We start from the raw sequence: 144179 nt of genomic DNA, 5'->3' as shown, positions 1-144179 counted from the left end.
TGGGCATCCTTTGTCTATAGAAAAATATTTTGACCTTTAGGTACATTTTGGGCCAGTAGTCAAATAATCCTAGGGCCGATTTAAAAATCTTAGAATAATTTAAGGTTTGCCTTTTATACCTGTTTTGAAAGCCTTTACATTTTTGTCAGGTAATTTTTCCCAAGCCGTGAATATAATCTATTCAAACATGTTTATGCTATCCATTCTGTTTTTAAATTGAAAAAAAAATGTTAAAAGTGTTTATGAAGAAAAGTTTAAATAAAATATTTTTAATCTTTAAAATAGATTTTTCTCTTATTATTTGCTATCTTTATGCAACCCATCGCTTTCAGAGTCGCTCAGGACTTGATTAACAGTATACATTTTGTTTTCCTTCAGTGTGCCAAGGAAGTGCCACAAAAATGGGATTTCTACCAATGCTTTCAGCCACAGATTCAAATGAGTGCATTAGAGTGAAATTATTTACACTTACATGCAGTGGAAATTTTATAATGAAGCCAAGTAATTAAAGTTCCACTAACGCAGAGTTTTGCAGAATGGAAATGCAGTGTGGTGATTTTGTAGGTTCCCTTTAGCATTTATGATTGATCATTCTCAAATGCATTTCTGAAATTAGTGAATAGGCAGAAACGAAGCTAGCTACATCACAGGCCCTTGGATGTACATAGGCCCGTTTGTGCCTTCTTTAAAATGGACTCCTGAGAAATCTCAGCAGGATTCCCTGGATCCTGGCCTCAAGCCACCCTTCCAGCCTCTCTCTCTGTCGCTTCTCGCACTCCATTCTCTTGTGATCTGTTAGTTTCCAGCCTCAAATTACTTGCCTTCTTTCCGCTTCCCTGCTTGCGAAATCCACTTATTTTCCCACCTCAACTCAGATGCTCTCCTCTTTTCCGGAAACCTGGGTTATATCTTCCATTGGATTAATTGCCTCTTCCACACTCAGCATATTCATAGCTCTTCATTTCCTTTTCATAATAGTTGGGTAGAATTCTTTCTCCACAACGACATCATAGTCTCCTTGGATGAAAGGATCTTCTATTTCTCTTCGTACGCTCACATCTAGCGTGACACTCTCTGTGGCCCACAGGCGCAGAGCTAAATGTTGCAGCGCGTGACAGATGCTGTCTGAGCTCCAGGCACATGCTGTAGGCGTTTGGAAGAGGGAGATGCAGTTCCCGCCAGTTTTGTCTGTTGCTTAGTCCACGCAGTCCTTGTCCTTGCCCTCCACACCTATGGCTTCAACAACCTTCTGTCCTGAAACCTGTCAAATCTGTGTCTCAACCCAGAGTCCCACCCATCTCCTGAACATCTCGTACACGTTCTGTCAGAATTTCAAACCCAACAAGTGCAAACCTGAATGCATGAGCCCCTTCCCAAACACCTGCCCCTTGTCGTGTGTTCCCTCGGTTATGTGGCCGTACCATTGCCCGGTATTGTTCAAGTCTGAAGCCTAGGAATGGTCTACCACTCCCTCTGTCCGCTTCGCCCCAGCATCTTGGTTCATTCAGGCCCTCGTTATTCTTGCTGGCCGGGCCACCTGGAGCTGGCTTTCTGATCTGCCTCCCTTTTCTACACTGCTGCTGGAGGGAGCTTCTGAAGCGTAGACCATCCTGAGATTCAACAGCCTTTCATAATCTCCCTTCACTCTGAGAATAAGATCCAGACTCCGCAGGGTGCCACACAAAACCCTTCGTGTTTTGCTACCTTTGTACCTGTCCAGTCTTCTACACCCCACATTCTAGCTATGTAAGCAACTTGGAGTCCCCTGAATACACTGTTCCCTGTGGCCTCTCTGCCTCTGCCCATGCTCTTCTCCTTTGCCTGTCCTGGCCACGCCTTCTTTGGCCTGCAAGAACCAGCCTGGACATCACGGCCTTTGTCAAGTCTCCTTGTACACCCTGGCCCAGGTTAACTGTGCCATTGGCCATACCACAGCACCTTGTGGACAGCCCCAGCCCGCCTCTTCTGACATCCGGGTTGTAACTCTTTTCTATCTCACCCTTAACTGTACTCCTTGACGGCAGTACCCTTAACTGTACTCCTTGATGGTGTCTTTATTTTCCAAAAGTCTGACTTAAGCCAGGCACATGGGAAGGCCTCCTTAAAAAAAAAAAAACAAAGTTGGAAGGTTACCAATGAAATGCTCCTGGTGAGGAGGGGCAGCTGTATTAGCTTGATTGTCTGCTGAAATAGACCTCCCTGAGGGATTTCCTCCATTCATTTCCACTACCACCGGTCCCTTTAGAAGGTTAATGCATATGGCTTTCATAGTTATGAACATACTTCTTCCCTTAACATCTCAGTATGTCTGATCCAGGTGGAAATTTTCAAGTAAAACACACCAAAGGGTGTCTCAAAGATCCCTAATGCTTTGAAATTCTCTGTGGAGGAAAAATGTGTTCGTTGGTCACAATTATGTTGAGAAAACACTACATATATTTTTTCTTTCCTAGAGAGTCTCAACAAACAGCATATTAAAAGCTATGAGAAGTCCTGACGTTAACTTCTTTTGATTTTGTTGAGCTTAGTGTGAACCAAATGTTGGCCACAGAGCTCTTTTTAGTGTTTTGTTTTGTTTTTTTCATGGAATGTATATATGATCATTGATTATTCTTGAAAAAGCCTGCCTAAAAACTAACTGGAAGAAAACAAGTACAGAGGGCCACTAATTCAGGTGCTCTGGTCTGTACAATTGGATTTCCTCCTGCAGATCCAGTTAGTTTCCAGGCTGAAGTCAACATTTTGCCAAGGTGACATTACCCTGGGGATTTGACAACCCAAGGAAGGTCCCACGGTCTCCCCCAAGGAGTAAAATGAATTTGTATAATTAATCTGTACAATTTATGTGGTTTACAGAGCAGGACTTCCAGAGTGGCCAGTTAAGGAGCTCAGCAGATCCTATCCCTAAAAAGCAGTAAAACTAAACAAACCTGTCCCAAAAAATGGAGACTCAGGAAATTGGTCAAAAGCATACAACAAATGGGAGAAACATTTATTCAAGGAGATGAGCAGAACTGCTCTAAGTGGTGCAATGATGGGAGTCTGTGGTATTTCAGCCAGGGCAGTCCCATCTCCGCTCCCCTTCCCCTAGCTACACGGCGCAAAGGTTCTACCCAGGCCCTTAGAGGGGCCTGCCTTTATTTGGAGCGTGGACAAGCCCATGTCATTGTTGACAACACCGCAGCCAGCCTGAAGTCTCAATAGTGCTTGGTTTTAGCAATAGACTGGCAGACAGACCAGCTAGAAATTGAACAGACCTTGGGAATGAGACAGCCTACTTTATCCCTTGGTGGTCCAAAAGGCTGTGTTCATGGACAAGGCTGTGTGCACCTAAGGGGAGACCTTAGAGGGCCCTAGCAAGCTTCCTGTCCCTTAATGGATATGAGGTCTTGCAAACACAGAATAAAAGCTGGAATAGGCTTGGAAACCACTCAGGCTTTGAATGCATTCCCCGGGCTGCACACATTCTTTAGCAAAGGGTGGAAGCCTTATTGGCTCAAGGTGTTAAAGTATAACTTCTGATTAATCATTGGCTGATGACAAGCTATGCTGACTTGGGTGATCCCCGGAAATCCAAACTTAAAAATTTTTAAAAAAACAAACAACTGAGCGGAGACATCAATGGCTGTATACTACTAGTTGGGGAGAGGGGAATGGGTGGGAATAGAATCAGAATTCCTCAAGGCAAATCACAAAACACACTACAAACCAGAAAATAGCAAAAACATCACATGGAATTCAGAGTTGCTACCATATATTATCTAAAATATATCAAGTTTCCAACAAAAAATTAGACCTGCAAAGAAACAAGAGGGTGTGACTCATACCCAGGAAGATAAGGAGTCAATGGAAAACTAGCTCTAGGGATCGGAGTGTTCATGGAAATCAGCACAATCACAGTTCTGTAGCCTGTATTTCACATAAAATTTTATTAGAAACAATTTCAAAGCTCATGAAAATTTCTTTGAAAATATTTTTAGTGATTGTTTAGTGTTCCATAATATGGCTATACCATAGTTTATCTAACCATGCCTCTATTGTGAGACGTAACTACATTTTTAAAGTTCTTTGATTTGATTATACACACGCGCGTATGCACGCTTGCGCACGCATATAGAGAGTCCAAACTTCTGATTATTTCCTTGCTGTAATTTCCTAAGGATGCAACTTAAAATTGAACTATTTAAAGTCCCTGAGAAATAGTACTAGATTAAGCTCCAGGAAAGTTGTACAATATACCCCACCCACATCGGCAGTGAATATGAGTTTATTACACCCTGTACTAAAAGAAATCAATCATAAGCAATATAAGTGAAAATTGTATTTTCAGTTTCTTTGGTTCTAGAACGTTGAGTGATTTTTCACATCTGTTTGCTATGTGTGTCCTGTGAATTCCTGTACATGGCGTTTATGTAGCTTTCAATGGTATTTCGGAGTTTCGTTATGGATTTGGAAGGATTCCTCATCAGCTATACTTTGCCACACTTGAGCATGCTATTCCAAACGATGACCGGTATCTTTAAATACTGGAGCAATTAAAAAAAACTATATAATCAAATTTCAGTGAATGAGAAAAGCAAAACAATTTAGAGAAAAGATAGGGGAATTAATTGATAGAGCAAAAAGATTAACAATTGAATACATTTAAGAGAGGCGAAAAAGATAGTGAGAAAGGCATGGTATACATTACAGATTTTAAAAAACCTATTCAAAAGTTAACAAACAGCATTCTTTGTTTTTTAAAGAATTTTTTTTTATTTATTTGACAGACCACAAGTAGGCAGAGAGGCAGGCAAAGAGAGAGAGGAGGAAGCAGGCTCCCCACTGAGCAGAGAGCCCAATGTGGGGCTCGATGTGGGGCTCAATCCCAGGACCCTGGGATCATGACCTGATCCAAAGGCAGAGGCTTTAACCCACTGAGCCACCCAGGAGCCCCAACAAACAGCATTCTTAAATGCGGAGTATGAGAGGTTTCTTGGTAAGGGTTCCATCTTCTGTAATAGAAATATACATTCAAACCTTTTAAAAAAGATTTTATTTATGTATTTGACAGAGCACAAGCAGGGGGAGCTGCAGAGAGAGAGGGAGAGGCAGACTCCCTGCTGAGCAAGGAGACTGATGCAGGACTCCATCCCAGGACCCTGAGATCACAACTTAGGCCGAAGGCAGACGCTTAACTGAGTCACCCAGGTGTCCCTACATTCAAACTTTTTTTTTTTTTAAAGATTTTATTTATTTATTTGACACAGAGAGAAAGAGAGCTCAAGCAGGCAGAGCGGAAGGCAGAGGGAGAGGGAGAAAGCAGGCTCTCCACTGAGCAGGGAGCCCGATGCGGGGCTCGATCCCAGGACTCTGGGATCATGACCCAAGCCGAAGCCAGCTGCCCAACCAACTGAGCCACCCAGGCGCCCCTACATTCAAACATTTATTGAATGTGTGCTAGTAGGAGCGTAGTTAGGTGGGAGTGAAAACAAACAAGATCCACTCTGCTCTCAGTCTAGTAGGGAAACAATTCAAAATCACTGAAGGCAAGAAAAGGTGCTAAACAGAGGGAAAAGCAGGATGCTGTGGGAGCTCCAAGTTATGATTACTGTTGGTGAGAATCAAGGAAAGGTTCCTGGAGGGATTGGCATTTCTACTTGGTCATGGCAATTAAGATCTCTGTAGGTGGAGAACACACAGAAGGGTTTCAAGAAAGGATGTGCAGAAAAAGCACAGGAGGTCACATGAAGCATGCAACGAGATCCAATCTGTCTCCAAGTGGATTCTAGTGCTGGTAGAAATGATCAACATAAAACAGGATATTTGTTATGAATGAAAAAAAAAATGGCCGAAGACTTAACTCCTTAAAAAAATTTTAAACTCTGAGATACTAAAAAAAAAAGACACCATGTAAAATTTAGATTCCACAAAAAATGACACACGGCAACGGCAAAACTTTATACATTTGTAGCCTTAAGGTGGGGTCCCTGGATGCTGACTCCTAGAGGAGAATGAGAATACAAGTGATTCACTTAAGAGGTCATTCATTCCAGAAAGCATCATCAATTAGGGAAGGGGAAGTAAGACAGGGATGGGGATGAACCAGTAAAGGGTACGTCTTCAAGCAGTTTTCCACTGGAGGTAACTGGGTTTGATCCTCCCCCGCACAGCCCAGGGAACTAAGAAAAACCATGTAGAACACACCTGAGAGTCATCGCACCAGAGGCTATGGAAGCTGGGACCTCCAACTTCATTGGCTTAGAATTGTGGGGAGTTGCAGGTGTTTGCGCTCAGGAGCCAAGTACCATTCTTGAGTACTGAAGGGTGAGTGCTGGGGGGTATTGGTGGGTCACCACTACTATCTACTACGTTTATTAGTGATTGAAAACAATTGGAAGAATCACATTTTCTTGACAAAATTTAGGCCCACAGAATCTGCAACACAGGAAACTGGCAGACCTAATTGCCATAAAAGTAAACTCACTTATAAGAGGTTAAAACATAAAAATTTTTATTTGGACAAATTTTAAAACAAATCATTATGACATTTTTATGAATAAGAATTTTCCAGATGAAAATAATTGCATTCAAATACAAATGAAAGTACTAGAAACATTTTATCGGCCTTATATAGAAAATTGATATCAAGGAATTAAAGTGATTTGAGTTTGCTTGGGAAAATATGTTCTTCATAAAATTTCTTCAATGTTGGCATGATTCTGATTAGAATGTTTGTACTAACAAACATGGAGTCACAGTGTCCTCGGGCTCAAAACAAGAAGAGGATCGAAACATCCTGTTCTTGAGCTGCTAGAGGCCAAAAAATGAAGAGATTTTGTGCCAGGGGAAATTGCATGGGTAAATGCAGAGTGGAAAAGCATATGGAATGCTTTGGGAATGATGAATTCCTTACTGACAGAGCTATGGGAGCAGATGTTAAGCAAAAAAAAAAAAAAAAAGATATTCATGAATATTCTGTGGATCTGCAGATTTCTTTGTTGAAGGAGGATAAGAGAAAAATTGGATCTTACAGTCTGCCAGTAAAACTCCTCACAACTTTTCATTAAAACATCCCATGACCTTATAGAAAAATAATAATTCATTAAAACGAGAGATTGACAGACAACATAGTATCAAATTGTGAATAGCCTTGGGAATAATTTTGAGGCAAATAGACTGAGAAAAACAGATGCATACTTCACCTCCTATGGAATACTCAGGCTTCCCTTCACAAAAGAGAGCAACCGGAGAAAGATCTTTTTTTTTTTTTTTTTAAGGGACATTGTTCTTGCTACACCAACTGTGTTCTGGTGTGGAAATTCAGGCCCTTACTAGCCAGAGGACTGGACATTCATAGCTCTTGATCCCAAGAAGCTATACTGTGAAGCAGGAAGTTTTATTCCTGAGTTTTGCCCCTGGCTTGAAACCCATCTGTGTCCTCTGCCCCCCTCTAGTCTCCATCCCCTCTGCCCACTCTAGCCTCCCAGCCCCCACCCCCTCTAGGCTACCCACTGCCTTTTTACATATTTACACTGAAAGAGAACAGCCCTGTTAATCAAGGAGGCAGGAAGGAAGGGCAGACTGGCCGGGGTATCAAATGTATCTTCCCCCATTATTCACTCACTGTAGGCGACCACAGACGGTAGGGAGAACTGTTCACTTACTGTCGTTGGCTTCCAGTACCAAAGACGAAGATGACAAGAGGAAGGTGATAACCACGAGAGCACGAGGAGGTACAATAAGCGAAAGCCTGTTAGAAGCTGGAACATGGACAGGAAGCCATTCCCATCAACTAACCCACTTTCCTGCTGCGGATTTATCGAGGGGGTGGAAACACTCCCCAAATGCATACAAGCTGGGGCTAAAGGCAACCCACACATTCTGGGGTCACGCTGAGTCTGGGATGGTCTTCCCCTGTTCAGGTTTAGTTAAAAGAAAAAACAAATTGGGGCCTACAAACAGAGACTATGGTGTAAAAGAAATAGTTGGAAGACTCAAAGAAAGGAAATACTGGGGCGCCTGGGTGGCTCAGTGGGTTAAGGCCTCTGCCTTCGGCTCAGGTCATGACCCCAGGGTCCTGGGATTGAGCCCCGCATCATGCTCTCTGCTAAGCGGGAAGCCTGCTTCCCTTCCTCTCTCTCTCTGCCTGCCCCTCTGCCTACTTGTGATCTGTCTGTCAAATAAATAAATAAAATATTTTTTTTAAAAAGGAAATACTTCTGGGAAATGACTGGCTTTCAGAGCCAGAAGAAAAAGCCCAAACTATTTGGTATCCTCAAATGATTGCAAATAACCATAACCTCTATGCACAAGGAGCAAAAGGGCATAGGCAGATGAGCAAAAGTTGAAAAGGTAGTTGACACAAAGAAGACTGTAAGGAAATTCCTAAGGCAACAACAGAATTAAAATCCATATGCAGTCAGTAAAGAATAGAAAGGCTATGTAGGAAATTCACCTGCTGACAAGAAAGACGTCCTTGAGATACTTTCCCAGAATGCAGGTGAATATGACAATCACGTGCTTCATGATCACCTACTACGTGCTCGGCACTTCTAGGTACTGGATCTACAGGCCCTCACATTATCATCAGAGTGTGACAGGCAGCCAGTAAACACTTAAACACAAATTAACATACAACTGCGAACGATGATGTGTGCTGCAACTAAAAACTGGTCCTAAAATCCTTGCCTGGGAGAAGCTAGTTCTGACTGTGTGGTAGGGAGCATCTCTCTAAAGAAAGAAGCTAGAGCTGGAGATCGGAAGGATCAGTAAGAGAAAACCAACAAACACAATGTGGGCAGGGGTGTGTAGCCCTGCAGCAGGACAGCACGTGGGGCATCAGAGAGATGGAAACAAGACCAGGGTGTCTGGCTGGGGAGAGGGAGGCGAGGAACACGATGGACAAATACTAGGGCCAGATCGCACGAGGCCGCCAGAGGCTGGGTGAGAAATTTGTGTTTTATTCTAAGGAAAATGGGAAGTCATCAAAGGGTTCTAAGTAGGCGGCTGATGTGACTTAGATTTTCAAAGGTCATCTGGTCCCTGGAAGGGGGAAGCATGGGATTGGAAAGCTCACCAAAGGGGCCAGGGCAGTGTGAAGGGTGATGACCACTAGGACAAAGGTGATGGCTGACAGTGCAGACAGAGGAGTGAGTGGCATGTGGACAAGCTCTGGAGGTAACAACTGACACAACCTGGCGATGAAATGGTTCTATGAGGTATCGGAGAAGAGATGGCCACCAAAAGACTCCTGGGTCCATCTTGAACACAGGGCGTATGATGGTGCCCTTTGCTCCAATGGGAAAGACGGGTGGAAGAGCAATTTGGGGAGGGAATGACAGGAGCGCAGGTCCAGGCCCATTAGCTCTCAGAAGTCTGGGAGGTGTTCGAGGGTGAAGAGGTCAAAAATGTCTGCCAGATACATCGATCTGGATGAAACGGAGAAGAAAGGTCAGAATTAAAGAGATACATCGGCCAGTCACCTGCCGTTACTAAATTATTTTAGTACTTAATATTTTTGAGTACTCAATATTTTTGATAGTAATTAATTATTTTGACTTTATGTAGCTTTTCCTTATGGAAATATTCAAAGATACATGAAAGTAGACTAAATAATATACTGAATCTTTACCCATCACAGTACCCATACTATTTTGCCACAAGAATGGGAATTCCCCTGAGGAGAAGGAGAAAGATCCCAATTCCCACTGCTTACTCCAGTCTGCTCCCCCATCTGAAAAATGAGAATATTCCAACCCACCTCAGGGAGTTCTGGTGACACTAAAAGAGATTAATCATGTCAACGGTATGTGGTAACCAATGTAAGCCATTCATATTTTTATTGTTGAGTGGGCGATATTGATCCAAAACACAGCAAGGTTCCTGGGTGGAAACAAGTTTCTAAACTCAGGAGAAGGTAACCAAAACCACTGAGCTCTTGTGGAGAGAAAAGCAAAACAGAAGCGGCTGACACAACTATTTCAAGTTTGGGATTCTCTCAAAGGTGAAGGAAGCCAAGGACACAGCAGGAATCTGACCGAGTGAAATTCAGGTTTCAGGTGTGAGTTGTGCGTGTAAGACTCAGGTGGCCGACAATGCAGTCCCCACTCGACGGTGAAGACACGACGTCGAGAAAAATTCACATGAAAATGAAGTGAGAGGTCGAGTCAGAGCCTGGCACGAGGTGGTCTGGTGAGGAGTCTGGGACGCTCTTCGCTGTTAAGAATGACGCCGTGAGCAGCCACAACCGATGGATTCGTTATACAAGGGCTACAGGGCTGTGAGCTGGGCTCTTGGAGCAGAGCTTCTGGAACTTCATGCGCACACAACCCCCGCCCCCCGGGGGTGCTGTGAACAGGCTCTTCTGCGGCAGCAGCGGGGCCAGGACGGCCCGAGACTCTGCATTTCCAACCAGCAACTGGGCCAGGCCTCTGCGCCGAGCAGCGCGGGTTCCCGGGACCCCCGGGCCGCGCGGGGGCTCCTCCCGCGGGCTTGGCTTCCAGCCGGTGGCCCGCAAGCCACGCAGCACACGCACGCAGCCGCCCGCGCTGCAGCTAGAAGGACGGTGGCAGCGGGAAGGGGCCGGAACCCACGGCCTGCGCCGCCGGGCGGGGGGCAGCCGGGGCTCAGAGTCCTTTATTTCCCCGGAGCCTCACACGTGGCCCAGGGGGGCTGAGGGAAGGGCAGGGGGCAACCGCGGGGGAGGGGAGGACCGGCCCCCGCGTCCGCGCCCCCGGGGACCCACCTGCGCAGGTGGAGGAGAGGGACGGCGGCCGCGGAGATCGGACGGCCGGTGCCCGAGCCCGACAGGTACGCTGCTCCCAGCCCAGAGAGGCGCTCAGGAAAGAGGGTACTATGATTTTAAGTCCTGGCAGGATTAAAAGGTTGGAGTGAGGAAAAATAAACGAATGAAAGAGAGGAGGGAGGGTTTGGCCAGCAAATGTCGTGGGTCCAAGACAGGGAGGTCTATGAGTTGCCCCACTTTACAGATGATGCCAGCAAGGACTGGAGAGGTCAACCAAGTCGCCCAAGGTCACACACCTAGAGCTCTCGACCACTATGCTATAAGACAACAAAGTCGGTTTGATTTCAGACTTCTCTGCAACATCAGCTTTCAGAACAAAATGGAGCAACAGCTAGAGTTTTTAGAGAAAAGGATTGCTAACTGAAGACTCAAGCTCTGCAAATCGTCTTTTACAATAATAGCTAACAGATAGTAAGCACACACTGTGTGACAGGAACAGTTCTAAATGCTTTGTATAGACTGACTCATTCACTCTACCATCACCCCTCATCTGACAGATGAGAGAACTGAGAGTTTAGGTAACTTCTCTAAGAGGTAGGATGGGGCCAAGGCGACTGGATTTTCTGAGCCTTGCTGTTAACTGTTCTTCCAGACTTTCAGGGCTCAAATCCACATCGTCAACACACACTTCCTGAAAAAAATTCAATATACGCCATAATAACGAGAGATAAAAAAGAGTTCAAAAGTGAAAAAACTGTGAAAATCACAGTTTTTAAAAGTCTAAATGATTACTCTCTAAATCTTAGATTTTAGTAGCAAAGAAGAGGGAGGATACTAAAAGTAAATTCAACTTGGCCAGATCGGGAGGTACTAAAAGATTACCATTTCATTTAAAAAATTCTGATCATTTAAAAAATATCGGCCACAGAATGCTTTTTATGGTTGTCCTGCTTCAATATTTTATTTAGCAGTTTTCCAAAAACAGCTGGTGCCATAAACTCCTCTAAAGGACAACAAAAAGATTTTTGTCTTTTTTTTTAAAGGGTAAATAGTAAGAGTGTTTTTGTAATATGAACTCACAGATTCACACTTACTTGACATGTTTCAAGCCCCTGCAATTATGTTTACGTTCACATCAAATTATCCCAGCTGTGGGCAGGGGGAGCTTTGAGTTGGCCCCTGAGTCCTTTTGTCATGTCCTAATGTGTCTCATAGATATATTGCTATCAAAACAAGACCCACAGAATGCCTGAAGGCCATTCATACATACCAGTCCTAAAAGGAGTAAAAGGAGTACATGTGCCTTCCAAAGCAATGAAGAAGATAAAAACGAATACTCATAAGAGAGAAATCGTAAAACAAAGGAAATGGCAAAGAAGCATTTAAAAATAGCATAGAAGAAGATGAAACATAATATATTAAATGCATTCATTATAATGAGAAATATAAATGGAACATATTCCCTTATTTACAAATAAAATTTCCCAGACTGGGTTTTTAAAAATCAATTCTGTGTCAATTAAAAACAACCCCACAATCGCACAAAAAGATCAATAAAAGAGCATGGCAAGAAATACAAGAAGCAGACACAAATGAAGGAAAACCAAAGATCAAAATACTTAAGTGAGTAGAATTTGAGACAAGAAAATGAAACAAAACGGCGCTGAAATATGTACAATCAAAATATGAAGGACAGAGATTCACTTAATGATATAATTAATGTCTTATCTAATAGCTTCCTGGAAAGAAACATGTAGATGTATTATAGACAGTCTGGCTTTTCTCCTAGTGCCCACAGAACCCTTACAAATCTTGACTTTGGGCTGCACTAACAGTGCCATGTAAGCAGGGCTCAACTGCTGAAGAAGACTCACAGGGCCCCGAATGACAAAGCCTACCAATGTATGGTTTGTCACAGGGAAGTGACACCTACTGTAAGAGCCCAAACGTCCGAATATACATCACAGCCTATGACTCGCGGTAGGCGTCTGCGGAAGCCAGGTGCAGGCTCCTAATGTCCTGTTTCTCTTTTTTTTTTTTTTTAAGATTTATTTATTTATTTATTTATTTATCTGACAGGGAGAGTTCACAAGTAGGCAGAGAGGCAGGCAGAAAGAGAGGAAGTGAAGCAGACTCCCTGCTGAGCAGAGAGCCCCATGCGGGGCTCGATCTCAGGACCCTGAGCCAAAGGCAGAGGCTTAACCTACTGAGCCACCCAAGTGCCCCCTGATGTCCCGTTTCTGTAAGGGCCGGCCCAGATGGCTCCTGGATCCAGAACCACCGTCGTGCGCATAGTGTAGCCTTCCGAAGCAGGGAGACTAAAATGGCCTGTTTGCAGAGGTTGTACTTATTTTGGTGGTCACCTAGGCATATCCCGGGTGCAGAACCAACAGAACTGTGGGGGCGAGGCCTGCGGATTATCACCCCAAGTGATACAGGTGTGAGTCTTTAATCTCATGGTTATTAGTTAACAGTGCCGACGAGCTGGGTCAAACTGCTCTGAGACCCTTTGGACTCGTGATTACGGAGACATTATATATCAGTGTTTCATGCTTTGACCAGGAGTCAGTGTCAAGCAGGAGTTTTAATTTAAGCAAACAGCTCAGGCTAATTACAGACCTGCTGTGATTAACCTTTATAGCACAGTAACAAAACCCTAAGTATATTTCAATAATTTTCAAAATGCTGAAACCACACAAACCCTATTTTTGGACCACAATTCAAAAAATGAATCAATGTGGTGAATACAACATAATCAAAATGCAAATTAAAGCAAAATACTTTTTAGAGAATGTAAGTCTGATGAAAATTAATAAGAATGTTAATATCCAGTGCCAGCAAGGATCTAGGGGAAGTAGGCCTCTTCATTCACTGCTCCTGTAAACATACATTTATAGAACTATTCCTGGTATATCATGGTAATCTGTATCAAAATCCTTAAAAAGGTACATTCTCTTGGCCCAGAAATTACATATTTGTCATTTCATCCTGAGCAAAGAATTGAGGATTTGGGCAAACATGGATGTTTATTGCAGCACAGTGGATAATAGCAAAAGGTTGGCAACATTGAAAATTTCCAGCAATACGGGGTCTATTTCAATAAGTTATATCCATATATTATTCAAAATAATTTTGTAGAGGTCTATTTGTGGCAGGCTGTGTGAGATGCATGTCTAAAATCCTTTCTCCCTTTTTCTCTGCTAACAGAATCCAGACACTGATCGGGGCAGCAATGTTCACTGCTCCAGGCACAAAATCATGAAAATCTAGTTCTCACTTCCCCAGCTTCTCTTGTACCTAGAAGGGGCCACAGGATCTGGTTCCAGTCCATGAAATATCAGGAGAAGTCTACTGGAGGCTTTGAGAAAATGGTTTTTGGTTTTTTGTTTTGTTTTTGTTTTGCTGTCCTAATAAAAGGGAAAGATGCTGTTGATGGAAAAAAATCATCTACTGCAGACCTTATATTAACCATTAACCATAAATTAACCATTCTTTAAGCAAGAGTTGGTTGGTGTTCGCTTCAGCAACACATATACTAAAATTGGAATGATACAGAGAAGATTAGCATGGCCCCTGCACGTGGATGACATGCAAATTCGTGAAGCATTCCATATTAAAAAAAAAAAAAGAGTTGGTTGGATTTCTGTTAGTTGGAGCCCCAAATGTCCCTCACTATGGTGGATACTGTGATGTACTTCCCGAGATCCCCCTTGCAGATACTGGGAACGCAATAGGCTGACAGTCTTCATCGTCCAGCTAGCTCCAGGAATTGCACTCACTTGAGGTTGGCTGTTTTGCCCAGTGTCACATCTCCTTCCCAGAGGCAGCCCACATCAAACTCCACAGGTGACTAACAAGTGCACTACTGCCAAATGCCCCCCTTCTGCCTAAACCTACTTAACTCCATTCCCCAATGGTGTTGATCTTCAAAGCACTCCCTAATGAACTTCCTGCACTCAAATCTTGGTCTTGGTGTCTGTTTCCTACACCCACAGCATCCCTGATACATTTATTCACGTAAAAAGTCGTTCAAAATATGTTGCTAAATGATAACAACAGGTTAAAAAGCACTATGCATGGTGTTTTCCTATTGCACAGATTATATATCTGCATAGGGAAAATTTCTGCAAAGGAAAACACTAATATTTTAACAGCAGGACTTGTGTTTCCAAGAATATGCTGTCTAGATGTCTAGAGAAACTCCTTCTAGTTCAGAAAGCAGTAAATGGCCAAGAAAGAGGTTTTAATATTTTGATATGTAGAGAAGTGGTGGGTAAGTAATGGGGTGAGGGGCAGAAATGATAGGAAAGCACAAATCTACATGAGCTAGAAATCATATTTACTGTGGAGGTATCTGCAGGCTACCCTAGAGCCAGGTTCTAATCAGCCCTTGCTGTGCAGGACAAGAGACAAAGCTTAGAGCCCAAGCAGTGTGAGAGGTCAGCTTGGACCCTTTCATAAAGGCAGGAGGGCCCAAGAGCAACAGCCTCAAGAAGTTCAACTAGAAAAGGCCCACCCTGCGGACAGGGCTGGAAGAAGTGAACTCCCTGGGAACAGCAAAGTACAAGCAAATTTGCGTGAGTGTGGGCCAGATCTAAACCTGAATCTCTGTGACTCAAAATAAACCCTGTGCCAAAAATAGAGTTCAAAGCGGACCTCGGTAGTACCCATAGAAAACTGCTCGAAGAAAACAAAAATTTTTCTTTGGAGGAATACGTTTATAGACTTCAAAGAATTACCATAAAGTTACAAATTCAGAATTAAAAAAAAATCACTAAATCCCCAAGGATCAGCATACACATCAAACTTCAAGATCAGGCGTGTGTGTGTGCCGCACACACACACACACACACACACACCCAAAACTACAGATTGTGGGATGTTTAAACACAGAGTATAAAACTATGATGTTAATTGTGTATAAAGTATTAAAGATAGCATTGCTAGGATAAGGGTGCACACAGTGTGAGAACAGACTGGACAGATTTGGAAGAAAATCAAATAGGAGTTTATACAATAAAAAGTAATAATTTATATTAGAAACTCAAAGGATGCTATAAATAGCAGATAGAACTAAGGGGAGGATTAAAGAATTAGAAGGTAGATCTAATAAATAACCAATATAGGACAAAAGGACAGAATGATAGAAAGTATTAACTAGAGGTTAAGGGAAATACAGCATAGAGAAGGTCCAATGTATGCTCCAGAAGGAGTTAAGAACAATAATAGAGGAAAGACAATACACAAAGAGATAAGGTTTCAGAAATTATGGAAGATACCAATCTTCTGATGCAGAAACCCAAGAATTCCAAGCAGAGTAATTAAAATAAATCCACACTTAAGCACATAGTAATAAAACTGCAGGATAACAAAGACAAGCAGAAGACTTTCCAATAACAGTAGCCAGAAGGCAGTGGAATAATACCTTTGAAGTGGCAAGAGAAATAACTGTCAACCTAGAATTTTATACCCAGGAAATAAACTTTTATGAATGAGGGTGAAATAAAGGTATTTTCAGACATTAGCAGATATAATTAAAGGAACTTTTAAAAAACATATCCCAGAAGGATAAAAATGATTCTAAGAAGAACATCTGGGACGTAAGAAGGAATAGGGAGCAGTATTCAACCTTGTATTGGAAGTCCTAGCCAGTGAAAAAGGCCAGAGAAAGAAAGGGCATGCATATCAGAAAAGGAAAAATAAAACAACTTGCCTATGTAGAAAAACCTGAGGAGCCTACCAAAAACTACTAGAACTAATAAGTGGCTTTACCGAGGTCATAGAACATGAGGTCAATATACAATATACAATATACATATACAACTGTATTTCTGTGTACCAGCAATAAACAATTTGAAATTTAAATTAATTTTAAAATTAATTAATAATTAATAATAAATAAATAAAATTTTATTTTTAAAATCTTTTTAAAAACTTTTTTTTATTTATTTGACAGAGATCACAAGTAGGCAGAGAGGCAGGCAGAGAGAGAGAGTGGGGTGGGGGTGAAGCAGGCTCCCTGCTGAGCAGACAGCCTGATGTGGGGCTCGATCCCAGGACCCTGAGATCATGACCTGAGCCGAAGGCAGAGGTTTTAATCCACTGAGCCACCCAGGCACCCCTGAAATTTAAAATTTTAAATACTGCTATTTACGAAAGCACCAGAAACATGAGATCCTTAGGTATGATTCTTACAAAATGTGTGCAAGATCTGTATGTTGAGATTTACAAAACCTCAGTGAAAAAAAACAAAGAAGACCTAGATAAATAATATCTTCGTAAATTGGAAAACTCATTGATAAGATGCCTGTGGTAGGCAGCCTTCAAGATGGCCCCTACTGGTTCCCGACTTCTGGTATTCACAGCCTTGCATAACTCCCTTCTCTTGAGTGTGGGCAATACCTAGTCATGCACCTTTAATTAAAAAAAAAAAAAGTGGCAAAAATGATGTTACTTCCCAGAGGAGACGGTAAAGAGTCTGTGGCTCTGGTCTTGAGCACTCTTTCACTCTCCTGCTCTGAGGAAAGCTAGCTGCCATGTTGTGAACTGCTCTATAGAGAGGGCCATAGGTCAAGGAACTGACGTAGGATTCCAGGCAGTAGCCTTCAAGGAACTGAATCTTGCCAATAACCACGTGAGTTCGGAAGCAGAACTTCCCCTAGTTGAGCCTTCACCTCAACCCAGGCTGATAACTTGATCGCAACCTTGTGAAAAGTCTTCAGGCAGAGGTACCCCAGCTAAGCCACATCCTGATTCCTGACCCACAGAATCTGTGAGATGATAAGTATTCGGTGTTGCTGACTGCTTAATGTGGGGTTAATTTGCTGTGCAGTAGTAGATAACACAATGTTAATCCTCCCTAATTTGACAGGCAGATTCCATGCAATCCCAGCCAAAATCCCAGAAAGACTTTTTTTTTGTAGAAATTGTCAAGTGGACTCTAAAATTTATATGGTAAAGCAAAGGAACTAGAATAGTCAAAACAGTTCTGAAAAGGAACAAAGCTGGAAGACTGGAAGACTGATTTTAAGACATGATACAAAGCTAGAGTAATCAAGACATTATGGTATTGGCAAAAAGGTAGACTCATAGGTATGTGGACTAGAACAGAGAGTCCAGAGATAAACCCACATATGAACTGAATTTTGACAAAGGTGAAAAGCAATTTTTAGAAATATAATATCTTCAACAGATGTTGCTGGAACCACTGTTCATGTGCAAAACAAACAAACAAAAAAACTCACTGGATACCTCACATCAGGTACACAAATGAACTAAGTATAGATCATAGACCTAGATGTAAAACCTAAGACAATAAAACTTTTAGATGAAAACACAGAAGAAAATCTTTATGACCTGGGTTGGACAAGGATTTCTTATCTCTGAAACTATAAGGACAATCCATAAAAAATCGATTAATTGGACTTCATCAAAATTCTGCTCTTGGAAAAACACTGTTAGGAAAAGGAAAAAGAAAAACATAAGAAAAGGTAAGAGACAAATCACAGCCTGAGAAAAATCTTTGCAACACACATCTGATAAAAAATATTGTAAGCAGAATACATGATGAACTCTCAAAACTCAATAATAAGAACACAAACAACCCAACTAAAAAAAATAGTAAAAAAATTTTAACAGACACTTCACTGAGTAAGAGGTATGGGCAACAACAACAAAAGCACAAGGAAAGTTGCTCGACATCATTAGTCATTAGGGAAATGCAAATTAAAACCATAATGAAATACCACTCTATTCCCTCTAAAATGGCTAAGATTAGAAAGACTGATAGTATCAAAGGCAAAGCAAGCATGGGGCAACTAGAACTTTCATACGTTGCTGGTGGGAATGCAAAACGTTACAGCCACTTTGGAAATCAGTTGGGCAGTTTCTTGAAAAGTTAAATATACATAAAAAGTTAAATATTATTAAGCTAAATAATAGCCCCCCCCAAATGCCCACATCACAGTCCTTGGCATTTGTTAAAGGTCCTTTATATGGCAAAAAGAACAAACTGCAGATGTGATTCAATTACGGATACTGAAATGAGAGGGTTATTTTGAATTATCTGAGTGGGACTGATGTAATCACAATGGTCCTTCTAAGAGGGACGCAAGGATTCAGAGTAAGAGGGGAAGGTGATGTGATGATGGAAGTAGAGATTGGAGTGATACGCTTTGAAGATGGAAGAAGGGGCCTCCATCCATCCTCCTGTATTCCACCTGAAGAAGGAATACAAGGGGCCACTAGAAGCTGAAAAAGGCAAGGAAAAGGGTTCTCTACTCAGAGCTTCCAGAAGGAATCAGCCCTAGTGGCACCTTGATTTTAGCCACTTAAGAGTCATGCTGGACATCTGACCTCCAGAACTATAAGAGAATACATTTGTGTTGTTTTAAGCCACCAAGTTTGTGGAAATTTGTTTTAGCAGCAATAGGAAACTGGTACAACTTGCCATACCACTCAGCGATCCCACTCCTGTTTACCCAAGAGAAATGAAAACATACATTTAGACAAAACTCTGCACGCTAATGTGTATGGGAGCTTTATTCAGAATTGTAAAAAACTGGACACAACCCAGACATCCTTCAACTAGAGAGTGGGTAAGCAAACGGTGGCACATCAATAAGATGGAATAATACCATTACAAAAGAATGAATTCCAGGTGCCTGGGTGGCTCGATTGGTTAAGCATCCAACTCTTGATTTTGGCTTGGGTTATGATTTCAGGGTAGTGAGATCAAGCCCTGCGATGGTGTGGAGTCTGCTTAAGATTCTCTCTCTCCCTCTGCCTCCCCACCCCCACCTGGCTCTGGTCCCTTCCCTCTCTCTCTTTAAAAAAAAATTCGAAGGAATGAGTTACTGATGCATGCAACAACATGGAAGAATGTCAAATGCATTATGATAAGTGAAAGAAGCAAGTCTCGAAAAGCTACGTACTGTGTGATTCCATTTATACGGCACTCTGGAAAAAGGCAAAATTATAAAGGCAAAATAGAAATCAGTGGTTTCCAGAGGTAGGGAGTAAAGGTTGTACACAAATATTCCTAGCAGCATTATTCTTAAGAGTCAAAAAGTAAAAACTATCCAAGCGTCCATCAACTGACAAATGGATAAATAAAATGTGTTCTATCCAAACAATGGAATGCTACTCACATGAACTAGTGATACATGCGACAACATGAGTTGCCAAATACTTACGCTGAGTGAAAGAAGCCAGACCAAAAGAGAGCACATGCTATTTGATTCCATTTATTACAGAACTCTAGAAAATGCAAACTCGTTTATCCTGACAGAAAGCAGACCAGTGGTTGCTTGGGGATGGGGGCTGGGTAAGGCAGAAGGGAGGGACTAAAGTGGCACAAGGACACTTCTGTGGATGATGAAGGATATGTTCACTCTTTTGATTGTGGCAATGGTTTTATGGGTATGTATATATGTCAAAACTTATCAAATGGTCCTTTCAATATGTGCAATTCACTATATTTCAATTATACCTCCACAAAGCAGTCAAAATTTTTTTAATTAAAATTTGTGTATTGTGTATTGTGTGTTGAGAATATTTTTCCCTGGCCCAATTTTCTATGTGAAGATTGTAATCATGGTCATGCTTGACAAGGCACCTACCATTTATTAGTTATCAGAAGCAAAAAAAAACAGGGATTAAGAAGGCTGTTATGTTTCTCCTCTTCGAAAATTATTCATCTTTTTACTTGCAGAGTTAAAATTCTTCAATCGATGCATTTAAACATTTGGCTAAAATGTGAACTATTTTAGTAAAGTCAGGGAGGATGTAAATAAAAGGCAAGAAAACATAAAACTTGAATTTTTAAAAATCTGTTCATACTGCTTTGCCTGTTATCATTGTTGATCTCATTTCAATCTGACCAAAATGCTGTTAAGTATTATTAATTTCACCAGCATGGAACTTCAAGTCTGGAACCAAAGGAGAGGAAAAAAATGCAGTTCTGTCAGAAAAGGAATGAGAATCTGTAATTCAGCCTCTGCTCTAGCTCTTCATCCTATGCAAGGGCAAATATTTTCAGACATTTAAGGGAGTCATGGCCCTTTCAGAAAAGATAACTGGAAACACTATTAATGGCATATGAAAAATTAACCACTGGTCACTAACATAACATAGTATTAGAAAAATTAACTAAAATGAGATAAGTTCCAAAGATGAGAAACATTGGTGTGAGGTTAAATCTTCTTCTCCTTCTCTCTTTCCCTCTCCCCTTTCTTTTCCCTCTCCTCCCCCGCCCCGCTTCTTCCTTCTTTCTTCTTCTTCTTTTGTTTATGGATGTCCAATTATTTAAGCACCATTTGTTGAAAAAACTATTCTTCCTCTATTGAATTGCTTATGCATGTTTGTTGAAGATCAATTTGGTGTATTTGTTTTGGTCTATTTCTGGGTTCCATCCTGTTCTCTTGATCTATGTGTCTCTTTCTCCACCAATATCACGGTGCCATTTAGACTGTAGCCACAGAGTGTATCAACATCTGATAGAGTGATAGTTGCCACTTTATTCCTCTTTTTCAAAATTGTTTTAGCGATTTAAATTCCTTTGCCTTTCCACATAACTTTTAGCATAAGCCTGTCTATATCTCTAAAAAAAAGTCTTGCTGGGATTTTGATAGGAATTGTGTTAAACCTGTATATCAATTTGGAGAGAGCTGACATCTTTACTATATTGTCTGCCAATTCATGAACACAGTATGTTTCTCCATTTATTTAAATCTTTGGTTTCCTTCAGCAACATTAAAAATTTTTCAGCATACAGATCTTTTATGTGTTTTTTAAGATTCCTACCTAGTTTTGGGTTTCTTTGGGGGAGGTAATGATTTTAAATGGTATTGTTTTAAATTTCAGTTTCCACATGTTTATTGCTGTTTATAGGAATTGATGGATTTTTGTGTATTTATCTTGTACTCTGCATCCTTGCTGAACTTACTAGCACTACAAGTTTTGTGGGTTTTTTTCGGTAGATTCCTTGGGATGTTTTATGTAGACAATAATGCCATCTGCAAATAGGGTTAGTATACAATCTTTCTTTCTGATCTTATTTCCTTTTTTCCCCTTTTTCTTTTTTTTTTTTCAATAAATCACTGGCTAAGACTTGCAGTACTATGCTGAATAAGAGTGTTGAAAGTAATCCATTCGTGATAAAAATCCACAACAAAGTAGGTTTAGAGGGACCATACCTCAACATAATAAAGCCCATCTATGAAAAACCCACAGCTAACGTCATCCTTATTGGGGAAAAACTGAGAGATTTTCCCCTAAGGACAGGAACAAGACAAGGATGTCTATTCCCATTACCTTTAATCAACATAGTACTTGAAGTCCCATCCACAGCAGTCAGACAAGAAAAAGAAATAAAAGCCATCCAAACTGGTAAGGAAGAAGTAAGATTTTCACTATTTGCAGATGACATGATACCATATATATAGAAAACACTAAAGACTCCACAAAAAAACTGCTATAACTGATAAACAAATTTATTAAAGTCGCAGGATACAAACTCAGTGTACAGAAATCTGTTGCATTTCAATACACCAAAAATGAAGCAGCAGAAAGAGAAATTAAGAAAACAATCCCATTTATAAATGTATCAAAACAATAGGATACCTAGGAATAAACCTAACCAAAGAGGTGAGAGACCTGTACTCTGAGAATTATAAAACTCTGATGAAAGAAACTGAAGAGGACACAGAGACATGGAAAGACATTCCATGCTCATGGATTGGAAGAACAAGCATTGTTAAAATGTCTGTACTACCCAGAGCAAGCTACATATTTCATGCAATCCCTATCAAAATACCAACAGCATTTTTCACAGAACTAGAACAAACAATCCTAAAATTTGTATGGAACCACAAAAGACCTCAAATAGCCAAAGAAATCTTGAAAAAGCAAAGCAAAGCTGGAGGCATCACAATTTTGAACTTCTGGTTCTATATCAAAGCAGCAGTTATCAAAACAGTATGGCACTAGCACAAAAATAGACACATAGATCAAAAGTAAGGAATAGAAACTAGCACAAAAATAGACACATAGATCAAAAGTAAGGAACAGAAAATCCAGACATAAGCTCCCACCTGTATGGTCAATTAATCTTTGGTAAAGGAAGAAAGAATATCCAATGGAAAAACAACAGTCTCTTCAATAAACGGTGTTGGGAAAACTGAACAGCCACATGCAAAAGAAAGAAACTGGACCACTTTTTCACACCCTTCACAAAAATAAACTCAAAATGGATGAAAGACCTAAAGGTGAGAACTGAAATTATAAAAATTCTAGAAGAGAACATAGGCAGCAACTTCTCTGACATTGGCCATAGCAACATTTGTCCAGATATGTCTCCTGAGGCAAGGGAAACAAAAACAAAACTAAACCACTGGGACTACATCAAAATAAAAAGCTTCTGCACAGGAAAGGAAACAACAAAACTAAAGGCAGCCTACAGAATGGGAGAAAGTATTTGCAAATAACACATTGGATAAAGGGCTAGTATCCAAAATATATAAAGAACTTACACAAGTCAACACCCAAAAAACAAATAATCCCATAAAAAATGAGCAGAAAACATGAACAGACATTTCTCCAAACAAGACATTCAGATGGCCATCAGACGTATAGAAAGATGTTCAACATCACTTACCACAGGGAAATGCAAATCAAACCCACAATGAGATATCACCTCACACCTGTCAGAATGGCTAAAATCAACAATGCAAGAAACGACAGGTGCTGGAGTGAACAAAGGAACACTTGGACACTGTCGGTGGGAATGCAAACGGGTGCAGCCACTGTGGAAAACAGTATGGAGTTCCTCAAGAAGTTCAAAATAGAACTACCCTATGATCTAGCAATCATGCTCCTAGGTATTTACCCAAAGAATACAAAAACACTAGTTCAAAGTGATACATGTACTTCTATATTTATAGCATTATTTACAATAGACAAGATATGGAAGCAACCCAAGTGTCCATTGATTGATGAATGAATAAAGAAGATGTGGCATGCATATATATATGTATGTATATATATATGTCTATATATATATATGTAATGGAATATTATTCAGTTGTAAAATAAAATGAAATCTTGTCATTTGCAGTGACATGGATGAAGCTAGAGTATTACGCTAAGTGAAATAAGTCAGTCAGAGAAAGATAAATATGATTCTACTCATATGCGGAATTTAAGAAACAAAATAAACAAAGGGGAAAATGAGAGAGAGAGAGAGAGAAACCAAAAAACAGACTCTTAACTATAGAGAGCATACTTACGGTTACCAGAGTGGAGGTGGGTGGAGGTGGGGGATGGGTGAAACAGGTGATGGGGATGAAGGAGGACACTTGTCCTGATAAGCACCAGGTGATGTACGGAAGTGCTGAATCACTAAATTGTACACCTGAAACTAATATGACACGGTTTGTTAACTAAATGGAATTTAAATAAAAACTAAAAAAAATAGTAGTGAAAGTGGACATTCTTGCCTTCTCCCTGATCTTAGGAGGAAAGCATTCGGTCTCTTACCATTATGTCTGAGGTTAGCTATAGAATTTTTGTTTTAGATGCTCTTTATCAAATTGAGGAAGTTCCCCTAATTCCCAGTTTGCTGAGAGTGTTTATTATGAGTGTTTAACTTTGTTAAATGCTTTTTCTGCATCACTTATATCATCACGTGATTATTGTACTTCAGCATGTTGATATGATGATTATACTAATTGATTTTTTTAAGATTTTATTTATTTATTTGACAGAGAGAGAGAGAGCACACAGTGGGAGCAGCAGAGGCAGAGGGAGAAGCAGGCTCCCTGCTGAGCAGAGAGCCTGATGTGGGACTGGATCCCATGACACCGGGATCATGACCTGAGCCAAAGGCAGACACTTAACAACTGAGCCATCCAGGCACCCTACACTAGTCGATTTTTTTTTTTAAAGATTTTATTTATTTGACAGAGAGAGAGATCACAAGTAGAGAGAGAGAGGAGGAAGCAAGCTCCCTGCCTAGCAGAGAGCCTGATATGGGACTCGATCCCAGGACCCTGAGATCATGACCTGAGCTGAAGGCAGAGGCTTAACCCACTGAGCCACCCAGGCAGCCCACTAGTCAATTTTTTTTTAAAGATTTTATTATTTATTTATTTGACAGAGAGAGAGAGATCACAAGTAGACAGAGAGACAGTCAGAGAGAGAGGGGGAAGCAGGCTCCCCCCACTAGTCAATTTTTAAATATTGAACCTTTACATCCTGGAATAAACTCCACTTGGTCATGGTGGATACTTCTTTTTACATATTACTGAATTTGATTTGCTGAATTTTTCTTGCGGAGTTTTTGTGTCTAAACTCACGAGTGGTACTATTGTGTAGTTTTCTTTTTTGTACTCCTATTGTTTGGTTTGGGTACTATATTGTACTCAAAATGAGTTGGGAAGTATTCCCTCCTTTTCAATCTTCTGGAATAGTTTCCATAGAATTGGTGCCAAAACTCACAGAATTTTAAATGTGGAAGACACTCATGAAATCACCAAGTCCTGATTGGGACATTGATTTGACTATAGAGAACAAGAGACCCCTTCCCCCCCTCTCCAGGTAGCCAAATTCAATTGTAGAGATCTATACGTCGGAGCAAAGGAATTACATTGACTATCCATGACACGGTGTAAAAAGAAGACCGGTTGGTCAGAAGGAGTGGAAGAGTCATTTCCTAACTAAGTTGACATTTGCTCTCTCCACTGTACTATAAAATCAGGACATGACAACTGAATCCAAATTTGGAGGAAAGAATGAGCCAAAGCAGTAAGGGCTGGTAAGTCTTAGGTTGGTTTTCCCAGAAGCTGACTCTAAGGAGTCCAGCGCAAGTAGTTTATTTGGAAGGTACAAAAACAAACAAATAAAGGAAAATCTCAGTAGGAGAATGAGGAAGTTACTAGGGAAGTAAGACAAGGAAGACAAGACAGCCAATATAGTGTGTGTTAACTTTCTTACCACTGAGGGTGATTAGATTTAATTGTGCTGGGGAGGTTCTGAGAATCAGGATAACACACACACACACACACACACACACACACACACACACACACACTCCTCTCAGTTATTCCACCAGAGACAGAAGGAGCTGGGATATTTACACACCAACTTCTTTCAGGCACAGAGTAAGAGCCCCTCCCAAGTGGCATTACTTGGCACTCCTGACCTGCAGTGTAAAAACTAGCCTCAGTGGGCTCTGTCAGCTAAACGCCCTGAAAAAAGTCAGTCTGCTTATCAAAAATAAAAACAAGGGGCGCCTGGGTGGCTCAGTGGTTTGAGCCTCTGCCTACGGCTCAGGTCATGATCTCAGGGACCTGGGACCGAGCCCCACAGCCGACTCTCTGCACAGCGGGGAGTCTGCTTCCCGGTCTCTCTCTCTCTGCCTGCCTCTCTGCCTGCCTCTCTGCCTACTTGTGATCTCTGTCAAATAAATAAATAAAAATCTTTAAAAAACAAAAGCGTCAGTTTTACCTGTCGCTCCCAATAGTTATTCCTTTTCCAGGTTTTGCATTTGTCTTTCAGTCCACTCTGCTCTTCTTTTCACAGCTGTTTCTCTATCCTGACAATTTATAAAATCACAACTTCTCAGGTTTAAATTTATTTATGGGGGGAGGAGCAGAGGGAAAGGAAGAAGCAGACTCCCCGCTGAGCAGGGGACGCAGGGCTGGATCCCAGGACCCCGGGGATCACGACCTGAGCCAAGGGCAGATGCTCAACCAGCTGAGCCAGCCAGGCACACCACCCCCAGGTTTAAATTTAAAAAGTTGTCTACCATCAGCCCATTGCAGTGATCTTCCTAATGATGCCATTAAACAGGAATGCAGAATTTGTGAATAAGAAAAAAAAAGGTGGTCGGGGCTGCTAAGTTGGTGGTGAGGCCGTGTGCACCAAAGCAGTGAAGGCAAAGGGCTAGGACCAGCCCCTGCGCAGCATCCGCCACGCTGGGTAGGGAATCACAGTTGGGAGACAGAAAAGTTACCTTCCAGAGAACGGTTTGCATTCTTTAGAAGGAAAATATGAATATCATGATTTAATTTATTCCAAAATTGCTCAAACTGTAGAAATATATTCCTGGGAATGACACTGTAAAATTTTTGTCAAAAATAATATTCCTTTGATGCTGTGTTTTCAGAAATAATCTGGGAAGGCAAAAAGGGACTGGCAAAGCATAGTCTTTGCATAGAGCGTTTTTACTTACTTTAAATTGACATAAACCTGAATATCACGATCTGATCTTACTTTCCTTAATATGTTGGAAGAATTACATTAACTTGCTAGTGCGAAATGAGAAAGTACTCTGAATGGGAAAAAAAAGTAATGGATTGCATGCTGAGAATAACCTATGGATTAATATTTAAAGTATCTGAAGAGATGATGTCATAATAAAACTCCCTGGGACAGATAGTATAATGGCATTAGTCATAGATTTCCGGAAATGCTGATCCAACATCTTTTAACACTGGAGGCCTGTTATTTATAGAAACCTGTAATAATTATTGATCCAAAATAAGCTCAGGTTGTGTTTGGTTCTTTCTTAGTATTCCATGATGGAATAGTGTAATTTTTGGTATTTATTTTTTCAGTCTGACCGATATCCATTATATCCTAATATTTTCACTTTTAGAAGTTCTCATATCTCTGCAAATGTTGGAGAGTTTTGGAGAATATAATTTGACAGGTTAATCTGGATGCCAAGGATTGTCATAATTTAATATTATGAGGGAGAAATGAATATTCACTTTTCCAAAAATACAGAAGGAAATGACTTCCTCTTGGAGAACTTTAAAAAATGATACACATGAATATTTTAAACTTAATGTCATTTCTATGAATCATAGCTGAAGATAATATTGTAAAATTATAGAGTAGAGTTGAAAATTTTGAGGTTTGGGGCAATCTTCACTGTTTCCTATCTTCTTGGTCCACAAATATGAACATCTTACCTTACTTTCAAGCAAAGATTTAATAGTAGAAGTGAATTAAGTTCGTGTTCCTAAAATTAAACTAATTTTATAAACATACATATAACATAAAATGTTCGCTAGTACACTATGAAAATAAGCCACAACTAGGGGTGCTGGGGTGGCTCAGTTGGTTAAGTGTCTGCCTTCAGCTCAGGTCATGATCTCGGGTCCTTGGGATGGAGCCCCACGTCAGGCTTCTTGCTCAGCAGAGAGCCTGCTTCTCCCTCTCTCTCTGCCTGCCACTCCCCCTGCTTGTGCACTCTCTTTCTGACAAATAAATAAAATTTTTAAAAAACTATTTTATTTTTTTAAAGATTTTATTTATTTATTTGACACAGAGAGAGAGATCACAAGTAGGCAGAGAAGCAGGCAGAGAGAGAGGGGGGATGCAGGCTCCCTGCTGAGCAGAGAGCCTGATGCGGGGCTCGATCCCAGGACCCTGAGATCATGACCTGAGCCAAAGGTAGAGGATTAACCCACTGAGCCACCCAGGTGCCCCTAAAAACTATTTTAAATTAAACCATACTTAAAGCAACTTAGCCAAGTCCTGTTCATGAACAGGAAGCCTTCATGCTGGATTTTCAGCAAATCAGCATTTCTTCAAGTTGTCAGTATTATTCTAAAAGTAATCAGCATTAGTTAGAGTATTAAAATACTGCTTTCTCATAGGAAAAAGCCGAAAGCACCGAGTTATAAAATCTTATTATTCTGCGTCATTTTTGTAACTTAGGGTTCTGATAACTTAGTAATATGTAATGACATTTCCTCTTCTTCTTTTTAAAAATCCTTTATTGCTGAGTTCCTAGAAACTGTTCCTATGAAATTTGCCATCATTGTCAGCAGTGCTTGGTAAATGTACCGGTGTTAAAACCAGCTGTGAAAAACAGACAGAGGTTTCTGTACAAGTGGTTCTACCGTTAATTAGTTCTTCAGGAAGGCACTGCTGCACCACTTCTAAACTATTATCACTAGTCCCTCTGTCAGTTAATGTATGTTTTGCACATAAGGCCTAACACTTTCGGAGATGCCTTTTGAGTTGGCAACCAAGCTAACGTTACAGAGCGAACCACAACAATTTGTCCCTCGAGAAGAGCCTGTCTGTTGCTTGAATGAATGAAAGTCCTTAAAAAAAATTACTTCGTATTTTTATAGCATCCCATTCAGGCATGTAGTAAGTGTTCAATACATAGTTGCTGAATTAGTGTTTTGGCTGTTGTCATTGTTGTTAATAATAAAGAATGAGTCTCTAGATGCACCTACCGATTTCTAGGAAATACAGAGGGCAGAAGAACATGCTAAGTTATCCCATGGGAATTCAAAATGCAGACCATGGCAGATGCTATGGATAAACCACCTGGTTTGTCAACAACTTGCAAAGGGGACAAAGAGAGGGGGCGGGGCCTCCAGATTAAAAGGAGGTAAAAGCCATATGAAGAAGATAGGGAAAAGGAAACCATAGTGTTTGTGTTTGTGGATGCATACTTGGTGATGAAACTATAAAAAAATGACATGGTTACCAGAAGAGTCAAAAGTCCGGTTACTCGTAGGAAAGGAAGAGCAAGTTGAGAGCTTCTGCAGTGGTCGGCCATGGTTCTTTTCCTGACAGGGATGGTAGTTACAAAGGCAAGTTGCCTTACAATAATTCATGAAGCTGTATATATGTTTTATCCAGTTTTCTATAAATGTGTTATACTTAATTAAAATGTTTAAGAAATAAACATTCAACATGATATCAGAACACAGAGGTGAGCAGAGCTGCCCAGTAGCACACTGTTGTTTGGCATTTCTACCAGAGAGATGCAATACACATAAATAACATTGAGACCAGAGGATCATAGTAGAATGTAAAGTAAGTAGGAAGTGATGATTTTTTGAAAAAGATTTTATTTGAGAGAAAGAGAGCACAAACACAGGGAGGGGCAGAAAGAGGGGGAGAAGCAGACCCCAGGAACCCAAAGTGGGGCTCCATCCCAGGACTCCAGGATCATGACCTGAGCCAAAGGCAGACGCTTAACCCACTGAGCGACACAGGTACCCCAGAAGTGATGAGTTTTGAGTAACTAACGGTGCTTTTAATATAATAGTTTACTTAATCATAAGCTTATACAATTTCTTTTTTTAATAATGGCTGTATTTAACAAGTGGTTCATGAAATTTCCAGAAATTTCACAACCAGCTTGAGCAAGCTAAGAATTGTCTATTCTGGCACACTCGTGTCTCTGTCCCAACGATTCTCCTGTTTTCTTGTGTTTAAATTTTTTTTTTTGGTTTTTAAAATCAAATGCATACTTGCACAGAGTTTTAAAGGTCAAATAGTTCTACAATGATTATATAAAATCCTCTAGGCTCTGCCTCTCTTTCCCCGATTTTCTGATCCGTAGACGCAACCACTTCAATTCCTATTTTAACTGATTCTGTTGAAGACACCAGTCCAAACGGATTAGGGGCCCACCCTACTCTCGTATGACCTCATTTTAACTAATTACATCTGCCACAACTTATTTCCAAATAAGGTCACATTCGGAGGTAGGACTTCAAAATATCTTTTCCCAGGGAGAGGACAGGACACAATTCAACCCGTAACAGTGGGGAAGGGATTTGGTGTTCTAATTACTTCTTACACAGATTTTCAGCCAAATCCTTTCCCTTCACCCTTCACTTCCAAAGGTAACTTGTTTGCTGTTGCCAATTCTTGAGTCTTGTGGGGGTCCCATGGTGTGAAGTGGTTTTGTAGCTTTCCTTACGGCCAGTTCAAGTTCAATTTCTCAGACGTGCTATGTCAACTACCATTTGTAAGTTTTCCAACTGACAAAATTTTTCTCTGTTCTCTCTGTTCTCTTTTTAATCATTGAAGGTTTATGCCTTTAAAAAAGAACTCTCTACTATAATTTTATTGGGGTTTGAGGGTGGAGCTGAAACTAACAGCATTTTTAGCCTAAAGTTCTTCTATGAGTATCTTCGTTCTCTCCTCAAGTGGTGGTTTCTTTCTTAATTCTCTCACGTCTCAAACCACAACAAAACTTGTAAAGAAAATATTTCTCTATTCTCAATACATGTTAAGAGTGGAAGGATAGAGAGAGATGGGGTAGGGAGAGGGAGAACCATGTTCGAGTGATTCAAAGCCCATTCGCTACTGATATTACTCTGTCTCCAAGAAGTGATGAACAAATACAGTACTCACCACTCAAGAAGAGAATGGCTGTAAAGCAATCCAACAATGTATGTGAACAGCTATAAAAATTCTTAAGCTCTCTGATGCAGTAAGTAGTACCACTCTCAAGATTTTATCGTGAGGATAGAATTCGACAGAATGAAGAGACAATGTGGACTTTCATTTATGATGAGAAAATGGTGGACTATAGAGTCTGAAAAACCATTCCACTGCAAAAACCAAAGAAACCCTAAAAAAAATACAGAAAAAGTCTTCTAGAAGGTATCGTTGAGAGGGTGCCTAGGTGGTACAGTCGACTAAGTGTCTGATCCTTGGTTTAGGTTCGGGTCATGATGTCAGGGCCCTGAGATCGAGTCCGGTCTGGGGGGTCTGCACTCAGCAGGGAGTCTGCTTGTCCCTCTTCCCCGTCTCTCCCCCCACCAAAATAAATAAATCTTTTTAAAAAAGGTATCATTAAGCTTGTAAGAAGGAAAATCTTCAGGAGTGAAAAATAAAGAGGAAGCTCCAAACTGTGGTCTGTGATTGATGACTCCAAGCACATTCGTCACTCTCAGGAACCTAAAGTCTTGGGTTTTAATTACCTCATATGTGTGGAAGAAAAGATCTTGGACTCAGGGAAAGTAGGGAATTGGAACCGAGGCATCTGGATAAAGCCAGACTCTCAAAGGACAGTAAAGTGAGACAAAACGGAGATAGATGAGAGAGAATGTGGGAAGAATTGCTCTTCTGCATAACTGAAGAGCACAAAATGCAAAGAGAAAATTTTCAAAGTTGTCAGAGAGAAAAGAGAGATCATATAAAAGGAAAAACTAGCCTGGCAGCAACAGTGGAACAATAACTTAAGCTTGCTGAGAGAAAACCACCGTCTATGTAGAATTTGATACGACTTAAATTATGTACTTAAGAGTAGGATGAAATGAGGGCATTTTCAGAAAACCAAAACCTGGAAGAGTTATCACCAAAAAGTGTACATGAAAGGCGCTTTTAAGAGTATACATAAGGATAAAGAGAAATGATCCCAGAAGGAAAGTCTGGGATTTATAAAACAACAATAATGTCTAATTTGGAGGTTAAAAATAAGATGGTGCTAGGGGTGCCTGGGTGGCTCAGTGGGTTAAGCCTTTGCCTTCAGCTCAGGTCATGATCTCAGGGTCCTGGGATTGAGCCCTGCCTTGGGCTCTCTGCTCAGCGAGGAGCTGGCTTACCCCCCCCGCCCCCCCCAGGCCTGCCTCTCAGCCTACTTGTGATCTCTCTCTCTCTGTCAAATAAATAAATAAAATCTTTTATTTATTTTTTTTAAAGATTTTATTTATTTATTTGACAGACAAGAGATCACAAGTAGGCAGAGAGGCAGGCAGAGAGAGAGGAGGAAGCAGGCTCCCTGCTGAGCAGACAGCCCGATGCAGGGCTCGATCCCAGGACCCTGGGATCATGACCTGAGACGAAAGCAGAGGCTTTAACTCACTGAGACACCCAGGCACCCCAATAAATAAAATCTTTAAAAAAAATAAGATGGTGCTAAAATATTGGCTAACAATAATTTTTAAGACAAGAGGATGGTGATTGGCCATCCTTAAGCCCCTGGATAGTTTGGGAGGGGGTGGAGCTATTGATTTAAATTTTAAGTACACACGCTGAAATTTAAAAGTAATCACTAAGAAGAGAAAGTACACAACTTCCAAACCAATAGAAGGGAAAATGTGGAATCAAAAGAATAATCTGAAAGAAAACAGGAAGCGGAGAAGATAGAGCAAAAGCAGGACTTATATCACAAAAAAAAGATAAAGAGAATTCCGCATACCAACAATTAATTAAAATCACAATGAAGTGTAAATGTTCTGAACTCACCAGTCAAAAGAAAGATATCCTCAGATTGGACTAAAATGAAACAAAACAAAACAATCCAGATATTTCCTGTGTCCTAGAGAAAACCTAAAATACAAAGACATGGTATATCAGAATAATTAATGTTAGCTGCTGGTACGAACACCCCTAAGATCAGTGGGGCTTAATACAAGACTTAATTTTTGCTCACATCACCGTTCATCGGGTGAGTCTGTTGCTCTAGCTGTCACTCCTTCAGTCAGTGACATAGGACTCTGGGATCTGTCGATCCTAGTTCTACCATCTTGGAGTTCTTTGCCTTGAGCCATGTGAGCAGGGGAGAGAGCACATATAAGACTATGCACGGCATTTTAGGGGCGGAGCTTAGAAGTGGCATACATCGCTTCTGCCCGCATTCCTCAGTGGTCCCAGCATAACTGCAGAGAGCTGGGGTTATTCCTGTGTTTCCAGGAAGAAGAAATGGAATTAGTGAGCATCTAGCAAGTCTCTGACACATAAGAAGGTTGAAAATGTGAAAAGATGGAAAAGGACATGCCAGGCCGACACTAACCAGAAGAAAGCTAGAGCAGCTCTGTTATGAACAGAGGAATTTATTAGGAATAAAGATAATGGGGGCGCCTGGGTGGCTCACTGGGTTAAAGCCTCTGCCTTCGGCTCAGGTCATGGTCTCGGGGGTGTCCTGGGATCAAGTCCCGCATCGGGCTCTCTGCTCAGCAGGGAGCCTGCTTCCCTTCCTCTCTCTCTCTCTCTGCCTGCCTCTCTGCCTACTTGTGATCTCTGTCAAATAAATAAATAAAATTAAAAAAAAGGAATAAAGATAATGGGGTGCTTAGGTGGCTCAGTCGGTTAAGTGTCTGCCTTTGGCTCAGGTCATGATCTTGGGGTTCTGGGATGGAGCCCCGCATCAGGCTCTCTGCCTCGCAGGGAGTTGGCTTCTCCCTCTCCCTCTGTCCTTCCCTTTGCTCATGCTCTATCGCTTACTCTCTCAAATAAATAAATATATTTTTAAAAAGGAATAAAGATAGTAACTACATAAAGATAACATTCAACTTGCCAGGAAGAAACACTAATTCTGAAGTTATATATGTACCTGATGATATCTTCAAATAACATAAAGCAAAAACTGACAGAAGTATGAGGAGAAACTGATATAACATAACTGTTATCACACAGTGATAACTGTTGTCACACAGACCAAAAATTAGTAGCATATAGAAAATATAAATAATTAATAAGCTTGATCAAAAGGACATGAATAGAATCATGTATCCAACTAGAGACAATGTATATTTTTTCTTAAGAATGCAAAAACATTTATGAAAACCAACCATATACTTGGCTATAAAGTCAACAAGTTTCCCAGAATCACTATCATACAAATCATGCTTTCTGATTACAGCGCAATTAGGTCAAAAATAAGTAACAGAAAGATAACTGAAAGAAAAAAGACTATGAAGATACTCACTCTAGTGTTAATTAGCAACAACAATGAGAAATTAGAGTCATGGAAATGTCCAATGATATGGGTATGGCTAAGTAAATTATGCCACATCAACACAATGGGCTATCATGTGGCCATTAAAAATTATTTTTTTAAATGGATTATGTTTAAGGTATAATATATTAGGTAAAAATTTTAAATCTATTGTATTTATTATTACAGCCAAGTGAAAATATGTACGTATTTAGAAAGATATAAACAAATGAAAAGAGTTGTTACATTACAATGATGAGATTATGTGTAATTCTACCTTTAAAAAGATTTTCTGTGATGTGGTTACACTGTTTAAGGCGAGTTAAAATAATCAGTAGAAGACCTGATCTCTGTCTGGTGGCTGATCTACTTATGCCTTAATATCCATTATCCTTTTCTTTTATAACAATAGAATTTTAGTTGGGCACATAATTGCCCAAAACCAAGTGTACATTTCCCAGCCTTTCTTGTAGCTCGGCCTTACAATGAGACAAAGTCAGAGCTAATGAAAGATGAGAAGTGGATGCCATGAAACGTTAAGAGTCTGTCCTTCCTTTGTCTTTTTCTTTCATTGTTACCTGAAATCTTCCTTAGCTTTGTTCTTGCACAATACTGAACCCGATACACATTTGATTTGGATGAGGGACTGCTTCCCAATTTAACGAATGAGTATGTATGACTTGTGAGGACAAATACGTGTTTTCTATTCAACTGGCAGTACAAGTTCTGAAAACAAGGGGATTATTCATCCTATTTTTGGATATCGAATGATAATATATTAATATGATAGAGTACGTGTTTATGTTAAATATATTCTAGGGGCGCCTGGGTGGCTCAGTGGGTTAAAGCCTCTGCCTTCGGCTCAGGTCATGATCTCAGAGTCCTGGGATAGAGCCCCACATCGGGCTCTCTGCTCAGCAGGGAGCCTGCTTCCTCCTCTCTCTGCCTGCCTCTCTGCCTACTTGTAATCTCTGTCAAATAAATAAATAAAATCTTAAAAAAAATTTTTTAAATAAATATATTCTAGTCGAAATCATCCACTTTTACTCCAATATTTCGTTATCATTTAAGAGAATGTTTCAACAGAGAATGAGATCCATTTATAGGCTGCTTACCCAAGTTAAGTCAGCAATCAACCTCCATATCTTACATGTTAACCAAAAATCAAAAATTGTATCTTTAGGGGCACCTGGGTGGCTCAGTGGATTAAGCCTCTGCCTTCAGCTCAGGTCATGATCCCAGGGTCCTGGGACGAGCCCGCATTGGGCTTTCTGCTCAGCAGGGAGCCTGCTTCCCTTCCTCTCTCTCTGCCTGCCTCTCTGCCTACTTGTGATCTCTGTCTGTCAAATAAATAAATAAAATCTTTTTAAAAAATTGTATCTTTAAAGTTCAATAAAGAATGCACTTTAATTATCACAGTCCCTGGTAAGGTTTGATATATTCCAACAGCCTAGATCACAAAAAGGATCAATAATTTGTACTGTCTCAGGAATAAGATGATCAATTCAAAAGGAGATTGGTAAACATTACTCAAACCAGTTTTTATACTTGAAAAACATCTAAATACAACATTGAAACAGATGCGACATTCTGCCCCAGGTCCTTACAATCCTCCATAATGATTAGGTATGCTATATGTCATGCCTCCTGTAATAACAAATTCATGATTATTTTTATTATAATTCAGAATAGGTCAATCAAATAGTGCTCTGTAGAAATAACATGCCAGTTAAAGAAAAAAAGGCACTGGAAGCTGACTCAAGGGTAGCTTTTTATTCTGTGAATTCTAATATTTATGCTAAGCATGGCCTGTTCAGAAGTTTTTAAAAGTAAAGGAAAATCATAATTGAATAAAAGTTCTAGGGACTAATTTACTCATTTCTTTTTCTTTTTTTAAGATTTTATTTATTTATTTGACAGAGATAGAGAGCACAAGTAGGCAGAGCAGCAGCCGGAGGGAGAGGGAGAAACAGGCTTCCTGCTGGACCCTGGGATCACGACCTGAGCCAAAGGCAGAACGCTTCACTACTGAGCCACCCAAGGGTCCCCTTACTCATCATTTCTTGAGTAAAAGTGTATCCAGCTAGTTCAAGGGCATCTAATAAAATCATTATTCAGACCAAAATTGTCAGTAAAAAATATTAGTACTTGTGGTAATATTAAAATGGCTTAAAAATCAGTCACACATTTGGTTAAGAGACCATCCTGAAGACTTGTTTTTACTTCATTTTCCTTTAATATGCATATTAGCAAGACAAGCAGATTGTTAAACAATTTGTTTTTCTATCAGTTAGCTATGCACTAACATGACAGAGAACTATTAATATACAAGTCTTGATACCAGGCAAATAATTCCTCTTCCTGTTTTTCCAATTCCTCATCTGGCGTGAGCTCATCAATTCTCACAATGTTAAAAGATGGGGTAGAGAAGATGATCGTCTGTCGCTGCTTTGTACTTCGTGTGTGTGTTTGTGGTTCCTAGGTAGAATTATAAATAAAAGAGGAAAAAAATTTATATCTGGTTTTTACTACTTTCTGTTTTTATATTGACTGTTTACATTCAGCCTTCTCTCAAAACATTTATTGCAGATTTTTAAAAAATTACAAAGCAATCCATTTGTATGTATTAGTTGTAAATATCCTACCATGTAGAAATATACTGGGGCAGACTTCACACATATTGTTCTTAATAAGCTTTGATAGAAATGACTTTCATTTTGGGAAAAGCACCATATGAGATGTGCTGAATGAACAGTGTCAACATACAGGGACTATTTTTGCTGTTGTCACCTCATATTGATGTGGACCCAAAACGGCTGGTATTTATCAGGTTAGCCATATTGTTGAAGAATTTTTAAAATATGTGTTACCAAGAGGAACCCAAGTATGTACTAAAAGTGTTTTGGCCTTGAACTTGTAGATTAGGAAAACTCTATTTATACAAGTAGAATTACTTACAGTTTGAATAATGTCCAAGACAATGGATTCAGTCCAAGTTCGACTTACCGTCGCCTTGGAAGCATTTTTTTCTTTAGCCATCTTATAAGCTTTTTTCATTTTTTCAACTTTCATTTGAGCTTGCTTGGATCGACGACCCAGATGTTTAATTTGATTCCGCTGTTGGTAGGGCCGATATAAAGGTTTGATAGCTGAAAAGGATGAAGGGCGTCTAGAAAGATTTGAATAATAGACAGAAAAAATGTACAAAATAACATTCAAATGTAATGCAAGTTGCAAATTTTATTAAAGCATCTTCTAGCAACTAGATCATGGGGCTCTGTATCTGCAGCAATATTGCATGCAAGTTTTTAGACCAGAGTTATCATTTCTGCTTAAATTATATGGCAGAGTTCTTTATTTGCACCCTATGAAGGTGTATAAAACATGGTATCAATTTAAAGTCAGTTTTCCTGGAAAATACCATATAGTAGTCATTTAATTACACACACACACACACACACACACACACATACACCATACTAACACAAAAAAGTGTTAAATTTCATAATGGCTGAAAAAACAAGCTATTCTTACCAGTGTTAGGATCAGATACAGGTGATGGCACGCCCATAGTCCCCTTAGGCCTCACTACTGCAAAGCACATAGGGCCACTTCCAACTGCCAACATCAGCCTCACTCAGCATGACAGCATTCTTATGAAACCAAGAGCCCATGCACAGGGAAAGTGCCTGAGAATTAATACTTCCCCTCCTAAACAGTCCTTAGCCAATGCCTGATGTACATTGGCATATAAATATCCCAACTCCCTTGCCCCTGCAGGATAACTTGAGTTGCACGTTCTGCAATGGCTTAGACATTCCCAGGAGGGACTAAGCCCCATTTATCCGCAGAGGTAACTTGTTTGCTACCACATGCTGTTTTGGCTGCCTACCCCTCCTTCTTTTCCTTTCATCAGTGGTTTTGGGAATCACCTCCCAAATAGACTACTCATATCCAAATATTTGATCTCCTGGGCGATCCCAAACTAACACCACATTCAAAGAAACTCGTAAGAAAGTACTTTTCCCTCTTTAATTGATTTAGGATTTGGCGACTTCATTTGGCTCTTCAAGTGACTCATTCTTAGATAATCACTAGCAATAGTCCAAATAGCGGGGAACCTAGGGTTACATATGGTGGCAAGGAAAATTACATCATTTATTTGACCTTGGTGGTAATAGGGTTAATTTATGAATTTAGTGCTTATACGGATGAGTTAGAGAAAATCTATTTCATGATGACAGACTACACCTTACACCAGGCCATCTGTCTGGCAAATGTATAGCCTCGATCATAAAATATATGGGCTAAATTATCTTATTGGGTCAGTACCACTCATCTCTAGCCATGGAAAAAACCCAGTGTGTTTGCCTGACAGTGGGTCACCAGCGTCTTCATGTACTAAAGGAGTATTTTTTCATTTCAAATATGACTCTGTGGAAAGAGACTACCAATAGGTCCTCTTCAATCTGATTATGTCTTCCTTTTTTCTGAAGAAAGAAAGCTTCATTTGTAAATAAGATGGGCTAGGTAGGACTTGTAATGGACAGAAAAAAGGACGATAATTAGAGCAATCATATTCTGTCCGTATTGTTTCAGATCATAATACCGTCTACTTTGCTACAACATGAGTTTCTATAATGTGAATTGCCTCACATGCTATTGCTAAAGAAGGGAATAATGTCACTGTAATTTATATGCAATTTGTCCTCAGCAAGGGGAGCCAGAATCACAAGAGTAGAATTATAACCTTCAGCAGAAAAGGAAAAGGTCCTCAGCTCTGTGCAGCACAGGCAATGGGAGCCCTTTTGGCTGTATTTATGAAAACAAGAATTAGCACCTGCACCTCGGGCTCTCTCTCCAGGGGGACTCTGCACCCCCAGCCCACCCTTACTCCCCTCCGCCACACTCCCCGCCCTGGTGGTGGGGGGTTGGTTATTGGCCGGCTGCACTGCCTCTCATGTCCACTTAAAAGCCAACCACACTAGCCCAGGGCTCCACTTCCATCTGCATTATCTCTGTGCCCACTATCTGCTCTAATTAAAGAGTTGCCAGCATTTCCACCCTCTTGTTGTACATTTTTTATATTTGCTGTGGTGGCCTCCAGCCATCCTGAGCTGCCTGTCTGGTGGTGTGAGTTATCTCCCCAGGTTCCAACTGTCCTTTCTGTTAGCGCTCTGTTTACAAACGTGCCTACATTTTGAGCAATCTGTCCCAACCCTATTTTTCCCATATGCCCTATTATCATCTTTCTCGAGCTATTTGGCAGAACGTGAAGGCTTTCAGAAATGCCCCTAGTATTGTGACCCCATTAAAATATCGCTTTTACCTAACTTCAGAAACAATCTGTAGCTGGTGCTGACGCATCTCTTCTGTTCCTGGTCTCTGTAATAGATACTTCATTTCTTTTTGTAGACGGTTTGAGATGATTCCAGACTCTGCATAATCAACTATGTCGTATATTATCATGGTCCTGGGGATGTTTTTGAGGTTTAATTTTCGCCAGTAGTTACTTCTGCCACCGGAAGATGCAGGGGTCTCATCTAGGAGACTGGAATACTGTATGGAAAAAACAAGTAAGAATGATCCGTTGTGGGAACCCAGAATGTTTTTAGACACATTTCCCAAGGTCCAAATGCCCATTGTCACTTCATCCAAAAAACAATCCTTGATCCCATCTCTGAACTTGATCAGCAACTTTCTTCTATGGTTCACTCCTAAGTACTTGATGTTTTAGTTATCTGTGTACTTAGCTCCCCCACCAGAAGGCACGACCCTTGTCACACAGTATCACGCACATAGTACCACACTCACTAAACCTGTATTTAATGATAAACATATTTTTTCATGTAATGAATAAACATTTTAATGCCAAATACATGATCTGCATACCTGATAGTGCTTGTTCGTAACATGCTCGGGTTGAGAGGACATTTGCACAAAACTTTTTAGAAATCATGAGTTTATCTCTGGTACTAAGTGGCAAATTTCACTATTTTCATTTGGAGGATTTGTAGAAATCCCACTTCCATTTATTTTTTTAAGTTAAAACACCAGATTGGGAATGCTAAAATGCAAATATATATGATCGATGCAACCTTTTATAATGTTCATTTAAGAGACAGGAATAGGGCCGGAGGATCTACAATGCTGGGAAACAGGATACCAGCTAGGCATTTAGGGTATCTCTCTCTCACACACACATGCATATACAAGCAGTCTTTCTTTTGTATCATTTAGGCATGCACAAATTTTTAAAAATATTTTATTTATTTATTTGACAGACAGAGATCACAAGTAGGCAGAGAGGCAGGAAGAGAGAGAGGAGGGGAAGCAGGCTTCCTGCTGAGCAGAGAGCCGGATGTGATGCGGGGCTCGATCCCAGGACCCTGGGATCATGACCTGAGCCTAAGGTAGAGGCTTAACTCACTGAGCCACCCAGGTGCCCCAGGCATGCACAAATTTTAATTACTACCATTTGATTGAATAAGCCCAGTCCTCTAAGAACATCTCAAATTTCAGTTTCCCCAGTATAACTTAACTGCATAAAGTACAAACATGGCTGATAGCTCTCCCATCCATAGGTCACTACAGAAATAACATATGTGTGGTGATTAGTGACAAATCATGTTGCGTCTTCCCAAGGGGCAACAATCCGTCACTGAGGATTTGTTATTTAGTTCACACACAATCAGCAAAGTATGTAGTTGTGTCACCTCCTTGTCTCCCAGTGATAAACCCATGTACCATTTTACAAAAAAAAAAAAAGATAACCAAGAGAATAGGCCAAAAGAGAAACAAAAAGTGCTACTGCTGGAAATGAAATTCAAATCAAATGTAAATGGAGTTCTAGAAGAAACAGGTGACCCAGGGGATACTGACATTGTCTTCATTCAAGAGACTGCGGGTGGGCAGCTAGAGGAATGTGCTGAAGGCGAATTTAGCAGCATAAATGAGGAAAGCGGTTGTGACAAAAAGGATGAAGCTGTTCCAGAGGAAATGACGCTGGAAAAAGCCTCTTCACATTAAAGGAACTTCGAGAAATTTCACAACATTTAAAGCGCAAAGGATAAAATGTTGGTAGGTAATCCGAACTTAGAAAGGAGTGTGACAATTCACCAAGGCATACTTAGTAGGTATTGTAAGTCATATGAGAAGAACAAGAAGGAAAGCACTGTTTTAACTACTCCTCAGACACTGTTTTTAAAGCCTTATTTAAAGCTTTATTGAGATTCACAGCCTATAGATTCACCCATATAAAGCATACAACTCAATGGTGTTTATTATATTTACAGTTGGTAAGTTTTTTACAAAGAAATAAAACACTTTTAATCCTCAGTATTTCCAATGTTTTAAATTATAGCATAATAAATTATTTGTTTTTCATTTTCTTACATATTTATAACAGATAGTAGGAGAGTTTTTAAAGTTCTGACAAGATTTTTTTTTGGAAAGGCATGGAACAATCATGATTTTTCACATTGATTATTAAATTTGCTATGCATGGTTTCAGCTTACACGGTCATTTTTAAAAACGATTTTATTAAAAAAAAAAAATCTCTACATCCAATGTGGGGCTTGAACCCACAACTCTGAGATCATGAGTTGCATGCTCCAACTGAGAAAGCCAGGCACCATGGCAGTCAATTTTTATGGCCCTGCACTACCATGCAAAGTGAAGACTGCCTGTATATTTTACTTGCAGGGAGTGGAGTAGTAAAATGAGTAAACATTTCAGAATCGTCAATGACCTGCTCTGTACTTAGCTATGGGACCTCGGGCAAGTTTTTAAAAATCTTATTAAACTCCATTTTTCTCATCTGTTAAAGAGGGTCACATAATGTACAAACTTGAAGATTAAAGGAGATAATATGCATAAAAAGAGCCAAAAAGGGGCTCCTGGATGGCTCAGTCAGTTAAGCAGTTAAGCATCTGCCTTGGAATCAGGTCACGATCCCAGGGTCCTGGGGTTGAGCCCCATGTCAGGCTCCCTGCTCAGCAGGGAGTCTGCTTCTCCCTCTGCCCCTCCACCTGCTTGTGCTCTGTTTCTCTGTCTTTCTCTTTCTCTCAAATAAATAAATAAAATCTCTAAAAAAAAGAGGGCCAACAACAGAGCTGTGTCCATAAGGGACTCAAAAAATGTCAACAATCATCATGTTTCTGTCTCCCAACATGTCTATCTGGGGATTTCTTCCTATGACACCAGTCCTTGGCACAGTCACACTCTGCAAGTATGTGACCCATGTCCTTAGCAAAGATAGTTGGCATCCCCCAACACTACTTATTTCCTGGTTCAGTTCCCTCATTTTCCAGATTAAGACCCTAAAGGAAAGAAAACACAATTAGGTGTCTCCAAGGCACTGCCTTAATTCCATGTGTCACAATGAAACAACTGAATGAACAGTTAAAGCCATATATTACCATTATTATGAGCCAGAATTTTGGGATCCCTTGTGTCTTTAGAACTTGTAAAATGGCGGTAATAATAGTCCCTACCTCTTAGGGTTGTTTTAAGAATAAAAGGAGTTGGTCCTACTGAGCATTTACTGTTATTATTAATCAGGTATCTAGTTTAAAGTTTCCTGACTTAGTACTGCTGTCCAACTCGTTATGTAAACCAGGAACCCAGGAGCCATGCCGGACACCTCTCCTTAATTTGCCTCCCTGTCTGTCACCAAGGCCCACTGCTTTTTACTGTCTACTTATCTCTTGCCTCTCCAGCCTCACAGCCCTCAGTCAAGATACCACCATCTCTCCTGAAATACAGCAGGGACATCCAAGCTAGGAGAAGGCTCTTGCTGTCCTCCAATCCATTCCCTACACCACAGTCAGATGGATCTCTTCACTCATTAGATTAGATCATCTCATTTCTTAACCCATTAAGAAGCACCAGCTTCTACTTGCATATAGGATCAAGAAAAAGAAAAACACCTTGCTTTGGTCAAAAGGCCTGCCTGATGCTCTCTTACCAGCCCTCCAGGCTTCCTAAATACCAAACCCTCTGTTCCCTCTTCTCCACCCCCACAGATCTGCTTTTGGGCCCTGCAGTTCCTCCTGCCACTGAGCCTCGGCATGGGGCGCAACACCTGCTCAGCCCCAGGCTGACGGGTGACACATTGTTGATTGCCTGCCCATCAACCATTTCCCACTTCTCCCTTGCCTCCAGAGCCTGGAATTTTTTTTTTTTTTTTTTTAAAGTATGGAACAGCAGTCTGTTCCAGGAAGGAGGGCCACAGCATGTGAACCATGATGGTTCTAAGTCACTCATGGAAAATGATCCCATTTTCCTTTATTAATGATTAGGTTAGGGGGAGTTAGGTGATCTAGTTCTGACCAACGGGACCTGAGGGGAAATCTGCTAGGGGCTTCTGGCAAAGATTTTTCTTTTTTCTTTTTTTAAGGTAGGCTCCACACCCAGCATGGATCCTAACACAGGGCTTGAACTCAGGATCCTGAGATCAAGACCTGAGCTGAGATCAAGAGTTGGATACTTAACCAACTGAGTCACCCAAGCACCCCCAAAGATTTTTCTTCTTGCGATAAGAAGGAAAATGATGCTTCAGAGTCCCCTTGTTCCTGCCTTTGAAGGAAGCTGAGGTGATAGCCACCTTGTTACCATGTGAAGGAAGGTGATAGCCACCTTGTTACCATGTGAAGGAAGCCAAGAACACCGTAGAGAAGCTGACCCAGAACCCTGATGTCCTCGAGCTGCTGCATTAGCTAGCCCAGAACCCACCTATCTGTGGACTTCTGACATGGAACTATAAATGTCCTTTGTTGTTTAAGCCTCTTGTGGTTGAGAATATTCTGTCACTTGTAGCACAAAACACCCAAATAATAATCCAAATATTAATAGAAGCCTTCCTTGCTAGGTCAAATCTCCATCAGGCACTCTCTCTCTCTCTCTCTCTTTTTTTTTTAGATTTTATTTATCTATTTGACAGACAGAAATCACAAGTAGGCATAGAGGCAGACAGAGAGAGAGAGGAGGAAGCAGGCTCCCTGCTGAGCAGAGAGCCCAATGCGGGGCTTGATCCCAGGACCCCAGGATCATGACCTGAGCCGAAGGCAGAGGCTTTAACCCACTGAGCCACCCAGGCGCCCCTCCATCAGGCACTCTCTTAGGACCACGTACTTGATATCACATAATATAAAATTCACCATTTTAACCATTTTAAAAGTAGCACTATGATCTAATTCTAAAACCTCTCCATCACCCCCCCCAAAAAGGGCCACATTCATTAGCTATCACTCCCCAGGTGTAAAAAGCCAAATATTACATGATTCCATTAATACAGACTATCCAGAATAGGTAAATTCAGGGAGACAGAAAGCAGATTAGTAGTTGATAGGGGCTGGAGTGCTGGAGGAATGGGGAATGACAGCTTATTAGATGTGAGGTTTCCTTTTGGGGTGACAAAAACGTTCTGGAACTAGATAGTGGTAGTGTTTGCACAACATTGCAAATGTACTTAATGTCACTGAATTGTACCCTTTAAAATGGTAAGTTTTATATTGTGCATATTTTTCTACTGGGGAAAAAATGGACCTTTCTTTTTGGAGGACAAGGTCAGAAGGCTTTTTTAAAGATTATTTATTTTTTAAAAAGATTTATTTGAGAGAGAGAGAGAGAAAGTGAGCATGAGCGGTGTGGGGCAGAGGGAGAGGGAGAAGCCAGACATGGGTCTCGATCCCAGAACTCTGAGATCGTGACCTGAGCTGAAGGCAACTGCTTAACCGACTGAGCCACCCAGATGCCCCAAGAAGGGTTTTTTTTTTTTTTAAATTGTTTCTAATATCTAAATCTCGGTTCCTTACTTGCATGTAATCTTTCAGGGTGACAATATCTATTTCATCAGTTATTTTGAATTTCTGGAAACGATGTTCATCTTCCATAATTTGATGGTAAAACTTCTTTTTCCCCATCATTTTGCAAGCATCAGCCACTCCCTATAAAGAGAATAGAAAATACACCTTTAAACAATAGTATAATAACAACATTTATCAGTACACATTTTACACATTTCTTCTTCTTTTTTTTTTAAATATGTGTGACTCTTTTTTTTTTCTTTATTTATATGACAGACGGAGATCACAAGCAGGCAGAGAGGCAGGCAGAGAGAGAGGAGGAAGCAGGCTCCCTGCTGAGCAGAGAGCCTGATGTGGGGCTCCATTCCAGGACTCTGAGATCATGACCTGAGCCGAAGGCAGAGGCTTTAACCCACTGAGCCACCCAGGCGCCCCTACACATTTCTTCCGACAAATACATCAAATATTGTTCCTTTTTTCTAGCAGCTTGCTATTCAATAAAAACACTGTATTTACAAAGAAAAGATTGTATAGGAGTTTTTAAGCCATTAAAAATGTTTCCATAACCATATCTATGTAGTTTTAAAATGTAGCTGGAGGAGTAGTTGAGTCCACAACCCTCAGAGAAACAGTGTTTAAAAAAAATCTGTTTTTTCCCTATTAAAAAACATTCTTTTCCCTTAACAAAAAAAATCTGTAGCATTATTCGTGCTGTCAAGGCAGAGAAAACTTCCTTGGTTATTAAATAGGTTGCCCTAGGAACTGCAGCGAAAGGTGTTACTAAGGCCAGCTCTCTTGTGTGTTAGTTAATACCTCACCCCCAAATGGAAACTGTACATTTCAAATTGCTTAGACCTCCCTCTCCTGCAGACTTCATTCTCTGTGGCCAGAGTAGCAAATCATTTTTTTTTTCCTCTCTGAGATGTTGGCATTTTGTACCCAAGGACAGCATCTGAGAGGACAGAGGTAGAAGAATGCTAGAACATGCGGAAGCCCAGATCTCGTCTAGTCCTGTTTGTACCATACCCTTCCACATACGCCCATCCTTTGCTAAGAGCTATACATAGACTGTGTGACTTAAGTACTCCCCACCCTTGTTCCCACCCCCCATAAGTATGTGCTGACTCTTCTAACACATATTTATATTACATATCTGTGCTTCTGGCCACAAAACATATGCTTACGAGAAGGGAGACTGGTGTAGATGAAAATTCAAGTATCTTTGGATTCCAGATCAGTTTCTCTTTCCTTTGTATCTCAGAATGTGTATTTGTGAAAGCATGGGAACTCCGGGTTATAATGCTGATATGAGGCCGCTTGAGACGAGATCGAAATTTAGAATGTGTTCTTTTTACTTAACACACAATACAACAATGAGCCTGAATGTACTTTCCATTTCAATCTTCACTTTTGTTATTGAGAATATTCCTTTTTTATTTTTCTAATTCCAAAGCTTTGAACACAGACACACATGGAAAATGAAAGAATATTCAAGGGCTGTAGTTTTATTCCTAATGCACTACGTTGAAGGGACAGAAACAGTTTACGTGGTGACCCTTCCTTTAGGCAAATCGTCTTTTTCCATTTCATTAGTTTATATACTACGCATCTAAACAAAAGGCAGTATTGGCACATGTCACCATCATGTTTTGTGCAATTAATTTCCTGTGGGCTCTCATTAGCCATCCTCACAGTAACACTAAAGGTAAAAGCAAATAAACTGTACAGTGAACACATCTGAAAGCTGTATAATTTCTGCTTTGAGAAGTTCTTTAGCTATAACTGTATTTTACGTCAGCTCAAGTTACTCAGGAGGGGTATTTCTTGTCGATCCCTCCCCACTCTACTCTACTCAGCCACCACCCACAGCTCTCCAAGCCCCAGTTTCCTTATTTGTACAGTGCCTCAGCTGTGTCAGGCCCATCCCAGGATCCGGCCAAAACAACCCTATGCCTGGCAGCACAGGGCAGGCTCGCTGCCCACTTGTGACAGGGGCTTGAAAAAAAGTTCGCCGTCCAATGGCCAGGATGTTCTTTCTCCGGCATCTGCCGGGTATGGCCAGCTTCAGGAAAGTGCTTCTGGGTCGGAAGGGCTGGGAAAGGAGAGCCCAGCCCCAGGTGAAAGGGAAGGGCAGAAACTAGGCAAGGGGCCCAGGACAGCAGCCAATCAGACTAGGATTCGAGAAGCGGATTCCATTCTTAGTGGGTGACTCCAAAGGTCAAAGGGGGGCATCTCTAAACTTGACACCTCCCCTGATACCAGGCATCAGTGTGGCCCAGAAGCCCCCACAGGCCTGCAGCTCCGCGCTGGCCCAGATCCGTACCTGTGCTTGGGAAGTTAACTCTAGTATCTCAAGTCACTTCCTCAGACAGCTGGAAAATTCTCACTCACGGAGGTGGCGATAACTCGTACCCCACACGGGCACGGAGTGTCCCGCTTTCGAACAGTTTAATTATATACAGGCTCCAAATTAATGAAACCACCACAACGGCTAGGGCTGTTTCAACCTCCACAGGTGCACGGGGCACCAGACAGAGAAGTAGTCAAGCCTCGGTTCTGCCCCTGACAAGCCTCTCCGAGGTCCGGCTTCCTTGCAGGCAAGATGGGAACAACATGCACCTCACCAGAGTGATCAGGGGGACCGTAGAAGACCACTTGCTTAGCAGGCTTCCTGACTCGAGCGTGGTTAAGAGCACAGGCTCTGGAGTCAGGATCACTGGGTCTTGTTATCGGTTCCTTCCCTTTTTAGCTGTGAGACCTCAGGCAAGTTACTTAGTCTTTTAAAACGGAAGATAACCACAGAATCTACATTCTAGAGTTTAGGAGAATTAAATGATAATCCACACAAAATGTTTAGCACAGTACTTGATAGTGCTTAATAAGGGCAGCTATTAGTAATAATGTTTTTTCCTTTTTACATAAATGCCCAATCCTCAAAAAGAAGATGGGTCTTCAGTTGGACGTTAATGTTTCAGAACTGTCCATTACCCAGAGGCATTCCAGGCCGCGGTGTCTGTGCATTCGGAGGGCGGTGGGGAACCTTTAGGACAGTGCTTGTCAAACTATATTGTGCCTAGGATTGTCTGGGGGTCTTGTTAAAATGCAAGTGCTAACTCAGTGGGTCTGGGGTGGGGCCTGATAGTCCGCATTTCTAGTAAGTTCCGGGTGATGCCAGTGCTGTGGGTCTGTAGACCACACTCTGAGTAGCAAGGGTTTAGAATATTCTAAATATAGTTGAAGGATGAACTATAGTGACAATCCTCTGTAAATAAGCATTGCTCTGAAAATAGATCATCGAAGTAGGTAACTGAAATGAGATCTCTCTTTTGTACACATGGCTATCCAACTGTTGTAGCACCATTTGAACTGACTTGGCACATCTGATGAGAATCAATTGATCATCTATGAGTGGGTGTATTTCTGAATTCCCTATTCTATCTCATTGATTTACATGCCTGTCATTAAGCCATCACAACACTGTCAGGATCACCACAGATTTTTAAGTCTTGAAGTCAGATAATGGAAATCTTTGTTCTTCTCTAAAGAGGTTTAAGCCATTCTAAGTTCTTTCACCTGTTTTTACTATGTGTGTGTGTGTGTGTGTGTGTGTGTGTGTGTGTAAGTACATGAGAAATACCATCGGGAAATAAGGAAATGAAACTAGAAATGGAAGTAAGACCCAGGGAAAAGACAGAACAACAACAAAACTGTGAAACTCCCCTTCTTCATAAGTGAACTTAAATTACTCCCCTTCTTTGTAACTGAACTGAAACTGACTTATTTATTTCATACTAAGAAATAAGTTGGGGCTCCCGGCTGACTCAGTCGGTAGAGTGTGAGACTCCTGATCTTGGGGTTGTGGGTTCACATCCAGAATGGGTGTAGAGATTACTTAAAAAAATAAAATCTTAAAAAAACCAAAAGAAGTGAATTTAGGAAAGTTGGATCAGTTTGCTCAACACACAATTTCTACATTCAAAGGGCTAGTGTAAACTCATAGAAAAATTCTACTTCTGCAGGTTTTCTATCAACCATGAATCCAAGTGTTACCAGAGTTTGTTATGAAGCTGAAAAAGGAATCCTAATCTGTTCTTTCATGTTCTGATCACTTAAATCCTCTTAGAATGTTTAGTGAAAAACTCAAACTAGTGTTATCCCATTTTTATAATAAGAACAAAAGTTTTTAAAAAATATATTTGTGTGAGCATTTTTATGGGCAAAAAAAAAAAAAACACACACTGAAGGATGCACAGTAAACAATTAATGGTGATCACTCCAGGCGAGCGAAAGTCCCAGCACAGAGAAGAAAGGCACGAGGCATAGTTTCCTTTTTTAAAATCTCTGTGCTATTTCCTTTTTCCCCCAACAGTTACTTTGTGATTTAAATAAAAATGAAAGTTATTATACAGCATTTTAACGAGTTTCAATGTACACACAGTCTTTTCTAGTCACGGCCTCTAAGTTTCTCATTTGCTCCGGCCTGCGGACCACCAGGAGCAGACCCGGGAGAATTTCTGTTCCTGGAAAAGTCTAATTATGCAACCTCAGAGAAGCAACAGTTGATGATATTTTATAGAGACGAAAAGCTTATTCTGTACTTAAGTGTGGCATGAATTTGTTCCTTAAGTGTAGGATAAATATCAACTTTTGTATGTGAAGTCATTTTATATAAAGGAACAAATACTAATGTTTCTGGAACACCATATTACATCTGCAAACACACAGTCCGTTTGATATATTCTGAAACTGAATGAAATGTTCTCTGATGTTGCCTGAGAACAGAGAAAAGCAGTCTCTTTTTCTTTTCTAATATTTTTCAGAGTATAAATGCAGTACATCTTGGATCTGCTCAGATTCTATCCTGAACATGTGCCATTATTGATGATTTCAGATGGGCCATACTTTTCATGTAAAATATCTCCAGAAGGCTACAGGAAAATAACCTTTGATGTAGGATTTATAAAAGGCTAAGTATGAGAATGTGCACATGTTTTTCTCAATCATGGTCATGTTTAAGGGCCACAGGAGTAAAACCTTCACTGTAGTAGCACTGCAGATCCTTGTTATTAAAAGTGGGGTCCATGGACCAGCAGTAGCGGCAGCACCCGGGAACTGGTTAGAAAGGCAGAATCTCATCCCCCTTCCCAGATCTAATGAATCGGAAGCTACATTTTAACAAAATTCTCAGGTGATTCCTCTACTGTAGACACAATTATGGTAAATATTCATGAAACTTAAAAGCATGAGAACTCATATAAAGAAGGATAAATATTTTGAAGGTTCATTTTCAATAAATAGTCCAGGACACTTTTTTCTAAATATGCTACCAGAATTAAAGAAACCATGATAAAATGTTATTAAAATAAAATTGCATCAAATGTTCTGCATAACGTAAAAGCCCTGACGAATGGGCCACTTTAGTCCCTTATTAACAAACCAAAATTTTATTTTTTTCTTTTCTTTTAATTTAAATTCACTTAGCCAACATACAGAACATTGTTGGTTGCAGATGTAGAGGTCAGTAATTCATCAGCTGCATGTAACACCCAGTGCTCATCACATCACTTGCCCTCCTAATGCCCATCACCGAGTTACCCCACCGCCCCACCCACCTCCCCTCTATCAACCCTCAGTTCCTTTCCCACAGTTAAGAGTCTCTCGGGAACAAACCAAACTTTAATACAAAGAAAAGTGATGAGAATTTTTAAGGGCCTCTAAAAGTCATTCATTCCAAATATTTTTTTAGCTAATAAACAGAGACACCCTGAAACATGATGATTAAAAAAATACTACCTGGTTGCTGGGCTGTTTAATGGTGAAATCACTTAGTCTGTACACTTTGAATGCAATTCAGATACTGCACAGATATTAAGAAGTGAAAGTAACATAAAACGGGGGCACCTGAGTGGCTCAGTGGGTTAAGCATCTGCCTTTGGCTCAGGTCACGATCCCAGGGTCCTGGGATTGAGTCCTGCACTGAGGAATCCCTGCTCGGTGGGGAATTTGCTTCTCCCTCTCCTCCCCGCTCATGCTCTCTGTTGCTATCTCTGTCTCTCTCAAATAAAAAATAAAAATCTTAAAAAAAAATAAAAGAACATAAAATATACATCATGAAACATCACCTCATTTGATGGTTTAAATAAATTTTTTCCGCTGAAGTACTTGTAACCATGGCCTTCATTATGAAGAAAAATTTTAAATACAATGAAAGGTGGAAACGTTTCACCACTAAACCTGAAATAAAGACCAAAAATTAGTGACTGGGCATCAGACTTGGGACTTAGTTATTTTCTTCCTATACTTAAGATAGTTCTCATGGTTTCCTGCATGCAGGGTAAAGGCTATGCCAGAGCACGGCAAGAATGAGCAATGGCATGGATTCCCAAGATGAAAGAGTCATACTGGAGTGTGTGCGCTCACCAGTGTTCTCATTCACATGTTAGACTGGACCCATCATGGGAGAGGAGCCACATCTCAAGGCACCTTCTGGTCTAGGAGTCATGCCTCAGTTTTCCTCACATAACAAACGTGAATAAGAACGACACATTTACTCTGTGATTATACCCTGAAAGCTTATGAGGACTTGAGAAAAGAAGCTTCTAAGGTTTCCTCATTTTAACAAGGGCTTCTGGGAATAAATGAGCATAGAAATATTACCTGAATCTAACTTTACACTTCATGCTAGGATCTTTCAGAAGCTCAGCCTCTAAGGGGCTCACTTTCTTCAGGATTTGATGTGTCACACAACATTCCTGAAATAGATGATGATGCTATAAATGGACAATGGTACCCGCACCAGATGTAATTTACTGAGAATAACAGAAGTGGCATGGTAAAGTGAACAGGACACCAGACTTGGAGTCCTGAAGACCTGGGTTCTAGTCCTGGCTCCTCCATTTATTAACTGTGCAACCTTGAGTCAGTTACTTCATCCTTTTAGCCACCAAGGTGGAGTAGGTGTCCCTCTTTGACATCCCAGGCACTGGTTGTTCCCTATGACAACACTTTTCACCATGTATTATAATTAACTATGAACTAATCTGTGTCTTCTACTAGACTGTAAGCTGTGTGAAGGTACTGATCGTGTTTTTCTTCTTCTCCATGTATTTCCTAGTATTTAGTACAGTCCCTGGAACACAGCAGGTGCTGAGCAAGTATGTGATGTTGAATGAATGGTCCCTGTAAAATGAGGAAGATGTTAGTAATGTTACTAGCTTTCAAGCTCCCATTATACACCACATACTCTGTTACATGCCTTATAGACATAACCTCATTTAATCCTTACAACTCAGCAATATTATTCAAATATTCTCATTCCCATCTTTCCAATGAGCAGGCTGAGACCTTGGGAGTGTCTGTTAACTTATTCAAAGGCATACAGGTAGTAAATGGACAAGCCAGGAGGCAAACATAGATCTATTTGTCTAAAGTCCCCACGCCACCCCCCGACATGACCCTGCCAACCTTTCTGCCTGCGACGATCACATAAAAAAGCACACCAAAGGGATTTTAAAACGACAAAGCATTATTAATATCAGGTAGGAACTTGAAGTTTTAGGATAACAGATTTTTTTCAAAAGAATTAATTTCCTTTCTTCTGCTACTATAGGCATCTACGGTTACAACAAAACCAGTATAATGATAACAAAATACAAGTTCCATATGTGAAGACGACCATGGGTTATGGACCTGAAATGTCACCTGTTTACCTGAATGGGTTTCCTCTGAGGTATTCTGCTTTTCCCGGCATCAGAAAAGGGTCTGTGGGTCAGATGGTGAAGAAGTGTACAAACTGCTCAGACTTCATGATTTTTTTCAGAGCTGCTAAGATTCCCTTAATGTGGCTATTATTAATTATAAACTATTATAATCATGTGATTTTTAAAAAAGATTTTATTTATTTATTTGACAGACAGATCACAAGTAGGCAGAGAGGCAGGCAGAGAGAGAGAGAGAGAGAGAGAGAAGCAGGCTCCCCGCTGAGCAGAGAGCTGTATGTGGGGCTCGATCCCAGGACCCTGGGATCATGACCGGAGCTGAAGGCAGAGGCTTAACCCACTGAGCCACCCAGGCACCCCTCATGTGTGATTCTTATCAGAATACGTGGTATTATGTGATGGAAACTTTACATACTCTGCTAGCATTGCCAGAGTTGTTTTTTGGTCAGGGGGAAGGAGGTAGATATGCACCTTAGGGTTTGTTTGTTTTTTTTTTTTTACTTAAATGAGACCATATTATTCATACTGTTCTGTACTTGCCTTTTTCATTAATGAGCTTTCTTAGCTATCTTTGTATTGCAGAATCACATACAAGGCTGCAAGGTTTAACACCATGAAAGCACCAACAGCATCCCATTGGTGGATGTTACATGGCTTATTTCTTTCCTGTTACAAACAATACTTCAATGAAATTGTACATGTATTGTATAATGGATTCCTAGAAGTGAAATCAGTGGGTGGAAGAAGGTAAGGGCACTTTTATTTCAGAAATTTTTCTTATTAGATGATTGATGTTCCACATCTTCAAATAAGAAATTGAATTTTTTAAAAACATGATTTTGGTTTCAGAAAAAGAAATAACAGTCACCCATGTTATTTACAAATAAATCCAGAAATATTCACTTAGGGCTAACCAAAGAAGTAATCCCAGAACCTCATGCACTACTTTAAATTCAAATAGAAGAGTTAAAAAAGGTTATGTAGGGGTGCCTGGGTGGCTCAGTGGGTTAAAGCCTCTGCCTTCGGCTCAGGTCATGATCTCGGGGTCCTGGGATCGAGCCCCACATTGGGCTCTCTGCTCAGCGGGGAGCCTGCTTCCTCCTCTCTCTCTGCCTGCCTCTCTGCCTACTTGTGATCTCTGTCTGTCAAATAAATAAATAAATAAAATCTTAAAAAAAGAGGTTATGTATTCTATCTTTACTTAACAGACCTCTTAGCTTATAAGTAATTAGATCTGTCAGAGAAAACAAAAAGCAAAATACATACCACTGCACAAAGTGCGTGCTTTAAGAGTCGAAATATTGTTTTGTCCATATAAGATAACCAAGCTCTCTGTATCCTTTGAGCTGAAATATTTTTCACAGCTCTGAGAAGAAAAACAAGAGGTTAAGATTAGTGAAGTAGTTTTCATTTTCCTAAAATCTTGGGGAACTCTACATTTCTGCTTCTACCACCTGAACCTTCCTGTCCACTACCCTAAGACTGACCTAATGAGGAACACTGGGATGTGGTTATTGGAACTGGTCATTTGCAGAATCTAGTCAAATGAGGATATAAGATATTTGAGAAGCCTTCCCTTGGGATTAAGGAAAAAAAGGCCTAAAACTTTATCAGCAAAAGGCATATATAACTAAAAATGTAAGAAGAGACAAATTTGCTTTCTAAAAACATCCATGACCTAAAATGATTCCATTATAGTTAGTTCTTAAGAACACTGTCCAACTAGTCCAAGTGCTATGAAAATAGAATGTAGAATACTCAAAAGTTACAGTAGGTCCAATTCTTTTCTGGGAACAGACAACCAGGCCCTAAAAAAAGAAACTCCTTTCTCTGATCTTTGCTTGAAACAGGCTCATCCCAGTCAGGTCAGAGAATGATCTCACTTTGGATCACATCTCAGCACTAGGAGATCATAGGGATCACCCTCTCCAAAACCACCCAGATCCGTTCTTACCCCTCACAGGGCTACATGTGAAGAGAGGCAGATACCCATGAATAATGTCACCATTGGTTGGCAAAATGCAAACTCCAAGATGTAGAGTAGAAAAGGCCTGATGTATGGAAACAAAGCTTTAAATCCTGGCTGATGCCATTTATTAGCTGTTTAACCTCATGCAAATCACTTACCTTCTCCCAGTTGCTGCTTCCTCACTTATAAAATATAATAATAAGACCGCTTCACAGAGTTGTCAGAATCAAAGAAAGTGTGTTAACACGCTTTGCAAATTATGAAATACTATAATTATAATAATTACTATTCAATTCAAAAGTAATTTTAAAACACACCAAAAAATCTCTAATTTACAAAACAAGAAGTGTTTGATGTTAGCTGGGTAAATACGGTATGGAAACTGACCAGTTGTGGCAAACGATAAAGGGTGAAAGATGGCTACTTACTCTTGTATTGCCCTTCTCTTTCCAATATTGGACAAATACATTCTGTAGTCTTTTCCTGAGCGAGGTTTATCTGATTTTCGAACTGATGCCTTTGAAGAGCGCTTCATTTTCCTTGCGATGAAGAGCTCTGAAAGTACATAGGTTTAGCATTTGAGGTCATAATCTTTTTGCTGCACTGTTTAGACAAGACTCAAGTGCCGTATGATTTTTTTTCAAGTGCCATATGATTATTGAGCTAATTCCAGAACCCTTTACAAAGGAAGGTATCATGGATCTCTTAATGTTGCTTACAGCTTACATGCCTTAGGTGCTAAAAATATTCTGAGGGACATGGAAAAGAAAAGTGTATCTGTCCATAGCCTTCTAACTGGTCCCCCAGTCTCCAGTCTCTGTATCCTTCTGGTCCTCCTCCACACCACAGCTCGAGTTAATTCTCCCATCCAAGTACTAACCAGGCCCGACCCTGCTTAGCTTCCGAGATCAGACGAGATCGGGTGCGTTCAGGGTGGTATGGCCGTAGACAGCTTGAGTTAATTCTATAGCACAATAATCCAGCTATCTGACTGCCCAGCATAAAATCTTTCAGGGACACTTCATTTCCTCCACACTGAAGTGCAGACTCCTTCGAATAGTATTCCAGACTTTTTTTCAATCTACAGTCCACTCTCTCTTTCAAATATCAAAATACCACCGTTCACCAGCATTCCTCTCTAGACTCCGTGAGAACAAGAACTTCTCACGAAAATCAGCCCATGTTTTTCAACTCTGTGCCATTGATCATGCCATTTCCCCTTCCTGGAGTGACTTCCCTACTGCCAGCACACATCAATTCATCTTTCAAGACCCCAGCTAATTGATGCCTCTTCTCTGAAGTTTTCCACCCTCTCTTTTTCATACAACTCTTCACCCTGTCTCCAAGGTCCAATAATAATGGTTTTTCTTTCACAGTACTTCTCATATTATGTCATGATGTATTTTCTTGGCTGTCACCCCACCAAGCTCATTGAGGGCCGGAGGCATCTTGCTAACTATGGAATCCTCCATCACTAGCAAGAGTGGAGAATTTTTATATGCTCGTCTAAGAACTTTCTGTCCTGGTTTTATCATGGAATAGTCGTGAGACTTTGGGCAAGTTCTTTAACCTCTTGGTACCCCAGTTCTCTCTGTGGTAAAGTGAGAGGGTGTGTACTAAATGAACCGATTCCACCTTTGGTTTTCTATCCTTTGATGCATTACTCCGATTTGGATATGGTTCAAAATTCTTAGTCACTGCTTAGTCTCATCTACTAAAGCAGGGGCTCTTCCTTTTCTTCTGGTGCCATGGATCCCTATGGACAGATTCCCAAGAATTACGTTTTTAAAATGCATAACATAAAACACATAGGGTCACAAAGGACTCTATATTGAAATCTCTGTCAAAATATTTTCAAAAACAAAACTACAGGAATCTGTCCTCTTTAGGCATTATATAAAATGAGTGCTCTAATAACTACTATACTTTTGAACTGGTAATGAGCAGAAATGCTATGTCAGGAAGTGTGCCATGACTGTGACACTATATGGAAATATCTGTGCTTTCTACTAGTGACAAAGTCCCAGATATCGTTGAGATTACTGTGCTTTGTTGCTTACACTATAAGTGAAAGAAATATTAAAGTTCAGTTAGAGATGAGTGAAAATAAAGTAATTTTTTCCCCATCTAAGTTCATATAACCCTTGAATTAAGAACTCCTGCCCTGGGGCGCCTGGGTGGCTCAGTCAGGTTGAGCATCCAACTCTTGCTTCCAGCTCAGGTCATGATCTCTTGGGTCGTGGGATCAACCAGGAGTCTGCTTGAAAATTCTCTCCTTCTGCCCCCAGCCCTGCTCTCTCTCTCTCTTTCAAATAAATAAATCTTTAAAAAAAAAAAAAGATGTAAGAGCTCCTGCCCTAATTTATCACTATACTTCACACTTTTACATACGTGTAACATTCCATTACAAAGGCAGAGCCTTCAGAGTTTTATATTTGTCCTTGGGGATAGGGATGGGGATGGCTTGGAACATAAAATTCTCTTGAGAAACAGAAAAGCAGCCTTTAGCATCTGGGAGTTGGCCTGGCACTCACAGCTGGGCTTTGGTACCATCCTGGCTTCCTAACAACACTCAAACCAGAGCAAAGCCTTGCTTCTTTGAATTCACCCCCAAATCAACCAACCAAAGTCCAAATCTTTTTTTTTTTTTTTCAAGGAGGCTGCACGCCCAGCATGGAGCTCAACGGGGGTCTTGAACTCAAGACCCTAAGATCAAAACCTGAGCTGAGATTAAGAGCCGGATGCTTAACTCACTGTGCCACCCCAGGGGCCCCAGCCCAAATCTTACAATAAATCTTTCTATCTCCCTCCCTCGCTGAGATGCCCCGCTGTGCCATGTTGTGTGTTTTCCTCGCAGCAATGAGGGATAATAAACCCAACTGTTCACCTACAGATGTGTTCCTAGTGGTCTTTGGCTGAAGGGCAGTGACGCGGCCTCACACAAGCCTCCCTAATCTTTTGGATGCCCGCCTGAATGAATTTACACTTTCTATGAGGTGAAGACATGTGATACAGATCGAAATATGAACCCCCCCCAACTATGAGACAGTATAACAATTATTTAGGCGACATCACAGGCTTTAAAGGCAGACTACCTAGGTTTGGATTCTGGGTTCCCACTTTTTCCATGTGGCCTCGTACAAATTACTTCTCCGTGCCTCAGTTTCCTCATCTATTAGATTGGGAATAATAATCGGTACTCACCTACCTGGGTTGTTGGAAAGATTAGATGAATATGAGTAAGGAATTTAGATCAGAGCTGAGCACATAGTAAACACTGTGTTAGTGTTTTGGTATTCTTGTTAATTAGATCATTATTCTCATTACTACCTTTTCTAGTAGTATTAAGGGACATTTGACTCCCAGAGAGGGGTATATGCTTAAGTATTTTAAAGGGGAAAAAAAAGTCAGGGCCTTTCGAGACCAAAGGATATGGCAAACTAGATTAAATTTAAAACCTTAGGAACTTCCAGCCCACGGAAAAAATAAATTTGAAAACCTTTTGTGAGATAATTCCAGGCCCCAGGGGTCAGCAGCTTCCGGCTATGAGACTTTCAAAGATGCCGGAGACCAGCCGAGCGCCCCCGCCCGGTGGCCTCGGCTATCAGAATTCCCAGCCCACGCTGTGGGGCGCCCAATCGCAGCAGCGAAGGCCGATTCCCAGCGCGGCGAGAAACCCGGCACCTCCCTCTTCGCGCCCCCGCGTACCGCCTACACTGAGCTGGCGCTTTCCTGCCGCCTAGCAACGGCCGGCGCAGGGGCGGAGCCTCCGGGGGGCGGGGCTTACATTCGCTCCCGCCTGAGGAGCGACGCGTTTGCAGCTCGGCGACGCCGCTCCCAGACCAGGCTTCCGAACTAAACCTTCGCGGGATCGAATTGGCTGTTCGGCAGTCATACGCACCGCGGCCCGCTTGCGGTCAGACGAATCAGGGCCCTACCCGGCCGCCGTAGCTACCTTCCTGTAGTGGGCGGGGCCGAGGCCGGGGTCACCCCGCCGGAGCCACCTCTGCCAGCAACATGTTCAAGGTGAGAGCGTGGAGCCGGGTCACAGCTGTCACCGCCCCCTCCGGTCCTCACGGAGCCCAACTCGCGCTCTTGTGGGATTTCCCGGGGGCCAGGCCCGGTTCGCCCCGAGGCTTTTCCCGCCTCCGGGCCGGGTGCGTCCGGACCCCGCGGTTCATTCACTGAGCCGCTAGGAGAGGGAGGTTGCCGGGCGGAGGCGTGAGATCCCAGGGTGGGTAGGCGGGTCCTGTGGGTCTTGCTCTCGTGAATAAAACACTTTGAAAAGTTAAAGTACCTCCCAAAGTACTCACCCACCCCACCCCCGGATGGTTACCTATTGGGTTCGTGGGTAAGGAGAGGCCAGCTCAGGGCACTGCAGGGTTCGGCTTCGGTTGCCTGGCAGGGTCAGGTTTCAGAACCTGGTGTGTGAATGGGGGGAGGGTCACCTTTGGAGAAGCTGTTGTAGGATTTGGGGAAGCTGGTATGGAATGGTTGGAAGGATGGGCAGCTGGAACTTAGTTCCCCTTCCAGGTGAACATTATTTAATATGGACAAGTCGACCCCCTTTACATTTGACGAAGTTATGTCTTTTGAAAGAAATCGCTTTTCAGAGTGAAGGCTTTGTTTCGAAAATCTGATTTTGACCTGAGGCCATTATTCTACTACTTAAAAAAAAAAAAAAAGTAAATGCTGGTTCTTATCATGAGAAATCACAAGTAACCAGAAATTAGTCTACAAAATTGAGTTTTAAAGAAACATAGCACCCATAAAATAGTGCTAATGAAACCTCAAAATTGTACTACTTGTTTGAAAGTTTAATAGTGCTTCTGCAGTGTGCTTTGGGCACATTAGGACAGGCTATAAAATCAGAACGTAGATTCGGCCTTACAGTGCTGGCATTGCCACTTTCTAGCTGGGTGACCTTGGGCACATTACTTAATTTTGTGCCTATTTTCCTATCTATGAAATTGTGGGACTAGCATATACTTAATAGGGTTGTTATAAAGACTAAGTAAGTAAGTGTAAAGCACTTGGAAGAGCCCTTGGCATATAGGAGTGCCGTCTAAGTATTTGCTTTTATTTTGTTTTCAGGCTGCTCACAGTTTAGTTACCAGGACAGATCCATAAGCAACTTGGATTCATTGGATAAATTTGTGTCAAACAGCTATTATGTGCTAGGAGCTCAGCTCAGTTTTAGGGTTGCAACACCAAAGGATATGCTATGATCAGTTTATATGGGTGTCAGTGATGCACTGTGGTAGTAGAAAGGGGAGCAGGATCTCCTCTGCCTCAGGGATTCCCCTCTACACTGGGGGCTCTTGACCTGTGGTCTTCAACCTCTCGGAGGGTCTGTAGATAAAATCCAGGGGAGTCCCTAAACCCTGATGGGGGGAAAAATCTTTATTTTCACCATCTGCAACTGAAATGTAACATTTCCTTTAGTTACGAGTGTAGTGTAGGTAACTGTTCTAGTTAGCTATTGGTGGGTAACAAGCCAGTGCGAACCAGTGCCTTCAAACTACAATAATTTATTATTTCTCGCCATCAGGGGGTTGCCTGGGCAGTTCTGCTGGCATCTCCCAATGGCTGAATTCAGCTGGTGCTTGGACTATAAGTTGGCCTTACTATCATGTATGGGGGCTTGGTGCCCCTCATTGTGCCTACCTTGGGCTTCCTCACATGGTGACTGGGTTCCAAGAGGGTAAGTCCGATTGTGCAAACGCTTACGTGCTTGCATCACATTTGCTGATGTCAAAACAAGTCACGTGGCCAAGCCAGAGTCAGTATGGGGACACTACACAAGAGCATGGATATGAGGAGGTTCATTGGAAGCAATTAATTTAATAAGCTGGTATAACAAGAAATCACAGTAATATTAGCAGTACCTGTCATCAGTAGGACTCACAGGACCAATAGATGTCATGGATGTTTTTATATCACGGTTGCTGCAGAACTCAAGATATCATTTATGGTCATTACTACTTCAAAATTCTGGTAGTTATAAGACTCACTGTTAGGTCCTTTTATTTAATAAGGTAAGGAATATGTATTACTATATCACATTTTGAATTTTAAAAATGTTTTTATAACTATTGAAGTACAGTTAACATTTTATGCAGTTAGAAGCATTAATTTGAAAAGGGGTCCATAAGGTCTATGATGCAAAAAAGGCAAAGAACCCCTGGGAACTTAAGGGGAGACTTCACAGAGGAGACATTTACATTTAGTTTTGAAAGACAGGTAGGAGTCCCTCAGGTGGATGAGCTGGGGTACTCCTTTGGGGGAAGTGCTAGTATAGCTCAGTTTCAATTATTCAAATATGTAGTTTGAGTAGAAAAGATCACAACAAACCTTGGCAGACACCAAAATGTAAGGAATAAGCAGAGGAAGAGGGGAGGCCAGAGATGTTCTAGAAGCAGCTTCTGGTAAGTAGGTGTACAAAAGGGTGATGTTTAGAAAATCAAGGGAAGATGGTTCAAGGAGGGCAGGCTATGTTAGGATGCTTTCAGCTGGGAAAACACGGTTACTTAAATAGTAAGAATTCTCTCACAAAGTCTAGAGGAAGGGTGGACTCCAGTAGGTCAGCAGTGTTATTAAGGACCTGGTCTCTTTTCTTGGCTTTCCATGATAAGATTGGTTCCCCTTATGGTTAAGCATGACTGGCAGTAGTAACACATGCTTTCTCATTCACTAGAGCAGGGGAGAGGACAAAACTCCCACGCTTGGATTATGCTTTTCCTTCAATCTGATTGGACCAATTTAGGTCACATGTCCGCCCCTGACCTGATAGCCAGTGCCAGGGGAATGCCATGCTCTGATTGGCTTGGATTAAACAGGATCAGGAAGGGATGGAGTTAGTTTATCTTAATCACGTGGGAGAGAAATGAATTTAACACAGTGGGGAATGGAGTTTGGATGTGTGCCCAACAGTGTCCGTTACAGTGAGATAAGTTAGATGAATTTAGAGAAGTGTTTGTTAATTTGGGCAATTTGGAAAGCTTTCATGACTTTTATAGATGTGGGTTACTGATGGAAATGAAAGCTATGTTAATATGGGTTGGTGATTGAGACATGAGTAAATGGACACAGTGGTGGGGTTGATAAATTTGATTTTCTCCTTCAAACAAAGGAGAGAATATGGTAACTAGAGAGACATGTTGGTCAAGATAGTAGAGTTGTTTTTGCAGTTGTTCCAGTATTCAAGATTCGGTAGTGTTTATGGTCTTAGGGAGGAATATAGGAAGGGGGCTTTCATTTTTGTTATTTTCATTTTTTATTAACATATAATGTATTATTTGCCCCAGGGGTACAGGTCTGTGAATCGCCAGGTTTACACACTTCACAGCACTCACCATAGCACATACCCTCCCCAATGTCCATCACCCAGCCGCCCTCTCCCTACCCCCCCGCCCGCCAGCAACCCTCAGTTTGTTTCGTGAGATTAAGAGTCTCTTATGGTTTGTCTCTCTCCCGATCCCATCTCGTTTCATTTTTTTGGAAGGGGGCTTTTAGAAGAGAAAATCCCTCAGCTTCAAAAAGGAGGAAAGATGTTACCTGCCTTCTGTGAGCTGGAAAGAAAAGGTTGGGAGTAATGGTAGACTAGTGGTTCTCAACCAGACAGTACCAGCCATTTGGGGTACATTTTGGAAACTTGGATTGTTCTGCATGTCTTTAGTTGTGTTGAACAGTTATATTCTGAAATATAATTCTTACTGTAAATCTTTTCCTTTTGTTCTCCATCATGTTACCATCAAATCAGTATACTGGTCTCTTTTTTTGGTCTTACATGTGTTGATGGGTGATAAATTTTTATTTCAAGATAGCAAACTTAGAAGATTTGTCATGAAATAGTGTTAGGTGTAGTAGTTTAAAAAGTTGAGAACCAGTGCTTCTCAAACTTTAAAATACATGGACTCTGTTCCGGCAGGTCTGGGGTGGGGCCTCAGGGTGTCCATTTTTTTTTTAAAGCAAGCTCCTGGATGATACAGATGCTGCTGGTCCCCCATCATACTTTGAATAGCAAGAACCGAAGCAGATTGGTAGATGAATGGCTTCTTGTGTTTTTAAAAGGTGTTTGATTTTATGAGTGTGGTGGGATTTGCAAGAGGTACTGACCAAAGGAAGAAAAGGTCAGTGAGGGGCTTTGAGGACTCTTCTGAGAGCTGCTTCGAGAGGTCTATCATGACTGCCTCCTGGAAATGGGGACAAGCAAATGGTAGGATTGATGTGGGTTTAAGAGTCATCAGCTTGGGGTGGAAAGGAATTGATAATATAGGTGTTGGTGGAAAAAGTACCGTGTGTGACTAGTATGTGCATATACAATTACAATATTTAAACTGGAACCATTGTTTTGACTTATCCATCTTCAGGTCAGTAGGGGGCACTGGCGGATTAAAAAACACATTTGAAAAGCTGCCCAGTCCATATTTGCACACTCACTATTCCAGGAAGTTTTTCTAGGTGCTGCTGCTAGAATTGAATATATATACCCAGTCTCCAGATTCCTGTTACTAGATTCCATTCATTATGCAAATGTTTATCATAGTCCAGCTGTGACTGAGCACTGTGCTACACCCTCGTGGGTACAAATAAAAAGTCCTAGTTCTTACCCAGGAGAGAGTCCCCAGATTTGGCCGCATGCCAGAATTATTCAAGAGGCATTTTCCAGGGCCCTGCCCATGGGTCTGATTTCCTTTTTATGTGAGGTCCAGGTACCTCTGGTTTTGAACCAGCCCGCCCCCCCAGGTGACCGAAACTTGCGGTTAGTGGCGCAGAAATGGCCCATGCTGATGCAGTGTGGTAAGTGCTCTGATGTCAAAGCTGTGGAAAGTTGGGTAGATTGGGTCACAACTTTGGCTACACATTAGAATCACCTAGTGAGCAAGTCCTGCTGCGCAGGCTGTGCCCAGGTCAGTGCGGTCGGAATCTTTAGGACTGGGGTGTAAGCATCCAGTTTGTAGTGTAGCCGCCCTTGAGAACTAGTGATTTAGAGGAGCGAGCACCAGCAGGGGGCATCAGGAGACTTTGTACAGTAGAACTTTGCCTGCTCTGACCTCTGAAGCCGGGAGTGGGGCGGGGGGTGGGGGGGTGGGGAGGTGGGGGTGACGGGGACGATGGGACACACGATTGGAAGGGCCTTCCAGGGAGAGCAGAGAAGTGGATGCAAGGACGCAGAAGGGTTCAGTGCTGTCTTAAGACCTTGGGCTTCACCGTGTTCCCCTGGGCAAAATACTCAAATTCTCTGAAGCTGTGTCCTCGTCTGTAAAGCGAGGATAAGACTAGCACCAACCTCAGACTTTTGTGTGGGTTAAATTAACTTGGACCCCAAGCTTCGCACAGTGCTTGGTATCAAGTAAGGGTTCGATAAATGTGAGCTGTTACTGACTTTTAGTGGGCTTCTTGTAGGAGGCTGCTACATACTGTTGGGGTGGTGCATGATCTTGGGGCTTTCCAAAAGTATTTTTTACTTTCAAAATTTGGTTGTTGACTGGCTGTGGGAGAAGAGGGGAAAGGAGAATTTAAGGATGCTGCTCAGGCTTTTAGCTTGGAAAACCAAGGGACTGTTAGAACTACTTGGTGAGATGGAAAGTGGAAGAAGGCTGAGGTGGGTTTGATCTGACACAGATTGGCCCCCTTGAAGTGTCTGTGGACATTATCATGTGGTGATCAGTTGACACGAAACACAAGGGTATGGCATTTTCATGAGAGATGTGGGTTGGAGATTGGGGAATCATCAGACATCTTGAGGAAGAGAACTTGGCCTCCCGAAAACTCCGACAGTTCCTTCCTGAAGGATAGAGATCTGACCTGTGCTCAGAGCTCCCCACTCCCAGGAGCCTGAGGTGACCGTGTCCTTGGCTATCAGGCATTTTACCTTACATACTCTGTGGCTGTTTGGTCTTGATGTAATTGTCTATCTTTCTGAAATTAATTTTCTTACCATGAGTAGTGTATCACTAGTGCAGACTGAGGGGAGAATAATACTGCTAAATGGAAAAGGAAAATCACCTGTAAATTGCAAGAGAAGCATTGTAACCTTATGTATTATTTTAAATGGCACACATTTGGAAAGATAGTAAAGATTTCTCCCCTACAATATAAGCATCTCCAAAGGACTTCTTGAGAATTTATAATGAATATGTATATTTATACATACACATATGTGTTTATTATGTGTATATATTTGTCATATGTGTATATAATGCATGCATATTTACTCACATAAATACATATTTATGTGCAGGATTAACTGGGTTTTTTTCCTTTCTGACCCTTCAAAGATGTTGGGTGGTGGATCACAAAGAAGAAAAACTGCCCAGCCCCACTGGATGATGTCAGAAAGCACAGGCTCAGGTTCAATTGATAGTGTGTTTGGTTTAGGGCTGAGCAACTTTAATGAAGTTAAATTGAATTTAATTTCTCAGAGTCCCATTATCAAGGTACTGCGGGACCAATAATATGACCCTCCATTTGGCATGGGATTGTTGGGAGGTTAAAATACAATAACATGTAGAAAGAACCGTAAACTATGAAGCGCTGTATGAACGTAAGCTATTTTCTATCCCTTCTGCATTGCATCTGTTTCCTGAAGTGATCTAGAGTTTTGGGTAGCACCCTGGACTTAGGAATGACTGTCACAAATAGATGAAACTTGGGTAAATTCACTTCTCATATAGAACTGAATTCTGCTCAGCACACCCTAACAATTTTCCGTCTAAAACGCTAATGGCCTCTTGTGTGCAGCTAACGCTGGGAGAGGAGAAGGAAGGCGTAGATGAATTGTACCTTAAAAGAAGGGGGAGCAGAGACAAATGGAAAACAGTAGATAATCGACTAGATATTTATGATAAGTGAATTCATTACCCTGTGGAGCCTACGCATGTTTGTAGACTTTCATGATTAGAGAGGATCTTTGTGTATGTGTGCTTGACACTCCTGTCTTTTCTAGGCTAGACTGGAAGTTTTTAGAGGCTAAGAAATGAACTTTGATATTTGTTTGTATGGTACATTTAAAATTACTGCAAGTAATTAGATGCATAAGACATCTCTATCTCAAAGAAACATATCTGTTTCCAAAACTCGACAGTTGACTTATTTATAATATGACAGGAAAGTGCCAAGAGATTTTTGAAATGAAAGTTTAAAAAGAGTTGATTTTCCCCAGGAATGCTTAAGTGGAATTTTGTGGTTAGTGCATATAACATGAAAGTTCATGTAGATATTTTCGCGGGCGGGGGGTAGATCTCAGTCTGAAGATAAATCTTGAATTTGGAAGTTACTTGTTTTTCACTTGGAGTTTTTCCTAATTTCTGCATGGCCTCATGCCAGTTCTTTTAGAAAACTTGAACAGTGCCAATTTCTTAATGTAGTGGGTTTTAAAACTTCATTCTATACTAAAAGTGGTAGAAGCAAGAATTTAGAGCAAGGGCTGGAGAGTTTTCAATATGCTGAGAGCCTATAAATAATGAGCATCCAGTGCTCATTCCATCATGTGCCCTCCTTAATGCCCATCACCCAGTTACCCCCCCCACCTTCCCTCCAGTAACCCTCAGTTTGTTCCCTAGAGTTAAGAGGCTCTTTTGGTTTGCCTCCCTCTCTGTTTTCATTTTATTTTTTCTTCCCTTCGTTATTCTGTTTTGTTTCTTAAATTCCACATATGAGTGAAATCATAGTATTTGATGGTATTTGTCTTTGACTGACTTACTGTGCTTAGCATAATACTTCTAGTTCTATCCATGTCCTTGCAAATATTAAGCTGTATTTTTATGATAATGGCATTATAGATAGTACAGTTGTATTTTGAATGAGTATTGTTTTAAAGGCACTTTAAATACAGTCACCCTTTGTCTTCCTACTTCTTTCTGCCTCTTTGAAGCAACTCAGTATGTTTTATTCAAAGCCCACACTGGCTCCAACTTAAGGATGTCTTTGTTTGGTTGGGTGAGGATGAGGAGCCCTTCATGGGAACTAGAGATAGGTTCACAGGCGTTTGTTAATGGCTCTGGTTGAGGGATATCCAGTGGTTTCTTTCTTCAGAAATATCTATTCATTCATTTGACTGGCCTTTTTATTTTTTTTTAATTTTAAATTTAAAATTTTTAAATTTAAACTCAATTTATTTAACATATACTGTATTATTAGTTTTAGGGGTAGAATTGACGGATTCATCAGTTGCATACAACACCCAGTGCTCATTCCATCATGTGCCCTCCTTAATGCCCATCACCCAGTTACCCTACCCCCCCAACTTCCCTCCAGTAACCCTCAGTTTGTTCCCTAGAGTTAAGAGGCTCTTATGGTTTGCCTCCCTCTCTGTTTTCATTTTATTTTATTTTTTTTCTTCCCTTCCCCTTTGTTAATCTGTTTTGTTTCTTAAATTCCACATATGAGTGAAATCATGGTATTTGATGGTATTTGACTGACTTACTGTGCTTAGCATAATACCCTCTAGTTCTATCCATGTCGTTGCAAATGGCAAGATTTCATTCTTTCTGATGGCTGAGCAATATTCCATTGGATATATAGACCACATCATCTTTATCCATTCATCTGTCGGTGAACATCTGGGCTCTTCCCATAGCTTGGCTACTGGGGACATTGCTGCTGTAAACACTGGGGTGCATATGCCCCTTTGAATCACTATGTTTGTATCCTTTGGATAAATACCCAGCAGTGCAATTGCTGGATCATAAGGTAGTTCTATTTTTAACTTTCTGAGGAACCTCCATACTGTTTTCCAGAATGGCTGCACCAGTTTGCATTCCCACCAACAGTGTAAGAGGGTTCCCCTTTCTCTGCATCTTTGCCAACATCTGTCGCTTCCTGAGTTATTCATTTTAGCCATTCTAACAGGTGTGAGGTGGTATCTCATTGTGGTTTTGATTTGTATTTCCCTGATGCTGAGTGATGTCAAGCATTTTTTCATGTGTCTCTTGGCCATTTGTAAATGTCCTTGCATATCTTCTGCCTGTTTCATGACTGGATTTTTTGGGTGTTGAGTTTGATAAGTTCTTTATAGATTTTGGATACTAGCTCTTTATCTGATAAGACATTTGCAAATATCTTCTCCCATTCTGTCAGTTGGTTCTGTCGATTGTTTCCTTTGCCATGCAAAAGCTTTTCATCTTGATGATTTCCCAGTAGTTCATTTTTACTTTTGTTTCCCTTCCCTCCAGAGATGTGTCTGCAAAGAAGTTGCTGCAGCCTAGGTCAAAAAGGTTGTTGCTTGTGTTCCCCCCTATGATTTGGTGGATTCCTATCTCACATTTAGGCTTTTCATCCATTTTGAGTTTATTTTTGTGTAGGGTGTAAGAAAGTGGCCCAGTGTCATTCTTCTGCATGTGGCTGTCCAGTTTTCCCAACACCATTTGTTGAAGAGACTGTCTTTTTTCCATTGGACATTCTTTCCTGCCTTGTTGAAGATTAGTTGACCATAGAGTTGAGGGTCCATTTCTGGGTTCTCTGGTCTGTTCCATTGATCTGTGTGTCTGTTTCTGTGCCAATACCATGCTATCTTGATGATTATAGCTTTGTAAACAGCTTGAGGTTTGACTGGTCTTTTTAAGTAGGATATATGAAAATAGTAAAGGTTTCTTTTTCTTTTCTCTCCATCCCACAGATGTCAGTCCTTGAGAAATAACAGAATGTTTTTCTTTATGCTTGCTGAAACCAATCTCCTCTCCCATTAGAGGTGCTGATTCACGTGTTGTGTTATGACATGGGTTAAACTGGCAAGTGAGTAAGGAAGTAAGCACCGAGTGATACGAGGACTCCAACAAGTTTCCTGACTCCTCTGTTGATTGCTCACCTCACTTGGCAAATACTGACTCTGAGCCTGTTTGTGGAGTCAAATCATTCAGGAGCCTGAGCCTGTTTGTGGAGTCAAATCATTCGGGAGCACTGTTGGAAGTTGCTGTGTATAATCCAAATATTGACTTTTCTTGTTTTTGTTCGTATTTTTGCAGAGATTTTCATTATGAATCCAGATTATCATCAACTGAATTGAGCCTTCTTACACAGCCACTTTTTTCCTAAAAAATGTTACTGTTCTTTTTCTTCCTTAAGAAAAAGCTGTGAGTAAATGAGATGAGGTTGGAGGCGGTTGTCAGTGAGTTCTGTGTTCTTTGTAACGCAGTGGTTTATTAGGAAATGAAATCTGGGTTTTGATAGACTTTGCGCTGACAAAATAGCTCTTCCTCTTAGAAAATACAGATTTTTTTTTTAGTTACTTGAAAAAATGGAAGCGTTTGAAAGACAATTCTTGAAGGAAATTGTTCCCCTCTGATTTTTTTCCTCCTTGTAGTCCCCTAACTCAGAAAAGATTGAATGGATATTGGGGTGCCATTCTGAAAGAGAGAGAGAGAGAGAGAGAGAGAGAGAGAGAAATAGGTAAGCAGTGTTAAGTTTCTGTCTGAATGAGGAAGTTCAGATAAATTTGAAACATGGTAGATTATGTGTCATGTGTGTTCTAAGTCTGTGACGCCAGTACAGCCTGACCAGCTGACTCAAAACGTGCCTGAAGAAACGGTAATCTCACTCCTTGGCCTTGAGGTTTCCTTCCTGTTTATCAGACAAGTTGTTACTTTTTGTGTGACTTTAACAAAAACCGATAACTGTTTTTAAAGAGTAGAATATGGAACAGTTGCAGATGAACCATAGTTTCTTTGCTGACCTAATTTTGTGGTGAATTCTGCCCTCCGAAGATAAAATAGAAGTTGGTTTTATGTAAGCCAGAGATAGTGTTTATCTTAAAGACAGCCTCATTTTCCCCTCTTATCTCTTTAGATCACAGTTTGTTTATGGTGGATGAGGAAGACCTGGGAGATATCAGTTACTCTACTGCAGAATTACAGAATTGAGTTTCTCACAAAATAGTTCTGTATTGGGGCATCTGGGTGGCTCATTCGGTTAAGCGGTTAAGCGTCTGCCTTCTGGGCAGGTCCTGATCCTGGGATCAGAGTCCCCCCCCCCCAACATCAGGCTCCCTACTGAGTGGGGAGTCTTGCTTCCCTCTGCCCCTCCCTATGACCCTCCCTCTGTACCTCCCCCTGCTTGTTCTCTCCCTCCCTCCATCTCTCTAATAAATAAACTCTTAAAAAATAGTTGTGTATTTGTCGTAGTTGGAAGACCATTTTTCTATTTGTAAGTTAAAGTCTAAACTCTTAAAATACTGACTTCACAGCAGCTTACTGACTTCATAATCCATTTACTATGAAACAGTCTGAAATGATTGTGGCTTCCCTTGTTGTGAAAGTGTAAGTGCTCCCAAATTTATACATCCAAATGAATGCCCATCCAAATGGTCGTTTTGAGAGGATAGATTTGATTATCTTGTCAATACATTTTTTTCCAAGACATGGTGTCACTGATAAGTAGATTTATTCAAAAACTATCTTCACACATCAAAATATTTTTACTCCTCTTCATTTGGAGTTATCTTCATACTTTAGAAGTTTCTTTAGAATACTAAAGGAACCAGGCACTTTCATTCTTTGTGTATTACAAAATGAATCAATGTATGTTGTAAAATCTTTAGGAAATACAGAAGATACTAAAGACTCCCCCTTAATTCCCCCACCTTTTATAGACAACCACAGTTAACATCTTTTCAGACTTGTTTGTGGGCATACTTACACATATCCTCAGTTTTACATTTCCAGAAAACTTACAACCCCCAACCCCTTAAACAATGCCATTTTCTAATCTGCTTTTCTCGCTTGTATTTCAAATGTACCGAAACTGCTTTTCTGACAAGCTTAAAATTTGATCTGAAAGCATTTGGAAATGGAAGCCACATGATCACATATTAAAAGTAAATTCCCTTTGGGGCGCCTGGGTGGCTCAGTGGTTAAAGACTCTGCCTTTGGCTCGGGTCATGATCTCAGGGTCCTGGGATTGAGTCCCGCGTCGGGCTCTCTGCTCAGCAGGGAGCCTGCCTCTCTGCCTACTTGTGATCTGTCAAATAAATTTAAAAAAACTTAAAAAAAAGTAAATTCCCTTTATTAATTTGTTACATAAATAGTTGGAATAAATTCTGACTCCATATTTGATCTATCAAGGTTACTACTTCGAAGAGAAAGAACTCTTTTTGAGAAGGCATACTGTTTATTTTTCTCTCTGGCTGCACTTTTTTTTTTTTTTACCACCTTAACCAATTTTTTAGTCATTTTTTTTGTATTGCAGTAAGAAAACAACCCATGCATAACAAAAAATTTACTATCTTAGCCATTTTTTAAAAAGATTTTATTTATTTATTTGACAAAGAGAGAGACACAGTGAGAGAGGAAACACAAGTAGGGGGAGTGGGAGAGGGAGAAGCAGGCTTCCCGCTGATCTGGGAGCCCATTTCGGGGCTTGATCCCAGGACCCTGGGATCATGACCTTAGCCAAAGGCAGACACTTAACAGAGCCACCCAGGCACCCCTATCTTAGCCATTTTTAACTGTACAGTTCAGTAGTGCTAAATATATTTACACTAATGCACGATAATCTCCAGAACTTTTTTTTATCTTGGGAAGGTGAAACTCTATCCATTGAACTTTTCACCATTTCTTCCTCCTCCAGCCCCTGGTAACTACCATTTCACTCTCTGTTTCTATGAATTTGACTACTTTAGATGCCTCATGTAAATGAAGTCATACAGTACTTGTCTTTTGTGACTGGTTTATTTTGTTTAGCATAATGGCCTTGACAGTTGGCTTGCTTTCACCTGTTGGCTATTGTGAATAATGCTACTGTGAACCTCAGGATCCTGTTTTTAGTTTTTGGGGATTGCATGGAATTGCTGGATCATATGGTAATTCTATGTTTAATTTTTTGAAGAACTTCCACACTCTTATTTTTTTTTAAAGATTTTATTTATTTATTTGACAGAGATCACAAGTAGGCAGAGCAGCAGGCCATGTCAGGGGGGCGGGTGTAGGAGGGAGGCAGGCTCCCTGCTGAGCAGAGATCCCAATGCGGGGCTTGATCCCAGGACCCTGAGATCATGATCTGAGCCACCCGGGTGCCCTGAGGAGCTTCCACACACTTTTTCCTAGGTGTTGCACCATTTCACAGTCCCTCCAGCAGTGCACAAGGGATCCACTGTCTCTGTATTCTTGCTAACATTTGCTATTTTCTGGTGTTTTGATAGTGGCCATCTTAAAGTGTATGAGGTGAGACTATAACTATTTTTTAAAAATAGTATATAAGTAATACTGAATAACTGTTCTTTTAAAAATTACCAAAACAGTACAGTGAAGATAATATTCAGGTTCCCACTTGTCTGTATCCCTCTAACCCTCTTCTCAGTGAAAGAAAGCCTCGATTACCAGTGGGTGTGTGGCTCTCCAGATGGGAAAGGATTGCTGTATAAAATGTAGATATGGTCATGAATGCTCATTATGGCAGGAAGGCATTTTTTTTTTTGATATTTCACAAATATGGACTCATTTAGTTTCTCTTTATTTTTAATTCGGTGTAAAACACTTTCCTAAGGACAACAGTGTAGCCTGATTTGGACAAAATTGATCATTGATTTCATCATTTTGTTTTACCCTAAACTCTTTCACATAGTTTATTTTTTCATTTTTGTGTTTTTTTTGGGGGGACAAGAATATCCTCAAAAGTATTGTCAGTTTTCATAGACCTTTTTAATTTTTTAAAAGTTTTTATTTATTTAGCACAAGCAGGGGCAGGGGGAGGGACAGAGGGAAGAGGAGAAGCAGGTTCCTCTCTAAGCAGGGAGCCCGATGTGGGGCTTGATTCCAGGACCCTGGGATCATGACAGCCGAAGGCAGATGCTTAACTGAATGAGCAACCCGAGCACCCCAGACCGCTTTTTAAAAAAAATACGTTTCAGATTTTTATCTCTTAACAGATTAAAAGATTTTGTTTTTAATGAAGAATGCTTTCACGTGGAAATTACTGCAGAAAAGGTTGACTGAAGATCAAAGAACCAGTGTAACATTTGGAGGAAAAATATATAATTATGCCTCATTTCCTATAAATAGGAGAATATCTAATTTTAAATGACATTTACTGTAAAAATGTCCCCACATGCGCTTATTTTCTGCAGTGATAGATATAAAAATGGTCTCATGTAATAACTTGGGAAACAGCTGCACATTTTAATGTAGAGATTATATGACCGATAAGTTATATAATAGCTAAAATGCAATAATTAAGGCATTAGGTTTATTTGTGCAGTTTTTGATACTGAATAATTTTGTGTATGTTATCATCAAAACCCATCTGACCTTGATATTAAAAGGGAACTTCCTGAGTGAGAATGTTTTGATATTATTAAAGCAGCAGACTTGGTTTATGGCTCTGTATTTGTTGTGTTTAGAGACTGTACCTACTCATGGGATAGCTGAAAAGATTGTGGTGTTTCAAAAATCATCCTCACGCTCCAAACCTTTGGTTCCTTTGTTACTGCTCTTTTCAGAGGCTGGTCCTAGTGACACTGTCTTAACATCAGTCTGTTGGGTGGCTGCCAAAAGAAAGAAATGCATAAACTTTCGATTGTTGATTCTGCCTTCTCCCTGCAGTTGTTTCCCAGAATTTCCAGTTGTGGTACATTATTCTTTTCTCTGTGTTTCTCCAGTCCTTTGTCGGTTAGTGCACTCATCACAAGCGGTGTAATTATTTGTCCACTTTTTTAGATGGCGGAGGCAGCAACCACATCTGACTGTCTTTGAAGTCTGTTTTCATTGTTTCATTAAAGAGTTGCTTTGATGTTCTCCTTTGTGTGGCTTATAGGGCCATTAACTGAGGTAGGGAAACAGAGAAAAACAGGGTTTGGGAGAAAGGAAATTCATTATGAGGTAGCACTTGAAACAGTGAAGAAGTCTATGGGGAGTTCCATGTGCAAGCCTGAGGCTTAGGAGAGGCTGGGGTTGGGAATTCATATTTGGGCATAGGTGGCATATGATCGAAGTCAAAGACTTAGATTCAAATGAAATTGCTCCAGAGTGAGAAGTGGAGAGGGTGAAGGACTGCTGTGACTCACCAGCTTTCAGGAAATGGGCAGAGGAAGATAAGGCCCAAAAGGAGAGGGAAAGAATGCCCTACAAAGCATGTACAATGGAACTAGAGTAGAATATTGGCAACTGAAGCAAGAGAGAGTATGAAGATGGTAGAGGGGTCACCAGTTTTGGGGTACAGCCAGGATGCCAGATGACCATTGGAGTTTAGTAACTGGGAAGCCATTGGTTGCCTTCGGAAGAATGATTTTAGGTATGTTGAGTAGCGAGGGGGGAGGGAATGAAGTAGAGAAAGCAAGTACGAGTCTATTTTTCTTTTTTTTAAAAATTAATTAATTAATTAATTAGAGAGCAAGAGAACACGAGAGGGAAAGTGGCAGAGGGAGAGGGAGAAGCAGGCTCCCCGCTGAGCAAGGATTCCCCATGTGGGGCTTGATCCCAGGACTGTGGGATCATGACTTGAGCCGAAGACAGGTGATTAACTGACTGAGCCATCTAGGCTCCCCAAGAGTCTATTAGTCTAACTTTGTGTTGAAATCTCACATACAGAAAAGTACATGGATAACAAGTAAATTTTTACAAACTGACCATACTAGCATATCTAGTACTCTAGAACCCCTCATGGTCCTGGTCATTCCCCAGCTTGCAAAGGGTATCCACTATTCTTTTTTTTTTTTTGGCCTGAAATTATTTTATTATTATTATTGAAGTATAGTTGATATACAGTGTTTTATTAGTTTCAGGTGTACAACATATTGATTCAACAATTCTATACATTACTCACTGCGCACCGTAATAAATGTAGTTACCATCTGTCACCATACATTGTATAATATTATAGGCAATATTGCCTATGTTGTATTTTTCATCTCTATGACTTATTTTATAGCGGAAGTTTGTACTTCTTAATCCCCTTTATCTTTTTTAAAATTAATATATAATGTATTATATGTTTCAGGGGTATAAGTCTGTGATTCATCAGTCTCACACGACAAGCAGCACTCACTACAACACATTTCCTCCCCAGTGTCCATCCCCCAGCCACCCACTCGCTTCCACCTCCTCCCCTCCAGCAACCCTCTGTTTCGTGAGATGAAGAGTCTCTTATGGTTTCTCTCTTTAGTTTCGTCTTGTTTCATTTTTTCCTCTCTTCCCCTATGATCCTCTGCCTTGTTTCTCAAATTCTGCATATCAGTGAGATCGTATAATAATTGTCTTTCTCTGATTGACTTAATTCACTTAGCATAATAACCTCTAGTTCTATTCACATCATTGCAAATGGCAAGATTTCTTTTTTTTTTTAAGATTTTATTTATTTATTTATTTGAAGACAGAGAGATCACAAGTAGGCAGAGAGGCAGGCAGAGAGAGAGTGGGAGAAGCAGGCTCCCTGCCAAGCAGAGAGCCCGATGCGGGGCTTGATCCCAGGACTCCAGAATCATGACCTGAGCTGAAGGCAGAGGCTTTAACCCACTGAGCCACCCAGGCACCCCAAGATTTCATTTTTTGATGGCTGCATGATATTCCATTGTATATAGATATATATCACAACTTATCCATTCATCTGTTGTTGGACATCAGGGCTCTTTCCATACTTTGGCTATTGTAGACGGTGCTGCTATAAACATTGGGGTGCAGGGGCCCTTTTGGATCACTACATTTGTATTTTTGGGGTAAATACCCAAGAGTGCAATTGCTGGGTCATAGGGCATCTCTATTTACAGTTTTTTTGAGGAACCTGCATACTGTTTCGCAGAGTGGCTGCACCAGCTTGCATTCCCACCAGCAGTGAGGGAGGGTTCCCTTTTTTCCACATCCTTGCCAACATCTGTCATTTCTTGACTTGTTAATTTTAGCCATTCTGACTGATGTGAGGTATCTCATTGTGGTTTTGATTTGTACCTCTCTGATGCCAAGTGATGTCGAACACTTTTTCATGTTTTTGTTGGCCATCTGGATGTCTTCTTTGCAGAAATACCTGTTATGTCTTCTGCCCATTGTTTGATAAGTTTGATAAGTTCTTTTTCTTTTTTAAAGATTTTATTTATTTATTTGACAGAGAGAGAGATATATCACAAGTAGGCAGAGAGGCAAGGAGAGGTGGTGGTGGGAAAGCAGGCTCCCTGCTGAGCAGAGAGCCCGATGCAAGCCTTGATAGCAGGACCCTGGGATCATGACCTGAGCCAAAGGCAAAGGCTTAACCCACTGAGCCACCCAGACGCCCTTGATAAGTTCTTTATAGATTTTGGATACTAGCCCTTTATCTGATATGCCATTTGTAAATATCTTCTCCATTCTGTCAGTTCTCTTTTGGTTTTGTTGACTGTTTCATTTGCTGTGCAAGAGGTTTTTATCTTGATGAAGTCCCAGTAGTTCATTTTGCCTTTGTTTCCCTTGCCTTTGGAGATGTGTCTAGCAAGAAATTGCTGTGGCTGAGTTGAAGAGGTTGCTGCCTGTGTTCTTCTCAAGGATTATGATGGATTCCTGTCTCACATTGAGGTCTTTTATCCATTTTGAGTTTATTTTTGTGTATGGTTTAAGGAAATGGTCCAGTTTCAGTCTTTTGCATGTGGCTGTCCAAATTTACCAACACCATTTATTGAAGAGACTGTCTTCTTTCCATTGGATATTCTTCCCTGCTTTGTTGAAGATTAGTTGGCCTTAGAGTTGAGGGTCCATTTCTGAGTTCTCTGTTCTGTTCCATTGATCTACGTGTCTGTTTTTGTGCTAGTACCATACTGTCTTGATGAGTACAGCTTTGTAATAGAGCTTAAAGTCCGGAATTGTGATGCTACCAGCTTTGGGTTTTTTTTTCAACATTCCTTTGGCTCTTAGGGGTCTTTTCTAGCTCCATACAAATTTTAGGATTATTTGTTCCAGTTCTGTAAAAAAGTTGATGGTATTTTGACAGGGATTGTGTTGAGTGTGTAGATTGCTCTAGGTAGCATAGTCATTTTCACAATATTTGTTCTTCCAATCCATGAGCATGGAACATTTTTCCATTTCTTTGTGTCTTCCTCAATTTCTTTCATGAATATTCTATAGTTTTCTGAGTATAGAACCTTTGCCTCTTTGGATAGATTTATTCCTAGGTGTCTTATGGTTTTGGGTACAATTGTAAATGCAATCGACTCCTTAATTTCTCTCTTCTATCTCGTTGTTGTATAGAAATGCAACTGATTCCTGTGCACTGATTTTAAATCCTGCCACATTGTTGAATTCCTGTATGAGTTCTAGCAGTTTTGTGATTGCGTGGTATCATATCATAAGGTATCATAAGGTTTCATATCATCTGCAAAGAGTGAGAGTTTGATGACTTCTTTGCCGATTCAGATGCCTTTTATTTCTTTTTGTTGTCTGATTGCTGAGGCTAGGACTTCTAGTACTATGTTGAATAGCAGTGGAAATAGCGGACATCTCTGCCATGTTCCCGACCTTAGGGGAAAAGCTCTCAGTGTTTCCCCATTGAGAATGATATTCGCTGTGAGTTTTTCATAGATGGCTTTTATGATATTATGAGGTATGTACCCTCTATCCCTACACTCTGAAGAGTTTTGATCAAGAAACGATGCTGTACTTTGTCAAATGACTTTTCTGCATCTATTGAGAGGATCATATGGTTCTTGTTTTTTCTTTTATTAATGTAATGTATTACATTGATTGATTTGTGGATGTTGAACCAACCTTGCAGCGCAGGAATAAATCCCATGTGGTTGAGGTGAATAATGTTCTCTTGGATCCTATTGGCCAGTATCTTATTGAGAATTTTTACATACATATTCATCAGGGATACTGGTTTTTTTGGTGGGGTCTTTCTCTGATTTTTGGATAAAGGTAATGCTGGCTTCATAGAAGGAGCTTGGAAGTTTTCCTTACATTTCTATTTTTTGGAACAGTTTCAGAAGACTAGGTATTAATTCTTCTTTAAATGTTTGGTAGAATTCCCTTGGGAAGCTATCCAGCCCTGGAGGCTTGTTTGTTAGGAGTCTTTTAATTACTGCTTCAATTTCCTTGTTTGTTATGGGTCTGTTCAGGTTTCTATTTCTTCCTATTTCAGTTTGGTAGTTTATAGGTATCTAGGAATGCATCCATTTCTTCCAGATTGCCTAATTTTTTGGTATATAGTTGCTCATAATTTCTTATAATTGTTTGTACTTCTTCAGTTTTGGTTATAATCTCTCCTCTTTTTCATGATATTATTTGGGTCCTTTCTCTTTTCTTTTTGATAAGTCTGGCCAGTTGTTTATCAATCATTAATTCTTTCAAAGAACCAGCTCCTAGTTGTGTTGATTTGTTCTACTATTCTTTTGGTTTTTATTTCATTGATTTCTGTTCTGATCTTTATTATTTCTCTTCTCCAGCTTGGTTTAGGTTTTATTTGCTGTTCTTTCTCCACCTCCTTTAGGTGTAGGGTTAGGTTGTGTATTTGGGACCATTCTTGTTTCTTGAGAAAGGCTTGTAGTGCTGTATACTTCCTTCTTAGGACTACCTTTGCTGTATCCCCAAAATTTTCAACAGTTGTGTTTTCATTTTTGTTTGTTTCCATGAATTTTTTAAATTCTTCTTTAATTTCCTGGTTGACCCATTCATTCTTTAGTATGATGCTCTTTAGTCTCCATGTATTTGAGTTCCTTCCAACTTTCCTTTTGTGATTGAGTTCCAGTTTCAAAGCATTGTAGTCCGAAAATATGCAGGGAATGATCCCAATCTTTTGGTACCAGTTGAGACCTTATTTGTGACCCAAGATGTGATCTATTCTATTCCGTGTGCGCTAGAGAACAATGTGTATTGTTTTGCATTGGGGTGGAATGTTCTGAATATATCTGTGAAGTCCATGTGGTCCAGTGTGTCATTCAAAGGCCTTATTTTCTTGTTGATCTTTTGCTTAGATGGTCTGTCCATTGCAGTGAGGGGGCTGTTAAAGTCCCCTGATATTATTGTATTGTATTGTATATTGTTGATGTGTTTCTTTGATTTTGTTGTTAATTGGCTTATATAATTAGCTGCTCCCATGTTAAGGGCATAAATATTTATGATTATTAGATCTTCTTGTTGGATAGACCCTTTAATTATGATATAGTGTTCTTCCTCATCTCTTATTACAGTCTTTGGTCTAAAATCTAATTTGTCTGATGTAAGGATTGCCACCCCAGCTTTCTTTGATGTCCATTAGCATGGTAAATGGTTTTCCACCCCCTCACTTTCAATCTGGAGGTGTTTTTGGGTCTAAAATGAGTATCTTGCAGATGGCATATTGATGGGTCTTTTTTTTTTTTTAATCTAATCTGATACCCTGTGTCTTTTGGTTGGGGCATTTAGCCCATTTACATTCAGGGTAACTATTGAAAGGTATGAATTTAGTGCCATTGTTTTTGCCCGTAAGATGACTATTATGTATATTGTCTCTCTTCTTTCCTGGTCTGTGTTATTTTTTGCTCTCTCTTTGTTTAGAGGACTCATTTCAGTATTTCTTGTAGGGCTCCATATGTCCTACCTTCCAGAAAGTGGTCGTTTTTCTATTCGTAGAGTTACAGCTATTCTTTTCTTTGATCTTGGGTTAAGTTGGCAGGTGTTCAGAATGGTCTCATAACTATCTAGCTGAATTCCTGGGACCAGAAGAAATTAAGGTCTCCTACTCCTCTGCCATCATGGGCTCTACTCCTCTTTTTAAAAATATATTATTTATTTAAGTAATCTGTACACCCAGCATAGCGCTTGAACTCACAGCCCCAAGATCAAGAGTCACATGCCCTTCCAACTGAGCCAGCCAGGTGCCCCATGGATATCCAGTATTCTCCATTCTAACCATAGTCTATTTTTAAAGTAAATTTGTCAGCGAAGGAAGATAGAAGGATGGGTGATAGACTGAGAATTAGGGGTGAAGGGTATTGATTGTGTTGTGTTTATGATGGAAAGATTTTTATTGAATGTAAATAAATCCCATAACTTCTTTAGTTGGTGGCCAGTCACTGTTTATTTTTATGTTTAGGGCTATTTTCATTTCGTGCTTTCAGATGTTTTTAAAGTATGTACATTTGAGTGTTTATATAAACCTAAGTTGAATAACTGTTCCCCAAGCATCTGCTTGTGGAATAGTGGTTTTCTAAATTTGGCTGATTGTGGGAATAGATTCTTGGGCCCCCCTTGGATTTACTGATTCAGATACCATGGGGAAATGTGTTGGAATCTCTGCTCCTAAAACAAAAACAAAAACAAAAATAAAAACCTTCCCCAGGTGATTCTGAAACCTCCTCTGTATGCAGGCTTACAGCGTGAGGCTTACATTTTGTCCAAAAGGAAACTGACATGTATTTTAAATGAAAGGTCTAATAAGATCATAGTTCTTTAATTTAGGGAGAAAAAAGGGTCACCCTTCTTGAAGATGGGAGAGACCATATACTGGATTCTCATAAAGTTTAAAAAGAAAGCAAGTTGTCAGGGTTTGAGCCCTACCATTTATGAGCATGCTTGAGTAATTCTGAAAATGGCTTATTTAGCTCGAGATTTTTATTTGTCTTTAAGACAGTTTTACTGGGACACAATCAGAAAGTGATCACGGAGTTACAGAGTCTGGGACAGTGTTTATTTGCAAAACAAGGACAGTTTAGCCTTCTGGGTACCCATTATGAGCTGAGTGTTTATGACCTCACCAGATCCATATCTTGGCTAACTGTGTCCAAGATCTCCTTTGCTGCTGGAGCTGAAGGCTAAACTCAATCTCAAGCCCAAGTGTTTTTTCTTTTTAATTTCTTTTTTAAATTGTGACCTGAGCCTTTTTGAGTAAACTCATTAGCTTCCTGGAAACTCTGTAAGGGCAAGGACCATATCTCCCTAAATGTTGTGGCATATTTTGCACTGTGCCTGCCATGGAGTAGGTGTACAATAAATTTGTTTTTGCAATAAAATCATAGTTGACCTCTTCTAATTATCATATTGTTTGTAACCCTGCATTCCTAGCCAGATTTGTTTTGCTCTCATCAGTCCTTGATGACCTTCACTGAAGAGAGTGAGAAGCAGAAATCCTTAAAGACGGTGGTGGTCTGTGCCATTTATGGCACTCCTTGTTAGGCCCCATCCAACCACCTGCCAATCCTAGTGCTCAGTTGCTAATGATGATGAAAACCCTTTGTGGGTTATGTAAAACCAAATGTTGAAAGATGAAGAATCCAAATGTTTAAGTTGGAGAATATACCTTAATAAGGGAGAGTTTAGGATACGTTGCTGGGGAATAGAAAGAAAAGAAAGAAAGAAAGAAAGAAAGAAAGAAAGAAAGATTGATTGATTAGCCACATGAGCCAGGAAACTTGCTGGTACTCCCCTTGAGGTTTGCAAGGCTAAGCATCACCAACTTACCTTTGTCTGAGTCAGATTTTAGTTTTCCCTGTGACTGAGGTCTTCTGCAGCTGTATTCAAAACCTCAGACCAGTCACCACACTGGGGTCCTTAGTTTGAAATCACCATACTGGGGTCCTTACTTAGAGACCCCCAACTGTCTGAGTTCCAGGAGACGCATCTAGTACATTTCAAGGATACATTCCAGAGGATAGGCTGGATCTAAAGCAACAAAGCTATTGAATCTAGTAGCTTAGCACTCATTGAAGATGCAGTTCTTAACAGAGTGGGCTTGACTTTGGTCTATATCAAGCCAAACTTATCAAATATGAACTAGAGCATGTCTAATCCGCTCTTGGAAGGTGCTTTTGTACCCATTTTCTGAGCCAAGCCATCTGTCCTGGGTAGAGAGTAAACCTCGCAAACAAAGATTCTCAAGTACTATCTCTTGGGACAGTAAGGCCAGGGGTATGCACAGCCTAGAGGTTCCAGCTTATCAGAAAAGGTCCAGAAAAGGTCCCAGGAGGTATTTTCAGTCTGGTTGTACCATAATGGATCAAGACCCCTCCTGGAGAGAGGATGCCTCTGTGTTCTAGTCTCACACAAGGCAACCCAACAGAAGTGTCCATTGGAGAAAAGGTGATAAAGCCAGAGCTGAAGTGATTTAGTGATCCAGATTCTGGAAGTTGGTTAAATCTTTCTTCAAGCCATCTCACTTCCAGATTAGTGGGGTTTTTTTCTTCCTGGAGGAGACAGGAGATTGAAAAATGTTCTTTGACTCCTCTTTTGCTCTCTCACTTTCATGGGGTGATCTCTGCCCATTTAAATAGCCTTTCTCTTCTTAAATTCTGATATCAAATGGGTTGGCCTGAATACTCAGTATGAACTCTCAGAAGTTATGTTAAATACCTGGCAGGGGCCCCGCCTCCAGAACCCGCATTTGTGATAACATGTGGTCTGGCTGAGGCAGGATGCGGTAGTCTCTCCCAAGAGGAGCCCCATTGATGCCAAAAAGAAAAGGGAACCACCCAGGATGTTGGGCAGTGCATGAGCGTCAGGCTGGTCTGCCTGTGGACCTGGTACTGAGGGTCCTTGTGTGGGTTGCTGTCGCAAAGGTCAGTAGCACCTGGTTTGGTACCACAGTCAGATTCCTTAGGAATCCCCCTTGGCCTCCAGTTTCCACTCATATTTTAGCATGGACTTGGTGCAGTTTAGGCATGCATGGAATTTTTGAGATACGGTTTATGTACAGTGAGATGTACAGTTGTTAGGTTGTACAGATCTTACAGTTAGAGTTTTAACACATGTATATATGCCTTCTGTAACCCATACCCCAGTCGAGGCATGGATCATTTCTATCATCCCAGGAAGTTCCCTGGTGCCCCTTCTCATAAGTCCATCCCCTCCCCACGCTTCACTCCCCCTCCTCTAGGCATGACTTTTCTGATTTCTATCACTGTGTATTAAAGCCGAGGCCCTGGATTTTTAAAGACATACCGATTTGCTTGAAGTGTGGATGGTGAGAGATGTCAGAAAACATTCTTTTGAGTCTGGGAGGGGTGCTACTGGCATCCAGTGGGTAGAGGCCAAGGATGTCAGGAAGCATCTAGTGCTCAAGACAGCGCTCACATCAAACAGTGATCCAGGCCAAAGTGTTAATATTGCTGAGATTGAGAAACCCTGAAGTAAATTATGTGCTCTTGGCAGAGAGAACTGTGGCCCTAGGGAGTGTTAAACTGTAGTTCTCCCAAGTCTTCTGGGGTGAGGGTTAATTTTTTCCTGGTTGTAGTTGTTGAGAGCCTTCGGGAAGCTGAAAGGGCAGCTGCAGGAGGGACCTTTCTTGGGTGCTCCCGCCCTCAAGGGCACAGTTCTTGCTGTGGGATGGGAGGGGCCATGGCTTTGGAGGGGGTGGAAGACTGACAGGAGAAGAGGGAGAAAACAACTTGAGCAATAAAGGACCAGGCTTTACTTAATATTGAAATTAGAGAAGTGGATGAAAGGGAAAAATAAAGTAAAAGTAATCAAGAGTCCAATAAAATGTTACATTTAAAAAGTGAGTAAATTGAGATTAAAAAGATCAAAGGGAGTGAAAATAATCACTAAGAACAGAAGTAGAAATCTGCATTAAAACAACAGAAGGCTACAAGGTGAAAAACAGAATATGTGAGAAGTAGATTGGATTAAGGATTGAAAGCAGGAATTGAGAATTTAAAAGGTCAGCATAAGGCATTATGTCAAAGAAGGATGAAGGTGGGGGCGCCCGGGTGGCTCAGTCAGTTAAGCATCTGCCTTTGGCTCAGGTCGAGATCCTAGAGTCCTGGTATCTAGCCCGGCATTGGGCTCCCTGCTTGGCAGTGAATCTGTTTCTCTCTGCCCCTCTGCCTGTTTGTGTGCTCTCTCTCTCTTTCTCTCTCTCTTCCTCTCTCTCTCAAATAAATAAAATCTTTAAAAAAGAATGATGAAGTAGAGGACAGTATGAACCCCAAATGCGTGGGGGCTGCGGTGCTGGATGGGGAGTGGGAAAGGGTGAAGTACCAGCTCTTGGGATCAAAGTCCAGAGTAAGGCTAGCTGGCTCAGGGGAAAGTCCCCAGTTCAAAGCAGTGTTGTGGGTAGGTTGTGGACAGACCCAGGGGGCAGAGAGCACTGAGTTGGCACCTCCAGATACCAGCAGCCTAATAGGCCCCTGGGGTGCCAGGAGGGACCACACCAACTGCCAGCAGTAGCTGGTTAAGCTTTACTCTGGAAACAAAAGAAATTTGTAGCAATATTGCCTTGAAATTGAGTCCTTTCAAGGTGAACACTTACTATTTCAGGTTATGTTAATTATTTTTAAATCAGTTAAAGTCATAGCCACTCCTCTAAATAGCTTCCAGCTCTTTATTTGCTTCCGAAGTAGGAATTTCCCTTTTTGTGTGTAACTCCAGGCGCACATTTCAACAGACATTTTGTTATGTTTTATTTAGCACGGTATGTTTTGTGAGTATTGTGGAATAGCCTAGTCTTTCACAATAGCCTAGTCTTGCAGATCTCAGTAATATGATTTCCATGATGCTGAAGCATGCCTACAGAGTTAGAACAGGTCAGCCACTCATTTATTTTCTACCTCTCCTCCATCCATTCATGCGGGCAGTGAACAGTTATTACTGCACATTTCTTTTGTGCTAGGCACAGGCAGAGGCAGTAGGGAGACAGAGTAAGACATGGCAGTGTCGCGAAAGGTCTTCCGATCTGTTGGGGAGAACTTGATAGACATAAATAAATGGATAAATAAGAAAAGAAAAGAAAAATGCAGTATAACTCCCTGCTCTGAGGCAGCTGTACAGCAAGACAAAGCAAGGATAGGAAATTCCAGGCAGAGGAAGCAGCATATGTAAACCCAGGAAGCTGGGCAACAGCAGGGGAGAAATCTAGGGAGTTGGTGTGTTGTGGGGAAGGCAGACGCCAGGTGAAAGAAGGTGGTTGTGGTCGCATCATAATGGGCCTTGCTTGCCTGGCAGAAAAGTCTGCATTAAAGATAATAAATAAGGAAGGATCTCAAACTAAGGCTAGAAGATAATTAATTTGCAGTATAGAAAGATCATTCTTTTGCATTGTGGTGGTTCGAGTCATCAGAGGGCCAGGTGAACTGTTAGAATGCTGCTGGAAACAATCCAAGAAAGAAAAGAGGGCTCAAGGGAAGATTGTACAGCAGGAGATAAAGTGGGGAGAGTGAACGGAGGTTACTGAACGGTTAGAGTTAACAGGACTTGCTGACTGCTAGGCCTGGGTGGTGTGAACACGACCTCAGAGTTTCTGACCGGGTTGCCTGGTTGGGTGGTGGCACCATGCCTGCGAGGAAGTAGAGGAAGGGACAGGTCTGGGGTAAAGATGCTAGCTGGTCACATGCTGTGTAAGGTAAGGGATTACGATAGAAAATAAAGCCTTCTGGGGGCACCTGGGTGGCTCAGTGGGTTAAACCTCTGCCTTCGGCTCAGGTCATGATCCCAGGGTCCTGGGATCGAGCCCCACATCGGGCTCTCTGCTCAGCAGGGAGCCTCCTTCCCCCTTCCCCTCTGTCTGCCTCTTTGCCTACTTGTGATCTCTTGCTCTCTGTGTGTCAAATAAATAAATAAATAAATAATCTTTTTTTAAAAAAAAAAAAGAAAGCCTTCTGACTTGATTCTGTAGCACACACCCACCCATCAGGCGAAGTGTGGACTTGGAGGCACAAGACAAGATCGCAATGAGTTGATTTTGGACATGGCTTGCAAAAAAGTACAAATGTCCAGGAGTAATTGGATAAGTGAGTTGGGAGCTCAGGAGGGAGCTCTGGGCTGGGACTGCATTCGCATTGCAGCCCTGGGTGTGAGTGACCCAGTGAGGGAGGGCAAGGAACGAAAAGATACTGACTTGGGGAACTTAGTTTGGAGGAGACCAGCTCTGAATGGGAATGGAAAGAGAAAGCTTGTGAACATTTGGTTATTAGAATTACAGAAATAATCTTCACTCTCTTCAGTGAATCACTAGTTGAGATCATTTCAAAACCTCTTCCACTGTTGGTGGGGGGGGGTGTTTGTATGTGTGTGAGAGAGATAGAGACTGTTACAGTTTTAAAATCATTCCATAACATTTCTCTGTTATTTTTAAAAGCATGCACACGTGTCTGTATACGTATCTTTTACTTCACTTGACAGGCTAAGTAGAAAAACTTAGGAACTACTGTCTTGGAAATTAAGGTGAAGGTGACCTGAAATTTTAAGTCCATGGGTACACGTTTCTTCAAGTTTCCATAAAATTTTAGGAACACATCTGTTTCTCATAAAGCGCAGTAAGCCTTCTAGGGCAGAAGTCGCTGAAGTTATAAATATGCTCACATTATGTATGTTCGGTTTATTGCATCGAAGAAGGCTTTAAGATTGCTTCTGTGTTTCAGGTAATTCAGAGGGCTGTGGGGCCGGCCAGCCTGAGTCTGCTCACCTTCAAAGTCTATGCGTCACCTAAAAAGGACTCACCTCACAAAGCTTCTGTGAAGGTTAATGAGGTAACATGCCGTTCATGTTGTGATATATTTTGAACATCTGCTTTAGTTACTATACGAAGTCTACAAATTGTACATCAGGAGATAGGACAGTTTAGAAGACACTTCCAAGTAGAAAGTGGATTTCCCTACAGTTTTTCTTCATGGGAAGCTACTAAAGGGTAGCTTTTTCAACAAACTTTAATGAATGATAGTTAGCTAAGGGCATAATTAAGGAATATTTCCTAGATTTTTTTTTGTGGGGAATCTGCTTGTCACTTCTAAGTGACCCGCCTCATCCAAGACTGCTTTCTTTTTCAGTGGTTTTTTTTTTTTTAAGACTTTATTTATTTAACAGAGCGAGCACAAACCCGGGGAGTGGCAGGCAGAGGGAGAGGGAGAAGCAGTCTCCTGGCTGAGCAGGGAGCCCAATGCAGGGCTCTGTCCCAGGACCCTGGGATCATGACTTGAGCCAAAGGCAGACACTTAACCAACTGAGCCACCCGGGCGCCCCTAAGACTGCTTTTAAGCCAGGAAAACATTTGCATTTTTCCCCTCTCTAAGAAATTAAAGATCTGGGTTCATTCTTCTTGGGCACATTAGAGGCTCATAAGTAGATGCTTAATAAATACTAAATAAATAAAAGAAGAAATCTTCTTTCCATTGTTTACATTCTTTTTTTTTCTTTGTATATACTTCCCACCGATTATTTTGGATATTTGCTATCTGTTGATTTTAGAGTAAAATAATGTAAAGATCTGCCTTCAGTCATGAACCAGGTTACTTGAATGGTGTTTTCAAAAAGCTAATTAATTTATCTTTTTCCCTTTATACTCTTCTCAGGCCTTGGGACTGTGGTGTTTTTTGAGGGTGAAGAAGGCAGCCAGTAATGACTATGAACAGTTTTTCCTCTGGGTGGGGAACAAACTTGCTCTCCTGCTTCGATTAGCACCAGACTGATCATTTGAACTCAGTTTTTTTCTTTTTACATCTCCTCCCCACTTTAGAGTAATAGAATCCTTTTTCCATACTGTATCTAAGGTGAAATACCAAATGCCAGGATAGAAAATGGATAAGGGGGGCTGCTGCTTTGTCTGCTACCACTGGAGTGGGAGGAGGAGAGGACACTTGATAGTCCTGTCTTCTTGGCCTTGTTCTTACTGATAAATCAGGTTCAAAGATCCTCTGGAGTAAGTTTCAGGGGGATGAAACCCTTAGAGTCACAGCAGTTCATGAATTGCTAGAAAGAGTGATGCTCAACAGTTTGATGATTGATTACATTATCTCATGACTATTTGTGCTTTTTAATTTCTTTTTGTTTTGTTTTTTTCATGTATGCAGCTTTCACTCTACTCGGTTCCCGAGGGTCAGTCTAAATATGTGGAAGAGCCAAGGACCCCACTTGAGGAAAGCATTTCACATCTCCGACATTATTGCGAGCCATATACAAGTTGGTGTCAGGTACAGCTGTTCTGAAAGTGGAGTGACACATTTCTGTTTGGAGTCCAGAGTGAAAAGTCTCTATTGGCTGCATGTTTTCAGAAAAAGGCACAACAGAGGTCTCCAACTTCAGAGGGCCTGACTTAACGGTGTTCATCAGTGGCATCTCTGAGGGGAGCCGAGAGCCCTAGCTTCCTGGTAGTGGCTTTTGCCATCGCTGCAGGGAGAATGGCCCTCCTGCCAGGCAGCGTGTGGCACCTTGACTGGAGAGTGGACTGGTCACTATCTTGTTGGTCGCAGCTAGGAAGCCATCATTGTCTCCCAGGGGAGGATATGGGGCTGGAACTCTAGTAGAAGGAAGAGGATATAATGTAAGCATTTATATAAAAATTGGGAAGTTTTTCTCCCCCTCCAGAAAGTGTACACACCAGAGCCATTGTAACAGGAATGGCTACAGAACATTCTGAATGCTCTAATAGGTGACCAAAGAGCTACATACACAGATGGGCTTCTTTCCCCACTCAGGTTTTAGATCAGGCTCTTGTGATTATGTTCATGGAAGCATTTCTGCAATTTTTTTTTTTTTAAAGACTTTTATTTATTTATTTGACAGAGAGAGAGATCACAAGTAGGCAGAGAGGCAGGCAGAGAGAGAGGAGGAAGCAGGCTCCCTGCTGAGCAGAGAGCCCGATGCGGGACTCAATCCCAGGACCCTGGGATCATGACCTGAGCGGAAGGCAGAGGCTTTAACCCACTGAGCCACCCAGGCGCCCTGCAATTTTTAACATCTGAAATGGAAGATTACAATCTACAGAATGCTCTTGTGGGCTTTGATGCATCAAGTGTTTGCCATAGTTGGTCTGGACTTCGAAAATTGATGGCAGATTAGTACAAAGTATGTAGATGTCTGTGACATGGTCACACATACTTTGCTCAAGATTTACAGACAGAATTTTCATCCAGAGCTTGTCTTAATGTTTTCATTTCCACTCTCTCTGCCAGTGCTAAACTTCTTTTTATCAATTTAGAAGAAAACAGTAAGCATAGACTCTGTCAGCAATATAAATTAGGCCAGTATATATAAGTATTGTAACCATATTATTGAGTTATGAATATCTAAAGACTTACATAATGTGTTGTAAAAAGCTTAGACTTTATTCTCTTGTTCTAGAAGATTTTTTAAGCCATCTGCTGGTTAAGATAAGGTCCACAAATTTGTGCAAATATTTTTCTATCATGTAGGCATTGACTGAGATTATTTTGTGTGCTTTTTTTTTTTTTTGGTTATAAAAGTACTTTGTCTCTTAACCTTTCAACCTCAGATTGCCTTTTGTTTTTTACTTTTTCATCTGTGCATGATGCTCAGTGTAGCAAAATACCTCTCTAAATGACAGAATAATTATCAACATGTTTATTTGTACTACTTCTAAATAAAAAAGCCATTTTGTGATTACAATGGCTTTATTTTTCTTCAGGATGATGCCTTCTTCAATAGAAATATTTCTAATTCCTGGCTCCTTTTTCAAGCCAGTGATTTCTAGCCCCTTCCTTTAAGAACTAATTTAATTTTTCTGTATAGTGAGAAGATTATGCTAACAAAAAAATAGGTCGTCACTGTAGCCATTTATCTGTAGTTTTTCTTTTTTTATGGGCATAAAATACCAATAATGAATTTTAATGAAGCAGTATTCAGTTTTTAAATTTTTTTTATGTCCTCCCCTAAATTCAGTGTTTATTGTTTAAGGGCATTTAATAGTATTAGGATAACTCGTTCTGAGTTGGACCAAATTAAACAAAACAAATCCTTTTCCAAGTGGCAACTGGTTCTGATACCTTCTGATGTCCATATGTCTCTTTTTCTTACTTTATTTTAGACTTCTTTTTTTAAAGATTTTATTTATTTATTTGAGAGATAGCGAGAGCGAGCGCATGATTGGAAGGGGGCAGAGGGAGAGGGAGAAGCAGGCTTCCCACTGAGCAGGGATCCCCACACAGGATTTGATCCTGGGATCATGACCTGAGCTGAAGGCTGATGCTTAACTGACCGAGCCACCCAGGTGCCCCATTGTAGACTTCTTGAGGTGGAATACGTTCTAGCTAGTCCATTGTTTTCTTTAGGTTATATGATGTTCATGTACAAAGCCATTTTATTGTTGTTGTTGTTGTTAAGAGAATGTTAGTACTTCATTTGTTCCAGGATTAGGCTAAGTGTTTCTCAAAACTTGGATATAGACTCCTTTGTCCCATTCAAGGTGGTCATTCCTGCTTCAGAAGGGCAGTTTTTAGATACAGACTCTAAAATCATGACATATCAGGAAATAGACTTAATATGAAAGAGATTGCATCTCACAGGGAGAGGATTGCCACTTCAGTTATCAAGGAGATTGATTTTTGTCCATTCTCTTGAATTTAACAGAAGAATAAAAAGGCTGGGTTGTTGAAATCGCTCTGCTTGTAATGTTTGCTTCCTGTGACAATAATACTGTTCTGCTGAGCAATTTGCAGTGAAGGGGAAATTACACAAGAGAAAAAGAACACAGAAAAACCCAGATAGACAATATATCCCTTTGTCCAAAAAGTGTTAATAACATGGTAATTTATACGGTAAAGACAAATATATTTATTGTTACTTTCTAATCAGCATATCCTTCTCATTCATTTTCTTTTCACCTTTTTAGGAAATGTACTCCCAAACTAAGCCCAAGATGCAGAGCTTGGTTCAATGGGGGTTAGGTAAGTTGATCTTTAATTGGGCATAATCAGTTTCTTCATTAACATTGGATTCTTTAACCAGGATACCATGGATGGGATCCAGGAGATCTGGGAATTCTTTGAAATTGAATGCAGAATATTAGAACTATGTGGATTTTTCTGGAAAGAAGATCTCTTGTTTTCATCAGATTTCAGAAGACTAGTGTCCCTCAACATTTGGGAAGTCTGTTCAAGATCATTGGGATTGCTGGGCTAACAAGTTCAGAATCACTGGATGTTTTTTCTGAAATCTAATTCCAGGCGCAGTGTCCCTGACAGACACTAACCCCCACTAACTCATCAGTAGGTTTTTGGAATCAGGATAGCTTATCTGTATGGCTGTTAATACACGTTACAGAAATTTAGAGGCTGGAAGAAACTGGGCTGGTGTGCCTAGGAAAGGCCTGGCTGCATGGAGTAGTGTTCTTAGATTTTTCTCATTGGGTTTTTATTGTCCTTGATTGTTTTCCATATCCACTTATCCCATACACTCGTAAACTGGGTTCACAGTCTATATTCTGACTCATCTCCTTCAGACACTGGTGAATTAATGGACATTGAGCATGTTTCATTCCCTTTGCTGGGCATCTCAGCAAAGAAAAACTCTTGTTTTTACAAGCGTTTGCTTCCATGACTGAATAAAACAAACACGAATATAGTTTATTTCCTTCCAGAGATCATCAGGTGTTGATGGGATGATACAGGATATTAACACCTATGAATAATATGTATGTTAATAAGTAACATCTTCATTTTATTAATTTCATCAGCACTTACTTAGTTTTTATTACATGTCAGGAACTAGTCTGAGTGCTTTAAAATATTAATTTATGTATAATCCTCATAACCCTGATAGATAGGTGCTTTTATTACCTTCATGTTTTAATCTGAGGAAACTCAAGAACTTCAGATCTTTTGTCATGAAGGGCTTTGCATTGTTACCTATCACTTCCCGTCGATTCACAGCAATAGGCATTATTAGCAACCTAAGTCTTGTTTGTCTTCTCTTGGACTGGTTACTGCAAAAGCTCTTAAGAAATATTCCATTATGAGTTGCACTGTTGTCTGCCAAGGTGGTCCGTCCATTTCCCGGCAGTCCTAGCCAGGACACGGTACCAGAAGCCGGGCTGGGGCTTCACTGCAGCCTTTTAGCGTATCTTCTTTCCCGCTTCTCTGTGATTTACCCACTTCAGCTCAGCTCACCAAGGCCATCTGGGTGACCGCCTATCAAGTGTTCTGTGTGCACGTCTCGAATTAAAAACACTGCGCCGGTAGGCAAAAATAAAGGGAAGTAGAAAATTGCTTCAGATGACCCAGACAAAGAGTTGGAAAGTGAAAACTAAGTTAAAGGCAGAATAAGTCAAAGGCCAGCCAGGAATTCTCGCAAACACCACAAGCCCTATAGTAGTGTTTAAAATGATCAACACATTTCCCAAACAGCCAGGAAAAGGAAAACTGGCCTGTGTCTGCTCTTTTCTGGGGGAGAGAATTACCGAGCATTCCAGTCAGTTCGGTTCTGCAGACATTTGGGAAGTCAGCCTCATGGCAGGCATAGATAATCACGGCTGATTCAGACAACGGTCACGACCACTGAGGGGTATGTAATACATTTTCAACAGTAGCACAAATCCAGAGAAAGTCACAGGCCACTTTTGAAGGTACAGAGGAAGGAAATGAGTTTAATAGGGTTTGCAGGGCGGGGAAGAGTCAGGGAAGGATGTCTGAGTTGAATCTTAGAGTAGAGTCAGCCACACCAAGACATGGGGGTGGAACTTAAGCATCATTCCACACAGAGGGCATAGCATGATCAGGGCTTGGAGGAGTGACTCGGTGTTTCCTGAGCCGGAAACTGGAAGCACTTAGGGAGTGCTGAAGATGGGGTTGAGACAGACATGAAAGGTTTTGAAGTTACAGCCTCTCTGAAACCCATTTTTTAATTCATTTGGTATCTGTCAGCACCTAGCAGTGCTTTCAGTAAACAGCTGTTGGATGAACATTGACTGTTTCCGCTGAGGGAAAATAACATAGAAGTCCAACCAATGAACCATTCAGGAGCATATGTTCTCCTTGAGGAGGCATACAATACACCCGTGAGTAATTACACACAGCGTGCTCTATAGGATTGCATACCAAATGATGGTACAGAGAATAAATATGATGGGACTTTAGAGGAGAGAGAGGTGTGGGCTGAGCAGTCTAGGAAAGGTTTTTCCGAGAGGGTTAGGAATGCAGATGGCTCTTACTTGGTGGGATTGGCTCAGTGGATGGGAGAGGAGTCATCATTCCGATGAGGTCATAAGGCATGCTCAGGCAGGGCACCTAGGCTCACGTGCTGCATTTCTTTGTGTTTATCTGTCACCAGTGACTATTTCCCTCATATACGTGCACTAAAAGTTTCCTATGTTGTCCAGATTGATTCTCTTCTCGACTTCAAATAATGAATTCAGATGGCAAAGGATACGTTTTTCCCCAAGCCTCATGTATTTGGTTCCTGAGTTTCAGAGAGCAAGCAGTAGAGCTTCAGGATAGCGGCAGATCTCTCCAAATCTATTCCGTCTCTGTGTCTGGAAGACAAGGAATCCCCATATTTGTATTTCTCCCCCTGTGCATAGTTAACTCAGATCTGTTGCATTCAGGAATATGAAGGTGGTCTAACATGACTTTGCTGTCAGTAGGTCATCAAACTAGAAGTGTTTGAAAATTGGCTACTTGCTATGTGAATAATAAAGCATATTTATCTATCACATAAAAAGAATGTGTTAAAGCATATTAGCATAAAGCAAAGAACACACTATTTGACAAGTGTTTGATACTATATGTGTATACTAGTTATGTGTAAGATTTTTTTGGGTTTGTTTCCTAATGGGCAATTTATAGAACGGTTTCCTGGTCTGATTCTATTGTAGGCAGCTATGAATATCTCCAAAATGCACCTCCTGGATTTTTTCCAAGACTTGGTGTTATCGGTTTTGCTGGCATTGTTGGACTTCTTTTGGCTAGAGGTAGGTGCACTTTTATGGGGTTTTTCAAAACCGCTCATAAGGAAGAGATAAGATAGATAGATAATCGGTTCTTTCTTTTTATTTGCCAGTTGTCAGAATAATGAGTTGGTTCCTAAAATATGGCTTTCTTAATATATAATTGATATGGTTGTTTTCTCCAGTGTGTTTGATTTTAGACATACATAGAAATTATAAAAATATGAAATGGAAGAAATTCTATACCCCTGGTTGAAAGGATAATATAGTTATATCCTTTATAGGCACATTTACTTGATCAAATTTCCATCTTTCTTTGTTACAGAAAGAGTGAATTTTTGTTAACCACAAGTCTGTTACACCTGAGACTCTGTTTCTATTGTTTTTCACTATTGAAATCAGGCTATTAATCACAGTAAATAGAACAGTGATTTTGTAGGGATTTTATGAATTTCTTGATGTGTCTGTCATAGCTTCAGTTTCCAGTGATGATACAAAAAATTTTAAAACACTTAAAAGCTAATAAATGTCACCTGAAATGTGTTACTACACTATACTGCTGGATTCCAAACATTCATAGGAAATAAAGGATGACAAGGTACTTCACTATAATGAGATCAATTTGTTATAAACTACTGAGGTTTCACTGATTATAAAATTCAGACTTTACAAAAATTCCTAAAATGGAGAGTTTATGAACCCTGCCATCAGACCCTTGTAAAAGATTAACTATAGTGACTCTTTCGGTACCCATTCCTCCAATTTTAAAAAGCTTTTCTGTACATGCCTTATCTGTTATTTTAGTCTGGAGGCAGGTGGCACTGGTGCCCCTCCCTCAGCCTGTGGAACGAACTCCTATCATGGTTTCTGTGCCCTCCTCCCATCCTGTGCAGAATATATAAGAATTAAAGTTAGAGTTCATTTTTACTAACCAGCTGCGAAAGAGTTGAACCAACTACCCGCCCCCCTGCCGCGAACATTTTCCCCCTCCTTTCTGTAAAGCTGTCCAAAAAAGCATTCCTGTCTTACTTAGATAGCGTTTGAAATTTATAAAGATCTCAGGGCCAGGGTGTTGGAATCTTGGCTACTGCTAGGGAGCCAGGAATGTGGAATCAAGTGAGATTAGCTCTCCCCCGCCCCCGCCGCCTCCATGGTGAGAGCATGGCCCTAAAGCATGATTCCTGTGCTGTGCTTGTGTGTGTGCGCGTCGCTGTGCTGTCTGGTGTTTGTCCCCCTGCACGTCCACTGGGTGACCATCCTAAGGAGAACTGGGGACTGTGCTCTCCTGGGCAAAACAGCAGCAGAAGGACGCCCACTCCTGTGGGTTCTAGTCCTTCATTTTTGCTTGCTGGTTTATCTTTTCCTCTCTCCTTTTCCTTTTCCCAGGAGGGCTCAGTAGCATTAAAATAATGTAAAACCCTAATTCTTTTTCAAGAAAGTACACATGGGGGCACCTGGTTGGCTCAGTTGGTTAAGCCTCCAACTCTTGGTTTCGCCTCAGGTCCTGGTCTCCTGGGTTGTGAGATCAAGGCCCGTGTCAGGCTCCATGCTCAGTGGGAGTCTGTTTGGATATTCCCTCCCTCTGCCCTTCCCCTCCTTGCTCTCACGCGCTTTCTCTGTCTCTGAAATAAATATATAAATCTTTAAAAAAACTACACATGTGCACACACACATTCGTGCACAAATATTCAATAACGGGTTTTTTCCTTGGGGCTGGGGTAGAAAGGCGTGCAGTGAACAATGTCAGGTGATCACTGAATGAGATGGGTGGGATGGCGAGCATGTTTATTGGGGGTCTGGAGTGCTTTGCACCCCCCTCTAAGCACAGAGTTTCTTTTCTTTTCTTTTTTTTTTTGGTTTAACGTCTACAAATTTTTATTTTTTAATAAAAATTGTATGTTTTTAAGGTGTATGACATGATGTTTTGATATACATATATGTATACATATGCATAGTGAAATGAATACTCTGGTCAAGCTATTTAACATGCCTTCTATCACAGTTACCTCTTTTTTTTTTTTTTTTTTTTTTTTTTTTAGATGAAAGCACCAATAATCTCTCTTAGTAAGTCTCCAGGACTCAATATTGTTAGCCATGGCCATCATGCCCTACATTACTCTCTAGACTTACTCATTCTGCATAACTGCGACTTTGTACCCTGCGACCAGCATCTCTCCATCTCCACCCCACCTCTTCTGGTAGCCACACTTCTACTGTCTGCTTCTATGCGTTTGACTCTTTTAGATTCCAGATTGTCAGTGAGATCGTGCGGGTTTTGTTTGGCTTATTTCACGTAGTATAATGTCCTCTGCGTTCATCCATGTTTTTACAGGTGTCAGGGTCTCCTTTTTCAAAGCCGAATAATATTCCATTCATATAAGTATCACAATTTCTTTACTTCCTCATCCCTTGACGCTTAGGTTGTTTCCATGTCTTGGCTCTTGTGACTAATGCTGTTTGAGATACTGGCTTCATTTCCTTTCAGTATATACCCAGAAGAGGGATTGCTGGGTCATAAGATAGAGTTTCTTGAGCATAAATGCTAAGGTAGTGCTCCTCATTTGATGAGAATGGCCGTGACTGGTGGTGACAAGAGGCACCTCTCTAGGAGGTGAGTGGGTGATCATTCCGAGGAAGTGGACTCAGGTCACTCAAAGGTGGCAGGTAGTCGTTGCCCACTATCGTTGGCTTCTGATGGCTCCTCCCCACTTCCTTCGAAGTTTTGGAGCCCCCAGCTCATTGTGTGAACCATTAGGAGCTGGAGGCCCAAGAGCTGCTGCTTACCAGTTTTTTGCGAATGACCCAGAAATGGCTGGTTGTCGGGTGTGCTGTCCTTTACTTGGTCCTCACCTGTATGAGCTCCAAGCGTATAGGTGGGACCCCAGGGATAAAAACAGTGTGTTCTAGAGGAATTGTATCCTTTCTATCAAGGCAGTAAGACAAGAAGAGAAACATGAATTTATTACGAGTCTACATGATAACATTTGTTTTGTCTCCTATGGCCCTAGTTCCGTCTTTGGAGATATGTCTGTTTAGAGTTTAAAACCAGTAAACAGCACTTAGGTTATTCTGTGTGTTACTAACATACATTGCCCTAGCATCTAACCATGGCCCATGTGAAGAGCCCTGCGCCTCTTGGCAGACACTCTCTAGGTCCAAGTTCATTTCTAGAGATGTCTCCTGTTTCACCCTCTGTTAGTTTTCTGAACCTTATTCTCAGGCTTCTTTGGTTCTCCGTGCTGCTCCCTCTCCTACCATTCCCCTTTGCCCAGGGCTCTACGTGTACCTGCGGCACAAGGGTGTAAGAGCAGCTATCTTCAGGAATCTTAAACAGACCAGCTTCAGTCAGTCGTCGCTGACAAAATCCAAAGTCAGAGAGGTGAGTGGTGTTGAAACAAGAAAGGAATTTATTTCAGTGAGGCCAACACCCAGAGGACAGTGGACTAGCGTCTCAGAGACTATCTCCAAAGTGCCGAAAATGCTTCCAGGATTAGGTAAGGGCAATGTGGGGCAAAGGTAAGTGCAGGTGGTCAGTGGAGGTCAAATCCATCATTGTCTTGGAGTCAGTCACATGGGGTTCCTACTGGCTCAGGGCAGTCCTTACTAATTGAGGGAGGGGGTAGGTTTGGTTCCCACCAGGGGACGTTTTGCACACAGGGTCTTTTGCCTGAGTTAAAAGAGAAGCTGGAAAGGGAGATTTCAGCATTTAGAAAGTGCAGACTGAGGGGTGCCTACTGGCTCAGTCGTTAGAGCAGGCGACTCTTAATCTCACGGTTGTAGTTCAAGCCGTATGTTGGGTGTAGAGATTACTTTAAAATCTTAAAAATTTTTCAGAAAGTGCAGACTGAGATCAAAATGGAGGTAGTTGAAGTCCTCTTTCATATACCTCCTTGCGGTCTGGACTAAGACTCAGCTCTGTGGTGGTCTTGGGACATGGCTCCATTGCTCTCCTGGGTCTGACCCCCTTTCTGGGGGTTCCATGTCCTCTTTTCCTTGGTTTGCTCTGCCATGTTCTTGAACTACATGCTCGAGTCACTTTCAAAAAAGCCCATGTTGGAAGGAAACTTTACAAATCCTTTCAAATCTGGAAATTACTTTCTACCCTCATATTAGGTGAGAATTTGGTTGGGTATAGAATCTGTTTTCCATCAAAATTTTGAAGGCCATGTCTTCTAGCATCTGGCATCACAGGTGTGAGTGTCAGCAGCCAGCCTGGATGCCCGTTCCTTCTGAAGTGGTTCATTTTTTTTCCCCGGAAGCTTTGAGGATCTTCTCTTAATCTTCAGTGTTCTTTTTTTTTTTTTAAGGATTTTATTTATTTATTTGAAAGACAGAGATCACAAGTAGGCAGAGAGGCAAGCAGAGGGAGAGGAAGGGAAGCAGGCTCCCTGCTGAGCAGAGAGGAGCTGGATCCCAGGACCCTGGGATCATGACCTGAGCTGAAGGCAGAGGCTTTAACCCACTGAGCCACCCAGGTGCCCCAGTCTTCAGTGTTTTGAACTTCCAGGGTGGTGTGACTGCCTGTAGATGTCTCATTCCTCGTTGGGCATTTTGGTGGCCTGTAACCTTAAGCTCTAGGGATGTAATCTGGTTTGTATTTCTTTGAAAATTTACTCTCAGGGCACCTGGGTGGCTCCATCGTTAAGCATCTGCCTTAGGCTCAGGTCATGAACCCAGGGTCCTGGGATGGAGCCCCGCATCAGGCTCCCTGCACAGTGGGAAGCCTGCTTCTCCCTCTCCCACTCCCCCTGCTTATGTTCCTGCTCTTGCTGTCTCTCTCTCTCTGTCAAATAAATCTTTAATAAAAAAAAAAAGAAAATTTACTCTCATTCTTTTTCCTTTCTGAATTAGCAATGAAGCTGTTTAAGTGACCCTGTATGTTTCTTATTTTCTTGTTCATTTTATTCCTTTGATTTGTTTTTACTTTTGTCATTTCCAAGTAGCTCTTTCTTGTTCTTTGATTATCTCCTTTTCATGGAACCTTTTTTTCTTTTAATGTAGTAGCTGATTAAGTTGATTCAACCATACTTAGTAACAGGGGTATTTTTGTTTTTAAGTTTTTTTGTTGCCTAAAGGGTCATTTTTTTCCTTTCTTGCTTGTCTCGATCTTGCCTTTTATGCTGCAGGCCTTCCTCAAATGACTAGTGATTATTGGTTATACAGTCAAGTATAAGAGCAAGGCGATTGAAATGCTAATAAGAATTTTTTGTGCATAGATGGGGCTTACTGGCCAATAGGTTCTACCTCAGGGTGAGCTGAAAGGGAATTGACTTTATATGGAGGGTGCCTATACCTGGGGCCATTTTGGGGAAAACTCTGCTCTTGGGTACAACACTCACATGCACACACACACTGGCTATCTTGGTTCTCCGCAGAAAGTTTATGGCATTTCTTTAGAGATACTTCTTTTTTTTTTTTTTTTAAAGTAGGCTCTGTACCCAGCATGGAGCCTAATGCAGGACTTAAACTCACCCTGAGATCAAGACCTGAGCTGAGCTCAAGAGTCAGATGCTTAACTGACTGAGCCACCCGAGCGCCCCTCTTTAGAGGTACTTCTCCCCCTTTGTAAAAGTTTGGCTGGACAGACTGCCTGGCCACAGACAGTTTTGCACCAAGATGGCATGGAGGAAGGAGAGAATCACCCCTAGGCTCTGCACAGGACTTGCATTTGTGTCCGTCCGTAGTCCCCACATCTTCCCGCCTCCCTCCCTCTTGATCCTTGGCCGCCCTCGGCATCCACAGTACCTGCTGTCTCTGGGCTGCCGAGGACCTGCTGCTCCCTCCTCAGGACTTCGTAGCTGTGTGTCCTCTTGCCTCTGTCCACTCTCTGTTTTCTGTAAGTTGGATGACACTTCTTATCTCCCAATGGCCCCTCCACCCATTTCCTCTTCACTGCGGGTTTATTACCTGCATTTTATTCTTTTACTGTTATTTTCATGGAGTATTAGAAAGGAGAGGAGAGCAAGGCTTGTGTTGAGTCCTTAAATAGGAAACCAGTTTACTATAAAAAAACATAAACCTTGGAGACCAAAGTGCCATGTGCTTCTTTTCAGAACGTTCTTTATTTTTGCTCCCTTAGAAGTGGTGGTTCTCTTGCAAACATTGTGCTGATGAAAGAAACCAGTCACAAAGGACCACATACTGTATAACTGCATTTATATATTTGTATATATGTGCAGTGTCCAGAGTAGGCATCTCTGTAGACACAGAAAGTAGATTAGTGGTTCTCTAGGGATTGGGGTCCTGGGGAAATAGGTGGGGTGACTGCTAATAGATACGGCGTTTCTTTTGGGGGGTGATGAAAATATTCTAGAATTGATTGTAGTGATGGTTTGCATACCTCTGTGAATACATCAGAATGCATGTACACTGTAAATGGGTGACTTGTGTGAATTATCTCTCACCAAAGCTATGGGGATGTGATGGTTCTTTTTGGTGTGTATGACATTATTAGACACATTCTCTGCTAATCTAGGATCAAAGAAAAGAAGTCTTATTCAGTGTTAGGTTTCCAGGGCAAACAGAGATGGTAAGGGTCATGAATCCTCTCTTGACATCTACAAGCTTTTATTCTATAGGTTCAAAAATAAAGAAGCTGGTATATCCGCCTGGATTCATGGGACTTGCTGCCTCTCTTTATTACCCACAACAAGCCATTGTATTTGTCCAGGTAAGTTAGACGCAGTAAGCTGGGGTGTCCCTTTTTCTTGCTTGTGTATGTTTGGGTTTACTGCTTAATATTTTTTTATTTTGCAGCTTTAATTGCACCTGACTAGAATTTGTTTGCACATAAAATGAACGGCCACATATTTATTGGTACATATTGGTGCTTTTCTCCACCACGTGCCTCAGTTCTGGCCCTCCTTCCGATCATGTCAGTATTCAGAGAATGCACACTAAGTTGAATATTAGTCCAAAGAATCAAGATACCTTTTGTGGGTGCATATTTACATGGAAGTCTAGAGACTCACACTCCACAGCTGCTAGTTATGGGTCATTCTCCATATGGGTGCACGTGATCATAACCTGTCCTCCTTGGAGTTGCACGCATAGGCCTGTGCTCTGGCCCTCTGCACCTTCTCCCCAGGCCTGGTGTCAGCCTCACTTTACTTGCTGGGGGCTTCAAGGCATGCAGTCCCGTCTGCCAGGAGTGCCCCTCTTAGGGCTCTCAGTTGGCTGCTCCTTTCTTTCCCTTCAGACCTCAACTTGATGGCATCCTGTCAAGTCGGAGAACTGAGTTGGCAGGCAAGATGGGTAAAGCTGTGTTTCAGTCTGCTCAGGGTTCCCTCACAAAATACCACAGATGGAGTGGCTTGAACAACAGAGATTTATTTCTGTGCTATTCCGGAGGCTGGAAGTCCAGATCACGGTGCTGGAAGGGTTGGTTTCTCCTAGGACCTCTCTCCTTGTCTTGCAGATGGCCATCTTTTCATGGTGTGTGGACATCCCTCGTGTCTCACCCTCATCTTCTAATGACACCAGTCGTTTTGGATTAGAGCCCCACTCTCATTACCTCATTTAACCTCGGTCACTCCTTTAAAGGCTCTATCTCCAAATAGAGTCACGCTGTGGGTTAGGACTTCAGCATGTGAATTTTGAGAGACACAATTCAGTCCCTAACAGCTAGACCAGCTGTTTGTAAATTGTGGTCCCTAGACCAGCAACATCAGGATCCCCTGGCTTGTTAGAAATGCACGTTCTCAGGCCCCAAGCCAGACTGACTGACTCAGAACATTCTGAAGATGAGGGCCAGCGATCTGGGTTTTAGCAAGCTCCCCAGGGGGTTTGAGTGTCCTTGATGTTTGAGAACCACTGAGAGAGGCTAGACTTCCTCCGGGCAGTGGGGTCTGGACTTAGGGGAACTCTAGACATCGAGTGCCTTGGAAACCTGGGAAGAACAAAGCAGGCTCGAGGTTTTGAAGTCCTGGACAGCATCTGGAGACAGGGACCTGCCCAGTTCCTGGAGGTACTCTGTCACGCCGAGACTTGGTCCCAGAGGAGCAGCGGTGCCGTCATTAGAGTTGCGCCCTCAGGGCTCTGAACCAGGCCACTCTGACCCTGAGCTCCCTGGGGTGCTCCTGACAGGATTGAGGCTGGATTCCTGGATTGCACTGTAGTCGTAGGTGGGCGCCCAGTGGCCGCAGCTGTGAGAAATGGGTGGCTTTGGTAGCAGATGCCAGGAAGGTCTTTATCACATGGGCTTGACACTGTTTAATGCAGTCCTGGGAGGCAGAGAGTTAATGTCCCCCTGCCTGCTTCAGCCCCGGCTCAGGAACAGTGAATCATGTCTGCCTGCCCTGGCTCATCAGCACCGCCATCCATCATCTCAGCGAGTTGTGGTTCCACTGGTAAAGGGATAGGGTGGGGAGGGTGGGCTGGGCTGCTGCTCCGGAAGCACATGTGGCTGCCCCCTGAGTAGAGGTCTTTTTATTTATATGCCACAGCATATGTTGCAAAAGAGCTTTTGTATTCACAGCCAAGATCGTAGGATGCAAATATGAGTTGTATTCTAATTTATTTTTCAAGTCAGTGGGAAGGAGTGTTTTGTCTTTTATCTGGTACTTAGAGTAAGCCAGAACAAAACAATTAACTTCATTTTCACTAGACCTAAAACATTAGCGATCTGTTTGGGATGGTGAGGAAGTTCTGGACATGGATAATGGTCATGGTTTCATAACACTGTGAATGCACGTACGCCACTGGATTGTACACCTAAAAATGGATAAAATGGTAAATTGTATGTATATTTGGCTACAATAAAATGAAAGAGACATCAGTGATTGAAAGGGATTTTCTGTTACTGTTTTAGTGCCATTTAGTTCCTGTGTCAACAGTTTTAATTTTTTTTTTTATGAATACCCTGACCTTGGACCAGCCACATAATTGCTCACGTTGTTTTTTGTTCAGTAGTGTTTGGAGAGAAGTACTATAAGAAAATGCTTAAAGTGATGGCAAATGTTCTTTTCCTCTCAGAAATGTAAAGTACCAAGAATAGTGTCATATATGTGGTAAATGCTCGATAGGTCTACCAGTGGGTCTGAGAATCATATATTTTAAGAACAGTTAGAGCAGCCGGAAGAAAATAACTACTAGTACTGTGACCTTAGTTGGACTGGTCACTTGGCTACTGAGTATTTCCTTACAATCTTTGCCTACTTACTGCACAGGTTGTTATTTAGAATAGGGATAATTCATGTGAAAGTGCTTTGTAAACTAAAGTGCTCTACATAGATAAATTATTATAAAAATTAGAAAGAATAGTAACTGCTTTCAGAAACTCGCAGTGGAAATTCCATGTGGAAAAGTAATCAACATAGTTTGTCAAGTGTAGGACCAATGCATGCAAATTTAAGAAAACTCAATACTTAATGCCTTAAACTTATGAGGAAGGAAAATAACGATTCGGGGTGATGCCTGAATCCTCACTGCTAATGTGAGACGAATTTTTGAGCGGGTAAAGGTTGCCCCTAAGGTAACCCACCTACTTTGCGGGATGTCTGGATGCTGCGATCTGCCCGTCCCCTTTTTAATATTGAAAAAGCAGATCGGAGCGAGTTGGTTTTAAGTAAAAAAAAAAAAAATACAAACTCAATACTTAAAAATTCAATAGTTAAAGTCAGCTAGCGAAAAGTGGACCAGTGCATTTAAAAAAAAATTTTCTTTTTAATTTTTTCAATTTGAGTGTTGTTGCCACACAATGTCACATTAGCTTCAGGTGTGCAACATAGTGATTGAACAAGTTTATACATTATGCTGTGCTCACACAAGTGTAGCTCCCATCTGTCACCATGCAGTGCCTTCACACTATTATATGAAGGTGTGAGCGTCTTGGCCCCAGAGTGTTCTCTGACCCCAGTGCCTACCTCTCAGGATGTTGTAGAAAGGATATTGGATCAAGAGGCAAAATCCCTTTAGAAACGTGAAGACTTGTATGTTTGGGGGGACTTGGGAAAACTAAGACCATCTTCATTAGGTTCACCTATTTTTTTTAACTAGGCCCCTAAAATGAGTGGGTGATTTTCATGTGCCTCGTTGGTTGGCTATGACGTGTTAGATGTGATAGGCAGAAACCTTCTTTCTGTGTCTCGTTTTCAGGAATTTCACCTGTCAGTGGTTGACTTCCTTCATTTTTTCCCCTTATTCACCTGTAATTTATGCCAAATTATTTCAAACACTGACTGCATGACCAAACTGTGTTTTCTTTTTAATGCTACGACTCTCACTATCTTCGTATTTGCTTACGTTTCCCAGCCTTAATGTATATGCCCCAGGGCTTCTGGGGTCGTTGTATGCTTAACTACAGTTCTTTTGGAAACAGGAAAAAGGAAAGTAGAATATTCTTATTCTTACCAGTCATGTATGGAATAGTAATGGATCTTTTATATTTTGTTTCAAGGTCAGTGGGGAGAAATTATATGACTGGGGTTTACGAGGATACATAGTCATAGAAGATTTGTGGAAGGAGAACTTTCAAAAGGTGAGAAAGATCTTTTGCATTATTTTCCTTTTGGTTTAAATATATGGTCTCTTTAGGGTTTTGTAAGATTCTTGATAACACTGTTGCCTGATCCTGCTTTTTCTATTTGTTTTCATTATGCCTCTAGCTTAGATTCTCTATTGGTGGCCTTTATTGGAGGAGCAAGAGAACCTCTGTGTATTGGGTTATTACTAGTAAGGCTAAAAAGTGGTGACCATGAAATGCATTCCACTGCACTCGTAGATCATCATTTTCTCTCTCTTGTATTTAGAATGTGTTCAAAGTGTAGCACATTTTTTGGAAAGTTTTATCAAAACTTGATTCGTAGGGAACATACTGTGTTCCCAGGCAAAAAAACCCACCACCACCACCAAAAAAACCCACCACCACCACCAAAAAAAAGCACACACAGGGGCGCCTGGGTGGCTCAGTGGGTTAAAGCCTCTGCCTTAGGCTCAGGTCGTGATCCCAGGGTCCTGGAATCGAGCCCCGCATCGGGCTCTCTGCTAAGTGCAGAGCCTGCTTCTCTCTCTCTCTCTCTGCCTGCCTCTCTGCCTACTTGTGTTCTCTGTCAAATAAATAAATAAAATCTTTTAAAAAAAAAGCACACACACACACACACACACAAAACTAAACAAGGCTCCTCCTCTTGCTGTTATACGTGTTATGGGCTCCCTCCTTTACTTTAGCATGACCAGATTCCCTGGCTTCCTTTGCCCAGTTAAGGGCTTGAGCCGTGGTATAAGGGGGCAATCAGCCACCAGCCACAGACCATATTCTCTGTTATGACTGGTGGATGAGCAGCAGAGGGAGAAGGCTGTGTAGTTGTAAGAGGGTGTCCTCTTTCAGCTCTTCTTACAGCCCCATAGCTGAATGAATGTTACCCCTGTTTGCTAGAACATTCTTTCCTCTGATAAGGAAAAATGAGTATAGAATAGGTATCATGTCTCCTCCAAGCCCTCCAAGGCACTGCTTGATAAAGAAGAATTAGGGTTCTTACATTAACATACCTTCTACATTATAGATGGAAGGAAGTTCATTTTGAGTTCTGTTATCTCAAGTCAAAATACTCTTTAAAAATACAAAGAACTGTGTCACAATTGAAATCCAGTTTTGAACTGGAATTTGGATGTAACATTATAGAATCAGTTGTAAGCCATCCTCATTATTTACAGAAATAGTCGTCCAGTGAAATCTTAAGACTCATGTTTGTGTTAGTAGTAGCTAAAGGAATTAGTCTCTCTGGAGCCTGTTTAAGCTAGCTTTGAGTAGGAAGTTCTGTGTTAATATAAGTACCCTTTGGCAATCTTCTTTAAAGAATAAACACCCCTAGTTTTGTTTCCATTCCTCTGACATTTTCTTTGGCAGCTTGCTTTCCTGTTTAAAGAATTCCTTAAGTCCACACTGAGTTTTATATGGGAATGGAAATAGAATGTCAGGAAGGGGGGTGTCTGGGTGGCTCAGTGGGTTAAGCCTCTGCCTTCAGCTCAGGTCATGATCTCAGGGTCCTGGGATCGAGCCCCGCATCAGGCTCTTTGCTCAGCAGGGAGCCTGCTTACCCCTCCCCACCTCTGCCTACTTGTGATCTCTCTCTCTCTCTGTCAAAAATAAATAAAATCTTTAAAAAAAAAAAAGAACATCAGGAAGGCTCTACAGAGCCCTAGAAAGAAACATGGAAAATGAAACTCATGCTCAGTTCCAAGTGCTCAGTGGTGGTGGCAGGGACACATGTGCCCCAAAGCCAGTTGTGGGAAGGTCTCCTGGGAGCCTCTGAGTGCTCACCGTAGTGTCCGTGGGCAGCTCAGTCCCACTGTTCACGAAAGCCGAGGAGGGGATCCCCCCAGAGCCTCTAGCTTGGAAATAGCTTTCTCTGCTCTGAGAATTCAGCCCAGGGGAGAAGCAGCGGGACTGTGGTTGGAATGCAGGTTAAACAGGCCAGCATTTTATGGTAATTTGAAAACGTTAGATATTAAAGCCACTCACATTTATATGTGAGTCTTTGGGGAATGAGAGAGTAAAGATGTCCAATTAGCTCACAGTTGGCCTGGATTTTTTTCCTCTGGTCTTCTGTGTTCTTGTCCTCTTCAGAGTCATTGAGAATGTAATGTTCTTTCATTTATTTACCGTGAAAGCGTAATCTCTTCCTGACCGTTGTGTGTTCTCACTAGAAAGTAATAAAATTGATGTTGACTACTTAAATATTTTGCACAAGTTTTAAATGAAGAACAACAGGAGGCTTTAATCAAATATTGATAGATTTCAGGAATTATCTGATGGTGAAATGCCATTGTTTTTTATTGATTGCACTTCCCCCTTCTTGTTGGCTTTTATGGATTTCAGTGGTTTTTATTTTGTTTCACGGATGAAAGCAAAGATTTAAGTTACCCTGGAACAGGAATCCTTTGGGACCCAGGAACTGTGTCTCTGAAGGGAGCTGGGGGGACGCTTTGTGATTGAGAGTTTTGTTTGTTTCTTAGCTTATTTGGAAATTGGTTTTCAAGTCAGGCTTGAAATTAGCAGTCTCAATTAGATGCAATCTAATTCATGGTTGTCCATAGTTACCACTGTAGTGAGCTAACAAAGGTACATGCTCGTGGTTCTAAATAGTCAAAAGGAATCTGTGGACAGCGTATTTAAAACAGGGCCCTGAAATTTTCAGTGGTAGGAATGATGGCTCAGTTCTCAATTACATTATTTGCCATGGAGTTTTATTACTCTCAGAGACCCTAAGTAAGTCTGTGGCATTTTTCTTCTCTGCCACATCCTTTTTTCCCTTTTAGAAATTGATACTAAATGTTTGCACTGATTATTTGACCAGTAGTTTGGATGAGGTGGTCTTTCAGTTCTGTCATTGCTTTTGGTCAGGTCACAGAAATTTATCCGCTTCAGCTAAAATGAACTCTGTCAGAACTGTGAAGCAGTGATGGGTGTGTCCAAAAAATATTGTGAGCCTAGAGTTGTCGAATGTTTGTTTTTGTTTTTCAGATAGAAAATACCTGTTGGGTTTTAAACTCTGTCTACAGGGGCACCTGGCTGGCTCAGTCAGTAGAGCATGCAATTCTTGATCTCGGGGTCGTGAGTTCAAGCCCCACATTGGGTTTCTACAGAGATTACTTTAAAAAAAAATAAAATCTTAAAAAAAACTTCTGTTTATAGACACAGACACACACAGAGAGAGACAGAGTTTAAAATCCAACACTAGAGGGGCGCCTGGGTGGCTCAGTGGGTTAAAGCCTCTGCCTTCGGCTCAGGTCATGATCTCGGGGTCCTGGGATCGAGCCCCACATTGGGCTCTCTGCTCGGCGGTGAGCCTGCTTCCCCCTCTCTCTCTGCCTGCCTCTCTGCCTACTTGTGATCTCTATCTGATAAATAAATAAAATCTTAAAAAAAATAAAATCCAACACTATAATGACCACATATATACCAATCATCCACCCACCTTTAAAAGATAGGCAATTATCAATGCCTTCCAAGTTCTCCATGCCCTCCCCTTCCTGCACCTGTCTCCCCAGAGGGAACTACTATCCAGAATTTGGTTTTTCATCTCCTTATTCTTCTTCTAAAACATTGTAGTGAAACTTGCCTATATTTTATCTTTAAAATATATCAAATACACATACAAAGAGTTTATCTAAATGGAATCTTACTATGTGTACTATTGTGTACCTTGTTTTGCCCCCTTAACATGTTTATGGGCAGAGTATGGCTACAGTCTATTCATTTTCACTGCTGTAGAATATTCCTTTGTGGGAAAATAACCATGTTGCTGACTAGTTGGGTGATTTTCCATTTATTGTTTCACACACAGCTGTGAGCATTTTTGTACCGGTGTCAGGTTTATTAGGAGTTTCCCTAGGCTGGGATTCCTGTTCATAGGGTCTGCACATCAATTTTACTAGATGACACCAAGTCATTTTACAAAGTGGTTGCTTCCAGTTTTGCCATCTGGTAGCTTTAAAATAGTTTTTCACTGTGGGGTGTGTGTTTTCTGTGCATGCCTATGCGTGTGCACGCGCGTGTGTGATTTTACTTTATTCTCCAAATTTTAATTTGAAAAAATTTCAAAACTACAGAACAGCTGCAGAAATAATGACTGTCCCCTTCACTTCGATTCACCAGTTAACATTTTGCCACATTTGCTTTGTCTCTTATTTTACGCATGTGTGGGCACTCACACACATGTATTTTCTTTTTCTGAACTATGTGAGAATTAGTTGTGGGTATCATTGCACTTCCCACCCATACCTAATTCAGTGTGTATTTCCAAAGAACGCGGACATTCACTAATATAATCGTAATACCATTATCACACTGGGGAAAGTTAACATTTCCTTGTTTCCTTAAGCCTTACCTCATATGTAGTCCATATTCGGGTTTCCCCAGCTGCTCCAATAATGTGCATTCCTTCAACAACTTTTTAATTTCTTTTTTTAGCTTAGTGAATTAGTGTAAGGCAAGCTCACTTGTGACCATCATCTAAAGACGAAAAACAGAATTTTTCCAGCCTTTCTAGAACCCCCTCCATGTAGCCCACTCCAATTACAGTTCTCTCCCTCCATCCAAAAATATCTATTACCCTGACTTTTATAATAATAGCTTTCTTATTTTTCTTTATGGTTTTGTCACCTAAGTATTTATCCCTGTCACTTTAGTTTTGCCTCTTGTTATTTCTGACTTTATATGCCTTTTAAGTCTTTTTCCCTCTCCCCCCTTTTTAAGTCACTTTTAATCTACACATTCCCCTTCCATCTTTTTTATTTTCCTTACAACGTATCTGTTAAAAGAACCCGGCATTTGGGACCCAAAGAGTCTCCATCGGTTTGGGCCTTGCTGATGGCACACTTGACCATGTTGCTGTCTTCTCTGCATTTCCTGCAGATTGGCAGCTGGATTCAGATGATTGATTGATGAGGTTTGTGTTTGATCCTTTTGGCAAGGCTGTAGGTCTGCATACGCACCTAAGTCTGGTTTTCACTTTGCTGTTTTGGTGTTAATGGGTATTGACGCTCAGTGCCTAGACCCATGGATTTATTGGGGGTTAGAAAATGGTTATATTCTACCTCTGTCATGTCATTTTTCACATATTAGCTACAGTACTTTAATACTGGAACTACTTCTGCTCATCTACTGTTTAGTTACCCAGTTAGAGGAAAGACAGGATAAATGCTTTGTTTTTTCTCTTATGCATCCAGTTTTCAAAATAATGGATTGGTTCCCTCTCATCCTCAGAGGGTCACCAGTTTTTTTAATATAGTTATGAATTTGTAGATTTATACACATTTGGATTTGAATGTTTTATGATTCATAGTCCTTATTTAAATTCAAATTGTCCCACTTCAGCTAATAGAAGTTGGCTTTGAGTCCTTTTGACATGACCCAAGTAGTCTGATGGTTTCCTCATTATCTGGCATATCACAATGGCTTCAGAATTTCTCATTGTAGTTTTAATGTACATTTCCTTGATCACTAATGAGGTTGAGCATTTTCACGTGTTTATTGGTGTCTTCTTCTTCACACACCTACTCCTGTCTTTTGGCCATTTTTTGGTATGAGTAATGTGTTTCTTCCTTAGTGATTTACAGGGGTTCTTTTTTTTTTTCCTAGAAGCTAATATTGTGGGTCACATGTTGGCAGATGCCTTCTCCCAGTTGGAGGGTTGTCTTTTCAGTTTGGGTGTCTTTTGACAATCAGAAGTTCTTACTGTAGTTGGTTTTATTGATTTTTTTTCCATTATGGTTTTCACTCTGAGTCTAGGAACTTAATAAAAGCCTGAAACTATTTACTGATTGTCCATTGCTGATCTGAAACCCTTTCGCAAGTATCAGCCCAACGTCTGAGTATCCGAGATGGATGCCAGTTGTGGGCGTGGGGCCCTAGGGTCACAGATGGCTCTTTTGGAGTTGTCCTATAATTAGCCAGACACAGCAGTGTGTCTCAGTAAATGGCACGTTTAGTTTTCACTAGGTTTAAAAAAAAAAAAAAGAAGTTACTATGAAAGAATTGTAGAATGACCGTTAAAGGCCAACAAAAACTAAAAAGCAAAATCTTAATAATTCTTTAAAGGGCAGGAAAATCCATGAAGAAATATAAACCTGTTACTAACGTGAAAAGCGAGCAGAACTTCTGAAGCCGGGCTTTTAATAGTTGTGTTCGGGCCCCTGCTGGCTCAGCAGGAAAATGAAAGGGAAGCAACAGCCACCACCCTGAGTAAATACGCCGCTCTTTCTCTTCCTCCATTCCAAATTCCACAGCTTGCTAAACACACTCAAGTTTAGCTCTCAGTAAGTTGCGTGGTTTCACAGTGATCCTTTTGGGTATTTCTATCGCAGATGGAGAAATACTGCGTGATTCAACTTACATGAAGTGTCTGAAATAGTCAGACTCACAGGCACAGAGATCAGAATGGTGGTTTCCAGGGGCTGGGTGTGGGGAAGGGGCTCGGGGAGTTAACTGTTCAAGTGGTATGAAGTGTCAGTCACGCGAGATGAGTATGTTCTAGAATCTGCCGTACACCACTGTGCCTGCAAGTCAACGGGACTGAATCGTACGTTTCAGAATTTGTCCAGAGAGTCAATCTTCTGTTAAGTCTTCTTAACACAATAAAATATAAATAAAAATAAGGGCGATATGGTGGGTTTTCCATAAAGCTAAATTTGTTCTGAATTGGTGCCTTTTCTGGTGTCGGCTGTTTAAAAACTAAAGGTACTCGGCAATGAATTTTTCTTTTCTTTTTTCTGTTTTTAACATCACTACTTAACAAAATAAAAAGTTAAAAATTCTGAGCAAGGGGAGCATCTCCTGCTTTGAAAGGCACAAGGCTTTTGCATCAGGAAAGGTGGACCAAGCAGAATGCGGCCTCACCTGGTGGCTGAGAGCGTGGACTCTGGAGCAGATGCTCCAGGCCCCGCCTCGCCTCTGCCTCTTACAAGCCTTGAAACCTGGGGAAATTGCTCAGGCACCCTGGGAAATGGGAGTAGGACCACATGGGGCTGCTTTGAGGACGAAATGAGTTTATCCCTGTAAGAAACTTATAAAATGGCCAGACTCTCGCACATGACAGCCATGACAGATGTCCTGTGACACTGCATACTTTTGCTTCTGCTTGAGAAGCTGACCTCTCCTGATGGGAAATGGAACCGGAGGGCTTATATCCACTAGTCAGGAGTCCTCCCACCAGCGTTTTAGTTTCCTATCCTGCCAAAACAAGTGACTACAAATTTACTGGCTGAAAGTAATACAAATTTATATTCTCTTAGACCCCCGTAGGTCGCAAGTCTAAATCAAGGTGTCAGCAGGGCTGCATTCCTCTCTGGCGGCTCCAGGGGAGAATGTATTTCCCCCCTCATTCAGGCTGTTGACAGAATTTGTTTCAGTTCCTTGTGGTTGTAGGGTCAAGGTCTGTTTTGCTGGCTGCCAGCTGAGGCCTGTTCCTAGCTGCTAGAGGCTGCAGCTTTCCTTGGCTCACAGCCCTCTTCCTCCATCTTCAAAGCCAGCCACTGCAAGTTGAATTCTTTTCATGTCCCATTCTCTGACCCTGTCTTCTGCCTCCCTCTCTGTCGGAACCCATGTAATAATGCAGAATAATCTTCCTATTGGAAAGTCAGCTGAGAGCAGCCTGAACCTCCATGCCACGTAAATTCACCTTTGCCACGTAAGGTAACACAGTCACACTTCTCAGCATTAGGATGCAGACATTTTGGGGGGAGGCTTGATTCTGCTTACCTTAGCCAGTGAACTAGGATATCACTGGGGTTTTTAACAGGTCATTTATCCTTACTTTTATTTCTTCGTCCTAAAGATACGTGATCTTTTACCTAGGATAAATAATGTTTATTGAGTACTTGCTGTGAGCTCGGTCTTGGGTGCTAAACTTTTTGTTTACAAAGAGTCTGTGGCAGGTTCTCTTATTATCCCCATTTTGTGAACGAAAAAACTGCATTTGGGGAAGTTAAGTAGTTGATCAAGATAATCAACTGGTGAGGGGCTCAGACATTTCAGTGGGCTGGTATCCCTCAGAGGTTTGTCTGGAAATCCCTCTTCACATGGCAGGGCATACTAATTAGAAGTAAATGTTTGGACTAAAACAAGTGTTTTGATTTTGCTAATAGAAACTATCATTCATATTCATGGCTGTGGTAAGAAAATAAATTTTTCTTCTATAGCCTAGCCAAATTGACACATAAAACGAGCCATCATAGCGCTATTTACCTCATTCCTCTAGCCCTATATAGTCCAATATGGCAGCCACCGGCTCTTGAGTTCTCGAAATATAGCTAGTCTGAATTGAGGTGTGTGCTGTACATGTAAATTCACAGCAAACTTAGAAGACACCGTACAAATAAAAAGAATGTTAATTATCATTATTTTTATACTGATTATATGTTGAAATATTAGTATTTTAGATATATTGGGTTAAGTAAAATGTATTAATTGTTAAAAAACAATGAAACCTGGGCACCTGGGTGCCTTAGTTGGTTGCGCTTCTGACTCTTGATTTCGGCTCAGGTCATGGTCTAAGGGTCCCGGGATAGAGCCCTGTGCTGGGCTCCATGCTCAGTGGGGAGTCTGCTTGAGATTCTCTCCCCTTCCTGCTCCTCCCCCCACTGACACACACTCTCTCTCTAAAATAAGTAAATCTGAGAGCAGTCACCCCACCTGGGCTCCCCTAAATAAATCAGTCCTAAGAAAAAGTGAAACCTGATAGACATGAAAATTAAATTATAAGGAGAATCAGTTATAAAATATTTCAAATACAACTATCTGAAAAATACCCCCCAAAGTTAATTTCTGGCTTTTGTACTTAATCACAGTCTGTCTTTTGAAGTTGGAGAATTTCTTTTTTTTTTCTGAGATCATGGCAGTTTCTGCCAAGAGAGATCTGATTTGTAATAGGGTGGATGGGCTCAATATTTCTTTAGTGAGATATTTGACTGTCATGTTTTGTTATACTATAAGTGATATGTAACCAAACAAGAAAAATTTCCTAGCAACAGAGTTGTTTTCCTCAACCAGAAGAATATTTTATATGCCCATTTTCTGAATGTCCAAAAGATTAAAAAAAGCTTATGAATTTAGCATCTTATATTTCTGAGATCGAGATGCTGGTGAATATGGATAATAGAATATATAAGAATATCATTAGAAGTACTTGATAAGCATTACATTAAGGTAATTCACACCTAATATATTTAACTAGGTAGAGAACTATATGGCTTTTATGATGGACCCAGTTGCCGGACATGGTTATCGCACTTACCTTCATAAATGAAGCCTCTTTTTATTTTTATCTCTTTTTGTTCTTCATTAATTGCATACCCGAACATTTTTTTTAACCCTCATCAGATCTCTAGGTTCTGTTGCATTTCATTTGTTTATTCAACAAATGTTTAAATACCATGTGCTTAGGAGGTCCTAGGGATATTGTGCCCTCACAAAGCCTATATATTAGTAAATGATTCAGCTTATATATTAGTAAATGAATGGAGGAATTCTACAAATCAGGAAGCACGTGAGTGCTGTGAATGTGAATAAAAGGTTCTCATCTAAATTGAAGGACACATGATGGGAAAGCCTTGATCTGGAGGATGAATAGCATTTAGCCAGGCAGAAAATGGGATTTACCAGTCTAGGTCAAGGGATATATTTTGCGAAGTTCTCATCCTAGGAAAGAGTTTGGCCGGTTGGAAAAGCAGCAGCAAGAAGGCCTCTGGGTGCGTTTGTGTTTGTGATTGTGGCTCTCAAGGAATACAGTAAGGCACACGGTACTGAGTCCCGTAGAGAGAACTCTGTTGAGAGCAAGTAGATGTGGGTGTTGTGTGATGATCTGCCAAACAATACACAGGGCCTTGTTCCCCACAACTTCATCATCAAGTGGATGTGGTCTGGAGATAGGGTAACCATATAATTTATCATCCAAGTCAGGATATGCTTGAGAGTGAAAGGGGGTGCTGTTAATTATACTGGGACAGTGGGTATAAACCTGTATAACTTGGGCATGCCGGGATATATGATCACCATGCTTACAGACCAGTTTTCAGCCACTCCGATAAGCCTGGAGTTGCCTAGAAACCATGCTCTGAAATTACAGGGTTGGTTATATGTTCCTGCTTTCTCACTACACCCCCTTCACCCATGGATAACTGCAAGAAGGCCACCAGGAGAACCTGCACCTAGTCTAGACCATGGGATCCCAGCCCTATTCCCCGCTTAGCTACAGCCTACTGTTTTTCTGTTGCCATCTTGTGAGAGTTCATCTCCTTGGTGGATATCAGTTCTTACTAACATGTTTTCGGAATTACAGTATTGAAAACATATAGGGAGGAAAGTAAAGCCTTCAACCTTTACCGCATGAACTTTTCCTACTAGAAACTTTACTGCATCACTTCTGGTAGATGACATGACCTAATTACACGTTCCCAGATGGTGGCCAGACAGAATGGGTGTGGTCCAATTATAACCTTTTTCACAGTAAACATGTTTTGTGATTTGGCCCCTATGGTGGATGATACACAGAGAAGAACAGCTTTATTCTTTATTTTTAATTTAAAAAAAAATTCTTTAGCTTTGGCAGCAGCATGAAGTAGCAAAGAAATCTTCACTTTTGGATTTTTTTTTTTAATAGAATCAGCTGTTTGGCTGAATCTCTGTGGTCAGGATTAATGGAGCTTTAGTTCCTGCTCTTCTCCGTGCCTAAGTCACTGTCTACAGCAGGGCCCTCAGGGAGCCCTCGTAATTCCTTCAGTTAACTGAGAAATGGGTCAGGTTGCGTTATAAGAATATTTAATGTTGTATTCAGCCAAATACTGAAGGTGGGCATGCTGAGACATTCCAGTCTTTCTTTAGAAGCATCACTATTTCTTTTTAAACTGTATTAATATTCTTAATTTTTGTTTTATAAGCCAGGAAATGTGAAGAATTCACCTGGAAATAAATAGAATGCTGCATGCTCTGCCCATTTTAATCAGGTAAAGAACAAGAGAATTCTCTAGTCTTTTTTAAGCCTTGTTAGTACCAGCTGAAATGGCTTGTTCTTGATTTAACTCAATTAATTATAGCGGTTTCAGCTTCATGTAGATCCCTTAGGGCCAGTGTGATGTTTCATTCCATCTTTAATTTGTGGATTTAGGTGCCTTCACTTGTTTGTGTCCATTCCTGAGAAGTTCCTTTTTAGACAAGCTAGAACTTGGCAGTGGGGATTTGCCTACAAAACTGTTTCAAACAATTGAAAAGTGCCATTATTTCTTAGGTTTGTGTTTTTTTCAAATAACACTTTACTATTGTAGGCATCCTTGTATTCATCTGATAGTCATTAAATAAACATTTGTCCAATGAGTGATGGTTGTAGAGAAGCTCAAGATTATATGGAAATATTATCATAAGTGCCATAGGGAATTCATAGGTGTAATTATTCTTTCTTTAAAGATTGAGTTACCTCAGGCTAGAGGAATTTAGGATACCAGATGAAGTCAGAAAATCGGTGTGATTTCTTCTGCTCTTATACTCGATTCACTGTCTTCATTCATTTGTTCAGTATTTACTCATGAGTACCAGTTAAGTACCAAACACTAGTTATATTAATGTTAGTTTGTGTATATATTAAAAATGCTATAATAGCACTTGTGATTTCCTGATAAGATTATGTTGAGTTTGGAAATAATTAAATATTGAGCTACAAAAAGTGGCTTAATTCTGGCGTATCTATGAACAGGAATGTTATTATATTTCAGTAATATTTAATTGCACGGAAGCTCGTTAAATGAAAAATCAAGGTAGTATGGTACGTTTTGAGAAAGAATAAAGACCAGGAAATACAACAAAAAATTTAATTATATATCTCGGTATAGTAGAATTATGGATTTTTTTAATAGTTTTTGTTCTATATAGCTTTCTATATTTTAAAATATTCTGCAGTGCATATGAATTTTATAGTCTTTTTTTAAATCACTGCTACATTTAGTGTAAACTGTGACTTCTATTTACAATCCATGAAAGCCTTCAGTGTGAGGTTTTTTTTTTTTCTCAAGCTGTCTGCAAATTTTTAGGGATGCAGAGAGTCATATAGTCTTAGAATTTGAGAGGGGTCCTCTGGCCCCCCAGCCAGCCTCAAGCATAAATACCCTGTTGCCCTGTGTGTTCTCACTTTTCATCTTCACTGATAGGCACCTCCCCCCACAGGGCAGCCATCTTTGAACGGTTCTGATTTTTAGGAAGCCGTTTCTTATACTAAGCAAAAATATGTCTTTTTGTAACTCCGATGCAGTGGTTCTGATCCTGCCTTAAGGGTCACAGAAAACAAACCCAGATCCTCTTTCACATCTCAGCCCTTCCTATGGTAGCCCCGAGTCATTGCTTCTCAAATTTTATCATACAACCAAATTATTGCAGGAGCGTGTTAAAAGACAGAGGCCTAAGCTCCACCCCCAGAATCAGCATCTCTGGAGAGCCAGTTCAGATGCATACCGGGTGGATCTGCTATTGGAAGAGAGACTAGAACTTGAGCAGCCAGGAAACCACATGTGTCCTCCAGAAACTTGACATTGAATATATTATGTTTCGCTGCAGGGACAATGAGACTTGGAATACAGGGAAACTACATAAATATCTATTTCCTCTTTCCAAAATACTCTGGGCCAGGGTTCAGCTTACTGTATATACAACCTTGATTTCATTCTTCACTTTTTTACTTCTCTGTTGGAGATGGAGTTTTCAACTATAAAAGCGATACGTATTTGTTGTAAAGAAATTTTTTTACGGGTGCCTGGGTGGCTCAGTTGGTTAAGCAGTTGACTTTGGCTCAGGTCATGATCCCAGGGTCCTGGGATCCAATCAAGCCCTGTGGCCGGCTCCCTCTTCAGCGGAGAAACTGCTTCTCCCTCTGTCCCTGCCCCAACCCCCGCTTGTGCTCTCATGCTCTCTCTCAAATAAATAATAAAATCTTTTTGAAAGGAAATTTTTTAAGATAAATATTTTCAGTTTGTCTAGTCCTCTGTTCCTTTCTTATGGTTAATTTCTGTTAATAGTTTGACATACCATTCCAGACTTTTTTCTCTGTGTGTAAATGTGTGCACAGCCATACCTTCTTTTGTTTTTTTGACAGAATGAGCTCATATTCCTAGAATTGTTTTGTAAGTACATTGAAACCTCCATGAGGGAACATATCTCAATTTTATTATCACACCCAAAGAAATTAACACTAATTGTTTAATATCATTTCATATTTAGGTAGTATGCAGATTTCCCTGATTGTCTTTTTGTGTTTGGTTTTTTTGAATCAGGATCCAAACAAGATCTTCCCATTACATTTGACTGATAGGTCCCTGAAGTCCCTTTTAAACTGTAATAGTTCTTTCTCCTTCATTTTCCCCTTGCCATTCATTTTTTGAAAAACAGGCCTATTTATCCTTTAGAAGATCCCACGTTCTGGCTGTGGCTGAGTACATCCATTTAGTGTCATTCTATTTACCTCTTGGTTCTTCTCTTCTCTGCATTTTCTGTAAACAGATAGTTAGATCTGAAGGCTCCATCAGATTGAGGCTCAGTTTTGGTAAGCATACTTCATAAGGCAGTACTGTCTTTAGCTGTGTCGAACAAATGAAATAACTTGCCTTTTTTCCACTTAATTTCTTACGTGCATCTTATTCTCTCAGTACTTAGAGGTCTATCTCATTCCTCCTCTTAGCTGCTGCTTAATAATTTCCTAGTATGGATTCCCATGGCCTATTTAATCCTTATCAATATAGGTCATTTCCACTTTGCAGTTTTAACAAAGCAGTAAATGTATTGAATTCTTAGAGACGTCCTAAAGAGATTAATAAACCAAAATGGAAAAGGTAAGCTAGAGGTTTACATGTTTAACTTAAGAAGTTTTGGTTTTATACTAAAAGATATATTTGTATCTAAAACCGTACCTCTAAAATGTTGGTAAACCTCTAATTGCCAAGTAGATTCTTTACATCTTGGGAAGAGAGCAATCTGGAGAAGAATTCCTTTGTCTTTGATATGTCTTTGGATAGTGTGTGTTCCACTCCAGAGAAGAATAGTGAGGTGATATGAGGACAGGTATACGCCAGCCTGACAGTGATGTAATCACACTCTCTTCTTCAGCAGATGGACGGAAATGTAGTTGTTTGGTTTTTCATTAAGGGGAGAGTTGTGTGCGCTGTGCCATTTAAGCATTTATTGTGTATTCATCCATCCGTCTGTTTAATTATGCTCAGGTACACAGCCAGTTGAGAATCTGAATGTAGTTTGGATGCAACACAAAACCTTCCTGCTTTGTAGTTAAGTGTCTGTAAAATAGAAATAATTACAGTTTTCTCTGGCGCACGATGGTCCTTATGGTCATAATAGTAATGTAAATATTTGATATGGTTTCTCAATTTAGCCCTAATGAATTTTCAAAAAACAAAGTTTTAGAGTCTCTTTTTTTCCCCCGGTAGTTTACTTACGGCTTTCTTTTTCTTTCAGTTATAGGTAAACATTGGAAACTCCATGCGGTAAACCAATATTTCTACAGAAAAATGGCAGAGAAGTCAGTACCGAATGTAGTAAATTGGTTTTCTTCTTCAGGATAAACTATGCTAGGCTTCTTTGTTATCTTGGGTGATACCATACTACAAGTGGACTAATTGGAAATCCTTTCACCTAGAGAGAATGTCTAGCCTTAGAACTCATTCTCATGTTGCTATTTATGTACATAATTAAAATTCCAAATTAAAAAAAAAAGTTGCTTTGCTTTTTTTTTAATGTTCTTAAGTGACAGCTGAAGCCTATCGGGTGCCCACGTGTGTGGTATGTCTGAGTGTACGTGTGTGTGTGCACGCACGTGCATGTGTGAAAGAAAACCGTTAACTCCCCCCAGGGCAGTTCCAGCTGGCGGTTTGCACGGCACAAAGCCCCCGAGAGTTGAGTCAAGCAGAGCGGCTCCAGAGCTGAGACACAAGGCTTCACCGGCCAGTGTGAGAACGTAACTCGGAAGTAATAGCTGGCCCGACAGCGATGAGAAGACCTACGAAAGGAAACAGTCACCATGACCCCTTGTTGTGTTCCGTTGCCTCCCAGCTTAAACAGATCTTCCGCTTCTCGCATGCTGGTAGGAGATGTGTGATGAAGCAGCCCGGCCTCGCCAGTGGAGGAACGGTATGTGGTCGTGTGTGTTAGTTCTGTGCATGTCGGCCGTGTGTTCATGTTTGTGGCCCCTGGGTGCACGGCTCGTTGAAATTTGTATTTTCAGTGCTGGTGGGAACGGCAGGAGCCCCCTTTGATACATCAGCTAGCGAGGGAAGATGGCAGGGGAACAGCATGTGAAAGAGAATTGAGAATTTCCTAATTGCAGTCGGATTGGAAATTAAAAGTTGTCTTTGTCTTCTTGTAGTGTCACTTTATTTTTTTTAATATTTTATTTATTTATTTGAGAGAGAGAGAGAGAGCATGAGCGAGGAGAAGGTCAGAGGGAGAAGAAGACTCCCTGTACTGCTGGGAACCCGATGCGGGACTTAATCCCAGGACTCCAGGATCATGACCTGAGCTGAAGGCAGTTGCTTAACCAACTGAGCCACCCAGGTGCCCTGTAGTGTCACTTTAATTCTGAATTGTTGACCTTCCAGATTGGATAGCATTTGGTAAGACAGCATGGCACAAATGGAACACACTCATGTTCACGTTCACCACATTTGATGGAGCCAGAATGGCCAAGAATGTTGCCGGCATTATCACCGGACTAATGAGCTGAAGCAAATTTGTCCCAAGAGTAATCCCTCCCCATAGTGACCAAGAAATCTTTATTTCCTTTTTTGCTGAAATACTTTTGTGTTAACTGTGCCAGTCATCCAGATATATTAAAGCTGTGCCCTAAATGTAACATCTCATAAATGTACTGTTGTTATTTCAGGGTTTTCCCATTGGCTTGGCTTATCACGCCCCCGAAAGTAGAAACCACAAGTTTCCTCATCCTCGAGAATGCTTGACCTGGAGAAGATGAAGAAATGGCTCTTGAGATCACCTGTAAGGTATTACTTCCCATTTTTAACCCTTTATTCCATATTGAACTTTGCCTTAAAAACCTCTTAAATCCTCCCAGTGGGGTGGTGGGGTGGGGGTCACAGAGCCGGCTCGGAGTCGTACGTGGCCTGTATTTAGGATAGCAAGGTCATCACTTTCCAACCCGGCTAACTCAGTTACTCTTTATACTATAATCCTTTCCTTCCGTGGTGATTTGTATCCAGTGTTGCCTGCCTTTTACATGTATTACCCTTTGCTTGCCTTCCATGAACCCCGAACTGTAGGGAATATAAAATTTGCATATTTTAAGATCTTGCATTTGTCCAGCTCTTTATACTTTTCACAGTGCTGGTTGATATCTTTCCTTTCTTGGCTTATTCCTGACCTCAGTACATTTGTACTCTGTTTTTCTCTGTCCTGAGGTAATTACTTTCTATTTATGTTTATACTTTTTATGCTGTTTTTTTATGACCAGTTCCTCTTATGATAAAACTGTGACTCTCGGTTCAGTTTATCTGGAACTTAATCAGCACAATTCTATTTGAATAAATTTAGAGACTTTGGAGGGAATGTTCTCTACCATAGAGTGATTTAAGGTGCTCAGAAGAGACAAATGTGATGTGGTCTGTTCTGGGCTAATGTGGTAGTTGGAGTCCTAAGAAAGATTGCTTTATCACAAATCAAGATTATAAAACAATTGATTTAAATGGGGAAAAAGAGACCAGAGATGCTAAAGAATCCCTTCATCAATTTTATCAACTGTGTGGCCTCTTGGGACAAAATTAAAACAACAGTTGCAGATAGAAGAACCGAGGCGAGCTGAGGACCGCCCACCTTGTCCATACAGTAACAGGTGCCGGGGCCACCGGGTTAGCTTTTATTGTAAACGCACTGCTGGATCCCAGTGCACATGTGGCCCCGGTACTCCCAAGGACTTCCCTAATGGATCAACGACATTAGATTCAAGTGGCCTACAAGAAATTCAAAATAAGGTAAAATGCTTTAGTTCACATATACAGATGAAATAATGTGACTTGTTTGCAGTTAAATAGCCAACCAATGACAGTTAAAATTAGGCCATGTGGTGAATATTGCTGATTTTTATTCATTTAAGGATAAAGTTCAGAATCCTTGAATTCAGTGAAAAAAAGATTATGTTCTCCTCATTGTCCTATATTAATGAATGCACTTTGCACTCATTTTCTGGGAAAGGTTTGCTATGTAGAGAAATACTTTTCATTGTGACCAGCAGTATTCATGCTTTTATATAAGCTGGACATTGTACCATGAGTGAGTATAAACATTGTCACCTTTTAATTTAATGCACCCACCCAATCTAATGCAAAAACTTCTGTCAGAGGAACCAGTAATATTTTTGTGGGACTAAATTCTCATGCAAGGCTTAATTTAAATTAAAGGTAAATATTGGAAATAAAAGGAATCTAAACTGGTATGGAAGAAGCAAAATTCACTCTTTGCAGATGACAGGATACTATAAATAGAAAACCTTTGGGATGCCTGGGTGGCTCAGTCTTTGGGCGGCTGCCTTCGGCTCAGGTCGTGAACCCAGAGTCCTGGGATTGAGTCCCGCATCGGGCTCCCTGCTCAGTGGGAGGCCTGCTTCTCCCTCTCCCACTCCCTCTGCTTCTGTTCTCTCTCTCACTGTGTCTCTCTCTCTCAAATAATTAAATAAAATCTTTTTTTAAAAAAGGAAATAAAACCTTTAAGACTTAACCAAAAAACTACAAGATAAATGAATCCAGTAAAGTCTTAGGATACAGTATCAATGTACAGAAACCCGTGGCATTCCTGTATGCTAAAAATGAAGCAGCAGAAGGTGAAATTAAGAAAATCCCATTTATAGTTGCACCAAAAACAATAAAATATCTAGGAATAAACTTAAGCAGCTGAAAGTCCTGTCCTCGGAAAACTATAAAACACTGTTGAAAGAAATTCAAGATGGCATAGAGAAATGGAAAAGACAGTCCGTGCTCATGGGTTGGAAGAATTGGGTTGTCTGTACTACCCAGGGCAGTCCACATATTTAGTGAAGTCCCCATCAAAATACCAACAGCCGTTTTTCATAGAACTAGAAAAAACAATCCTAAAATGTGTATGGAATCACAGAAGACCTCAAATAGCCAAAGCAATCTCAAAAAAGAAAAACAAAACTGGGGGTATTACAAGTCCAGGTTTCAAGTTATATTACAAAGGGGTAGTCATTAAAACGGTATGGTACTAGCATAAAAATAGACACATAGATCAATGGAATAGAACAGAAAACCCAGAAACAAGCCCACAATTATATGGTAAATTAATCTTCAACAAAGGAGGAGTAAAGATACAGTGGGAAAGAGTCTTTTCAACAAATGGCGTTGGGAAACTTGGACAGCTACATGGAGAAGAATGAAACTGGACCACTTTCTTTCACCACACACAGAAATAGACTCAGAATGGGTTGAAGACCTAAATGTGAGGCCTGAACCCATAAAAGTCCTTCAGGAGAGCACAGGCACTAATTTTTCATACATGGGCTAGAGCAACATTTTTCTAGATATCTCTCCTGAGGCAAGAGAAATAAAAGCAAAAATAAACCTTCAGGACTACCTCAAAATAAAAAGTTTCTGCATAACGAAGGAAATAGTCAACAAAACTAAAAGTAACCTACAGAATGGGAGAAGATATTTGCAAATGACGTATTTGGTAAAGGGTTAGTGTCCAAAATAAACAAAGAACTGATAACAGCTCAACACCCAAAAAACAAATAATCCAATTAAAAAATGGAAGACATGAATAGACACGTTTTTCCAAAGAAGGCATCTAGATGGCCAACAGACATGTGAAAAGAAGATCATTGTCAGTCATTATCAGGGGAATACAAATCAAAACCACAATGAGATATCAGCTCACACCTGTCAGAGTGGCTAAAATGAAAAACACAAGAAACAACAAGTTTTGGCAAGGTTGTGGAGAAAAAGGAAACCTCATGCACCATTGGTGGGAATGCAGACTGGTGCAGCCCCTGTGGAAAACAGTATGGAGGCTCCTCAAAAAAATAACAATAGACTACCTATGATTCAGTAATTGCTGTCCTGGGTATTTATTCCAGAAGTGCCAAAACCGTAATTCAGGGCAATACACGCACCCCTATGTTTAGAGCAGCATTATTTACAATGGTCAAACTGTGGAAGCTGCAGAGGTGTCCCATCAATTGAGAATGGGTAAAGAAGGGACATATATTTTATATGTATGCATATACACATATATGTGTGTGTGTAATGGAATATTATTCAGCCCATAAAAAAGAATGAAATTTTGCCATTTGCAATGACATGGATGGAGCTAGAGAGTATTAACGCTAAGTGAAATAAGTCAGTCCGAGAAAGACAAATATCATATGCTTTCACTCATAATGTGGAATTTAAGAAACAAAACAAACAAGCAAAGAAAAAAGACAAACCAGGGAACAGTCTTGACTATAGAGAACAAACTGATGGTTACCAGAGGGGAAAAGGGTGGCAGAATGGATGAAATAGGAGATGGAAATTAAAGAGTATACTTATCATGACAAGAAAAAAAATGATAAAAGAAATAATGGTTTCGTTCACCATGAGCTGAAAGTTGCTTGCGGTCTTGGTTTTCACCCTGTACACCGCCTGTCTGATGTTTTGTTTCCCTTTTGATAGGTTCACATTTCAAGTCCACAGTTAGCTAGCACATAGTTCTAAAGGTACAATTAGGTCAGACTCTAGACATGACCAAAGTTCAGGCTTATTTGTACTTAGGAAATTATCGCCAAAGAAATTTCTGGACGGAGCAGAAGTTTGTTTTCATAAGCCAGTGTTTCACTGTTTCACATTTTGTTCACTTAGCAGTGCTGCAACGAGTGACCTGTGTTTCACATTTAAGGGCCTTTGTCTTCTTAATCAATTCTAGAGCTTTGTTGTTGCACTTTAGCTGTGACTCTGGGAGGCAGAGGAACAGTATAGGAAGTGGCTCTCCCTACGCACCCCCAACCTGTGAAATAGTCTTCAGACTCTACAGCTGCAGAGTCAGTCTGTAAACTCTGTCTTCTCAGGTACACCTTGGGACACTCTCCGTTCAGCGCTCGCCTGTCTCGAGAGTGCAAAGGACAGGTGGACACAAAAGTAAAGGCAAAGATGGAGAAATAACAGGATCGAGAGACTGCTCCCCACACTCAAGAGTAAAGTCACAGGGGCACCTGGGTGGCTCAGTGGGTTAAAGCCTCTACCTTTGGCTCAGGTCATGATCCCAGGGTCCTGGGATTGAGCCCCACATCGGGCTCTCTGCTCAGCAGGGAGCCTGCTTCCTCCTCTCTCTCTCTGCCTGCTTCTCTGCCTACTTGTGATCTCTGTCTGTCAAATAAGTAAATAAAATCTTTAAAAGAAAAAAAGTGAAGTAACAGTGAGTCCTTCCAGGGCTTAGATGACACAATACTTAGCTTTTGTTAGTGACTCCAAATTTGAGTGTGTTGGAGGCATGATTGTATTTTATTATTTTACTTTAAAAAATATTTTATGTGTGTATTTGAGAGAGAGCATAGAGAGTGGGAAGGTCAGAGGGAAAGCAGACTCCCCGCCGAGCAGGGAGCCCAGTGCAGGACTCAATACTGGGACTCCAGGATCATGACCTGAGCCAAAGGTAGTTGCCTGACCAACTGAGCCACCCAGGCATGCTGTCTTCACTAGAGAGAAAATAGCAGCTTTTAAACATCAGCTGTCTGGTTTGTGGGTTTGGTTTTTTTTTTAAGATTTTAGTTGGGAGAAAGAGCACAAGGACGGGGGAGGCAAAGGGAGAGGGAGAAGCAGGCTCCCCCCTGAGTAGGGAGCCTGATGGGGGGCTTGATCCCATGACTCCGATATCATGACCTGCGTGGAAGGCAGATGCTTAACCAACTGAGCCGCTCGTGCGTCCCTGGTTTATCTTCCATATCTCTTCTAAACTGGGAGAAGATGGTTCTCAGCTAATGAGTGTCTAAATTCACATGACTTTCTCCTGAGACCCCAGGAAGACTGTAAGAGAGGGAAATTTTGTTTTTCCTTAGGAAGAGAGGAATTTTTAGGTCATTAGCACACAAGGGAAGGATGGGGAGAGGGAGGCAATGGGACCCCTGGTTTTTGCAACACAGTTAGTGGAATCGTTGGACTCTTGCGACCCTGTCGCCCTATAACACTGACACAAATAAAAGTAACAAAAACATTCTTAAAAGAAATCTAAGAAAAGCAAGGAAGTTAACATTAAAATTCTCATACTTTGTAAACTTTGGTTCCGTAAGTTCCTGCCATGAGTACAGTATGATACATTTGTCTCCATCTTTTTCAAGTTTTAGAAGGTTGTGGTGTGACTCTTATCTATGGCATTTTGTGGGTCGTATCTCTCTGATTTCATTTCTGACTCCTTCAGGAACGCATTACTCAAGAGGGAAGCTGTGATTTGTCTGGGGGCCTGTTCCCCAGGATCGAAAGTCATGTTGTTTCAGTGAAGAAAAAAAGACCGCTTCATGTAGTGTTGGACTTACCGAGGCTCTGTAGACGTGCCCATGGCTGTAAGGCTCCCAGGGCCTTCCCTGCTTCGTGTTCCCCACTTGCCTCCTGCTGGTGAGGCTGGTGAGGTGGAAATAGCCTCCTTTCTGCATCTCCTCTCTGACCTGTCGGGCAAACGTGACATGGTTTTCTGCTCCTCACCCTGTGTTCCTGGCTCTCTGTGGGCCCCACTGAGCTAAAGACCTTTAACTTACTACTAATGGATTTCTTTGTGTGATCCTTGTTTTCCCCTTGGGTCGCCTTCTGTTCTTGTTCCTCATTTCTAGGCAGGATGTGATCCTTGTTTTCCCCTTGGGTCGCCTTCTGTTCTTGTTCTTCATTTAAGGAAAAGCTTGTTTCTTTACGATACCATTTTAAGTTGTTTGTAGTCCTGCTGAATTCACCATCACTCTTACATTTCTAAAGGGCTACATTTTCCAGACGTGACCACCTTCTCTCTCTGAACTCCGCATCACTGTCGACTTTCCGTGTCCTCATGTGTGCTCTACCCTCGTGAGTTCGCACCTGGCTTCTAGTAGACTACTCTCCTGAGACCAGGGGCATCTGTCTTTCTCTTAGCGTTCCCATAGTGCTAACCTTCTGCGCTGACATACACGTGGCAAAATGTGGGCTGAGCATGCTCTTTAAAGTTCAGAATTGCAATTATGATCTGGTTTTATTTGAGCCTTTGAGGCTACCCATAGCATTGACTTTGTTTGAGGGCCACCAGCCCAAGAGCGCGTGTCCCTCTGTTTCTGACTTCCGAATCTAAACACGGAGGAGGTTGAGCTTGGTACTCCCTAAAGGCCTCCAGTCTCTGTGACTTCTCCCCCTTAGACTGGTTGAGCACCCCTTGAGTGCATGGTCTAGATATTCTCTCCCATTGTAGAGGGAGTTTCCGGTTCAGATGGGAAGACAAAGCAAGTTCACAAAACAGTAATTACAGGCTGCAGCATCATAACGTACAGATCAGCTATCTGATAGATAGTAATTCCATGTATTGGTCTTAGGCAAAACACCCAAGGATATTTGTCTAAAACATGAACATGATGTACCTAGGTTGTGGTTTTACATTTTCTGTGTACACTAGCTTTTTTAGAGAAGGAAGAAGAGTCATCAGAGGAAACAAGTCTCGTACAACAGGACATTGGTTTTGAGTGGGCGTTTTAACTTTTAGTCTGGTGGGACCTAACCAGTGCTCTCTTCGTGTGATTATTGTTTTCTTCTTGGAATACCTTCTGTCCCCAGCAGGTCTGGCAAAAGTTACCTTAGGGTTGGGCTTTTGGGGCATTCTTGATGTAGTCCTCTAGCTCATTCTTAATGTTACTGTAGATAGACAAGATTTGATATTTCATTCCTTTCAAGTACAAAAAGGAATTTAAAAATCTGCCTAAGAGTAGTACCCGATGAGATCCTGCAAGTCGTGCTTTAATGAATAGATATATTTTATTTAAAATGAATGCCACTGACCTTTAAAAATCTCTTAGGAGCTTAAACATGCCACTGTACAGTATTTACTAGAATAATATACTGACTTTTTAAAAATTCATGGTTGGGATAAACTTCACCTCACTATAATGATGATAGATTAGGAATATTACTAGACACCAAATTTGAAGGTTTCCCTAAGTAAACTGTAAATTAGACCTTGAATGAGTGCCACGGCCTCCGTGCAGAAGAGAGTGAACGTAGCAGGTGCCAGGCCGCCGGCTTTTAGAAAGGCTGCTTGCATGGTTGGCCCTTAGGAAGCTCGGCATCTCACTAGTTCCCCAAGCCGATAAAAGATGGGGCGCCAGACTGTACGGGCATATTGTTTGTGTAAATGATGTGATTTATGGCCAGCACCTGATTTCCTTCTGGGCATTGGGGTTTGGATGTTTGCTAGGCCAGGGCTGCCTATGTGACCAGCCCCCAGTAAAAGTCTTGGGTGCTGAGTCTCTAAATGGGCTTCCTTAAGTAGAAGCATTATACAGGTGTGGCTGCATTTTTTTCTGCCAGGGAAAAAAACATGTTCAGTGTATCCCTTCGCAGGCTGGGGAGGAGGGACCCCACGGAGGAAGCCTGTGCATGGATTTCCTCAGACTCTGCCTGTGTCTTTTTCCCTTGCCGGTCTTGTCGTGTGCCCTTTGCTGTAATAAATCTGAGCCTAAGGACAAGTGTATGCTGAGTCCTGTGAGTCAGTTTCGTAAATTGCCGCATGCGTGGGTAGTCTCAGGGACCCCCCGAAACAGCATGTTGAGATGGTATTTGTCTCATTTATGTTTTGCTCTCTTCCCCTCAGCTTTAGAGTTAAAATATAAATAAAAGGACTGTTATATTTACATTAAATATTTCCAGGTCACAAGACATTAAAAAAGTTTTATTCATCTTTCCCAAGCAAAGAGAAAGTAGTTTTTGAAAGCCACAGAAAGCTCTACACTCCCTTGTTAGACCAAATTAGTGATTAGATTTTTTCTGATTCTCACAATAGGGTCTTTCTTCCCTTCCCTAACGCCATGGAGGCAAGCTATTTGGGCTGGTTCATAAGCAAATAGGTCATAAACTGCACTCCATTCAAAAGTGACGTAGTTATGAAAGCATTTATTTGTCCTACAGACAGAGTACTGGCTCATTTCGAATATTGTTCTCAGCCTAGATTAGAATGCTAAAGAGCACACATTGCACATTTTGTTTTAAACACAACAGTTTAATTGTCTTGTGATGGTGCTATAAATATTTTCTGGGAAAACACTACCGAATAGGTAAGACTTTTAGGAAACTGTGTGGGATCATAGACCCAAATGTAAGAGCTAAAACCAGAACTCTTAGAAGACGACATAGGAGTAAACCTTGGTTAAGGAGTAAATCGTGACCTTGGGTTTGGCAATGGTTTCTTAGTTACAACACCAGGGCAGAATGGATAATTTGGACTCCTTCAAAATTTAAAAACTTGTGCCATATATAAGCAATAGGATGAAAATTCAGAGATAACCCACTGAGTGCAGGAAATCCTTGCAACTTATATATCTGATAAGAGACTGTATCCAGATACATAAAGAACTTTTGTAATTCAACAATAAAAAGACAACCCAATTAAAACTGAGCAGAGGAACTGACTTTTTCCCAACGAAGATATACAAGTGGCCATTAAACAGATGAAAAGATCTTCACCATCTCTAGTGTTAGGGCAATGCAAATGAGAACCACGATGAGATAGCACTCCGCATCTATTAGGATGGTTAAAATAAGAAAGAAAGGTGGTAGCAAGTGTAGATGAGGATGTGGAGGAAATGGTCCAGTGGTCCAGCAGTTCTTGATGCTGTTAAGCACAGAGTTCTCGTATGACTCAAATTTCACTCCTTGGTAAATACTCAAGAGAAATGAAAACATGGTGTGCATAAAAACTTGTCCACAGATGTTCGTAGCATCATTATTTCTGTCAGCTGAACAGTAGAAACAACTAATGTCTTACCAGCAGATGAATGGAGAAGCAAAATGCGTTTTCATACAGTGGAATATTACCGAGCCATAAAAAGGAATGAAGTACTGGTGTGTGCTACATTGATGACATTTGAAAACATTATGCTAAGAAGCCTTAGCTTCGTACTGTATGGTGAGACCACATAGTGGATGATTCCATACATTTGAAATGTCCAGAATAGGTAAATCCATAGGGAAAGTAGATTACTGGTCGCTTAGCACTCTGCAGGGTGGGAGTGGACGGTATCAGGATTCGAGAGAAACGGAATAAGGAGGAGATATTTGTCAAAAGTTGATTGCAGGAAATTGGCTTAGATGATTGCTGGGGTCAGCTAGGCAGGTCCAAAGTCCACAGGGCAAGTCATCAGGAAGGGCACAGCGAGGATGCTTGCGCAGGAGCTGGAGCCACAGTCCGCAAGTGGAATTTCTTCTTGGGGAAAGCTCACTTCTACTGTTAGGCCTTTCAACTGAATGGATCAAGCCCATTTACCTTAAAGTCAGCTATTTATGGACTTTAATCCCATCTACAAAATATCTTCACAGCACTACGGAGTTGACACACAAAACTGACCATCGTTGGGGCACCTGGGTGGCTCATTTGGTTAAGCTTTCTACCTTTGATATCAGCTCAGGTCTTGATCTCAGGGTCCTGAGTTCAAGCCTCACATTGGGCTCCATGCTGGGAGTGGAGCCTACTTAAAAAGAAAAAACAGGGGCGCCTGGGTGGCTTAGTCGTTGGGCATCTGCCTTCAGCTCAGGTCATGATCCCAGCATCCTGGGATCGAGCCCCACATCGGGCTCCCTGCTTGGCGGGAAGCCTGCTTCTCCCTCTCCCACTTCCCCTGCTTGTATTCTTTTTCTCACTGTCTCTCTCTGTCAAATAAATAAAATCTTTTTTTAAAAAAAGAAAGAAAAAATAAACACTGACCATCGTGGGGTGGGGCATGGAGAGGGAGTGACTGTTAATGGGTTTCTTTTTGGGCTGATGAAAATGTTCTAAAATTGTGGTCTTGGTTGCAGAGCTTTGTGAGTATATGGAAAACTATTGATTTATGTTCTTTAAATGGATGAATTGTATGGTTTGTGAGTTGTATCTCCATAAAGATATTAGTATCATTAATAAGGTATAAATACACACTCTATGTGTACTTGAACATCCGTGTTCATAGCGGCACTATTCACAGTTGCCAGGAGGTAGAAGCAACCCAAATGTCCATTGACAGACGAATGGATAAACAAAATGTGAGATATCCATACAGTGGAATATTACCCCTAGAAAGGAAGGAAGTCCAAAACAATTTTTTTTTAAGTTAGGAAATCCTGTCATGTGCTGCATCGTGGATGAACCTTGAGGACATATTATACTCAGGAAGTAAGCCAGTCACAAAAGGACAAATGCTGTGTGCTTCCACTGATGGGATGTTGTCTAAAGTAGTCAAATTCATAGAAATAGAATGATGGTTGCCAGGAGCGGGGGGTGGGGAGGGGCCTATGGAGAGTTCTTGGTCAATGGCTATAGTTTCAGATTTGCAAAATGAAAAGGTTCTGGAGATCTCCTACAGAACAGGGCAAACATTTAGCATCACCGAACTGCAGAGTTGGAAATGGTTAAGATGGTACGATCTGGTCTTGGATGATGGGATGCGGTCGCCTGGCCCTTCTCTGAGTTTGGTGGGCAGCCGGGGAGCGGCTCATCTTCAGGGGAGTGAGGCAGAGTGCTCCCGACCCCCCCCTCCCCTCCCGCTGCATTCTGGCGTGTTGCAGGCTGTGAGTGGGGAAACCAAACAGCTAACAGCTGTGGTGTTGAACCAGAAAGTATTCTCACTTCGTGCTTTAGCCCTTTGCTCTCCAAGATCTCCAGCTAGTTTTTGCGGTTGACAGATTCCTGTGGGGCAGGGGCAGCTGGAACTGGCGAAGTCAGGCAGCCTGGGGGCCCAGGGGGCCCATGCCTTAGCCCCGGGCTTCTTAGCCAGGCGGTTCAGCCCCCAGGCGACCCCTTGGTGATGTCTGGAGGCACGTTTGGTTGTCTCAACTGGGGAGGCTGGGTGCTAGTGGCCTCTTCTGGGGGAAGGTCAGGGATGCTGCTGAACTTCCTCCAAAGCACAGAAGAGCCCCCAACAGAAAATGATCCAGTAGTGCTGGAGCGGGGCAAGCCGGCCCTGGTGCCCTGGGGGGCTTTACAGGGCTAGCTCCTTCCTTCTCTCACCCAGGTCTTCACCTCAGTTGATCTTTGCTTGGGTGGGTTCTGATCAGCCAACATAAAGTAGTTTGGGGGCTTTTTTGGTTACACTATCATTATATTTTGCTTGTGTGTCTTTTGTCTGCACCATCATCCCCCATCTCCCTGTGCAGTATACTCATGACTAACATAAATTCCAGAAGTCTGCAAAGATGAGAGACCTCTTTCCTCACTGCCATATCCCCAGCTTCTCATGTAATGTTTTGGTCTTAGTGAGATGAACTCAGTATTTGTTTCATCAAAGAATGAAAAGGATTTAATTTGCTCTAGTAACTTGACCTCCTCCCTGTCCTCTAGGGCATAAGCCAACTCCTCTTTCTCTCTTTGTCTTAAAGCCTCTGACCCCTTCCTGTCTCCCCCAATCCTCCTCCTACTCTGATGGGAACAGGGAGGGAGTGAAACTTTTGGGGAGTGGCCCCTGGGAAAAGCAGACCTGAGGGACTCAGGCAAAGTCCCTGGGACCTTAAGCATTAGAGGAGGAGTGGTTGGAGTGGAAGGACTCCTGGAAACTATTAAAAAAAAAAAAGCTGAATGGGGGAGGACAGTGGGAGGGGAGCGTACCTGGCCACTCACCATTTTTAGTGGGAAAGAAAGGATCTCCCATTTATTGAGTGCCTTCCAGGTGCAGGGCGAAATAATCTTACTTAATCTTTTTAATAAGTCTGAGGTGAGGACACTCAAGTCTGGCACAATCAAATAACATTTATAACCAAGCAACTAGGAAGCGGCAGAGTTGAGATTTAAATCAAAGGTGTGATTCCAGAGGCCAAGCTTGTTGAATCTTTTGGGGAGACCTGATAAGAGGAGTTCTCTCCTGGAAAGAGCTTCCAGTCTGGTGGAGGGGCAGCCCGGCCCACAAATTAGCATATGAAAATTATAGTATGGGCTCTTCACCAGCTTGGAGGTACAAGTGTCACTTCCCCATAATCAAGTTAATTGCTCATACACTTACATATCCAAATTAGTAGGCAATCCAGTACTGTGTGCTCCTCTCCCTCTCTCTTTCTGTCTCTCTCTCTCCCTCCCTCCCCCTTCACCAAATTGTTTTCAAGAAGAACCCCAGAGATTTGAACCCCAGGGTTTTACTAGGCCTGCATTAATCAGTTCTAAATGAAACATAGATGCGTGGTTCTTATCTATAGAAATTAGGCATTACAGGGGCACCTGAGTGGCTCAGTGGGTTAAAGTCTCTGCCTTCGGCTCAGGTCATGATCCCAGGATCCTGGGATCGAGCCCCGCATTGGGCTCTCTCCTCGGCAGGGACCCTGCTTCCCCCACTCTCTCTGCCTGCCTCTCTGCCTACTTGTGATTTCTGTCTGTCAAATAAATAAAATCTTAAAAAAAAAGAAATTAGGCATTACAGGGGCTGGCGTTGTGGCACAAGGTTACCACCCTTCACACTCTGCTAGCAGCTGATTTATACTCGTGGACTTAGCCATTGTCCCAAAGGGAGTCCCCACGCCAAGGTGGTTCCAGCCCCAGGCATGTACCGCCAAACCTGTGATGATCAAATAGGGCCACAGCAATATTTCTGGTTCCACATGTTCTTGTAGAACCCAGCCATCCCTCCCAGCAAAAGGTGGAGTGTAATTCTCCTCCCTTGGAATACGGGCTGACCTTCGTGACTTCTTCCTATCAAATCGGACACAGTAGAAGTGAGGCTGCATGACTTCTGAGGTTAGGTCATAAAAGGTGACGTGGCTTCCTCCCACCTGCTTGCCTCGATCTGCTCACCCTCAGAGCCCAGTCACCATGCTGTGAGGAAGCACAGGGCTCCCAGAGGGGCCCCAGGTAGGAGTTCCACTGACAGTTCCGGCTGCAGTCCGGGCCAGCAACCAGCAGCTGCTGTCAAATGTGACAGAGCCAGCCTTCAGGTCCTCCAGCTGACGTGACAACCTGTCCCTGCTGAACCATGATGGAATCGACACCTCACTGAAACCAGGAGCATAATGAATGGGTTATTTTTTAGGCCTCCCAAGTTGTGGGTTAATTTGGCACGCAGCCGTCGCAACTGGAACACCCATCCCACACCTGTCAGAGTTACAGCCCTGCCGTTGAGGTCACCAGCCCGGATACCCCTGTCTTCGTTGCTTTTCAAGGCTTTGTCGAAGGTCAACCTTTGTGTGATCGTGCTGACACCTCCTAGGGAGAATTCATCTGTGTCGCCTGGTTTGTCACAACATCCATCATATTACGTTAAAGCTACTTGTGTCTGCATCCCAGGTCAATTCTGAGCTGTCCTGGAGGACAGGCCCACGTATTCTCTCTTCACTGGCGCCTGGTATGTGGCAAGGCTAATAGCTCCTTACGTGCTCACTGCAGGAACCATAGACTCAAAATCCAGACCCCTGTACAATGTCAGATATGGTCAGTAGCTGTGTTTATGTATGTGTGTGTGTGTGTGTGTGTTTCCTTTAAAATAATTCCTTGGTGCACCTGGGTGGCTCAGTGGGTTAAGCCTCTGCCTTTGGCTCAGGTCATGATCTCAGGGTCCTGGGATCGAGCCCCGCATCGGGCTCTCTCCTCAGCAGGGAGCCTGCTTCCCCCCCTCCCCTGCGCCTGCCTCTCTGCCTACTTGTGATCTCTCTCTCTCTGTCAAATAAACAAATAAAATCTTTTAAAAAAGTTTTTTAAAATTCCTTTGTATATTCATACATGGGAACATTATTCAACCTTAAAAAGGCATCAAGTTCTCACACCTGCTACAACATGAATGGACCCTGAAGACATTACGCTAAGTAAAACATGAGCCTGACACAAAGGGACAAGGACGGTGTGACTCCACTCCTATGAGGTACCCAGAGTAATCAAATTCATAGAGACAGAAAGGAGAGGGGTGGCTGCCAGGGCCAGTGGGGAGGGGAACCGGAAGTTAGTGTTTAATGGGGATAGAGTTTCAGTTTGGGAAGATGAAAAGATAGTGGGGGACAGCTGTTGAACAATGTGAATATTTAATGACCCTTAACTGTACTCACAAATAGTTCCAATGGTGAATTTTATGTCATGTAAATTCTGCCACATTGGAAAAAAAGATTTCTGTATAATCTGTTACTTTTTTTAAAAAAGATTTTATTTATTTGAGAGAGAGAGACAGAAAAACAGAGACCACAAGTGGGAAGGAGAGGGGGAAGCAGGCTGCCCATTGAGCAGGGAGCCCGATGCGATGCGGGGCTCTGTCTCAGGACCCTGAGATCATGACCTGAGCCACAGGCAGACGCTTAACTGACTAAGCCACCCAAGCGCCCCTAACCTGTTACTTTTGAATATCACCAGCAAGATAGGGGACCCATACACAAACTCTGCCCTGGAAAGAAGTGATAGAGATACTTTCTGGACAGTTTCATCCTTCCTCAGAAGACCTCTGTGGAAGAGCTACACAGGAAGAGAAGTCAATTGCACACAGTGTGAGCCACTTCCTTTCCTGTCATGTGCCACCAAGAGACTTTGGGTTGAGAGTTCAACCCACAATCTTCCCCACATGCTTCCCACTCCTGTGGCTTCCTGTGGCTTCAGCTCTGTCAACAGATTCCAACTTGGCAGAGCTCATAAGGCGTCCATCTCATCTACATGCTCCTTGTGGTGACCCTGGACTTGGTAACACCGGTTCTGAAGGATCCCCTAAGGTGTCTGGCCCCTTGGCTCAAAGGAAAGAATGCTGAACTGGAAGCTAAAAGGCCTGGACTCGTGTCCCAGGTGTGCACCTCACTGCCCATGTGGCCTGAACAAGTTGGTTTACAACCATGTTCCACTCTCACTCTCCCTCCACCTGTCACAAATGAATTATACACGTGTAGAACATGTGCTGTCCTATTCTTCTCAGATTAAGGCCAGGGCCATTTATTCTGCTACTGTTAATCAGTTTAATCAGATTTCAAGGGGGCACTAGATAATTTTGCTGTATGAAGCCGGCTTAGAAAGGGTCAGGAGTTGGGTGACCCAGGTGGCTCAGTCAGTTAAGTGTCTGACTCTTGGTTTTGGCTCAGGTCACGATCTCAGGGTCCTGGGATCAAGCCCCATGTTGGACTCCACAGTCCGCAGAGAATCTGCTTGAGGATTTCTCTCCCTCTCCCTTTGCCCCTCCCCCTGCTCACTCACTTACTCTCTCTCCCCCCTAAAATAAATAAGTAAATGTTTAAAAAAAAAAAGAAAGAAAGAAAGGGGCAGGAGTGAGGGAGACAGATAGGCCAAAGGGAGTCAGGGAGTCTTTGGTAATTACCATGGCACTGCACTGGCTTCTAGGAGTAGGGGAGGGGAGAGAAGTCAGGAGCTGGGAGATTGCCAGTCAAGTTAAACCACCTTTGCTGTTTTATAGGAATGTATCATAAAAACAGTCTAAGCTGGAATGCCTTTATGCAGTAGAGGACTGGTACCCTCCCTAGACAGAGTTTGATCTTTCAGAGAGGATGGGGAGAAGGGATGTGTACTCCTGAGACCTCTCCCCTAATTCTGTGTTTTCTGACAGCTGTGTCAGTTAGGATTGGGTTCAGCTGTGAGTCATAGAGACCCTACAACTAAGGGCTAAAAAAGCAGTTTATTTCTCAGATAAAAGAGGTTTAGAAGGTACCAATCGAGGGCTGTTATGATAGCTCCATGGTCGTAAGGGACCCAGGCTCCCTCTAAGCTTTCCACCTTGCCATCCCTAGGATGTGCTCATCATCCTTAGAGTCTAAGATGGCTGCTAGGGCTCCAGCCATCACATCTTAGTTCCAGGCTGCAGAATGGAAGATGAGAGGCAGTAGCACATGCCACTGCCCTTTCAAGATTTCACAGAACTTGAGCTCATTACTTCCGCTTACTTGTTGACTGTAACCTAACCTTGCTGCAATGGAGTCTGACAAAAGTAGGTTTTTTGGTTTTGGTGTTTTTTTTTTTTTTTTTTTTTTTTTTTTTTTTTTTTTTTTTTTTTTTTAGCTGGGAAATAATATGCCAACCAAGAAATTGGGATTGTTTTAAATTTGAGAGCAAATTGGAGAATAGATATTTGGTAGGCAGTTAAGCCTGTCATGGTCATTAGGAAATCCAGTTTATTGAACCACATGTTCCTTTAGCATTTATTAAGGGGTTTTAATGCAAGAACCACTTTCACCTTAAAACTTTTAGCTCCTTTCGATGTGTTACATATAAGGATACTAAAGTTGCCCTATTCATTCAACAACATTTGCTGAATGGCAGTAAATGCCAAGCATGGCCGAGGAAATGGAAGAGATGAATAAGACACAGCTTCTGAGCCTTCCCTCCCTTTGTCACTACTACTCCAGTGCATAGATTTAGGCTGCCCAGCCTGGCTCTGCACATTCGTGTTCTGGAAACAGCCATGACTCCCTGCGGATGGGGAAATCTTGGCCATACCTTGTGGGGGAAGTGAGCTGGTCATGACATTTTAGGCAACACAGAGAACCCAGAAAATATGGAATGCGGTGTGAATATCTATTGTTTCAAACTGAAGAGAAGGGAAACAGTTAGATTTAGTACTAAGAATAGAGCAAGAGAAACATGGGCCCAGTGCCTTCAGCTGAGAAATGAATTTCATCAGAGTCACAGTTATTGTCTATTGTCTCCATTGGTCGTTCTGGTTGGGCTGAGATCTGATTTCCACTTCAGTTCTCACAGTCAGCATTATTACTTCCCTTTGTGTAACTTTTGGGAAAAATTCAATATGAATCAGATTGTGTTGTTAGTTCCCACCAAAGAGAGACTTTTTTTTTTTTAATACGGGGAGAATAGACTCCGGTCAAATGCTGACATCACAATGGAGTATCTTTGAGCGGGGCTGTTGAGTCCCCTGCCTTTCATTGTTTCCGAGTCTGCCCTAGAATGAGTGTTCCCATCCTAATTTAGAATGGAGCGCACCTGCTGCCCAAACCCTTTGATCCTTTGAGCTCGGTCTTCCTCTTGTAGTTTTTAGTGTTTTTGTTTTTAGGGTTTTTTCACGATACTTACAAACCTGAGATTTATTATTGGATGCTTTCCGGTCAAGGGAACACAGAAAACTCTCCAGCTTAAAGGGAAGGAACAATGAATTTCCGGATTCCTACCCTTTTTTGTTCTTACAGGCTACCCGTGAATCTTCAGGGTTCCCAGACATTCCCAGAACAAATAGTCTTCCAAAATGTTCTTCCTTTAAGTTGCCCAAATTCTGTTTTTGATGCTTGAAACCAAGATTTTTTTTTTTCGAATTGGTGGTAAAAAACACATGACATAAATTTACCATCTTAACCGTTTTTAGGTGTACATTTTGGTAGCATTAAATATACTCAGGCTTTTGTGAAAGAGCTCCAGAACCTTTTCATCGTATAAAACCGAAACTGAAACCCAATAAAGATAACTCTCTATTCCCTCCTCCCCTCAGCCCCTGTTTTATGAATCTGACTACTTTAGATAATTTACTCACATAAATAGGGGCGCCTGAGTGGCTCAGTGGGTTAAAGCCTCTGCCTTCGGCTCGGGTCGTGATCCCAGGGTGCTGGAATCGGGCCCCGCATCGGGCTCTCTGCTCAGTGGGGAGCTTGCTTCCCCCTCTCTCTGCCTGCCTCTCTGCCTACTTGTGATCTCTGTCTGTCAAATAAATAAATAAAATCTTTTAAAAAATACCTCACATAAATAAAATCATACAGTATTTATCTTTTGTGACTGGCTTATTTCACTTAGCATAATGTCCTTGAGGTTCATCCGTGTTGTAGTATGTGACAGGATGTCTTTTTTTTTTCCTAAGTAGGCTCCACACCCTATGAGGGGCTTGAACTCAAAATCCTGAGATCAAGAGTCACGTGCTCTCCTGACTGAGCCAGCCAGGTGGCCCAGGCTGTCCTTCATTTTTAAGGCTGAATGATATTCCATTCAATGTATCTGCTGTGGTTTGTTATCCAGTCATCCATCACTGGACACATGGGTTGGTTCCCTGTCTTGGTTATTGTGAATAATGCTGTAGTGATCATGAGGAGCAGACATCTTGTTGAGATTCTGCTTTGAGTTCTTCTGGATAAATAAATACCCAGAAGCGGGAGCGCTGGATCCTGTGGTAGTAGTTCTAATTTCTTTCTTTCCTTTTTTTTTTTTTTTTTTTTTTTGAGAAACCTCCATACTGTTTTCCTCTTTGAGTGTTAACCCAGAGGTATGGATATCTTAACCCTTGGGCAGATTTGGAAGCGTACATCAGGGAAACACCAATGTTTTTGACAGACCCTTGAGAAAAAAAAGGGGAGGCAAATTTAAATCAAACCGAAATTATCCAGATGAAGTTAGAGCAAAGTCACAGCAATGAACCTTTTATTTTGAAATCAGACTCTTGAAAATGTGTCTGTTTTTCAGTCTGGTTTTCACTCCTTTATACTGTTTGTGGCCCTTTCTCATTAAACCTCTTTCTCCTTTACTCGGATGAATTGTCAGACATAAGAGTTAGAAATCACTTTTTTCTCTCCTGGTTCTCTTTGTTTGTTTGTTTGTTTTTTTGGTTTTTAAAGATTTTATTTATTTATTTGACAGAGAGAGAGATCACAAGTAGGCAGAGAGGCAGACGGGGGCATGGGGAGCTCTCCGCTGAGCAGAGAGCCTGATTCAGGGCTCCATCCCAGGACCCTGAGATCATGACCTGAGCCGAAGGCAGAGGCTTAACCTCTGAGCCACCCAGGTGCCCCTCTGCTGGTTCTCTTTGATTGTTAGGTGAACTACAAGCCAACAGGAAGCAAAACCTGTGCATGTGCACCATTCCATGAATATTTTTATAGCTGAGGTTATGTGCACTTTGGTACATGTGCTAGCCGTACATTTGCTGTCAAGCATTGCTGTGCTGCCCCTTTCTAGCAGGTTATTTTGAATGTTGTTAAAACACACACACACACACACACACACACACGTGAGGGAGATTAAGAGGTAAAAACTTCTTATTATAAAATAAATAACTCGGGGTTCCTGGGTGGCTCAGTTGGTTAAGTGTCTGCCTTCGGCTCAGGTCATGATCCCAGGGTCCTGGGATCAAGCCACGCATCGGGCTCCCTGCTTAGCAGGCAGCCTGCTTCTCCCTCTCCATTTGTGTGCTCCCTCTCTCTCGCTCTCTCTCAAATAAATAAATCTTGTTTTAAAAAAATAAATAAGTCATGGGGATGAAAAGTACAGCAAGGGAATATAGTCAATAATATTGTAAGAACTTTGTATGGTGACAGATGGTAATTACATTTATGGTGAGCATTTCGTCATCTGTAGAGTTGTGTAATCACTAGGTTGTATACCTGAAACTAATATAATATTGTATGTCAGCTGTACTTCAGCTAACACACACACACACACACACACACACACACTCTATGAAGGTCCCATCTCTTAAACAGTCTCATTTTGAACATTTTTGTTTTGTCCAAACTCAGCCTCAGCGGTGGGGTTGAGCAGACCCAGCACGACTTCTATCCCTTTTTCTCCCAGACATCTGAAATAATAGGAAGGTTAAGAGGTGCTGTTTGAAGTCCGGATTGCTTGTAGCAGAAACACTCTGAGGACATGTCCTGGACTGGAGGGTGCTAAGCTAAAGGGTATGGAATCAAGAGTGGGGGATTCTGCCTACTTCCAGAAATTTCCTTCCTTCTCTGGGCAGCTGCCTTGCTTCCTAGGAAGGCCTGAAGACAGTGGTTCTTCTTGCCCTTACCCACAGACTTGAATCACCTGGGGCAATCTAAAAAACTCAGATACTCAAACCAGTGACATTGGAATCTTGGGGAGGGGGGCCGAGAGGGGGGCGACCCAGGCATCAGCATTTTTGCAAAGTTCCCCAAGTCTGAGAGCCACTGTGACAGAGAGCAAACTGCTACTGCTTTCTCCCCAGCAGCATGATTTGTAAGCTTGCCATTTTTATTAAAGAACAGCATACAAATTTTTATTTCGAAGTTGAAGTACCACAAAATCGGTGACATTTACGGTCTGAAATATGAGAACAAGTTCCCACAACGATTATTATCTCTACAAGAAATAACAAGTGGGGCGCCTGGGTGGCTCAGTGGGTTAAAGCCTCTGCCTTCGGGTCAGGTCATGATCCCGGGGTCCTGGGATCGAGTCCCAAGTCAGGCTCTCTGTTCAGCGGGGAGCCTGGTTCCCTCTCTCTCTCTCTGCCTGCCTCTCTGCCTACTTGTGATCTCTGTCTGTCAAATAAATAAATAAAATCTTAAAAGAAAAAAAAAAAAAGAAATAACAAGTGGATGAAATGTATGCATTCCAAATCAGAATGTCCCCAAATTAATTAGCATTAGAAGTCATTTTTCCAGCTGATGAGTATTTGCCCAAACTATGGCTTATGTATTATTTCTCACATTTATGTGGAACTTCACAGTTTTTGAAGAGCTCCAGGTCTGTTCTTATTTGGGGTGTCCACTTGTAGCTTCCCACACATTTTGCTTCTTGTGGTTCTTGGGAGTATTGAAAGGGTGTGACTCATTGGATTTTTTTTTACCCTTTTAATTCTTTTTCACAGTCAGCCTTCTGGTCTCCTATCTTTGATGTTAACTGGCTAAACTGTGGTTCATTTCCTGTTATTTGCAACCTTGGAATTAAATACACAAATGAAATCAAAGCAAATGAAAGGCCCAGGTCAGCTATCTTTTTAAGGGTCACAGCTGTGGTTCTGGAAGGTCACAGTCCAACAACTGGCTTGTCGTCCCTCCCTCTGTTTCCCAAATGGAGGCCTCTCCTGCGGGGGCAGAGTTATTGAGGTTAGCCAAAAGCTTTCTCAAAAAACGTGTTATCTTGGTGAATGGTTAGTTTTTTTCTATGCTGAATCACATATTTTGTTGCTGGGGAAATGTGTTTGACAGAACTCAAAATGGATGATTTGTCCCAGTTTATTCAGCTTGTAAGGCCTTGTCCTTGAATGTGTTTTACCCTGGAGATGCCAGGGATAGTAATGTGGTGCAAGTTTGCTTGCCGGTTGGTGGGAGGGGTTGGAGAGGAGGCATTATGGGCAGTACATTTTCTTAGACAGAATTTGGAGTCAGAGGTTCCTTGTGTTCTTTGCAGTTGATAACGCAGAACTTCAAAATTCCAAGGTCATAAACTTGAACATCTACCCCACAGGTTGATTGTGCAGATTAAATGAGATGATACAAGTTACGCACAGTAAATGTTTCTTAAGCAGCCCCTTAATGTGATCAGTTATTAGAAAAACATTCTGGTTTTAGTACATTTTCTGTCACAAGAGAAGAACTGAATTGAACAATCTTATCTGTTACTCTACTACATGCCAGGTTTGTGCTGTACACAGCAGGGGGCAGAGAAAAACAGGAATATGGCCCCTACCAAGCCTTTTAGGACCTCCCTAGGTGGGGAGAAGAGCCACCCCCATGTGATATATTCAATAACATGAAGCAATCTGTACGCTGGGGCTATGGTTCTTTCCCATGGGCTGGGGTGGAGCTTGAGCTGGGAGTTCAAGGACAGAGAATGAGGAGGGATTCTAAGAAGGAGGAACAGCTCAAACGACTAGGCTGTTACCTTAGTAATTGGCTCTGATTCCTACAGGCCTCAGCTACATTTGCAGCAGGTGCTCCCTCAAGGCAAGGAAGATGGCAGCCAACAGCCCTTGGCTACAGCCTCTGGCTTGAGAACTATCTGGAAATAGTGGGAGCTGTGAAGCCTGAGTTTACCCAGCACTGAGCCAATTCCTGGCAGGAGGCTGGGGGTGGGGGCAGGGTACCATGACTGATAACCTTACTGGGACACCTGGGCCAAGAAGATGGGATGGGGAGTTCTGCAAAGGAGCCAAAGAAGGGAAATGGGGAGTGGGCTTGGCAAAGACTAGCCACCACAGACCACGATATTTGGAATTCTGAGTTTTTGCTTTCTAGACAGAAAACCAACCAATCTGGGCTGTTTCATAAACACAACAGAAGCCAAACAATGTAGTATGTAGTCCCCCTCCACTACCTACTGGATGTCACATGAAAGTCATTGTCATACTGAGCCCTATGCAGGCGTTTGAGAAAACATTCACTACATTGCTCTCCTGTCTTCCCTGGCATTCAGCACATTTTCTCTACAATTTCTCCCAAGTGCCCCTTTTCCTTGCTCTTTCCCTCTTGCAAACCATGTGATTCTATTTTTAGATGTTTTCTCTTCCTCCTTGTCTTAGCCTTTAGATTTTCATCATGTCCTCTTTTGGACTCTTTCTAAAACAAAACACTAATAACAAAAAACTTTCCTAAAAGTTTTTCGGATGTTGATGCAACACATACTGGGGAGGACTGGGGCCCCGGACCTACCCCAGACTTCACTTAAGAGTCCCTGTGGTTGTGTATAGATTGTGGTGATTATGTGATTTTAACTATTTTACAAAAAGAAAGAAGTTAGGCACAAAACCAGCAGCATCAGGCAGAATAGCTTCAAAAATAGATCTTCCATATGTAAATGCTCATATTAAAAGGTGATTTTTTCAGTCACAATAATCCCTTTCTAAACCTTTAAACGATTCTAAAAACAGACTTGCTATACTATTCCCAAATATACATAAATGTGTTTAAATTTTTTCTTAGTTTATTTTCAGTACTCAAATTGGAAAGGCAAAATTTATCTGGGTTCTGGAGATACTGTTTCCTTAGCAGGAAATGAAACTGACAGTGTTTCACAAAGCAGACAAAGTACCTAATTTGACGAAGAAATCATGCTGACGCACCAGAAGAAAATGGTCTTCAGCGTAATCAACTGAACATTTGTGTTTCTAAAATAAAGTTGCCTTTAAAAAATCACATTGCTTAATAGACCAAGGCATCTGTTGGTGTGATCCACAGTTTAAAATGTATTTTAAGAATTTCTGACTTACATGCTGATTTGATAACACGAAAGTTACATCCTTTAATATTCAGGGATGAGGTGGATGGAGTTGGAAGTGGAAGGAGAAGTCACTGGAAAAGTTTAAGAACAGAGCAGTGTCAGGGCATACATCCTGCTTTTTATTTTTTGAGAATTTGCATTTTTTGGTGGCCTGTTTATATTTTTGCTTTAAACCCAATTGGAAAGTTGTACAGCTTTACCTGGTGGCAAAAGTTTGTTTTGTTTAAATATTTTGTTAGCTGATTACTTAGTTTACCTTACAGTCCTCCAAATTACTTTAAAAAAATTATAGCTTGTAATTCTTGCAATATATGTTTTTATCACTTTGCTCATCTTACCACCATGACTTTCTCTATAGAAGTAACTGGAAAGCAAAATATTAGCATTTCCAGCCTCCCTTGCAGCTAAAGCTTACCATGTGACATATCCCAGCAATTAAAGTGTAGGTAGCCATGCATAAAGATGCTCTTCTTCAGAATTAAAGAAAATGTAGAGGGTGGGGGGCAAGCTATATAAGGACAGGCTGGGTATTTTACCCTCTGCCTTCTCGCTTTCCCTGTGTGGAAAATGGACACATTGCTTGGAAGTGCTGGAAGTGACATTGAAGCCAACTGCTGAGAAGAGTAGGAGTTAATTAGGCAAAGGGAAACCGAGACCTTCAAAGAAGGATGGTGCCCTGCCTAGAAATTATGCTTAATAAAAAAGATTGAAGGATTGGATATCTGAGGCATCTGTCTTAGAATCATCAAAAGCCTGCTCAGGGGATGAGATGCTGTTCCAGCTCCAGTGGGTAGAATTAAGGCCACCATTGGGTGACTGCAAATAACAAAGGGGCAGCTTTCGAATCCAGGCTAGCTGAAGTTTTTCACAAATGGAACTTTCCAGAAATCCTTTGAACTACATGTAGGTAATTTCCCTATCACCAAATGTGTTCAAGTAGATGCTGACTGACCCCCACACAGGAACAGTAGAGATGGGAGTCCGCATTAAGGCAATGATTTTACTATGTCAGCTTTAAGTATTTCTGTTCCCATGTGCCCTAAAAGAATTTTGAACAACTATGTGCCCCCTGATGTATTTTGTCTTTTAAAATTTTAATTTTTAAATTTTTTCATGCATATTTCAAACTGACCTATTTGTAAAAACATAGATTAAGTAATTGCAAAGGATGTGATTTCTGATATACTGTATATTAGGTACCTACATGTTAAATCTGTTTTTGTTGTTTCAAAATCTTGGCACAGCTCATTTCGCTCAGCCAATCGATGGAAGGTGATTGCTCTGTTAACCTAATGGCCAAGCCAATCCTCACTGTCAAACTAGACAAATCCAACTCACTTTTAAAGAATTGTGCAAAATGTTCGCCCTCTTCCTGCTCACCGAGCAATGGTGGACCTGTCACTGACAGGATTCCTACCTTTGTGGAGCTTGTGCTCTGGTCGAGGAGACAGATCTTAAAGAATTCCACAAACAGCAAA

The 144179-nt window shown here is 41.4% G+C and overlaps 2 protein-coding genes and 2 non-coding genes across 4 annotated transcripts; 3 read left to right on the top strand and 1 right to left on the bottom strand.

Moving 5' to 3' along the window:
• Window positions 1-14237: 14237 nt before the first annotated feature.
• Window positions 14238-14344, top strand: LOC116857874. The gene has a single exon (XR_004380814.1). It is a non-coding gene; the product is annotated as a U6 spliceosomal RNA (small nuclear RNA).
• A 22086-nt stretch (window positions 14345-36430) lies between these two features.
• On the bottom strand, window positions 36431-58328 carry CUNHXorf58 (chromosome unknown CXorf58 homolog). The gene is made up of 9 exons (XM_032842305.1): window positions 58210-58328; window positions 55139-55265; window positions 54008-54107; window positions 51681-51793; window positions 51146-51257; window positions 45033-45164; window positions 39544-39773; window positions 37221-37383; window positions 36431-36692 (listed from the first exon to the last, which is right to left on the bottom strand). The coding sequence occupies exons 2-9, from the start codon at window positions 55243-55245 to the stop codon at window positions 36516-36518; spliced, it is 1134 nt and encodes a 377-aa protein (XP_032698196.1). The 5' UTR covers window positions 55246-55265; window positions 58210-58328; the 3' UTR covers window positions 36431-36515.
• A 176-nt stretch (window positions 58329-58504) lies between these two features.
• On the top strand, window positions 58505-118380 carry APOO (apolipoprotein O). The gene is made up of 9 exons (XM_032842306.1): window positions 58505-58736; window positions 85927-86034; window positions 87352-87471; window positions 90129-90183; window positions 93108-93203; window positions 99758-99849; window positions 103576-103656; window positions 114555-114620; window positions 118123-118380. Exons 1-8 carry the CDS (start codon window positions 58728-58730, stop codon window positions 114588-114590), a joined length of 597 nt encoding a protein of 198 aa, XP_032698197.1. The 5' UTR covers window positions 58505-58727; the 3' UTR covers window positions 114591-114620; window positions 118123-118380.
• LOC116857882 lies at window positions 102548-102697 on the top strand. Its single transcript, XR_004380821.1, has one exon. It is a non-coding gene; the product is annotated as a U12 minor spliceosomal RNA (small nuclear RNA).
• Window positions 118381-144179: the final 25799 nt, after the last annotated feature.

The sequence above is a fragment of the Lontra canadensis genome, unplaced genomic scaffold (genome assembly GCF_010015895.1).
Source record: "Lontra canadensis isolate GAN:19392208 unplaced genomic scaffold, GSC_riverotter_1.0 scaffold127, whole genome shotgun sequence".
NCBI classification, from domain to species: domain Eukaryota; kingdom Metazoa; phylum Chordata; class Mammalia; order Carnivora; family Mustelidae; genus Lontra; species Lontra canadensis.
The sequence above is the reverse complement of the archived record's forward strand: the minus strand, read 5'-3'. Positions and strand labels throughout refer to the sequence as shown.

Bases quoted from the DNA above. Each gene is read 5' to 3' on its own strand.
- CUNHXorf58 (XM_032842305.1), bottom strand. From the start codon at position 55,245: ATGAAGCGCTCTTCAAAGGCATCAGTTCGAAAATCAGATAAACCTCGC. The intron at 54,108-55,138 runs GTAAGTAGCCAT...TTTTCTTCTCAG, and splicing joins AAGAGAAGGGCAATACAAGA to AGCTGTGAAAAATATTTCAG. The intron at 39,774-45,032 runs GTAAGGAACCGA...TTTTCCATACAG, and splicing joins CCCTGAAAGATTACATGCAA to TATTCCAGTCTCCTAGATGA.
- APOO (XM_032842306.1), top strand. The intron at 99,850-103,575 runs GTAAGTTAGACG...TTTTGTTTCAAG, and splicing joins AAGCCATTGTATTTGTCCAG to GTCAGTGGGGAGAAATTATA. The intron at 103,657-114,554 runs GTGAGAAAGATC...TTGTTTTATAAG, and splicing joins GGAAGGAGAACTTTCAAAAG to CCAGGAAATGTGAAGAATTC.